Source organism: Emys orbicularis, chromosome 3 (assembly GCF_028017835.1).
Source record: "Emys orbicularis isolate rEmyOrb1 chromosome 3, rEmyOrb1.hap1, whole genome shotgun sequence".
In the NCBI taxonomy this organism is placed as follows: Eukaryota; Metazoa; Chordata; order Testudines; family Emydidae; genus Emys; species Emys orbicularis.
The window spans coordinates 103147925-103292103 of record NC_088685.1 but is presented as its reverse complement, the minus strand read 5'-3'; the positions used below and the strand labels follow the sequence as shown (position 1 = coordinate 103292103).

The window sequence follows — 144179 nt, the reverse complement described above, 5'->3', positions numbered from 1 at the left end:
CATGCTGGTGCCCAAACCTGATGGCACCACAAGATTTTGCAACGACTTCCAGCGACTAAACGAAGTATCCCAGTTCGACGCGTACCCCATACCTCGCATAGATGAGCTAGTGGACCGTCTGGGTAATGCCCGGTACTTGACTACCCTAGACTTGACAAAGGGGTACTGGCAGATTCCCCTTGCGGAAGACGCAAAGGAAAAGACTGCGTTCTCTACACCAGAGGGTTTTTTTCAATATACTGTCCTCCCTTTTGGACTACATGGGGCCCCAGCTACCTTCCAGCGCCTCATGGACAAGCTATTACGCCCGCATAACAGTTATGCTGCTGCCTACTTGGACGATGTGGTCATTCATACCCCAGACTGGGAAACACACCTGGAGAAGGTGGAGGCAGTCCTCGATGCCTTCAGGTGAGCTGGCCTTACAGCAAACCCTGTCAAGTGCGCTGTAGGGTTTACAGAGGCCAAATGTCTTGGCTACATTGTGGGAAAAGGTCTGGTAAAACCCCAAGTGAACAAGTTAGAGGCCATCCAAACTTGGCCCTGACCAAGTCGCAAGAAACAAGTCCGGGCGTTCCTAGGTGTGGTGGGGTATTACCGACGATTTATCCCCCACTTTGCCACAAGGGCAAGCTCCCTGACAGACCTAGTGAAAGCCCGTGGACCTGATCTGGTGAGATGGTCTGACGCAGCAGAGGAAGCATTCACAGACCTGCGGACTGCCCTCTGCAGTAACCCCGTACTGATAGCCCCCGATTTCACCAAGGAGTTTATCCTGCAGACGGATGCATCGGAAGTAGGGTTGGGGGCCGTTCTATCACAGATTGTCGGGGAGGAGGAACACCCAATTCTATACCTCAGTCGGAAACTCCTTCCAAGGGAACAAAAATATGCAGTGGTGGAGAGAGAATGCCTCGCTGTAAAATGGGCCATGGAAACATTGTGCTACTATCTGCTCGGGCGCAGATTTGTCCTCGTGACCGACCATACCCCTCTTCAATGGATGCAGCGGAACAAGGAGAAGAACACAAGGGTGACCAGATGGTTCTTATCCCTCCAACCTTTCCAGTTCCGTGTGCAACACAGAGCAGGGAGCCGTCATGGCAATGCCGATGGCTTGTCACGTGTACACTGTCTGGCGTCCCAAGCTGCCCAACCCCTTGGCGTTGAGCAGGGGCGAGGGATATGTGACAGACCCAGACCAGTGGGGTACAGGAGTCTGGTAGAGGGCAAATATACTGGTCACTGGATGAGTAGTTTTCTGTTCCCTGAGTGACCAGAGCAGGGGCTGCACTAAAGTAATCAGGAACCTGCTAGAACCAGTTAAGGCAGTCAGGCTAATTAGGACACCTGGAGTCAATTAAGAAGAAGCTGGTAGAATCAATTAAGGCAGGCTAATCAGGGCACCTGGGTTTTAAAAAGGAGCTCATTTCAGTTTGTGGTGGGAGTGTGAGGAGCTGGAAGCAAGAGGCGCAAGGAGCTGAGGGTGAGAGGGTGTGCTGCTGGAGGACTGAGGAGCACAAGCATTATCAGACACCAGGAGCAAGGTCCTGTGGTGAGAATAAGGAAGGTGTTTGGAGGAGGCCATGGGGAAGTAGCCCAGGGAGTTGTAGCTGTCATGCAGCTGTTACAGGAGGCACTATAGACAGCTGCAGTCCACAGGGCCCTGGGCTGGAACCCGGAGTAGAGGGCGGGCCCGGGTTCCCCCCAAAACCTCCCAATTGACCTGGACTGTAGGTTCTCCCAGAGGGGAAGGTCTCTGGGCTGTTCCCCAACCCACATGGTGAATCCCTGAGGCAAGAAAATCCGCCAATAAGCGCAGGACCCACCAAGATAGAGGAGGAACTTTGTCACATTGGGTACTAGGTGCAGTGTTTAGCCCTAAGACACGAGTGTGTGTGTGTGTGTGTGTGTGTGTGTGTGTGTGTCTGTGTGTGTGTGTCTTTGGCTAATGTCCAATAACACCACTTGTTTTTTATGGTGTATAAAAAGCAAGGTCTTCTAAGGGTTCATTGTCAGAGCTTTTCCTTACCCCTCTGGAGTCACACCATGAATGGAAGGTGTATCTCAGGCCTGAACCTCTTGTAAGTATGTTGGCCAATGCTTATAACTATATTGTTACTAGGATAGAAAATATGAGGATGTATGTGCATACATTCATATTTTGGATGTAATCAGTACCAAGTGGCCTTTGAACTAATAAAGGAATGCTTGTATGGAAATTAAGTCATGGTAAACCTTAATAAATTTATTAGGGACATTATTTACTACACCAACCTTCTTCATCCATGTTCTCCTTTTCTCCCTTGCAGCCACCCCTCCAATAATTCTCTCCTCCACCTCCATTTACCGTTTGCTTCCTCCTACAGTCTCCCACCCACCCATTCTCCTGCTCCATTTCAACTTCAGTTTCTCCCCTAAACTCAAAATAACCGACCCGTGATATTAAAATTATTATTGTTGAATCACCACACCCCCTAGGAGCCGTAGTCACAGACCAAGACCACACTGTGCTAGGTGCTGTACAAACATAGAACAAAAAGACCGTCCCTATCCCAAACAATTTACAGTGTAAGAATATGACAAGAAACAACAGCTGGATACAGACAGACATGGGAATACACGGAAACAATGAGACAAGACTGATGATAGGCAGAGGTCACAGCACACCAGCAGCCCAACCGTTGTCAAGTTTTTTGTAGGAATCAAGGCAAAGGAGAGCGTTGAAGAGGGATTTGAAGGTGGATAATGAGGAACCTCATGTTTCAGGATATGACTATATACCTAGTAACCATGGCATCTTCTTGTTCACCCTGCCCCCCTTCTCCTGCCAATCTGTGTCTTAGATTCCTTCATCTGTGCAGAACAACCTGAAGGATCAGAGCCTGTGACTGTGAGCTCTTCAGTTCAGGAACAGTATCTTACTATGCACTTTTTGCAGCAACTTACACAACTGGCAGGGGCGGCTCTAGGCACCAGCTAAACAAGCTGGTGCCTAGGGCGGCAAAATGTATGGGGCGGCAAAATGCTGAGCTACCGGCTCCCACCTGGGGGGGAAGTGGCCGCTGCCCGCAGGAGAGCGGCGCGAACAAGCCGAGGAGCAGCCCGTCCTCTGAAGCCGGGGCAGGGCCGTGCTACCGGTGCCTGCCTGAGGGGGGGGGTGGCTGCTTCCCGCTGCCCGCGGGAGAGCGGCGTGAACAAGCCGAGAAGCGGCCCGTCCTCTGAAGCCGGGGCAGGACCGTGCTACCGGCGCCTGCCTGGGGGGGGGGAGGGGGCGCTGACAGCGGGAGTAAGGGGCCTTTCTGTTTTTGCTAAATAGTTGTGAAAATTTATTGTAATAACATTATTTATAATTATGCATGTGAAGTGAGAGGTACTAGAACTCATGCTTCCCAGTATAAACTGAAGGCTGCAGGGGACAAGAAGGAATTTTTACTCTCATCTGCTGCATTGCACGATTAACTCGGTGAATTATGATTTGTTCATTTTCTTCCTTCCTCAGAATCATTGCACACAGTCTGTGGGGGGGAGGATCCTGGACTTGATAGACCATGGTCTGATCTGCTATGGCATGTTGTATCTCTTTTAGAAGATATTCTCATACAGATCAACATGTTTGGGAAGACATTGACTTTTATTATTATTAGCACTACTCTAATGTCTAGAGGTTCCAGCGAAGATGGTGGCCTTATTTGTACACTGTAATGAAACATAATCCCTGACTCAGAGTTTAGAATCAAAATAGACAAGACAGACAAAAGATGGGAGGGGAAACTGAGTTATGGAGAAATGAAGTGACTTGCCCAAGGTCACCTAGCAGGTCAGTGATAGACCTGGGAATAGAAATCAGGTCTCCTGAGACCCAGTCTAGGGTCCTATCCACTGGACCACATTCCATTGAGTAGAGGTGAGTGAAATAGATGAAGAACTTTTGCAAAAGTTAGTGTCACATTTTGTATAAGATCATTTCATGTGAAATTTGGATTTTTGTAAAATGTTGTGGGGCTTCAAATTATTTACAGTGAAGCACAAAGTATATAGAATCATAGAAGATTAGGGTTGGAGGAGACCTCAGGAGGTCATCTAATCCAACCCCCTGCTCAAAGCAGGACCAACCCTAACTAAAGCATTTCAGCCAGGGCTTTGTCAAGCCGGGCCTTAAAAACCTCTAAGGATGGAGATCACACCACCTCCTGAGGTAACCCGTTCCAGTGCTTCACCAACCTCCTAGTAAAATAGCTTTTCCTAATATCCAACCTAGACCTCCCGCACTGCAACTTGAGACCATTGCTCCTTGTTCTGTCATCTGCCACCACTGAAAACAGCCTAGCTCCATCCTCTTTGAAACCCCCCTTCAGGTAACTGAAGGCTGCTATCAAATCCCCCCTCACTCTTCTCTTCTGTAGACTAAATAAGACCAGTTCCCTCAGCCTCTCCTTGTAAGTCTTGTGCCCCAGCTTTTTAATCTTTTTCGTTGCCTTCCACTGGACTCTCTCCAATTTGTCCACATCCCTTCTGTAGTGCAGGGAGGGCCCAAACCTGGATGCAATGAACATTAAAAACACTTTTGATGTGAAAATTTACACTTGCTAATTTAGAAATAAGGCGGGCGGGGCGGGGGGGGGAAGGGGAGGAATCTATAGTTTCTATATTTAGGAAGCACGTCTAATATAATACAGCACACGTGTTCCGATTCAAACTTTCTAGTTGATAATAAAAAGCCTAGTGAAAGAGAGACCCATCTAGAGATTTGATAACCATAAAACCACAGTGTTGGAAAAGCGTTGGTCATTTAAATAATCAAGGTAAACAAGACATAGTTAAGGCATGTGTAGAGACAGATCCTAGGAAAATAATGAGAGAAGTGTAAAAGGACATGATTATGTTGACAAAACAAAGATAAATTGGCCTTTAGGTCTGAAAGAGATGGAGAACTGCCTTGACATCAGCCAGGGATATGCCAGATGTAGGGGGCATCTCTGTAAAGCTGACATAGCTAACTTCATGACACTTGCTCTCCCTGTCCACTCCAGGTTAAAGGGGCATTCCCTGGTGGGCTGGGGGCATGAAGGGCAGAACTAGAATGTACGATACTCTTTCCTCCTCCTCTCCCAGCCCAGGTCTTGTTTTGATCATAGCTAAGGTGAATATGGTTATCGGGTCCAAAGTATTGAATAACATAGATTTCTTTGGGCACTGGAAGACATTTTGTAAAGCATTTTGATTTTTTATGTATGACAAACCAATATACACCTGAGGAGTATTTTGTTCTTTTAAATAATTTCATACCTCTATCAAATCTGACATCATGGCTCCTGCCTCTGGTGCTGATCATATAAACTTTCTGTGTTGGCTAAAATATGTCAATGAGATTTTGAAGAGAAGGTGGTTTATTGTCTTGAAGCATCTCTACTTGTGAGGCCTTGTAAGGGAATTTGTTGAACAGTAAATAAGTCCCAGTTCTCTCACGCTCCCCAAATTTAATTCAGATCCCATTGGGGCTGCCATGTCTTTGTTGTTTATTGCCTGGAAATGCTTTTTACAATGATAAACTACCAGAGAAATTCCCTGCAACGTGTTAAACTGAACATACTTTATCAAGAGGTAATCAGCAAATTGCAATCTAGGAGAGCACAGTGCCTCCATAGTTTACTAGCCACTGTAACTAATTACCAATGGAAAACTCCAGCCTTCTACAGGATTCAGTGAAATGAGGGTTCTGAGCTCTCTAGAAAACCTGTTTCAAAATGACCAGAGTTTCAGGGGTTTCTAAACCAGAGTGCCAGTTTTTCTAATAAGAAATCAGGGAAGGTAAATTTCTGGCTATTTCCTGTATCTCTGGGCATACAAAAGTACACTTGAGATCCATTCTTATGTTCTCAGGTTTAAGTGAGTATATTGTTTGTGCGTGATGGTACACTGACATGCTGTAAATTGAAATCTTAGGGCTTGTCTTCACTACCAGGGTAAGTCAACCGAAGTTACATTACCCCAGCTATGTGAATAACGTACCTGCAGTCGACGTAGCTTAGGTTGACTTTCCCCAGTGTCTTCACTACGATGTGTCAACAGGAGATGCTCTCCTGTTGACTTAGCTTAATCTTTTCGGGGAGCTGGAGTACTGGGGTTGACCGGAGAGTGCTCTGCTGTCGATTTAGTGGATCTTCACTAGACCCACTAAATCGACCCCTGCTGCATCAATTGCAGCAGTGTGGATCTCTCTGTAGTGAAGACCAGCCCTTAGTGATGCATCCGAGAGCGGGTCTGTGTAAACATGAAAGCTTGTCTCACCAACAGAAGTTGGTCCATTGAAAGATATTACCTCACTCAACTTGTCTCTCTAATGGCAACTAACACATTTTAAACAACATGTTAAACACGACTTAATACCTAGTGTAGCCAAAGACAATTGTGTAAATTAACACGTTTTCTAACACAGCTCACTTTGTCAATGTATACAAGGTCTATATTATTCATTTAGGCCCTTCAAATCCTTAGTACCTTGTACAGTGCTTATGCCTCTGATGAGTCCCATTGACTTAACAAGGGCAATAAATTTGGTACGACTGGGATTTTAGACTGCAAACTCTCTGAGGTAGAGACCTTGCTTTTCTTAGCACATGCTGTATAACAAACACAGCAAAGTTATAGCATAGGCAATGACGGTTCAGCCATCCCACATATTTTATTTTCCATGGGTGAAATATTGGCTCCACTGAAGTCGCTGGGAGTTTTATCACCAACTTCAATCCGTTCACGATTTCACTCCGTGTCCATTCATTCCTTTACCTCTCTACTGATATTACTGATGTAGGTGCCAATTTAAATGGTGTTCTGGGGTAATAGAAAGGTGTCTATCTTTTAGCAGTCTGACAGAGACCACTAACTCATTTCACATTCTCTGTTTTCATTTTTTTTTAATTTTAAACAGTCAAAACGAAACTGCAAAGTGCAAACATGTGTAAAAGCCAAAAAAAAGTGTGGGGGGGTGGGGGGCAGCCAAATTTTTTTTTGCTTGGGGCAGCAAAAAACCTAGAGCCGGCCCTGACAACTGGGCCCCAATCCTGATCAGAGCTTCTGGGCACTAGCCTAATATATATAAATCACACACACCCTGAAAGTATGGCCTAGGATCACAATCCTACCGTAGCTCAATAAAAGGTATAAAATACCTTATTTTAATTGCTTGACTATTTAGATATATTGGAAAGATTTAACATTGTCACTAACTCCTCCACTTCCCCGCCCCCCCCCCCCCACCCCCCCCCCACACACACACAGAATTTGTCTGCGAACAACATCTACATATTAGTGTCTGGAAAGTATCTCGGAAACAAAACAAAAAACAACCAGTTGGTGAGAGACCAATAAACACACCCTAAATCACAAAGGTTTGAACAAGAAACACTGCTCCCTGTATGGCTGTTCCAGAAATGGAAAATGAGAGAGATTCTTAACATCCAAATAGGGTGAGAAGACAGCGTTCCAACAACAGATAAAAAAGAAATGTCTTTTCAGATCCAAATGGTTTTGAAAATGAAAACTGGGATTTAAAAAAAAGAATTAAAAAATGGAAAGCTGAAACATATTCCCATGATTTTTTTTTATTGTTTCACTTTAAAAGGAACACTAAATCCAAACCAGGTCCTGCTGTCAGACAGCACCCTGTGTATTTTCTGTGGCTTGCAGATAAGGTCTTTCTGACGAAGATGGGATTTAAGACAAGTACAAATAGCAAAAGCTTCATTTAAAAACATAAAAGGAAGAGGTTGGAGGGGGAAATCAATAATTTATGCACCACTAGGAAGGTTCTAGGCAGATCAGGCACCATGGGTTGCTCCCATTTCAACTTTTCTTGGTGGGAATCTGTCATGGTGATTCTGAAACAGCAGCTGGTCTGAACTCTTATCCCATCCATGCTTCACAGGCCTTCCCTTGTGGGATTCTATTGCCCTTTGTTCTCAATAGGAGGAAAAGCATGGGAAGTTGATGTGTTTGATAGCAGCTCTCTTATCTCAAGATAATATTTTGCATTACACAGAGCACTTTTCCATCCAAAGATTTCAAAATGATTTCAAAGGATGCGTAAGCATTAATATCCCCATTTCACAGATGGGATCATTGAGGCACAGAGGATCATATTCATCCCTACTCCCAAGCAGAGTCTGACACGGGGCAAGGAGTGAACAAGAATGGCTCACCTGTGAGCTGCCCTATCTTGCACCTGGCTATCAGCAGCCTTTATGGGTCATACTGGTAGCTGTGAGGAGATGACATGTTGGAACCTTTAGCCACTCTCCGACTTCCCTGGAAATGCCACTGCTATGTCCCCTTGCTTGGGGATACTGAGGAGGCATGGCATAGAGTCAGCTCAGACTATTGGGGATGCTTCCTATGATGGGTAAGTTCCACAGGGCCACTTAGGTCAGCTTTACACATATTTTGTAGATGGTGAATCAGGCCCAGGCAGGTTAATGCCAACCCTGCAAGATGTAAAGCCCCGCCTGAGAAACGCAGAGCATTCTCAGCCTCTCATTGTGAGATCCTGTAGGACTGGCTCCTAGACTCACTTTACCTCAGTAAACTCATCTGTAAACCTAGGGAAGACAAAGTGCTACATATAATGCAAAGTATTATCTAGGGATGAGGAAGCTTCAGCAAAAATTTTTAAAAAATACATTACACTTTCAAATGTCACTCTCCTCCAGTTGATAATGAAGAACAATGGAATCCTGTAGGTGGAGTCTGGGAAACTTGTACTAGGTTGAGGTAACAGTCAATGGGAGCTGAAGGTAGGTAGTACCTCACAGTATTGGCCACTCAGTCATTTGTCCAAAACCTCCAAACACGTTAGTGGCAGAGTCCATAATAGTTAATACTAGATAATCTAGATAGTCTAGATAATACTTAGCCCTGCTGTGAGTGCCGAGGACTGGACTAGATGACCTCTCGAGGTCCCTTCCAGTCCTATGATTCTATGAATAGAAGCCCAGATTTCTGGACTCCCAGCCCTTATATCCAGGAACTGGGTCTTTAGACTACTTAACCCAGCCAGGCTTCACAGAGTAAATCATTCATAATAATAGGCTTAGGGTTGCAAACACCCACAGTAATGTAAAGCAATACAAATGTTTTGCCAAGTATGTTTTTACATAACAGCCTTTACTGGCTCAGAACAAATCATTAATCTAGGGGTATAACATGTAAAAGAAATATTTACTTGACAGACCATAATGGCTTCTATAGGTCTGTTTCTGTCAGTGAGAAAAATCATGTTTATATGATCCCTAAATTCAATTTATTTAAAAGATTATTGTTAGCGGGACATATTCAGAGACACAAAGGGCATGTAGGCACCCAACTCCCATTGGCTGTCAGTGGGAGTTGGGCACCTAATTGCCCTTTGTGTCTTTGAAAATCTCCCCTCATAATTTTCACTTCTGTTTTAAGATATCACTACTTTGTCCAACTGACAGACCATAAAAAGTCTCCAAAGATTATTAAAAAAGAAAAAGAAAAAGAAAAGTGACTTCTCCTGCTTGGCAAGCACAGTTGTCTCAGTTACTGTACCTTCCTGTGACAGGATGAACAGGTCTGTAGTGCTTCAAGGAGGTGAACCATTAGCCCTGCTGCACCCCGCTCCAGTGGCATCCTTTGGAAATAGCTGCACAGAGCCAAAAAATGGCCTGGAATTTCAGGAGTTAATTGTCAGCCAGGGATCAGAGGCAGACCAGGGGAGCACCTCTTTAGGTTTAATACCTTAAAAGAAAGGGATGCTGCTCTGGAGACAAAAAAGGAGGTTCATCAGAAACCAGGATGACCGAACCCTGGGGAACATCTGCTATTTTTACCTTTCTGCTTGGTGCAAAAGGTGCAACTCTTTTCTTTCTTTCGTTAAATGCAGATGCATCTGCCACAACCATGAGGAACTGCTGCCAGGAAGAGGAGAAGCTTAGAGGAACCTCAGTAAGGTACTGGGGAGGGGGAAGCACAGTGTGTGGAGAGATACTGGCCCAGAAGGCTGGTTGTGGTGGCAGGGATAGAAAAATTAACAGTCAGAGGAGAGGAGAGTTTGTAAAATTAATGGAGGTGGGATAGAAATCATATGGAGCGAACTGAACGTTTTGGCAGAGGTGAGAGGAAGAATATTCTGTCCAAAAATGTTGCTTGGATCACTGATTAATTGAAATTTTGGCAGCACACCACTGGCTCAGAGACTGCCTCTGAGTCTGTAGCTATGCCATTGCAATAGTGGCAAGAAAAGGTGCTCAAGTTAACTACTCCCTGGTGGCAGGGTGTTTTTCTGTGAGGGATTTTCAGCCATGGAACAAATTCCTCCACTTCTTCTGGTAGAATCAGTGGACATTCAGGGCATTTGTATTATTGCAGTGCCATATTTTAAGGTGCACCTATTTTCTCATGCTTCTGGTAAGAAGCTGGGCTGAGGGTTATGAATTAGGCAAAGGGGAATTTATTGTCCTGTAGCTTGGTTTTTTGGGTTCAATCTGATTGATTAGTTATATCTGGATTTAGTTTGTGTATTTCTAATTCTATAAACGCCTACACCCACTTTCTTCAGCTGCTCCTCACTTCCATAAAAACATTTCTTTAGGGATAAAGTATCTTTGTGCTTAGTCTCAGCTCAAAATTGAATTTGTTTAGAATCTTTAAGCAAAATATATTAAGTTATTTCTGTAACTATGCAAAGGTGATAAAAAAAACACTCTTTACCAAATGTTTTTACTGCAAAGTTTATACTCACAACTCAAAAATAGCTAACTAGCTAAAATAGCTAAAAATAGACTGTTTAAAGTTGCCATTTTCATACATCGACAGTAAAAATTTTCTGTCCTTTTTTAGAGAAGTTTTGTTATCATCCCTGTTTAGGACCCCTTGTGACAGTCCAGAACCAAGAAATACTAAACCAATTTTCTTGAAATTATGGCCGACAGTGAGACTTCAAAAAAAAAAACCAAAAAAACGTAAGTGGCAGCATCATAAGTTGAATAATTGTAACACAAAATTGATTCCACTATGTACACCTTTCCTTTTCTCATTAAAAATCTTTGTTACAAGGGGGAGAAATCATTATTTCAATGCTTCATTGTGCCTGGCCCTTCTCTCGTGTAAGTCAAATGGAAAAGGTCCCATTAGCTGCAATGGTGCCGGTTCAGCACCATACTGTGCAAATATAGCAAGGAGTAATACTAGTCTAACTTTTCAGAATTAATTTGCCTCTTCTTCTTCCTTGCTATTCCCATCCTGGTTCCCCCCACAGCTCCCAAGCATGAGTTCATTAATTCTGGGAGTGTTGGGTATGCTGTGAGTCTTGTTTAACTTGGCTATTTAAAGGGCTAACCTTGTTGTAACTTGGGCTCTTGGCAATACCATGCCTGTATATGACAGACTTTTTGTTAACTTGGCTTTTTATTTGTGCATATTAAAATATTTTTAATAATTAAATAGTGAGAATTTAGTACTACGTGTTGTTCCTAGAGCAAAGCCAGGTTCCCAAATGAATTCTGAACAAAAAACACAGCTTTGACAAGATTTGTATCGACAGGCCTTCCAGGAATAAAATCAGACACCTCATCCATTCATCAACTAGTTCAGACTCCAAATACAGTGCATATGTTTTTATTACTGGAATTTATCATAATAAAATGAATAACACATTTTAATATGTTACCAAATTATGACTCGCCTCCATAAAAGTGGTGTACAATAGACTCTCTGAAGAAATTGAGCCTGTGACTTTCAGAACCAGAAGCACATATCTCCACTACTTGAGCTAAAAGAGTAACTATTACATTATAGCAGTAGTAGACTCTTATCTTCTATGTGAACAAACGCCAGTGGGGGCATAAACACATTTAGCCAGAATGTTACGTTGGCCTTATTTATCCCCATTTTACAGATGGAGAAAACTGAGATACAGAAGGCTAAATGATTTGCTCAAGGTGAAGCAGTAAGTCAGCGAAAGAACCAGAAATCCTGATTCCCATGCTTGTGCTCTAACTACTATACAATACATTCTCAGAAGCAAAACCCAGAAATAGGATTACTGTGATTTTCTCCATCAAACAACCAACTAATTGCCCAACAACCAACACCTTTTTTTCTGAAAAAAATAAAGTGATGAAACCTGAAATACTCATGAAAAGTTTATGAAATGAAACCCAAAACACACAATTTGTTCACTTTGTAAGCATATTTATTCCTCAAACGGCACACATTGTCCAGAATGGAAAAAAAACTTGCAATTTTGTAAGACATGACAACACAATAATCAGGTATCTAGGCTTCTAACTAGTTAGACCCATCACTCTTTAATATCTGCCCTTACATACAGCGTTGTTGTAGCCATGTTGGTATCAGGATATGAGAGAGACAAGATGGGTGAGGTAACATCTTTTATTGGGCCAACGTCTGTTGGTGAAAGAAAACAAGCTTTCGAGTTCCACTGACCTGAAGAAGAGCTCTGTGGAGCTCGAAAGCTTGTCTCTTTCACCAACAGAACTTGGTCCAATAAAAGATGTTACCTCATTGTTACCAATTTATTGCCTTTTCAGCACCTGGCCAATTGTGAACTTTTGGATAAACTAAATTGAATGTGCTTTTAAAAAGTACATGCATGATAATGAGATAGCTGGACAGGAGCACAAAAATTTTGAAAACTGACAAAATTCTGAATTAAACTGTCTTGTCTTTCAAGTTTTTATTTCTGTTGTTTTCTATCACATTGGTACAACAGATTGTGACATAATCTCCTTTACAAATAAAGATTTAGGGAAGAAATATGGATCTTCAATTTGAAATTCTATGAGAAAAGGGAAGAACAGAGGACAATATTCCATTAGATGCATTTCATTCTCTTTCAGTTCTGAGTTCACGCTAAGATCTTTGTATTTGGTATCAGTTGGGTTGGCTAGTGGAAAGGTTACATAGCTGCTCTGAATTATTTTTTTATTTTGTCTTTGTGCTTCTAGTTTTAACTTGAATTAGCTCAAGCCAGACTTCCAGTGAGACTCTGAAATAGTGTCAAGTCCCTATAAAAATGCTTTCAGGTTTTTTGTAAATTTGCTGCCTCTATAGATTTCCTTTTTATGTAAAATGTTTGCTATGATTTGACCAAAGATATCCTTGTGCTTCATGAGAATTTCAATATACTTACCCTGGCTAAATTCAAATATGGAAACACTATCTTCTGAAAAGTCTTTCAAGTGTCCTTTGGAAGCCAAACCTCCATTCTTTTTTAAAGTCAACCATTAGGTTGATGGTGGCTGTGAAAGAGTTTTTGAATTTCTCAATGTGCTTTATGAATGTGTTGCTACTTCCTCAACAACATTTGAATAGCGTGCTGCATACCCCTCCACCACAAGTCTAGACAGATAGTATCTGAAGAATTCACTCATTTTTCCCACTTTATTTTCGGTGTCCAAGTTAAGGGCAAGGACTTCCTTACCATAATTTTCTTTGTATTCTTGAAAGGCATCTTCAGCAATTTGGACACAATATTCAGTATTGGTGCTTGTAGCAGGCATTGTTCGTCATTTCTCATGTTAGACCAATCGTCCTGCATTAATGTCAGAGTTATTTCTAATTTCCTTAATATAACCCATTCACTGGTACATAATATTAAAGTGGAATGCATTACAGTTGGTGAAATATCAGATTGGAACAGACTAGCATGGCCCTTTCCAAACTTATACTCCCCCCTGTGGCAGCTTGATGGCAAAAAAAAAAAAGAAAGAAAGAAAAGAAATCCAAGGCACACTTAGTGAGTCACGTACAGCACCATCACTATTTACAAGGAAAGAATTAGACAAATGTCTGTATAGAGTCTCAGGAAGTATGGGCCAGAGAAATGAGAAAATAGCTGTTCCCAAGAATTCCACACCTACATGACACCTTTTCCTTAAGAATGATCTTCACACAGAGGCAGCTAGTTTACAGAGGATATTAAAACTCACCTGAAATTTGTAAAAGCAGTTTGTATCATTGTGTCCCTAGCTCAGAGGAATATTGTGAGAATTAATTAGTGTCTGTCTTGATCTGAAGAATTCAAGAACTATGTAAGTGCACGGTAATAAAACAATAGAAGGCAATAAATGAACATCCCAGAGCAACCACAATTTAATCCAAAATAATCATAAATATTAACCACACCATTGAATTAACATATTTTTTTCTGTACTATATTCAACATGCTCTTTCATCAGAGGGCACCTCTTTGCTAGAAATGGACCTCAAACAAAAGCCCAAGCAAACTTGAACTTCACAACTGAATCCATTTTCCATACAGGTCAAACCAAAATGCTAGATGGAAACTCCAAATATTGTGAAAGTTTAGATTCCAACCTGTGAAGTTCAGGCCCATTTATATTTATATTTCTTATACAAGTTTTTTTTTTTTTTTAAAGTAGCAATACTGGTCAAAAACACTTTGGTGTTATTGTTACATTATTTCTAAATATTCCATGTTTATTAATTAAAGGACACTCATCACCATGGTGTCTGTAGTAATACTAGTGTAAACTGTAATCTTCTGCACCATTACTGTAAAATACAGTTGGAGGGGAAACCCAGTGGGTATCAAAGACAACTCTTTTTTTCTGGTTGAGTTCCAGTAGGAAATCAAGATCTCTTAGAAATGTACCTCATGTTTCCCCTCCTCCGCGTGCATATTTCTCCAACAATCTACTTTCCTCGACTGTATGTGACAAACTGTCTGAGAATGAATTCCCCACGGACACTGGTGAGATTATGGTTATAAGATGGTTTTGAGACCTGATCCTTTAGTTGTTAAATTTCCCATACATCCGCAGGTCAACAAGGAAGCCCCATCAACATAACCTTGGATGTCCTAGGCTACATCCTAGGTTCCCCATCTGCGTCACTTGCAGAGATCTATTTACATAGTGTGCATACCACAGATCACTAGCTGCAAAACTAGCCAACCATGCTGGCAGCTAAATCATCTGGAATCATTCTCCCGAAAATTAAACAATCTTAATAAGAAGCTAGTGTGTTGCAGTCACTATGTGCTTTTGTTAATTTATATAGTTTTCCTATCAATGTCTCTACATGCAAATACAATTTAAAGGCACATACAATAATCCAAGTCCACCACCACCTCAGTAAAGCTTGAGTAAACACAGCAGCTTTGTCATGTTACACCAAGGTCAACTTGCTCAGGCTGTGTCAGACCAAGGAGGGAAGTGAATTCCTGAGACAAGGACCGATCACTGAAGACACCCAGACCCCAAATGTATAAATCAGGGAAATGCCAGCTCAACCACCTCAGCTGTTAGGGAAGAGCACAACGAGAGAAGCAATCTCAAAGAAAACTAGGACCCAGACCACAGAGGGCTTTCCCAACCAAGACATTCCTAGTTATAAAAGGTTCATGAAAACAATTCATCTACACTATTGCTGAGGCACACTATAAAAGCATTGAAAATAATGTAGTGTCAATGATTTTCATAAGGTTCTATGTGATGATGGACAACCAATTTGGATGCCACTAATATACTGAGTACTAATAGAGCTGGCATTCACAAGGATCACAATAAGAAGATATACTCATATACGTGTAATATATATTACACACACAGATCATAGACATTGCCATTTTCCTTGGCATCTCCCCACTTCACAACAACATAAATTAGTATCCTCATAGACTGCTGCAGTTTTAACCCCATTTGTTAATTGAAAGATAATCTGGCCAGGCCCTAAGTATACCCTGAAGCTCTAAAATTTGGTCTCTGTGGATCACCAGAGGGAACAGACTGCAAAACTGTGGGCCCTCCAGTGTAGAGACCAAGCCAGTTTCAGAGAGTTCAGTTTAAGTAATCAAACAGTAAGAGGGATTCAGACTGTAGTTACCAGGAAGAGTCAGGAAAAAAAAAGGTAGAGCATCCGATTACTTGGTACCAGAACATTTTAGGACTGTCTGAATGCAATCCCAGCCAATCTGCATTTTCTTTAAGATCTTCAGGGCAGGAAGTGGTGTGTCTTATACAGCCCTGAGCACAACATCAGTTCTTAATAGGTAACAATACTTTAAACTGCACTCAGAAGCAAACAATACAGCAACACACAACACCTGAGCAGAGCTGCTCATTTCCAAAAGTGGCAAGCTGCTGTATTTTTCACTAGCTGAAGCCTCTATTTCCGAGAGTGTCCCAGAAATACCCCAAGTAGAGCACATTGCAGTAATCTAGCCTTGGCTGCAAGATTACAAAGTTTGGTAATAGTGTGGATGCACTACTGCCCCTTTGCTAGACGAAATCAGAACGATTCAGCTGTAAGTCATAAACCCTACACTACTAATCACAGGCTCCGACTTTCCTTTTTCTGGATGGGTTCTCCACCCACGATCTGCCCCGAGGCCCTGCCCCCACTCAGCCTCTTCCCCCAAGGCCCCACCCTCACTCCGCCTCTTCCCACCCCCACTCCGTCCATTCTCCCCATGCCCCACCCTCGCTCCGCCTCTTCCTTCCCCTTCTCCGCCCCCTCAAGCATGCCCCGCCCTTGCTCTGCCTCTTTCCTCCCCCGCTCTGCTCCTCCCCAAGTGTGCACCACCCTCACTCCACCTCTTTCCGCCCCTGCTCCACCCCTTCCGCCAGTGCCCCACCTCACTCTGCCTCTTCCCCACACACACACTCTTCCCCCTCCCACCAGCACCTCCTGCCTGCTGCAGAAGAGCTGATCAGCAGGGGCCACCAAACAGCTGATCGGCAGGTGGCTGGTGGGTGCTGAGCACCCACTATTTTTTTTTCTGTGGGTGCCTCAGCCCCAGAGCACCCACAAAGTCAGTGAGTATGATAGTAACAGCTAATGGAGACAGAGTAAACAATCTGTGACTCCAGGACTTATTGCTTGTTATTCTTCTGGCCACTCTGAACTGCATAGCGCAAATAGGTCTGGAAGTTGAAGCTAGATAAATTCAGACTGGATATAAAGCATACTTTTGTAACAGTGAGGGTAATTAACTATTGGAACAATTTACTAAAGGTTGTGGCGGACACTCCATCACTGACAATGTTTAAATCAAGACTGGATATTTTTCTAAAAAATATGCTCTAGCTGCAACTGGAATTATTCTGGGGAAGTTCTTTGGCCTGTGTTATAAACAGGCTTGGCAGAATTCTATTTTTATTTTTTTATAATTTTGATGGAAAATATAGATGTTTATTTTTAAGCATTATCTTCAATTTTTACCAATTTAAATTTCACAGTTACAGGAAATTATGGGGGGTGGGAAGGAGGATCAGACACACCAGGGCGGGTCAACAAATTATTTAACAAGAGAGACAAGGTAGGTGAGGTAATATTTTTATTGGACCAACTTCTGTTGGTAAAAAGAGACCAGCTTTCAAGCTTACATAGAGTTGTTCTTCTGTGTATGCTCAAAAGCTTGTCTCTATCACTATTTGGTCCAATAAAAGATATCACCTCACCCGCGTTATCTCTCTAATATCCTGGGACCATTACAGCTACAACAACACAGCAAAAAACATTTTTTTAATGACAGTAGACTTTGTTTTCAAAAAGTTAAAAGCTTTATAACCAGAATTAAAACTGCAGCAGTCTACAAGGATCTACTAATATAAACTGTCAACATCACATGTTAAAAAATATAAAAATCAAATTCTAATAAGTACTCAAGAAACATTTTTCTTACATTGCCTATCTGTAAATTTCTACTATTAGTGATGGACATATGTTTCCGTGGGTTTGTGTGTGTATAGTGAAATTGATGTTTACTGATATTTACCAATAAAAATACCCTAATCCTTCCAAGTCTAGTTACACAAAATGTGAAAATAGATGATCACAATGGTCCCTTCTGGGCTGGCCTTGGAATCTATGACTCTATGGATGGAGTTCAAGTGCCCTTCCTCCAAAAGGATGGGCCTCTATCACTTGACCTAAAGGGACACCATATACTTTTATTAAGACAGAGAAAGAAAAAAAAGGATCCAGAGTGATGAGGGTGTGGGACAATCATTTTCAATCAACAAAATTGTTCAAACACTAGAAATAAGCATATTGTCCATATAAGACTTTCCCACCTTTACATATGCACATAAATTCTATAGTTACAACAGAAGTTACTGCTGTATGTTAATTTGATATTCACAGATAGAGCTCCTGAAAACAGACATTCCTGTCTCATTGAGGCAACAAAACTGTCATTATGCATCAAACTGTCAAACCATCAGTTCTTGCAACACTTTTCCTTCTTTTTCTTGTTCTTTTTCAATGACAGAGACAGAGTGGGTGACCCAATGACTTTCTGTCATTCTGTGGCTCAATACAAAAAGTTTATTGATTGGGCAAAATTTTCTGGAAGCTTAGCCACTTTTCCCTAAGTGTCTAAGTAGGGACTGAGGTGCCTAGGTATAGACACACATTCAAACATTTTGGCCTTTATTTTCAACATTCTGTCAGATGAGCATATTGCTCAAATATGTATGGGATTGCCCTAATCGCACTCCTGCAGCAAGGGTAAGAGAGAGAAATTCATAATGGCTTTGGTATGCAGAGCAGTAAAATGATCACAATGGATTTCAGACCTCCCTTGGGATGTGACCAAGTCTCACTGTTTTTATTACAACATGCTAGGACTTCCAGTAATACCAGAATGGGTGATTCAGGACCAAGAAGAAGCATACAAGAACAGCGTCAGGAGAAATTTATGCGTACCACGACATCCTTTATATTGCAAATGGAAGACATTAAAGTTTAAAAATGAACTAAAAATAATATTGTACATGAAATAAGAACTCCTAAGATGTTACGTCAACAAGGGGCCCATCCTACATGCCTAACTCAGCAAAATACCCTCGGTTTGGCCCTAATAGAATTTATGTGCAAACCTTAGAAAATGTGAGCAAATGCATTTTAAAACAAAATGGGATTGATTTGCTGATGTAGGAGATCAGGAAGGGGGGCACCTTCCTGCTGTGCCACCAAGGGCATTAGCCTTCAGGAGAGGGAAGGCAGTGTTTCCATCACCACTCTCCCAAGGGGTTCCTCCAGGAGAGGACATCAAAGGTTGCCTAGGGGACTGAACTGAATCCAGAGGCTTAACCAAAGGAACTGTATCAACTGAAGCTGATGCAGGCACACACATACCGGGTATAGCATGTCCCATCTTCAGCCAGCTCCACTCACTTTTTTGGACTGTTCAAGCCGTTGTCAAAGCAGGGTGAGGAGGGATTGTTTTGAGTCATTGCAATCCCACACTAGTTGGGCTTACAACTGCTGGAAATCCTATACCCTCTAGCAAAACCTGGGAATAAATAGAGCCTGATAATTGAGAATCAATTCCCTCCTCACTCACATGCCATGACCTGTGTTAAGGGCTCTGTTTTTCCCGTCAAATACTAATGACATTTCTGACATCTACATTAGTGCAATGAATGCAGCTCCCTCCATTGTTAATGGTGCCATCAGATGTTTCAGGGGAAATCCAGATGCTCTGGACCTGGGTCTTGGCAGATAAAATGCCTTTCAGTTCACTTTAAAGGTAATCTTGACTTAATATAGATAGTTTTACATATGTTTGGAATACTCTCATGATTAAGATTATTTTATTTCCAGTAATCACTTTACCACTTTAAGACCACACATGTCCATGAAAAACAGTGGTGACTTTTCAGAAAATTAAGCCAGAAGTTTAAAGCAACCCTTCTAGTGACACTTCAAGTAATAAAATATCACATATTTAAGTGTCAATATCTATGACTGAGGAATAAGAATGAACTCAGGTCTATGAATAGGGAGTTACACATTATGGCATAGCCTTACTCATGCTGCTGAACACTACTTAATTCCACAACTGGTCTCCGGGGTAACAATTTGAGGCCAAATTCTCTGCTGGTGATTTTGATTTCAAAAAGAAGCTCCATCAACATAGAATCTAACTCTGTGTCTTTAGTATTGGATTTGAACCAGCAATTTAGTAATAAACACCTTTGTAGGTCAGAAGCCATCCCCCACACCATCCAGTCTCTCTTTGCCTGTATGCTTCTAAGAAGAGTTAATGCCATTAACCAGTAAAATCTCATTGGCAGGATTTGCGGGTGTAAATTGGTGAAGTTTCATTTAAGAAAATGTACACCAGCTGAGGATCTAGCCCACAGTATTATAGTTATACAGATGGAATAAATTAGATGGAAAACATGGAAAAGCTGCTTGACAGTTCTTAGGAAAAAGAAGTGTTTTCTCTCCATTTTTCTCTGCCTTCGCAAATTCACTAGCTCATGAACCCCCCCACCGCAAAAAGTTAGTGAATCTGTAGCAGTTATTGTACCTGAGCACTTTCTATACCTGTGGCTATACAGAATGAGTCATCACATGAATTCTAAGAAAGACAAACAGAAGGGCAGCAAATTCAAGACAGAGTATAGCTTTTTATTTTTACTTCATTTCTACTTCTGCAGTATCTTTATTTTAAACAAATACATGTTAATGTAAGTTTAACTGGATCCCTTAGGATTTTAGGATAATATCTATTACAATTTAAGAAATATTCTGGAGGGCTTTTGGGGAGGGAAATTAATGTACATTGTTAAACTTGAGGCAAACTAGAAATGTTTATAGCCAACTACAAGACCATCATGATGAAAAATAGCTCAGGGTACACATGTCCATATATGGCCAGACTTCCTATAAGGAAGACGGTACTGTATGTGCATTGCGTATGGTTCCTGGATCAGATTCACATTCCTTGGGTATGTTTCTCTGGGAGCTATTGATTTCCGCTTTGAGGGCTGGCTCAGACTTCCAATTGCTCTTATAAGAAAATATCTGAGACTGAAAGTTGAAAATGTGCAAGATTCCTTCTTTAAGTACACAAACACTCCAAGTCTAGCCACTTTCCTGTAGTCCTGCCAGGTTTCAGTATGTCTGATACTTGATCAAGTGAACTTTTTGGGGGGAAGGAAAAAAAAAGGAAAAACATAAGGGAAGGAATGTAGCATATCCACACCTGTACATTTTACAAGACTTAACCAAAGGAACTGTACCAACTGAAGCTGATGCAGGCACACACATACCGGGTATAGCTGTGTCAATAGGGTTGTGCTGCCAACATAGTGAATTCTTAATTTCACCAGAAAAAATATACTGGCTAAAAAGCATTTGCTGTATAAACACCTGTATATAACTCAATATTAGTGCATTTTAACCTTTTATGAATCAACTCCAAGATGTAGTTCTTCAAACCACGACATACTGTTCATCAATAAGGATAGGCTAGAGAAGCGTAATGTTATAAGAAGCCCCTATTTTCACTTTACTTCCTCCCCTGTACATGTACACACACACACACACACACTCGATGAGTCATTTATAAACAGTGAAAGAAATAAAACAACATGAAGCCAAATTCTGCAGGGTTGGATTCTGGGCATATTTACACTGGTGAAACACCTTAGATTCCAGTGAGGTTACTCCCAATTTACACAGCGAGCACAGAATTAGTCCTGCAGCCAAACTCTTACTGAAGACAATGAACAACAGATGGATGAGGACAGCTGTATTTGGCCCATTATGTGATTTGAATTAAGGACAGACTTGGCCCTTCACTTTGGATTTCCTGGCTTTCTGGTGTTTTGTTACTTTAAAACATACTTTTTCTGTCAATGAACTTCTTAGGTTTTTGTTTAATAAAAAAAATTATTTCTCTGAAAAAAATTCTTACACAGAAAGCTATGAAACATGTCTAGAGCCTCTCTCTGATGATCTCCTACCATATTTAGGCATTTTTAAAAGGCAGTCTGTTTACCTGGTTACATTTGCATTTTGGTATGCATGTTATACATAGTTTGGTATGCATATTATTTACCCAGTACTGGGGTCATCACAGTCTTTAGGTAAATATGGATTTTGGGAAGCTTCAGAAGTTTGGAAATGTATTATTTACCATAACTATTCCTCTGGATTTTTTTAAATAGCAAAGATATACTTTCTTTATGAAAAATTGGGATTTTTAGCAGAAGCAATGGCATAACCTTAACTTGAAGGCAAAGAGGAGTGCCAAGAACCTTAATTTAAAGGCAAAGAGGAGTGCCAAGAAGATAAATACACTTTTGCAGTACAATATAGAATATTGGATTTTTAAATTAGAGAGATTTTGAGGTACATTCTCCCCTCCACACATACCCAGTCTCCCCAGTGACATTAATGGAAGTTACACACACACACACACACAGGAGAGATTATGTTTATCATTTCACCACTCTTCACAGATCAGCTACCACATAACTGACCCAAATTTCATATGCTAGTGTCTAAACAGGACAATCAAATCTTGCATTTGGGCATTCAGATCAGCACCTCAGTACTACAGCCCAGTCTAACTCCCATTAAAGTTAATAAAAGATTACCATTAGTTTCCATAAAAGCTGGATAGGGTCTATAGAATGGCCATTAACATGCCTAAAGGTCAAATGTTGCCCTCAAAAAAGCAACAAGCCAGTGATGTATGTATCTGAGGACAGAATTTAGCCCAAGTATCAATCTGAGCATCCAAAAGTAGGATTAAGGTTTCTCGTAAAGGCCACTATCTTTGAAAATTAGGCCCAGAGTGTGAATTGTTGATAACATAAATAACCATTTGCGAGTGATGTTATTTATAATGGAATTGGACTGATTCAGTCTGTTAAAATTCAGTAGAAGAGATGAGATCACTTTCTGAATTTAGTAAAACTGTAATTCCATGTTGCTGTATCACAAGTGTGAAAGTGTGGGAGGAGGGAGTGGTTATATGCAAACATCTTTTTAAAAATATCCATCATCTAGACTTCAATTTGCCTAACAAAGTGCATTAACTCTGTCTGTCTCAATAAACACAAGCATACTTAAACAGGTCAAAAGTCAACATGCTGGCATTCATTGTGTTAAAGCTGGGGTCAATCAACATGACATCACTGCACAGACAAATGATGCAGGATTGGGAAGCCATCCTTCCTGCTGAAATAAATAAGAACAACGTGGTTCATGATTATTTAATAAGGACCAAGATACTTAAGAGATACAGGCCAAACTGATTTTTAATCTTACGAGGCATAATCAGCAAGAGGGAAGCAGAGATGCCCTAGGAATGTGTTACTCACAAATGACAGCTGCAAGCAGGCAGTGGAAATAAGAGACACTTCTTCCACACTTCAGCCTCACTTCATTGTGCCAAGTATTTCAGGGTAAATAGGCACTCTCTCTATTCATAGAGAACATCTATTGGGAAAGGAACACATTTCAAATATTCAGTATGATTCAGTAACACACAGACTCAATTTATAACCAATCCTCATGATATAATTATGACTTTTTTTGGTAGTAACAAAATGCCCAGAGTGTTCAGTGCTCCAAAACTGGTTGCCAAAGTTGAAAAAGTGTGTATCTAGGGAAGGCTAGTCACCCACTCTCTAAATAAGTCAGTAGAGAGCAATCCACCTTTTAAAATTAGTAGTGTCTTGTATTTTCTAGCCAAGAAAAAAAAAAGAAAGAAAAAGAATTCCCATGGTTGTTCCTAGCAACCATCCCCACAACCTTTCTCCCTGCTCCCCCCCCCCCTTGAACTAGCTGCCTGTCACAGCATTAATCGCTTGTGTTGAATCGAACAACAGATTCTTATCTACTATTGATGAGTATTTTTCTCTGGAATAATTTAATATCAAAGAATGTGCTTCCTTGAAAGACAGAATAATGGAACCTCCCATCCAAGTAAAAGGTTAATTTTTAATTATAGCAAATTAGTCTCAGCTATTATAAGCCAATAAACTTGATTAACAGTATCCATGAATTACTTTCCCTCTAAATTACACCTTCTCAGATAATATTATAAGCAGCAGCAGCAATAGTTAGTATGAAAAAGTTTCTCCTTCCGTAATGAAGAATGCTGAGTTTATAACAGATTTTACATGCAGTTTCTTTTGAACTCCTGTGGGTTTTAAAACAGCTCCTTTCTTGTTACCAGGGCTGCTGGTGGTGGTTCAAATGTATCCTGTCCCGATAGATATTTAAGACGTCTTAGCTGGTTCAGAATTCCCAGGAGTTTGTATCTTGTAGTGAAGTGCCTGTTAATACGATTTATGTAATTTGGAGGTAGGGTGGGCAAAGCAAAAGCAGTTTGAAACAGAGGTTTGTCATCTAAAAATAATTTTAAAAAGTATTTTACATCATATAAAATCAGGAGTATGAGGCTGGAAGGGGGAAAATGCCATTTGGTGATGGAAATACAGCGCCTTTTTTGTGTGCTGAAGTGTGCCAGCTTTTGCAGACAGGAGGAATGCTGAGTGTCAAGGGGTCAGGATCAATCCGGTGCGAGTTGATGAGGCAGGAAGGTGGGGAGGAATGTCAGGAATGTCGCTGTTTGTGTAGGACTCCATTCAGCCGATTGGCGAGCCCGGGGCGCCTGGAGTGTATAAAAGCAACCAGGCTCCCTGCTTCAGACCCATAGAACAACTCTCCTGCCAGAGAGACGGGAACTTCGCGAGGCGATCGGACAGCAGACAGGGAACCCAGCTCAACACCACGGCCCACTGGCTCAGACTCTCTCCGCCCGCAGGACAGACAAGCCGAGGAGCCTTTGCCCGGTCTATTGCCGAGAGCCGCTGCCGAGCATGGCCGCACGAATGGGACCCAGCAGCTTCGCCGTGGCGCTGCTTGTCGCCCTCCTCTGCTCGGTAAGTGCCTCCCCCCCTCGCCCTCCTCCCCAGCTGAAGGACTGGAGGGAGGGTCGCTGGGGACGCGGGGATCCGAAGCGCAACGAGGCGGGCTCCCCTGACCCCCTCCCGTCTCCTTCTCTCTGCAGGAGGTGTCCGGCCAGGACTGCAGCGGGCAGTGCCAGTGCGGGGCGGGGCCGCCCCCCATGTGCCCGGCTGGGGTGAGCCTGGTGCAGGACGGCTGCGGCTGCTGCAGGGTGTGCGCCAAGCAGCTGGGCGAGCTGTGCACCGAGCGGGACCCCTGCGACCACCACAAGGGGCTCTTCTGCGACTTCGGCTCGCCGGCCAACCGCAAGATCGGCGTGTGCACCGGTAAGTGGCGTCCGGGGGGCTCTGCTTCTCCCCGCGGGGGGCGGCAGTGAGCGGGGAGGGCCGAGATCTGGGGTGCTAGAGCCTTTAAAAGTGACCTCGTCCAATTCATGCCCAACTCCCATCTGGCTGCCTTCTATGGGAGAGTGGGTTCTCTCTACAGGGCACAGCTCCATTGCACAGCGGTGATCTTGTCATCCCCGCCTCCTCCCCCTCAGCAGGAGCCGTGGAAACTACGGCTCCCCCAGCTCCTGCTGCGCGCCCTCCCCACAGTGGCAGCGCGAGTGGCTGGGCTGCTGCCTTTCCCAGAGTGCTTATGTCCGGCTGTCCCTCTCTCACTGTCTGCAGCTCGGGACGGCGCCCCTTGTGTGTTCGGAGGGATGGTGTACAGGAGCGGGGAGTCCTTCCAGAGCAGCTGCAAATACCAGTGCACTTGCCTGGACGGGGCGGTGGGGTGCGTGCCCCTGTGCAGCATGGATGTCCGGCTGCCCAGCCCAGACTGCCCTTCCCCACGAAGAGTTAAGCTCCCTGGGAAGTGCTGCGAGGAATGGGTGTGCGATGAGCTCCGAGAACAGACGGCGGTTGGACCCGCTCTAGCTGGTGAGTTGAGATCTTAATGAATGTTGTTGGCCTGCCAATGCAGTAAATTGAAATACACAGTGCAATGATGATTATCCTAATGGACCAGATTCAGCCCTGATGTGACTCCAGTGCCTTCAGTGGAATCACACCAAGGATAAATATGATCCTATGCTTGTGCAACATTAATACACTGAGAGGATAGCATCTGCACTATTTCTCTCTGCCACAATCTCATCCTATTGACCTGTGCTCCACAGCTTACAGACCAGAAGACACTTACGGACCTGACCAGGCAATGATGATGCGTGCCAACTGCCTGGTCCAGACCACGGAATGGAGTGCTTGCTCAAAGACCTGTGGAATGGGCATCTCCACCAGAGTCACCAATGACAATGCCTTCTGCAGACTGGAGAAGCAAAGCAGACTCTGCATGGTCAGACCTTGTGAGGCAGACTTGGAGGAAAACATCAAGGTAAATATGCCATCTAATATACACTTCTAAGGATGTTTCAGCATAGACCCAGTTTTACAGAAGATGTATAGCTCTAACTTACCCACTTTCAGAACCAAGTAAATATTATATAAGGTCTCATCCCAGTAGTGAATATTTAAGAATTGTTATAAATAAATGCACCTATTTTAGCCATTAGATAAGTATAATACAATTTGAACACTATTTAAACTGTCTTGTTTGCATGTGAAACCTTCATGAGGATCAGAGTATTAACTTCTTTGCATATAATAACAGGATGAAATTAATGGATAGAAATATGAATGGAAATTGTACAATCTTTTAAATAAGGCTTCTAAACTTTTTTCATTTGTTGCCCCACAGAAAGGCAAAAAGTGTATTCGCACCCCCAAAATCTCCAAGCCCATCAAGTTTGAGCTCTCTGGCTGTACCAGTGTGAAGACCTATCGAGCTAAATTCTGTGGGGTCTGCACTGATGGACGTTGCTGCACCCCCCACAGAACAGCCACTCTTCCTGTGGAGTTCAAATGCCCTGACGGTGAGGTCATGAAGAGGAGAATGATGTTCATCAAGACCTGTGCATGCCACTACAACTGCCCTGGAGACAATGACATCTTTGAGTCTCTGTACTACAGAAAGATGTATGGAGACATGGCATAAAGCAGGAGACACTAGGCTCTCAACTTGACCTGATTGGCATCTCATTTTGTAAACATGATTCGATAGCACAAAGTATTTAAATCTGTTTCCAAAAAGTTCAGACTGTTCCATGTGACTTAAGACAAATTGTCTTCCGACCCCAAACATTGGTTTGAAGAAGAAAGTAAAATGGCTCATGGGACCACAGCAAAGCACAGCTTCAGAGGACACTGTTCATGGAGTGGTGTTTAGGGAGTACTAGAGGGCATATGCAGGAAGATCAATGTTCCCTTAGTATGGTAACGTGTGTTCCACCTAGTAGTGCAATTGAAGAAGAGACCCTTAGCATGTGTGCTGACACTGGTTGAGTGACAGCAATGGCTGGAATGTAAATCATTACCCAGCAAGATGCTAAGTAAAATGTGTTCTGTTGGTCAGGACTGTAATGTTTCAGCTTTGACACTGATTCAAATGACTTGTTCAAGAAGAATCAGAATCATGTCTATTTGACTGGACAGCTTGTGGCAGTTAATTTGCCTGTAACAAGCTAGATTTTTATTAATATTGTAAATACTGTATATATATGTACAGTTATCTAAATTAATTTAAAGTTTTGTGCCTTTGTTAATGCTTTGATACTTTAATGTTAGCTTTTTTTTGTTTGTTTTGAAAGAAATAGGTAGGACGTAAAGCTTGTCTGACAATGCATTCAAAGCATGAAATAGATCCTCTAATGGAAATTGTTCAGTTAGGGTGACCAGTGAATCAAAATCAAGACAGATTGTTTGCTAAAGATGAGGTGTCTGCATCCTTGGGAAACATCCATTTGTATGGTAAAAATATGGTTGCCTCAGCTTTAGTGAACAAATGGCTTTAAGTAAAATGAATGGCTCTTTTGTAGCTGATCAGTTTATCCACCTGGGAGCATTTGTTTCTTTCTTTGACTGTGGCTGTTCTTTGAACAGTTTATTTGTTGAGAAGTGTGACCAAAAGTTACATGTTTGCACCTTTCTAGTTGAAAATAAAGTATTATATTTTTTATATAAATGACTTGGAATTTCATTTGCGCAACACTATCCCCCTCCCTTCCTACATATTCATCAATACAAGGGTTTATTTTGTGATATATAAAAATCAATGTTTTGTTGGTGGGTTTTCTGTTTTTGTTCCCCAGAAATCAATACACTGAGAATTAAACTTCATGTCTCTTTCAACACAAACTTGCCAGCTCATAATCACTGGTAGGTCAATGAAAGATGGGGGGCGGGGGGCATTTAGTCTTTCAAACTTTAAATAGGGGTCCTGGAGGGTTGAACTCAACACTGTTAAGGCACAGCTGGTTCATCAGTAACTAGGGCATGTATATTATAGCACTAAGTGGCTTTAAACTTCAGCTATCTAGGTTTTTATGTCATGCTTGTCAGCACTATGCTATGCAACATCTATGTAAGCTGTTCAGTGTTACTGGACTTTTTTAATAGTTAAGCACCTAGATTCCTTCTGAGCTAAATTATAGGGAATATTTTTAAAGCATCATTAAATTGAAACAGTGTCTCATTTTGGGGTCAAATCAAGAAGTCTTTACTTTGGTAAAACTTCCATTGAAGAGCCAGTGGGATTTCTGTTTGTATGAAGACAATAATGTGGCTTAATGGATAGAGCCCTGCACTGAGATTCAGGAGACCTTGATTCTATTCCTGGTCCTACCTCTGGTCTGCTGGGTGGCCTTGGGCAAATTACTTCACTGTTGTGCCTCAGTTTTCCCCATTGGTAAAATGGTGATACTGACCTCCTTGGTAAAGCACTCTGAGATCAACTGATGAAGGGAGTTAGGTATTATTAAAAGGTGCCGGATGGGATCTTAAAACCCATCTTAGGTAAGCAAAACAGAGTAAGTCAAGAGATGAGCCATCTGTACCCCAAATACTAGCTATGAACTTCAACCCTGTGTTAATTCCGTCATCAGAGTAACATACATTTTTATACTCTTGTCTATTAAAAGTAGGAACTTTAAAACCAACTTCAGCATTTAAAGCATTTTCTTGTTTCAGATATCCAGGTACTTTCTAACAAGAATCACTTTCAGGAAGCCAAGTTTAGTCCAGCGTTTCCCTGGGGCAGTTAGACAAGAGTGTCAGCTGAAAAAAAGTTTGAGCCTGCAATATGCTGAGCACCCTCAAATGGCCACTGATTTCAATTGGAACTTGGGTCAACTGGACACTACACCAAGTCTGCATTAATGACAGACTAACTGGGGTTACCTAAAGCCTGTTGACGTCAATGAGACTCTTTCCAGTGAGATCAGTAGACACTGGATCAGTAGAAGCATTTCCCCTTCCTCTCAAAAATGTGAGGAATGCAGCTGGCACGAGGAAGTGGTTTTCTGTGCCCATCTGAAATATTTTGGGTATCCTCTGCCTCTAATAGTTCCTCTGACTCTCCAGTATTTTCCTTGCAGGTTATGAATATGGTGTAGCAGCTCTCTGTTCACTCTGGAAACACTCTACATTCACATAACCAGAAGGACTGTTTAGGCAACCACTACCTCAGTTCCATCCCACCTCCCCCAATAATAGCAGAACTGTCATTTCTACCTGAAAGACAAAAACATACCTGGACTTCAGCCACAGTTATCACTGTAAATGCTCTAAAGTTGAAAAGATAATCACTGTCTAATAAGCAGGTGATGGGAGTAGTGACCCTAGAGGTTTGGTGTTTGACATTGTTAGTGTTCCTATTAAAAAAAAGTTCAAATTTAGTAAAAATAAAATACTGTAAATGGATGAAAATTCCCTATGTTGTTACATTTCTAATGAACACTTACTATTGTCACTAGAGGTCATAAGTGGCAAAAATGATGCTTATTATAAGTTGCTTGACAAGTTGTGCCTCTCAAGTATTATGTAAAAAGTCAACAATGTCATGTGTAACTGTAATACATTAAGATCTGCATTTCTCTCGCCCCAAGATCATGACTGCCATTTTGTAACATAGATCGGTGCAGCCATATTAATAGAGAAACCCAGTATCCTGAATACGTTGTTGCAGGGCCTCATGGGAATGTAATTATGCATCGTATTGTTGTAGCACTTCCTTCCGAAGACACACACATTTTCTGGAATCAAGAAGTGCATGTTTAAATTATATGGAATCCTAAGAGTAAAAATAGGTTAAAATGTAGGCCTCTCAACCTTAATATTGTTCCCTGCTTTCTGCCCTCATGCTTATGATTTAGAAATCAGTAAAAGCAGAAAGTGACCATAACAGGAATCATGTTCTAGGAATGGGGCGGTAAGAAGGAAATAACATAATTTTAAAAAAATCAGTTTCCATCTAGTTTGCTTCTTCAGAAAGCTCTACCACATGGATTTGATGTGACAGCATTTTTAAGAAACTTTTGTTTACTGTATTTAAGTATATTCATTCCAATGAATGTTCTGCTACATTAATACTATAGTAATTAGAATGCCACCACTTATTTGACACTGATTTAATGAACATTACTCAGTTAGGCATTAGAAGAAGCAATCTATATGGCTGCAGATTAGAGTGTCAACTGACTTGTCAAAAAACGTGAGCTACTTTCCCCATTTCAGTATTTTGTTCCATGGGCACCCACGATGCATTTACATGGTTTGCAGCTCAGCATTCTAACACAATACAGATGTGAACTACAGACATGGATTACATCCCCATCATATGAGGCAGGCATTGTTCTCCAGGTGGAATTTTGTCAGATTCCTCATAACTAACAAACATCCAGAAGACATCTATTAAGAACCTCTTCAAGAATGAGCCACTTTTAATGAGCTGTAACCACATAGGAACAAATAAGCTTTTTGAACAGAATCCAGTTGTTTGAATCACAAAGAAAGGGAGTCAATTGAGAAAATTGACTTTTGGACACACGACTAGAAATAGCAAACAGCAGTTAGGTCATTTGCATTCCTTCTTGTAGTGTAACGTCTTTACCAAACACTGTGCTGTAAGAAAGCACTCTAGCTGTTATGCTAAAAATTAAGGACACAAAACAAGTAAAAGAACAGGAATATTCCATGACAACATGCAACTTGATCCCACCTTCCTGACTTTGTACCCTATCCCTGAATCCCCAGCTTCTTTAGAAACAAAGCTAAAATGTGGCTTTAGCTCATTCATGAGGTAGTATACTTTATATGCCTCCATATGGAAGTAGTTACCAAAAAAAAAAAAAAAAAATTGTCCAGCCAGTTAGGATGAAATACCAATGCAAGGCTTTGCCCCAAAACCAAGGAGAATCTGAGAAAAGTAGCTCAGTTAACATTTTTTGGTCCCATTTTCCACTTGTTCCCCTCCCTCTAATTCACATATGCCCATAAATGGAAGTACCAAAAACCACCACATTCTTACAGTATTTTCAGTCTGACTGGAACCAGGAAATACCAGAAATTTCTTCAGGGAACCTTTCCCCAAAGTGTGCTAAAGCTCTTGACACATTCAAAGCTTTAACAGAACTCAGGAACATGATTAATGTCACATCTGCACTAGAAGAATGAAACTGTATTGTTCCTGTGTCAGAAGATAACTCTTGGCAATTGGATTTCGATACAGCTGTAATTGTATTGCGGATTGACCATTAGGAGAGCAGAAGCAGATTGTAGGAATTTAGGAGAGAGATTATAGGATCTGGCCCTTCAGCTGCTAATTACCCTTAAGCCATGTCTACTCTAGGAAGTTGAACCATTCCCAAATGAAACATAGATGGAGTATGCTCACACTCATCATGCTGACTTGTGTTCTGCATTGTTGCAGTTTTGTCCCCCATAAACAATGGTGTGTTCTAATCTAAGCCATTTCAGTCACAGTGCCCTCTGGGTACTTCCCCCATAGCTCCCAGAATATATGCCAGAAGCAGTGAAAAGCTTCAGGTGCACTGCAAGACAGAAAGAAGAGGAATATTTAACTGTTTGTCCTGTTACACCAGCAAGCTATCTCCATTAGCACTGAAATGGTATTTAGATTTGCCAAGAGCAAGTCCAATCTGGTATGGTATATATGCCCCTGGAAACACTTGTGTGTAGGGATGCAAGGCATTTTATAATCATGCTATAAGAACCAAAAGCTTCATAGCACTGTGCATTTTCTCTGGTGTAGACAAGATTTTAGATTTGATGTGCCTGCATTTATCACTCAGGCAAAACTGGCTGGGTCAGAAAGAGAAATGCACTCCAAACATTTGCTTGTCTTTTTAAGTTAATCCTATGAAAGGTATAGAAAGATTTTTACTAGTTTTCAGCAGCTAACACGAACTTTTTCCTTTTCAGAAAAAAAGAGCATGTAAGTGATTTATACAACAGGGGCCAGATCCTCAGCTGGGTTAGACTACCATAGTTCTTTTGCATAAAGACTGTCTGGTTTGGCCAATGTACATGGCAGAGGGGCATTGCTGTCCCTTGACACCATCATAGGACCTAACCACATCAGCCACACCATCAGAAGCTTGTTCACCTCCACATCTACCAATGTGATATATGCCATCATGTGCCAGCAATGCCCCTCTGCCATGTACATTGGCCAAACTGGACAGTCTCTACGCAAAAGAATAAATGGATACAAATCAGACGTCAAGAATTATAACATTCAAAAACCAGCCGGAGAACACTTCAATCTCCCTGGACATTCAATAACAGATGTAAAAGTTGCAATTCTTCAACAAAAAAACTTCAAAAACAGACTCCAACGAGAAACTGCAGAACTGGAATTAATTTGCAAACTGGACACCATCAAATTAGGCCTGAATAAAGACTGGGAGTGGATGGGTCACTACAAAAACTAATTTCCCCTTACTAATTTCCCGCTACTGTTACTCTTGTCAACTGTTTGAAATGGGACACCCTGATTACATTGGCCTCATTACCACTACAAAAGTGATTTTTCCTCCCTTAGTATTCTACTGTTGAGAATAGCCCACTTCCACTTTAATTGAATTATCTCATTAGCACTGACCCCCCGCTCGGTAAGGCAACTCTCATCTTTTCATGTACTGTGTATATATACCTGCCTACTGTATTTTCCACTCCGTGCAGCTGATGAAGTGGGTTTTAGCCCACGAAAGCTTATGCCTAAATAAATTTGTTAGTCTCAGAGATATTCTTCTCTGCATCATCTAATGCTGTACTTCCATATCAGGAAAAGACAGAGACTGGCATCTAGTGGACAAGCAGGGTAATACGTTATTGAGATTAACACAAGAATTTGGAAATTTAGCTGAATTACATAGGAAAACATATTGTGAATGGCTAAAATTATAACCTACTAGGCAACTGAGAAGTTGTTGTGGCTGATAAGCAAAAGGTAGTTGTATAGAATTCAGAAAATAAGCCTTTGAAATATTAATATGCTACTCAAGCTTTAACCCTAGAGATATGTGATATCCAGAAAGATGTTAGACATATTATTAATGATACTGTAATATGTTACAGTGCTAAATATCCCTTTATTTCTCAAATTGCAGTGTGAAAAATCCTGAAGTCTTTACTCAATCCTTAATCAGACAAGGCACCCAATGGCTTCACTTTTAACTGAGTAAGGACTTCAGGATTTGGCCCAATATAATGTACCAGAAGATGAAGTAGGATAAAATCGTTTGTTCTCCCCAAGCCAAACCCTGTATTTACTTTTCATTTAGGAATATAGGAATTGCCAGTCTAGACCACCCCAGTGGTCCATCTAGTCCAAAATCCTGTCTCTGACAGTGGCCAGTACCAGCTGTTTCAGACAAAGACACAGGGTTTTAGTTATGGAATAAGTCAGGCCTGCACAACTCGTAAAGTGGCGAGGGCCACATTACTCCAAAGAAAACAGCTGAGGGCCGAAACCCGCCGAGCGCCGCCAACCCCCCCCCAGCGCCACCCAGCCCCCCCGAAACACAACACCACCACCCCCCGCGCCACCCGCCCCACGGAAACAAACCCTCCTTCCCCAGCGCCGCCCCACCAAAACAGCAGTATTGAACCTCGGTAATATGTTATAGCGGGCCCCTAAGGTAGTATAATTAAGGTAAAAGAAAAATGTCTTTTTGCTAGAAGTAGAATAAGATCTTCCCCCCACTTCGTAATCAATTGCCCTGTTGAATGAATGAGGTGTGAATGAGGAAGGCATGGAAGACAGGCACCTCCAGACAGCTGCAACCCTTGGAGAGGGCAGGGCCGGCTCTAGGATTTTTGCTGCCCCAAGCAAAAAAAATTTTGGGCGCCTCCCCTTTCTTTTTCGTGCCCCTCTACCCCCGGCCCCACCCCAACTCCACCCCTTCCGAACCCCTTCCCCAAATCCCCAGCCCCGCCTCCTCCCCCGGCATGCCACATTTCTCCCCCCCATTGCTTCCTGCGGGCCCCCTGTGACCTCCTGCCCTAGCTCACCTCCGCTCCGCCTGCTCCCCCGGGCGTGCCGCCGCTCCGCTTCTCCCCCCTCCCTCTCAGGTGAGGGAGGGCAGAGAAGCGGAGCAGCGGCGCGTTCAGGGGAGCAGGCGGAGCAGAGGTGAGCTAGGGTGAGGGGGCGCAGGAAGTAATGGGCAGGTAGAGGAACCGCTCCCTGCTCCAGCTCACCTCCGCTCCACCACCACCGCCTCCCCCAAGCGCCTGCCGCTCGGCTTCTCCTCCCTCCCAGCCTTGCCGCGCAAAATAGCGGTTTCGCACGTGGCAAGCCTGGGAGGGACGGGGGAGAAGCGGAGTGGCGGCACGTTCAGGGGAGCAGGCGGAGCGGAGGTGAGCTAGGGTGGGGGGGCGCAGGAAGTAATGGGGGGGGTAGAGGAACCACTCCCCGCTCCAGCTCACCTCCGCCGCCTCCCCCGAGCGCCCCGCCGCTTGGCTTCTCCTCCCTCCCAGTCTTGCTGCGCAAAACAGCTGTTTCACACGCGGCAAGCCTGGGAGGGAGGGTGGAGAAGCGGAGCGGCGGCAGCGTGCTCGGGAGCAGGCGGAGCGGAGGTGAGCTGGGGCAGCGAGGGCACTTTTTCCCCATGCCCCGGAGTCGGTACCTATGATGGCCGGTGCCAGAATGCCGCCCCTAGAAATGTGCCGCCCCAAGCACCTGCTTGTTTTGCTGGTGCCTGGAGCCGGCCCTGGGAGAGGGGATGGGAGCCAGATCAGATCAGTAGAATAGGTCAGCCACCGACTCACCACTCGCCTCCTCAGCCCCCCTCCCCCGGCTTGCCTACTCACCCCCCACCACTGCCTGCTCGCTCGCCTCCTCAGCCCCCCACCCCACCTGCCCCCCCGCCACTGCCCGCCCACTTGCCTCCTCAGCCCCTCCTTCCCCCGTCACCGGATCACCTGCCCCCCCTGCCACTGCCCGCCCACTCGCCTCCTCAGCCCTCCACCCGCCCGGCTCGCCTACTCATTCCCCGCCACTGCCTGCCCGCTCGCCTACTCAGCCCCCCCCCCCCCCCGCTGCTTGCCTACTCGCCGCCCCCCTCCACCCCCCCCCCCCGCGGGCCGCACAGTGAGCCCATCTACTCAACCCCCGCGGGCCGCACAGTGAGCCCACGCGGGCCGCATGCGGCCCCCGGGCCGCATGTTGTGCAGGCCTGGAATAAGTTATAACTTTGGTTCATGCCTTGAAGCACAAGTAGTGCGGATGCCTTTCAGAACTCTTACCGTTTGTTTTTGGTTTTTCTGTTTAAATCCCTTATAACTGCGGCTGTTTCTGATATCTATATAAATGGCCAATCCTTTTTTAGACTCTATGCTCAATTATTTATTAGTTAGTTTAGTGTTGGTGAAGACTGACCACCACAGAGATGGAAGTCCTTTGTTTATTAACAGAGAACAGGTAAGTCACAGCCATGCATGGAGCAAGCTGGGTGCCTTGCTGAGCTAGAGAGGTTAGGAGTGAGGGGGTAGTTCAATCTACATGACACGTCATTTCTTGGCTTTTCTTCCAAATGTGTTACCAGGTACTGCTGAGTGGAGTGGTGTAGTTTTTTTACTGAAGAGCCATAGCATTTTAAGCTAGCATTAAACACCCTGAGAACTTCTGAACAGATTGTGCATGGCCTTACCTGCAGGGCAGAGGAGGAAAGAAAGGAGGGCAAACAAGATCATGAACAGCCTCCCCCAACCCACCAGGTAAAAGTCAGATAGAATTGCAGCCCCTTTTTTTGAGGGAACACGTGGACTGCTCTGTCTCTACTCTCCTAGGTCTCCACAGTATCCCAATGAGGGTAAGATAGGACAGGGGAAGAGGCAGGCCCATAGGTCTACCCATCTGACAACCATCCTCATAGTGTGGACGTAGGAGCTGCACCCCAGAATAGGGTACAGCTAAGGCTCCCTTTGGCACAATGCAGTTCCATGCCTGCCTTTGTGATGCTCTGCACATACGCAGCACAACCAAGGCCTTTGTTACTTTATTTTCATCTCACTAAAAATTCTACTCTTGAATTGTCCCCTAAAGCTATTTCAGCAGTGGAGTTCCTTGTTTTCAGTGGCAAAGTACCATTGTTTTGGCTTCTCTCCCAAATGTATATTCTCCCGGGTACCATATATGTGAGAAGACACGGCGCAATGGAAATGTGAATGATTTACAGGAGGGGGGGGGGAAATAGCATCTGCCCTTTGTCCATTTGCACACATTCTTCTAAGGCTAGCCTTGTGCCAAGGTGAAATAGCTATCTGCACCTATTAGATTAAATTATCTATTTGTGACATCTGATATGCCAAGAGTTAATGGAGGCAGTGTTGCAGCTGTGCTGGTCAAAGGATATTACAGAGACAAGGTTGGTGAAGTAATATCTTTTGTTGGACCAACTTCAGTTGGTGAGAGACGAGCTTTCAAGCTTAAAAGGACCTGAAATGCTCTGTGTAGCTCAAAAGCTTGTCTCTCTCACCAACTGAATTTGGTCCAATAAAAGATATTACCTCACTCACTTTGTCTCTGTAAGAGTTAATGAAGCATGCTAGCTTGTCTTATTTTTGTGGCTGCCTCTGAATGAATTGCACTGGATTTTTCCATCAGTTTCATCTTGGGTTTTGTCTAGACTAGTAAATTTGTAAGTGTAATTCACAACCTGGTGGTAGCAATGGTGTAAGCTGCACCATGGACAAGGCTTACATGGTTTTATCAGTGTTGCTTTACTACGTTCTCAGCATGGTGTCACTGAATGGAAATCTCTCCTTTCCTCCTCTGTGCCTACCACATACCCATACCAAGATGCAGCCGATGAGCAAAAAGTTCTTTCATTGCAGTCACTATTTCAATACCATCTTTGAGCAGAACATCCTCTAGACTCTCAAGCAGCTCCTAAATTCTTCACTGTATGGCTTCATCTCCACTGAAGATTTTCAGTTACTCTCCCACTAGAGATCTAGCAGTGGTGGAAATGCACCAGCACTTGCACTAGTCAAACCACTAGTGTAGATCAGGTACAGGCATTATTACCACTGCATGGTCTCAATGGGACCAGGACTCAAATTAGATAAAGAGAACAACAAAAGGGACAACTTTAGGGTGGAAAGGGACACATGAAGAAGGCATGAAGAGAAAATGCAGACATTTCATTAGTAATATTACAAAGTATTGGAAAATGAGTTAGGGGTGGAGACAACAGGGTTGTTCATATGAGTAAGGGATGCAGGGGCAGGTCTATACTACAGAGACACTGGCATTACTGTCTGCTAGGAGTGTGATTTTTTAAAAATCCAGCAGTTATGCTGGTATCAATCCTAGTGCAGACACATGATGCAGTTATAACAGCATAAAGGTACCTTACAATATATAGTTTATTTCACTTCCCGAACAGGGGCTTGGTCTACACTATGAAGTTTTGCTGGCTGAGCTATTGTCCTTAGGGAGGTGGTGTAGCTATGCTGGCAGAACTCCATCTGCCTGCTTATACTTCATCTAGACTAGGGGGCTCTGCTGGCATAGTTATATTGGCCACGGCTCTGTAGCATAGGCATGGTCTACACTATGACTTTAATTCGGATTTAGCAGCGTTAAATCGAATTAACCCTGCACCCGTCCACACAACGAAGCCATTTATTTCGAAATAAAGGGCTCTTAAAATCGATTTCTGTACTCCACCCCGATGAGCGGAGTAGCGCCAAAATCGATTTTGTCATTTCGAATTAGGGGTAGTGTGGCCGCAATTTGATGGTATTGGCCTCCGGGAGCTATCCCACAGTGCACCATTGTGACCGCTCTGGACAGCAATCTGAACTCGTATGCACTGGCCAGGTAAACAGGAAAAGCCCCGCGAACATTTGAATTTCATTTCCTGTTTGCCCAGCGTGGAGAGCACAGGTGACTACGCAGAGCTCATCACGACAGGTAACCATGCAGTCTGAGAATCGAAAAAGAGCACCAGCATGGACCGTATGGGAGGTACTGGATCTGATTGCTATATGGGGAGACGATTCAGTGCTAGCAGAACTTCGTTCAAAAAGACGAAATGCTAAAACTTTTGAAAAAATCTCCAAGGGCATGATGGAGAGAGGCCACAATAGGGACTCAGATCAGTGCCGCGTGAAAGTCAAGGAGCTCAGACAAGCCTATCAGAAAACAAAGGAGGCAAACGGTCGCTCCGGGTCAGAGCCGCGGACATGCCGCTTCTACGCCGAGCTGCATGCAGTTCTAGGGGGGGCCGCCACCACTACTCCACCTCTGACCGTGGATTCCCAGGCGGGGATAATCTCATCAGCTACACCTGAGGATTCTGTGGACGGGGAAGAGGAGGAGGACGAGCTTGCAGAGAGCACCCAGCACTCCGTTCTCCCCAACAGCCAGGATCTTTTTCTCAGCCTGACTGAAGTACCCTCCCAACCCAGTATCCAAGACCACGACCCCATGGAAGGGACCTCAGGTGAGTTTACCTTTTAAAATATAAAACTTGTTTTAAAAGCAAAGGTTTTTAATGATTACTTTGCCCTGAGGACTTGGGATGCATTCGCAGCCAGTACAGCTACTGGAAAAGTCTGTTAACGTGTCTGGGGATGGAGCGGAAATCCTCCAGGGACATCTCCATGAAGCTCTCCTGGAGGTACTCCAAAAGCCTTGCCACAAGGTTTCTGGGCAGTGCAGCCTTATTCCGTCCTCCATGGTAGGACACTTGACCGCGCCATGCTTGCAGCAAGTAATCTGGTATCATTGCATGACAAAGCCTGGCAGCGTATGGTCCCGGTGTTTGCTGGCATTCAAGCAACATCCGTTCTTTATCTTGCTGTGTAATCCTCAGGAGAGTGATATCGCTCATGGTAACCTGGTTGAAATACGGGAATTTAATTAAGGGGACAGAGGTGGCCATTCCTACTGGGCTGTTTGCCTGTGGCTGAAAAGAAATCCTTCCCTGCAGTTAGCCAAGCGCGCGGGGGGGGGGGGGGGGAATTGGCCCAGAGCTTTTCGCGTTTGGCTAGCAGGGATCTTCCCTGATACCAGCCACGCGGTGGGGGGAGGGATAAAGCGATCATCCAGAGAATTGGATGGGGGGGGTTAGTTTGTTTTCTGCTGCTGAAGGTTAACAGGAAAACCACAGCTTTGCTTGGTATGTGGGAAAGGAGGGCGCAGAAGCCGAAAGACAATGGCTTACCATGGCTGCATGCAAGCCGAATTCTGTTGCCCGGACCTGCGTCTGTGATCTCTAGCAGCAAAGCCACAGGCACTCAATATTAAGAGGCAAAATGCGACCTTGCACAGAAATCACATGTGCTATGTAATGTGAATAGTGTTGGTCACTGTGAAAGAGTATAAGCATTGTTCTGCAAAATGTATCTTTTAAAAAAATTCTCTCCTTTTTTCCCTCCCTCCAGCAGCTGCAAATTCTTCAAGCCTCCCTCCTCCATCCCGAAGGCTATCACAGATAAGGCGTCGGAAAAAGAAGACGCGAGACGATATGTTCGCAGAAATCATGGAATCCACCCGCAATGACAGAGCTCATCTGAATGAGTGGAAGGACACGGTTTCAAAGTATAGGAAAGAAGCCAGTGAACGTGAGGACAGGAGGGACCAACGTGAGGAGAGGAGAGACGCTCGAGATGAAAGGTGGCGGCAGGAAGATCAGAGGAGACAGGATGCAACGCTGGGGCTGCTGCGTGAGCAAACAGACATTCTCCGGCGTCTGATGGAGCTTCAGGAATGGCAGCAGGATAACAGAGTGCCGCTACAGCCCCTGTATAATCCCCCTCCCCCCTCACCATGTTCCATAGCCTCCTCACCCAGACGTGTAAGAACGCGGGGGGGGGGGGGGGGAGGCTCCGTACACCTTCCCATTCCACCCCAGTGGACAGCCCAAGCAAAAGGCTGTCATTTTTTTAACCTTTTTTTAGTGGCCTTTTCCTTCTCTCCTCCCAAACCCCACCCGGGTTCCCTCCCTCTTTTTATAATCTATGAATAAAGAATAAATGATTTTTAAACGATAGTGACTTTATTTGGTTTGAAAGCAAGCTGGGGGAAGGGGGAGGGTGGGTTCCTTACAGAGAATGAGTCAATAAAGGGGGCGGATTTTCATGAAGGAGAAACAAACAGATATTTCACACTGTAGCCTGGCCAGGCATGAAACTGGTTTTCAAAGCTTCTCTGATGCACAGCGCTTCCTGGTGTGCTCTTCTAATCGCCCTGGTGTCTGGCTGCGTGTAATCAGCAGCCAGGCGATTTGCCTCAGCCTCCCACCCCGCCATAAAGGTCTCCCCCTTACTTTCACAGAGATTGTGGAGCACACAGCAAGCAGAAATAACAATGGGGAGATTGGTTTGGCTGAGGTCTGAGCGAGTCAGTAACGATCGCCAGCGACCTTTTAAACGGCCAAATGCGCATTCTACCACCATTCTGCACTTGCTCAGCCTGTAGTTGAACAGCTCCTGACTCCTGTCCAGGCTGCCTGTGTATGGCTTCATGAGCCATGGCATTAAGGGGTAGGCTGGGTCCCCAAGAATAACTATAGGCATTTCAACATCCCCAATTGTTATTTTCTGGTCCGGGAAGTAAGTCCCTTGCTGCAGCCATTTAAACAGAGTAGTGTTCCTGGAGACGCGAGCGTCATGAACCCTTCCCGGCCAGCCCACGTTGATGTTGGTGAAACGTCCCTTGTGATCCACCAGTGCTTGCAGCACCATTGAAAAGTACCTCTTGTGGTTTATGTACTGGGTACCCTGGTGCTCCGGTGCCAAGATAGGGATATGGGTTCCATCTATCGCCCCACCACAGTTAGGGAATCCCAGTGCAGCAAAGCCATCCACTATGACCTGCACATTTCCCAGAGTCACTACCTTTCGTAGCAGCACCTCAGTGATTGCTTTGGCTACTTGCATCACAGCAGCCCCCACAGTAGATTTGCCCACTCCAAATTGATTCCCGACTGACCGGTAGCTGTCTGGCGTTGCAAGCTTCCACAGGGCTATCGCCACTCGCTTCTCAACTGTGAGGGCTGCTCTCATCTTGGTATTCTGGCGTTTCAGGGCAGGGGACAGCAAGTCACAAAGTTCCATGAAAGTGCCCTTACGCATGCGAAAGTTCCGCAGCCACTGGGAATCATCCCACACCTGCAACACTATGCGGTCCCACCAGTCTGTGCTTGTTTCCCTTGCCCAGAATCGGCGTTCCATGGATAGAACCTGCCCCATTAACAACATGATCTCCAAAGCGCCGGGGCCCGCGGTTTGAGAGAATTCTGTGTCCGTGTCCATGTCCTCATCACACTTGTCGCTGCGCTGCCGCCGCTGCCACCTCCTCGCCTCGTTTTTCTGGTCCTGGCTCAGCATAAACTCCACAAGAACGCGCGAGGTGTTTACAATGTTCACGACTGCTGTCTGGAGCTGAGCGGGCTCCATGCTTGCCGTGGTATGGAGTCTGCAGTGTTCACCCAGGAAAAAAGGTGCGAAATGGTTGTCTGCCGTCCCTTGCTTTCATGCAGGGAGGGAGGGAGGGAGGGGTGAGGCTGTACCCAGAACCACCTGCGACAATGTTTTTTGTCCCATCAGGCACTGGGATCTCAACCCAGAATTCCAATGGGCGGGGGAGACTGCGGGAACTATGGGATAGCTATGGGATAGCTACCCACAGTGCAACGCTCCAGAAATCGACGCTAGCCCCGGTACATGGACGCACACCGCCGAATTAATGTGCTTAGTGTGGCCGCATACATTCGACTTTATACAATCTGTTTCCCAAATTCGAATTATATAAATTCGGATTAATCCCGTAGTGTAGACATACCCATAGACATGGCCTAGAATAAACTATACCAGTATAAGCACTTTTATACCAGTATAACTACACCCACACTATGGGAGGCTCACTGCTTTACCTAAACTGGTACAATTCAAGTGGCAATACTTTCTATGTAGACAAATTCTTTGACTGTACGCCTCTTAGGGCAATAACCTTATGTTTCCTGTATAAATAATGTGTAGTAATACAGGCAGATAAAGCTAGAGAATAGAGTTCTTTATAACTTAATATTTGTTTGTATATCAGTAATTATTACTTAATAAGATAAAATTTAGTACATTCTAACAGTATTCCCCTTAGGTGTATAAGAAATTCCATCAAACTGGTAGAAGCTAGTAGAAACATTTTAGGTGCAGCTATTGTAGATGGGTTTTTAATAAGCAGAACACAAATGAAAGTTCTTTTATTCTGCTTTTAGGTACCTTTCCTTTCAAGACAAAATTAGAGACTGTTTATGGAAAGTCCCAAAGCAATTTAGAAGCAATGAATTGCACATTTATTAGCAAGTGACTGGATGCAGACAGACATGGCAGCTACACCATAGTAACTGAGTCCAAATGAGTAACCACAACAAAGCCTGCTGATAAGACCTCTGTCTAATGTTTCATTTGGAGAAGGTTCTGAGAGATAAGAGACATTTGTTCCAAATTCTCAACGGTACTCACTGTTTGTTCTCTAAAAAGTTTTTTTTAAATATATCTTATATTCATCAGAACCCATTATACAGATTCTGGAATTTGTGTTTTGTTCATAGACTGACACCAGAGGCAGCCAAATTCTGACCTGTGGGGCTAACACAACTGCACCTTTCTACAAGAGGATCCAGCTCCTCCCAGGAGAATGAAGGAACCTGTAGTCTCACTTGGCTGCCCTTCCCTGTTAAAGATGAAGGCAAGTGCAATCTGCTCTGTTTTATTTTATGTGAGAATTTAGGTAGGTTACTGCAGCCCTTGGTGGGGCAATATTTGAGCACTTTTGATACACAATGTTGTTCTATATCCTGTGTAGTAGAAATACACTATATTCTAACCTAGTTTTTACTTATTTTTCATATTCGCACCTTGATTCAAGATCAAAGCAATAACTCCTCAAATCCTTAAACTAACACATACTATGTACCTATGACGTGCTATATATCTCTTTTCAGTGACCTCTCATTCAATATCTTCCTATGATTCAAGAGGTTACAGTTCAGCAGTTTTTCAAATACTAGAACAGTAGCTTGTCTTCTTAGATTACACTGACACCTTGTGGTCACTACGGCACATTTGCAAAAGGGCTGAACCACGTTTAGTGCAATGGTTGCGCTAAGGTAGATGAAAACAGCTCAAGGCTGTTTCTGTTGCCTTCAGAGCGAACTTTGCTGTGATTTGCTCTGTGACACACACAGAGCCTGCGTGGCCATCTGAGACTCAGCAGCTCCTTGAGGATGCTCCTAGGATCTCAGGCCTGGTCTACACTAGGAGTTTATGTCAAATTTAGCGCCGTTACATCGAATTAACCCTGCACCCGTCCACACCACGAAGCTATTTAGTTCGACATAGAGCTCTCTTAAATTCAACTTCTGTACTCCTCGAAAACGAGAGGAGTAGCGCTAAATTCGAAATGGCAATATCGAATTAGGCTAGGTGTGGATGGAAATCAACGGTAATAGCTCCGGGAGCTATCCCACAGTGCACCACTCTGTTGACGCTCTGGACAGCAGTTCGAGCTCGGATGCTCTGACCAGCCACACAGGAAAAGCCCCGGGAAAATTTGAATTCCTTTTCCTGTCTGGCCAGTTTGAATCTCATTTTCTGTTTGGACAGCGTGGTGAGCTCAGCAGCACTGGCAACGATGCAGAGCTCTCCAGCAGAGATGGCCGTGCAATCTAATAGAAAGAGGGCCCTAGCATGGACTGATCGGGAAGTCTTGGATCTCATCGCTGTGTGGGGCGATGAGTCCGTGCTTTCAGAGCTGCACTCCAAAAGAAGGAATGCAAAGATCTACGAGAAGATCTCTATAGCCATGGCAGAGAGAGGATACAGCCGGGATGCAACGCAGTGCCGCGTGAAAATCAAGGAGCTGAGACAAGGCTACCAAAAAACCAAAGAGGCAAACGGACGCTCCGGATCCCAGCCCCACACATCCCGTTTCTACGAGGCACTGCATTCCATCCTAGGTGCGGCCGCCACCACTACCCCACCACTGACCGTGGACTCTGAGGATGGGATATTGTCCACGGCCGGTTCCTCATCGGAAATGTTAGCGGACGGGGAAGATGAGGAAGGAGATAAGGAGGACGAGGCAGTCGACAGCGCTTCCACCGCTGATTTCCCCGACAGCCAGGAGCTCTTCATCACCCTTCCCGAGATCCCCTACCAACCGTCCCCATCCGTTACCCCGGACACCGAATCAGGGGAAGGATCAAGCAGTGAGTGCTTTAAACATCTAAACATTTAATTGTAACATAACTGGAATATTTATATTGTTAACAATGGGGTTTTCATTCACTCATTTAAACATAGAAACTTTTATTTATAACACAACAGGAATATTAACTATATCAGCAATTGGGTGTTCATGATTTCTTTGCCTTAGGCAACTATTTAGTCCCAACTATGTATAAAAAATCAAATAATGTCCGGATTTTCATGATTAGGCAACCACAGGACGCTCCACTCTGTAGTCCCTTCCAGTACAGTTACACCAAAATACGGTCAATATGTCCGGGAATTGACAGAGAGTCCTCCTGGGAGAGCTCAGCATAGCTCTCCTGGAGGTACTGCTCAAGCCTGCGCATCAGGTTCCGTGGCAGGGCGATCTTGTTAGGTCCACCGTGGTAAGACACGTTCCCACGCCATGACTCTATCAAGTAGTCCGGGATCATAGCACAGCAGAGCATGGCGGCATACGGCCCTGGCTTCTGCATGCTCTCCCGAAGCATCCGTCCCCTGTCGCTCTCCGAGATCCTCATCAGTGTGATGTCGCACATGACGCCCTGCTTTAAATTAGGGAGGGGAATGTTAGTATTGGGACTGCTTTACAGCCACGCGGTGGAGGCGGCAGAGGGGCAGCATACAGGGATCTTTCCCCGGGACAGCCGCGAGGTGGTGGGACAGGGGCAGAGCTCATGCTTCCCTGATTGCTGCCAGCAGAGAGTGGCATTGCTTTCAGTGCGAAAGGAGCCCAGTGCTACTATTAAAGTTTTAAGCTGCCACAAGTCTACGGCTTACCATGTTTTCCTGCAACAAAAGTAGAGGTGTCCTGCCACGCTTCTCAGATCGCAACTGCAAGACCCCAGGCACTCAAGGCGAGGGCCGAAAATTCGACCTTGTCCTGAGTGCGCATGTGAAAGGTGCAGTGCATGGTGTTGTTCACAGAGAAAGACTATGTTCTTTGTTAGCAACTTCATTTATCTGTCTCAGGAATTCACTCCCTTTTTCCCATTCCCACAGACACATCTGCGACTGTCTCCCAACCCAGCCTGGCATCACACTCCCAGAGGCTAGCGCAGATTAGGAGAAGGAAGAAGAAGACGCATGAGGACATGTTCTATGAACTTATGGACTGCTCACGAGCGCAGGCAGCCCAGACGACACAGTGGAGGGAGAACTTGTCACAAATGCACGGAGCAGTCATGGAACAGGAGGAGAGGTGGCGCCAGGAAGACCAGCAGGCTACTCAAACCCTGCTTGGACTAATGAGGGAGCAAATGGAGACGCTCCGGCGCCTAGCGGATGTTCTGCAAGACCGGAGGCAGGAGGACAGAGCCCCGCTGCAGTCTATCTCTAACCGCCCTCCCCCGCCACCAAGTCCCACACCCCCCCTCACCAAAAGTCCAAAGAAGGAGGGGCGGCAAGGGCCGTTAAAACTTTTAGTCAACCCCTGCAGACTGCTGCAGCAATAGAAGGCTCTCGTTCCACAAAGTTTGAAAAGTCCTTTCCTACCCATCTCACACAAGCCCCCGTCCAAGTTTCCTCCCCCCCCTTTTCATGTGCGGTTCATAATAAAACATCTGTTTCTGTTAAGTACTGTTTCCAAGATTGTCTTTTAGAGGAGATTCTGTCTGAAGGGGGGGAAGGGGTTTGTTAATTGGACAGGACAGTCACCTTTAGCAGCCTACAGAGGCGGGGGCAGGTCCAGCATCAGGACACATACACAGTGCAGTCACCAGTTACCCTGGGAGGTGGTTTTCATGTTCTGGGGGGCGGGGGGGTTGATCTGTGACTTTGTGGCGGGGGAGGGCAGTTAGAGATCTTATGCCGCGGTCCTTATCCTGGATCACAGAGCCACGCAGCAGGGGGTCTGTAACCCTCCGCCCCCTGCCAGAAAGTCACTTGGCCGACACATACACGCAGTCCCGCCCAGGACTGCTGGCAGGCTCCGTTGAAACAACCAATCCACCACTGCGGAGCCTGTCATTCCTGGAGTTTAGAAGCATCATTTGCATCAGAACACTAAACCCGCCCCCCTCCACAGTCTGCGTCCCCGGTTTAAAACATTCCCGCGAAAACAGTAAGAAAGAGAACGTTGTTCATTAACAAAACGGAACAGATTTTATTTGTTGGGAAGGTGGTGAAGGGGGTATGTAACTTGGAAGGATAGTCAACAGTAACTGGGTAAAGAAACAGGTTCAGCATCTGTGTCCACAAACTAAACAGTCACTGGAGACCCTGCTCAGTCAGGAACCTGGCTTTCAAAGCCTCCCTGATGCACAGCGCGTCCCGCTGGGATCTTCTAGTCGCCCGGCTGTCTGGCTGGGCGTAATCAGAAGCCAGGCTATTTGCCTCAACCTCCCACCCCGCCATAAAGGTCTCCCCCTTGCTCTCACACAGATTGTGGAGCACACAGCAAGCAGCTATCACAATGGGGATATTGGTTTCGCTGAGATCACAGCGAGTGAGTAAGCTTCTCCATCTCCCCTTGAGACGGCCAAAAGCACACTCCACCACCATTCTGCACTTGCTCAGCCGGTAGTTGAAGAGTTCTTTCTCTGAGTCCAGTGCGCCAGTGTAGGGCTTCATGAGCCAGGGCATTAGCGGGTATGCAGGGTCCCCGAGGATCACTGTAGGCATCTCCACATCCCCAAGACTTATTTTGTGGTCCGGGAAGTAAAGACCTTCCTGCAGCCGTCTAAACAGACCAGAGTTCCTGAAAACACGAGCGTCATGCACCTTGCCAGGCCATCCAACGTTGATATTTGTAAAACGTCCCCGATGGTCCACCAGTGCTTGCAGCACCATTGAAAAGTATCCCTTTCTGTTTATGTACTGGCTGGCCTGGTGGTCCGGTCCCAGGATAGGGATGTGAGTCCCATCTATAGCCCCACCGCAGTTTGCGAATTCCATCTCGGCAAAGCCATCTATGATGAGCTCCACGTTTCCCAGGGTCACTACCTTTGATAGCAGTACCTTGACGATTGCCTTGGCTACTTGCATGACAGCAACCCCCACGGTAGACTTGCCCACACCAAAGTGGTTCGCGACTGACCGGTAGCTGTCTGGCGTTGCAAGCTTCCAGAGGGCTATGGCCACTCGCTTCTGGACAGTCAGGGCTGCTCGCATCCGGGTGTCCTTTCGCTTCAGGGCAGGGGACAGCAACTCACACAGTTCGAGGAAAGTCCCCTTCCGCATGCGAAAGTTTCGCAGCCACTGAGATTCATCCCAGACCTGCAGCACTATGCGGTCCCACCAGTCCGTGCTTGTTTCCAGGGCCCAGAATCGCCGTTCCACAGTATCCACAAGACCCAGTGACACCGAGATGTCCTGGGCGCTGGGTCTCGTGTTTTCTGAGAGCTCGGAGCTACTCTCCGACTTCATGCCCTCACGGTGGTGCCGTAGCCTCCTCTCCTGATTTCTCTGCAGCTGCCTCTGGTAAAGGTGGATGAGAAGCTGCGAGGCGTTGAGAACTGCCACAACTGCAGCGATGGTCGCAGTGGGATCCATGCTCGCACTGCTGTGGCGTCCGCTCTGTCACTAATCAGAAAAGTGCGCGAACTGATTTCCCGCCGGCGCTTTCAGGGAGGGAGGGAGGGCGGGAGTGACGGACGAATGACGACAGGCACCCAAAAGCACCATCGACACATTTTTTTACCCAGAAGGCATTTGGGGCTCGACCCAGAATTCCAATGGGCAGCGGGGACTGCGGGAACTGTGGGATAGCTGCCCACAGTGCACCGCTTCCAATGTCGACGCTTGCCCCGTTAGTGTGGACTCACAAAGTCTCACAAAGTCGAATTACTGTCCTTAGTGTGGACACACACGTTCGACTTTGTAATATTGATTCCACATATTCGATTTAACTAAAATCGAACTACTCTCGTAGTGTAGACATACCCTCAGTGTTGGGTGGGGACAGACTTGAACAGGATCTTAAAGACTAACAGATTTATTTGGGCATAAGCTTTCGTGGGTAAAAAAACCTCATTTCTTCAGATGCAGATGTAAGTTTTTTTACCCACGAAAGTTTATGCCCAAATAAATCGGTTGGTCTTTAAGGTGCCACCGGACTCCTTGTTGTTTTTGTGGATATAGACTAACACGGCTACCCCCGATACTTGAACAGGATCTGACACTTTCAGAACTGACTTCTGCCCTGTGACCGGGGATGCCCGGGGTGGCCCTCACTGGACATGCCAAGGTCAGGGCAGGCTGCAAAAGGGAGAGCAGATACTCCCAAGCTGGTGGGTAACACTGAAGTTAAACCTCCCAACCAGTCACAAACTGTGCTTCTGATCCCCCACACTGGTTATCAAGAAGCAAAAAAAAAAAAAAAAAAAAAAAAAAAGTTACTTTAGAAATGTGTTTGGAACACAATAGCTCAATTGCTGTTTCTTTTCTTTTCTTTTCTTTTCTTTTCTTTTCTTTTCTTTTCTTTTCTTTTTTAAGACATTTAAGAAGTATAATATGTTGCTTATTCTTCAAGCTACAACCACTGGTAGAAAATTGTGGACTGAAATATATCTGAGAATTACACTAATGGCATAAATTAAATGTATAGTTATTAGAAAGTATTTTCTAATGGAGTTATCACATACTATTTGTTATGAGTGTTAGCTGCATTGGTTATGATAAAACAGCATGCTTTGTTTTGTGATATGTACTTTATATTTCGCTTCTGTCTCTCCTTTAGTGCTGCAGAAAATACAGAACCTGCAGATTTAAAAAAACTTTCCACTTTAGGAATATTCAGAAACCAATTGCTGGTCATTAATAGAGGTTGCTACATAAGGTCCCCTATTTTCTAGACCAGTGGTTCTCAAAGCCGGTCCGCCGCTTGTTCAGGGAAAGCCCCTGGCAGGCCGGGCCGGTTTGTTTACTTGCCACGTCCGCAGGTTCGGCCAATTGCGGCTCCCAGTGGTCACGGTTCACCTCTCCAGGCCAATGGGGGCTGCGGGAAGTGGCGCGGGCTGAGGGATGTGCTGGACGCCCTTCTCTACCGTGGAGAAGTCAGAATAGTACTCCAAAGTAGAGGGGAGGAAGGTGGGTAGTGGAGCACCCACAGGGGCACACATCTTGAAGAACCTCAGTTACTGCAAAGTGAGTAACTTTCTCTTCTTCTTTGAGTGCTGTCCCTGTGGGTGCTCCACTCCAGGTGAATGTGAAGCAGTACCCGCTATGGTTGGTGGGATTTTGGAGTTGTGGCAGTAATGACAGTAGACAGTACCATATGGCCAACTATGGCATCTACCGTGGTATCCCGTGTGATAGCATAATATTTGGCAAACATGGGGTCAGATGTCCACGTGGCTGCCTTGCTTATGTCTGTAATAGGTACATTGTGGAGGAAGGCTACGGATGTAGACATTGCTCTAGTAGAATGAGTTCTGACACTCTCTGGTGGTTGAACATTCTGGGTCTGGTAGCAGGATCTGATGCAGTCCGAGATCCACTTGGAGAGTCTTTGCTTAGAGATAGCATCACCCTTTGATCTCTCGGTAGTGGAAACAAATAGCCTAGGGGATTTACGAAATGGTTTAGTTCTGTCAAGATAGAATGCAAGAGCCCATCGGACATTGAGGGCATGTAATGCCGCTTCCTGTGGCGTCATGTGAGGCTTGGGATAGAATACAGGTAAGTGTATTGGCTGGTTAAGGTGGAAGGTAGACACCACTTAGGGGAAGAATTTGGGGTGGGGTCGCATAGTAACCTTGTCTTTGGAGAAATGGTGTAGGGAGGGTAGGCCATCAGGGCACTTATTTCACCAACTCTTCTCGTTGACGTTATGGCAACCAAGAAAGCCACTTTCATAGACATATGGAGCAGGGATGAGGTAACCAGAGGCTCGAAAGGAGGTTTCATGAGGCCACGGAGAACTAGATTAAGATTCCAGGAGGCTACTGGTGAATGAATCTCAGGGTAGAGAATTTGCGTGGGGTAGGCAAAAAGTGAATTGCTGTCCAGCGTGTCATGGAAAGTGGTAAGGGCCGCGAGGTGTACTCTGATAGAACTGAGCGAAAGCCCATCCTGTTTTAGTTCAAAAAGGTAGTCTAAGATACCAGGGAGGGTTGCAGTCTGGGGTGTCAGGCATCTGTGGAAGCACCAGATGGAGAAGCGTTTTCACTTTTCCAGGTAAGTCTTACGAGTGGAGTCCCTTCTACTGTGCAGGAGGACATATTGGACCTGTTCCGAGCAGGTTAATTTGTGGGATTGAAACCATGAAGGAACCAAGCCGTCAGATGGAGTTTCTGGAGCTGCAGATGGAGAAGCCGATTGCAGTTCTGGGAGAGCAGATCTGGCCTGTCGGGGAGAGTCCTTGAAGGATGGATGGACATGAGTAGCAGGTAAGGATACCATGTCTGTCTGGGTCAAACTGGGGCAATAAGTATGACGTGGGCCTTGTCCTCTGTGATCTTGATAGAACCCTGTGTATCAGTGGGATCAGAGGAAAAGCACATGAGGGAGTTGTTCCAAGGAATGAGGAACGCATCCCCTACAGATGCGTTCCCGAGTCCCACTCTGGAGCAAAATAGATGGCATTTGCAGTTTTGAGGAGTAGCAAACAGATCTATCGACGGAGTGCCCCAGTGGGAGAAGAGCTGTCAGTGTATCGTGGGGTGCAATTCCCATTCATGTTCTTTGGAGAAGTGTCTGCTGAGTGTGTCGGCAGTAGTGTTGTGACACCCAGGCAGGTAGGAAACGGTGATTTCTATGTGATGTTGTATGCACCAATTCCATAATCGGATGGCTTCTGTGCATAGGGAGTGACATCGTGCTCTCCCCTGCTTGTTGATGTAGAATAAATATGCTATATTGTCCGTCAGAACTTGGATGGACTTGTTCTTTATGGTGGGAAGAAAATGAAGGCAAGCATACCTGACGGCTCTGAGTTCTAGAAGATTGATGTGCAGACGCATCTTTGATAGGGACCAGCGGCCCTGTACCTTGTGTTCGCCTAGGTGCACTCCCCAACCTATCAGGGAAGCGTCCATGGTGAGCATGAGTACTGGGGAGTGTGGGTGGAAGGGAACACCCATGCATAGGTTCTCTGGTTTTGTCCACCAATGTAGGAAGGCCAATACGTTCGCTGGCGGAGTCACTGTTATGCAGAAACTGTGTCTGCTGGGTTTGTAGTTGGAGTTGAGCCAACCCTGAAGGCATCTCATGTGCAGCCTGGCGTATTTGACCACAAAGGTGGTGGCTGCCATGTGATCAAGAAGCTGTAGGCAGGTCCATGCCCGTATTCTGGAGCAAACAGAGATCGTGCATATGAGATGGGTAATAGTGAGGAATTTGGTGTGCGGAAGCAAGGCTATGGTTCGAATTGAGTCCAGGTGAGCTCCAATGAACGGTATCTGCTGTGTAGGTATCAGGGTGGATTTTTGGAAATTTATTTCCAAGCCTAGACTGTGGAAGAGGGAGATGGTAAAGTTCGTCACTGTTAACGGCTCATCCTAGGAGCTGGCTTTGATAAGGCAGTCATCTAAGTAGAGGGAAAGTATAATCCCGTGTTTGCAGAGGTGGGCTACAACTACAGTTAGGGTCTTGGAAAATACCCTTGGTGCTGTGGAGAGACCGAATGGAAGTACACTGTATTGAAAGTGGTCGTGTCTGAGTGTGAATCGCAGGAAGTATCTGTGTGCTGGATGAATGGATATATGGAAATAGGTGTCTTGTAGGTCAAGGGCTGTGAACCAGTCCCCTTATTCCAGCGTGGGTATTATTGTGCCCAATGTGACCATCTTGAATTTTTGTACACATACAAATTTGTTCAGTAGGTCTAGTATAGGTCTCCATCCCCCGCTTTTCTTTTGGGTCAGAAAGTAGTGGGAATAGAACCCTTTTCCCTGATGTTGCATTGGTGCATGTTCCACTGCATCTAGGTGGAGAAGATGAGCCACCTCTACACAGAGGAGGTGCTCATGAGAGGGGTCGCTGAAGAGGGACGGGGAAGGGTGGGCGGGGAAGATAGGAAAGGGATGGAATAACCTGACTGAACTATTTCCAGGACCCAGCGGTCCTGCGTGATCTGTTACCAGACATGGTGGAAAGCCTGGAGGCAGTGGCCAAATGGGCAAATAGGCAGCGGAGTCAAGGGGTGGTCGCGCAGACCCCCGACCAGCACTTCAAAATTGCTGTTTGTTTCCCAATGGGTGGGAAGTAGTTGGTTGCGCATGGTTTTGCTTGCACCTAGGAGGTCTGTTGCGGTTTCTCCCAGTATCATACGGTCTGGACTGGGGTCAGTGATATTGTTGTGCACGGGGCCTCTGATAAGGTTGATACTGTTGTCTCTTGGGGAGGGATGGGTATATGCCCAGTGTGCGCAAAGCGGCCCTTGAGTCTTTCATAGTGTGAAGGACTTTATCGTTTGTTTTGGAAAAGAGTTCATCTTTATCAAAGGGAAGATCCTCCACTTTGGTCTGCAGATCTTTGGGGATACCGGATGCAGACAGCCAGTAAGACCGGCGCATCACCGCTGCAGTGGCAGTGGTGCGGGCTGCTGTGTCTGCCATGTCCATGGACGCTTGTAGTGCTGTCCTAGACACCAATTATCCTTTGACGAGGACTGACAAAGTCCGCTCTCCTGTCCTCCGGGATATGGGAGGCAAAATCAAAGAGCTTGTTGTAGTTGTCATAGTCAGAGCTTGCGAGGAGGGCGGAATAATTTGCTATTCTAAATTGTAGAGTGGAAGAGGTATAAACCTTGTGGCCCAGGAGGTCAAGGTGTTTGAGGTCCTTGTCTTGCAGAGGGGGCCAGTATTGTGGCTGCTTTGTTCTGTGCGTCGCTGCATCCACCACAAGATAATTGGGTTGTGGGTGGGAAAAAAGAAATCGATGTCCTTCGTGGGCACATAGTATTTACCTTCAGTTTTCTTGCATGTTGGTGGGATGGAGACAGGGGTCTGCCAGAGAGTATCAGCTGGTTCTATGAGGGCCTCATTTATGGGTAGTGCAATCTTTGAGGGTGCAGAGGGTTGGAGGATTTTGAGGAGTTTATGTTATGTCACCTGGACTTCCTCCAAAGGGATGTCCTGGCTGAGTGCCACTCTCTTGAAAAGTTCCTAGAATTGCTTAAAGTCGTCCATGTTCTGTAAAGGTGGAGGCATGAGGGCATTCTCTGCAGCTGATGGCGAGGCAGGAGCTGGTAAATCCGGGAAGGGTTCATAGCCCACCTCTTCAAGAGGGGATTCAGGAGCTCTAGATGTCGATGGAGCTCAGATTATAGGCGCAGGACGAGCTTGTGATCTGGTAGAAGGGGCTCAAGGAGGAGCGGTGGCAGGAGCCGACCACAGGTACCACTGAGGCCAGGGCACCGGGTAGGAAAAGTGGGGTCCCACCCACTGGGGGACAAAGTAGGGAAACTGAGGCTGTGTCTTGGGATATGTACGTCTCCGGTGGAGGGGGAGACTCAGGTGGGGAGAACTCTGCCTACTGCTGTATGTCGTTTTCATTGTCAGTGAAAGTAGCCAGGTCAGGTGGCGAGAGCTGCTGTTCAAACAGTGAGCGCTTCATGTCTAGGAGCGGAGAGTCAGGCTCAGGGGCCATGGAGATATCCTCCTGGTGCAGAAATTGTTGCTGCTCCCTAGGCTGGTGTGCTGCAGAGCATGGAGTGTGAACGGCAGCCCAGAGTGATTTTTGTTTGGTTTCAGCAGGAGGCGCGAAACATTTGTAAGAGCCCCGCAGAGGTTCCGAATCTGCTCTGGGGGTGGCGGGCAGGCTCGGGGCCGATGTTCTTGTCGGCACCGGGGTGGGATGCACTGCCTGTACCAGGTCCATCATCGGTGCCCAATGTGACCATCTTGAATTTTTGTACACATACAAATTTGTTCAGTAGGTCTAGTATAGGTCTCCATCCCCCGCTTTTCTTTTGGGTCAGAAAGTAGTGGGAATAGAACTCTTTTCCCTGATGATTGCATTGGTACATGTTCCACTGCATCTAGATTCATAGATTCTAGGACTGGAAGGGACCTCGAGAGGTCATCGAGTCCAGTCCCCTGCCTGCATGGCAGGACCAAATACTGTCTAGACCATCCCTGATAGACATTTATCTAACCTACTCTTAAATATCTCCAGAGATGGAGATTCCACAACCTCCCTAGGCAATTTATTCCAGTGTTTAACCACCCTGACAGTTAGGAACTTTTTCCTAATGTCCAACCTAGACCTCCCTTGCTGCAGTTTAAGCCCATTGCTTCTTGTTCTATCCTCAGAGGCTAAGGTGAACAAGTTTTCTCCCTCCTCCTTATGACACCCTTTTAGATACCTGAAAACTGCTATCATGTCCCCGCTCAGTGTTCTCTTTTCCAAACTAAACAAACCCAATTCTTTCAGCCTTCCTTCATAGGTCATGTTCTCAAGACCTTTAATCATTCTTGTTGCTCTTCTCTGGACCCTTTCCAATTTCTCCACATCTTTCTTGAAATGCGGTGCCCAGAACTGGACACAATACTCCAGCTGAGGCCTAACCAGAGCAGAGTAGAGCGGAAGAATGACTTCTCGTGTCTTGCTCACAACACACCTGTTAATACATCCCAGAATCATGTTTGCTTTTTTTGCAACAGCATCACACTGTTGACTCATATTTAGCTTGTGGTCCACTATAACCCCTAGATCCCTTTCTGCCGTACTCCTTCCTAGACAGTCTCTTCCCATTCTGTATGTGTGGAACTGATTTTTTCTTCCTAAGTGGAGCACTTTGCATTTGTCTTTGTTAAACTTCATCCTGTTTAACTCAGACCATTTCTCCAATTTGTCCAGATCATTTTGAATTATGACCCTGTCCTCCAAAGCAGTTGCAATCCCTCCCAGTTTGGTATCATCCGCAAACTTAATAAGCGTACTTTCTATGTCAATATCTAAGTCGTTAATGAAGATATTGAACAGAGCCGGTCCCAAAACAGACCCCTGCGGAACCCCACTCGTTATGCCTTTCCAGCAGGATTGGGAACCATTAATAACAACTCTCTGAGTATGGTTATCCAGCCAGTTATGCACCCACCTTATAGTAGCCCCATCTAAATTGTATTTGCCTAGTTTGTCAATAAGAATATCATGCGAGACCGTATCAAATGCCTTACTAATGTCTAGGTATACCACATCCACAGCTTCTCCCTTATCCACAAGACTCATTATCCTATCAAAGAAAGCTATCAGATTGGTTTGACATGATTTGTTCTTTACAAATCCATGCTGGCTGTTCCCTATCACCTTACCACCTTCCAAGTGTTTGCAGATGATTTCCTTAATTACTTGCTCCATTATCTTCCCTGGCACAGAAGTTAAACTAACTGGTCTGTAGTTTCCTGGGTTGCTTTCCCTTTTTCTAGATGGGCACTATATTTGCCCTTTTCCAGTCTTCTGGAATCTCTCCCGTCTCCCATGATTTTCCAAAGATAATAGCTAGAGGCTCAGATACCTCCTCTATTAGCTCCTTGAGTATTCTAGGATGCATTTCATCAGGCCCTGGTGACTTGCAGGCATCTAACTTTTCTAAGTGATTTTTAACTTGTTCTTTTTTTATTTTATCTGCTAAACCTACCCCCTTCTCATTAGCATTCACTATGTTAGGCATTCCTTCAGACTTCTCGGTGAAGACCGAAACAAAGAAGTCATTAAGCATCTAGGTGGAGAAGATGAGCCACCTCTACACAGAGGAGGTGCTCATGAGAGGGGTCGCTGAAGAGGGACGGGGAAGGGTGGGCGGGGAAGATAGGAGCCTGCCCCCCCCCGCCAAGCACCGCCGGAACACCCCCCCAGAGCGCCGCGCCCCGTGCCGCCCCCCCCCGCCGAGCGCCGCCGGAACCCCCCCCCCCAGCGCCGAGCCCCGCGCCGCCCCCCCACCGAACGCCGCGCCGCCGGAGCCCGCCCCCGCCGAGCGCCGCCGGAACCCCCCCCAGCGCTGCGCCCGCGCCGCCCCCCCCACAGAGCGCCGCGCCGCCGGAGCCCGCCCCCCCCTGCCGAGCGCCGCGCGGCTGGAGCGCCCGCCCGGCGGAATGCCACGCTCCGCCCGCCGCCCCTTACCAGGTGCCGCCCCAAGCATGTGCTTGGTTGCCTGGAGCCGGCCCTGCTGTTGAAGTACCTAGGGATTCCCCCTTAGGTCAGAGGCATCCTCAGGAAGCCAGTCATGCTAGTTTCTGCTAAAACGATCACCAATGAAAAAGTCAATGGCATTTTAAACTGTCATCTGTAGGTTCCAGGGTTAATGGTCCACTAAGATAAAAGAGTACAATTAAGACTTACGGCTAATGTTTCTGGCTATGTGCAGACTTCGGACGATATTGCTGTGTTATTTACATCCAGATCACATTGGGAAGGTTCTCTTCGCAATCATAAGGACTTGAAACTCTTTTTTAAAAGAAAGCTACAATTCTGGAGCACAGTTCTGCAGCTCTTGTGGGCCAACTTCACAGTCACAAAAGGGGTTACATTTATGGTAATTTGTGCCCTATCGAGGGAGAAATTTACAGACAAACTGCAAACTTGGTCTTCCAAACTTTGTTGTCATGAAATGTTAGATCCATGGTGATCTTGACAATCCATTACATTTATTCGAGTTTTAAAGAATTTTAATACAATTTGTATTTTTCCATAATATTGACAGTGGTTCCTGGCATTCACAGATGAAAAGTATATCTCTGTTAACCAAGATTGTCAAAGTCTGTTAGCTAACATATTTCAGTCTGGTTGCTAAAGCACTTGCCATTAACATTCAAAAGTAGGATGTTCACATTCTGTTGGGAGCTGTTTAGTTTTATCATATATTTTTTTCCTCAGGGTCCAATGTGATATATATTATTAAAACAACCACAATAGAAAAGTTAGCCACTAAAGTTGCCATATTAAATTGTCAAATAAAACAATTCCCTGTATTGATAATTTATGTTCCCTCATTAGCTCATAGCTCCTGTATGAAGTTGAAGGGTCTGAGTGCTAAACAGGCCTTGGGTAATATGACCATTTTAGGAAGCAACCTCTTGCTAATGTCTGCTCTGTTTTAAAGGTGGAACTTTCAAAGCCACCTAGAGGGGCTGGGTTGACCATTCCTATTACAAATCTATTGAAGCTGGGTGTCCAAATCCACTAGGCATTTTCTTTGAAAAATCTCACCCCATGTGTTTATTTAGATGAATTTCCCACAGCTCCCATTGGCCAGGAACAGCAAACTGCAGCCACTGGAGCTGCGGGCGGCTGTGCAAATGTAAATGATCTGGCGGCTTGCCCTGACAGGCTGCGTGCAGCCCGCGGGCCGCAGGTTGCCCACCACTGCTCTGTGTGGACCTGCACTGGAGAGGGATGACACACAATTCACCTGAAGGTTTCACAGATATTTATTGATTTCAGAGGCATGGTGAGATTCAGAAATCCTGGGTTCCATTTCAGTCTCTAAAGGAGTGTGTCCTCTAGTGCAGTGGTTCTCAACTAGGAGTCCGGGGCCCCTTGTGGGGCCATGAGCAGGTTTCAGGAGGGTCACCAAGAATTCTAGTCTCTAGGGCCCGGGCAGAAAGCCAAAGCCCCACTGCCCGGGACGACAGACCGGGGCTCTGACCCCCACCACCCAGGGCTGAAGCCAAAGCCTGAGCAACTTAGCTTCACGGTGCCTCCTATGGTGTGGGGCCCTGAGCAATTGCCCTGCTTGCTACTCCCTAATGCCGGCCCTGGCTTTTATATACAGAAAAACAGTTGTGGTACAGGTGAGCCGTGGAGTTTTTATTGCATGTTGGGGGAGCCTCAGAGGTTGAGAACCCCTGTTCTAGTGGATAGATTCTTTAGTCCATTCCCCCCTCCCAAACTTGACCCCCATTTGCCACTCCAACCTGTCCTAGTCCTGTCTCTTCCCCAGCCTAGCTACTTGCCCAGTCCCAGTTTATATTCCTCAGGCTTCTCAGCCTAGTCCCCATCTCTTTCCCCAGTCAGTTCTAGACTCCCCCAAGAGGCTCGCTGAATCCCAATCCCCTACCCACTCCCAGTTCCTTTCCCCTCCTACACCTAGTCCCAATCTCTCCCACTCCCCAGCTCCTTGTCCGATCTCAGTGTTCCTCCCCAGACAACTGACTTCTGGTCCTTCCACCCCATTTCTCCCACCATCACAGTCTTCACCACAAGGAGACTGTGAACCAGACCCCTCCACTCTGGTTCACAGTCTCCTTGCCCAACCAGTTCCAGTCTCCTCTCCCTCTTCAGATTCCCAATCCAGCCTCCTCTCTCGTCTCCGCCCCGAGAGCTGCAGGAAAGCTGACAGGTGTGGAGGATCCCACAGTTCAGAGACATCCCTTAGGGGAAGATCTATTAATAGGGATTTGGTATGTTCTAGTAAAGAGAAGCGGATAGAAGTTGATAAACTACAGGTAGGAGCTGAAGAGAAACAGTCTTGTTTATACTTTGGTTATGTGGTTATGGAGAAATTCTTGATCATAAAAATGTCTATACTAGGATAAAAGGTAAATTTTATCCTACCGTGGATACGCCCCATAAAGGCTAGAAACCGTTTTTTAATGGACTCTTAGACTCTGCTGTAATCTGACCCTGTTAAGAAGGAGATCCATATATTGGCATTTGTATTTGACTGACCAAGGTATCTGGCATAAAAATGGTAACAAACTGCAACAGCTTATGCTTTTTATTTGTCAAAGTTGATGTTACAAAGCCGTTACACTAAATAATGCTATCACAGTCATGATGCAATGTTGCTGCAACACACTTGCACTTCACACAGTGAAACTACTTTAGGAGAATGTTATGCTTGTGACAGAAGAGCTCAAGAAAATACACACAGTGAAAGGAGAAAGTCTAGGGGCCTGATCCAGTTCTACTGAAGTTACTGGAAAAGCTTCCATTGACTTCAATGGGGTTTGGATCAAGCTCCTACATTTCTAGGCTAAACAAGAGCATAAATCTCTCTCTCTAGTGCTCTGCCACAAACTCTACATTCTTTTAATGTAGTTTGTGGTTTTAAAAAAGTAGAAATTTATCACTGATTATAAAAGAAATCCTATGTAGAGAGTCTAGTCTTTATAGACCAAAGGAGACCAAGTGGGAATATTATGGAAGTGATGGCATATTGCATCACCAGTAGCTGGTTGTGCAGTACTACAGCTTCCAAGACAGCTGGCTGGCTGCCCTTGGTGGCTTTGCATCTGTCTTTGTATCTGCATGCAAGGTAAGTGCAATTTAGGTATATTGGGGAATAAGGACACAGCTGGAAATGCAGATGGGATCTAGTCAGTTGGTGCCTCTCTAGGGACATACTGTGCTGAAAAGGGGTTCAGGAAAAAAAACAGCCTTGAATGTTAGTGGGGGGGGGGGGGGGAGATCATCTTTCACTATTAATGAAAATGAAAGCAATGGTCCTCTGGGCAATGGCATTTTCCCCCCAAAATGTCAGTTTTCCTTAAAATGACAAATTTATTCCACCAACTCTAAAAACCACCTTGAACCTTTAAGAAACAAAATGTATTAATCAAATCTAGGTTCATCTGGAGTGAAATAATTCTCCAAAACTGTTCTTAGATTCTATTTGATTAATTTCTTATTATACATGTACTCTGAAGCACCACATCCAACAGTCACAGAACGCGTGTGTAACTGCATATTTCTCTCTAGTTCCTGGTCTACTACAGGATAATAACCTACTACTGCTACCAGTTAAAAAAGATATTGCTTTAGCTAGAGGCCTGTGCCATGGTGCTGAAAGTCTTACGCTCTTCCTTTACTGATGACCCACTTGGGGGTGGATGCCATAACACATGCAATATAGCTTTATGCAGTATATTGAATGATATTTTAATAGAACAATGCTCAATGTCTAATTCACTAGACGTTCTGCCCCCCCTTAGAAGCCAGAATGAAAAGGAACCACTGTGTATGCTACATTAATCAGGACTTTAATGGCTTTCCAGGACTTTAACATACTTGCCAATTGTCTCTATTTTTGATCAAAATATTGATAATTATCCCTCCCTTATAAACTTCTTCCACTCCAATGTAATTAAAAAGATTTAGAAGGTGCCATTATAATTTTATCCTCAATGTTTCTGTATATAAAGTTCAAATGCTGGCAGATTGGCTTTAATAACAGACACAATTCTACCACATTCAAGTGGGAGTAAGACCAACAGGAGCGGTCTTTCTGTGTTATACTTAGTCCATCAAATATCCCTGAGATATGAATGTGGCACAGATTCTTTCCAATTCTCAATATGGTCAACGGCTCTCAGTAAGTGTTCCAGCTCATTTAAAGACTTTTTTCCTGTAGATAAAATAGTGTATTTACAAAATGAGTTGTGAATTTCACTCCATGGGAAAAGTTGGTAAATATGTTTTTAACTGTAATATATCAGACACAGGCTGTTTTCTGTCTTGGTAGAAGCTGAGTCCAGTGAGAAGTTCTACATCTCTGACCCGGGCTGTATGAAACCTCATTCGCTCTTCAACCCACAAAAAGTCACGTTTGTGTCTCTGTTGGGATAGAGAAACAAGAGAAAAATTAGGGATATTCTGCAGAATTCTGTTCCAAGGATTACACATACAATATGCTAGTGGAAGGCTGTTTTGTAGAAGTTAAGGCAACACATTTTCACACAACCTCACCAAGAAGTTGAAGAGATCAGTGGATATCAAGCATTTACAAATATAGCTAAACATAGCACCTGATCTTGTTTTCACAGTTTCATAGATTCCAAGGCCAGAAGGGACCATTGTGATCATCTAGTCTGACCTCCTGCATAACAAAGACCATAGGACTTCCCCCAAATAATTCCTAGAGCAGATCTTTTAGAAAAACATCCAATCTTGATTTAAAAGTTGTCAATGATAGAGAATCCACCACAATCCTTGGTACATTATTCCAATGGTTATTTACTCTCAGTTAAAAATTTATGCCTTATTTCCAGTCTGTATTTGTCTAGCTTCAACTTCCAGCCATTGGATCATTATGCCTTTCTCTGCCAGATTGAAGAGCCCATTATCAAATATTAAAAATTAAAATTAAAGTTGGCTGTCTTGTATAACAGGCAGTATTAATTTAGCAAAGTGACCTTGTAAACTCAAAATGCAACTGATTTTAACCTACTGAGTTATAAAAATGTGGAATCCAGTGGCAGGGGAGGTAATCATGTCAACAGTAATGGATTTGTGTGTCAACTACTGTGATTTGGTGCTGATACTATAGATGTCTCTGTTGAAGTGTCATAATAAGATTCTCTCACTCTATTGTGTTTCAAACCCACCAGCTGTAACCCAGCCACTCTTTACAATTCAAAAGAGCAAAGCACACAACATAGCTACTTTCACATGTAAATAGATATACCACACTTCTATAAACCCACCTTTGTAAATGAAATTGTTTAATCTCACTCTAGGACACCATTATAAAATACCTCAAAGGACTTTACAGCCATTAACTAATTCATCACTGCTCTGTCTGCAGTGTGAGTCAGGCCTGGCTTCAGATATATACATGGCGCTAAACAAAGGCTACTTACTGTACAGCTTTCACTGTTGTCTGGCCTGTGAGGTACAATGAAAGATAAGGCATCTAGAGCCCCTTCACACTGCAGTGGGGTCTGGGAAATATTTTTACAACTCGTCAGCACAATGAAATAGTGAGTTGGAACCAGAACTTCTGGGTCACGGGTTAATCTGAAATGCAAAGAGGTGGTGTTTTAGATCTACTTCCTCTAAAACTATCAAATTAATGTAGCGCAAAGACACAATGACACCTGGTGTACTTTAGCAAACAGGTTTTATTAACCTCCTTGGCCCAAGGGAAACCTTCAGAAGCTTAGCACTAGAATATGCCACTAGAATACTCTGAGCTTTGAAGGGCATTCTAGACTGCTGTCATACAAGCCGAGTTTGGCTGGCTTGATGGTCTAAAGAGTTGGTCTAGTGATGGTCTCAAAAAGGGAAAACCATGATTTGTCATAAAAATAGGTGAGAATCTAAAGTAGATTATTGGCAGAGTTCAGAGCTCTAGCTCAGTTAAAGGAACGCCCAGCTCATCTGTTATTTTGAACCAATCTTGCCAACTATAAGAAAATAGCAAATTTTTACAGAGAAGTCTATCAATAGAACTTAGCCAGTTACTCTGAATCAGGAAGGAATCAGACTACCAAGGACAATGGGCTCCTTCATTTGCTCCTGTTTCCTCCAGTACTGGAGGCAGTCTCATGGAGTTCTAGGTAAAACCCCATTCTTACAGCTGCCACAGCTCCCAGGTGGACCTAACATACAGGGTTTGTGATTCCATACTTCTGGGGTGTTTTTTTCTTTTTACCTTCTCTTTTGTTGGGCTATTAGCTTTAAAGTGATGTGTTTTGAGCTATGTGACTGGCTACACATTAGCTGATGTATCCTGTATCCAGGAGCTCCTCTTGGGAGATAATTTTTTTGGCAACTAGTGTCATAATTATTATGAAATGATAAAAAAAGGAAAGAAAAAAAATCAGCATTAGAAAGGAGAAAATTCCCACCTCTTCACTTTTTCTGGAGTATCGTACAGCCCATTGGAGTCATAATCGAACACGGGGCCACTGACTACATTGACACCATTTCTTTCCAGAGTGTATTTTGGCAGCAAAGCATCATAGAAATAGTTCCATAACACTGGAATACAATATGGTAGTGGAAAATGTTATGTCAGGGGGAGAATTTTTGAAAATAATTGCACTGTGTATTTATCAGTATACAGACAGCTATGATGAAGATAGAAGAAAAGATTACCAATTATCTTGGCTGTGACTTAATTTACAGAGGCAGCTGAGCCTGGGATCTTTTGCAATGATTTGGAAACAAGCAAATCAGCAATGCTTTTGCATGTAAATAAATATACATAATTACCTTTAAACTCATGATACATAGGAACAATGTTGCTGTTAAGTAGGACTTCATAGGAACTCTTCCTTGTGTCTTTTCTTAGATCTAAAAGAAATGAATGATAAACAACTATTCATTACTTTGTAGGGTCACTTGGAAAGCCATGAGATGCCAGCTACATGGAGGTTAAATAGATCAACTTAAAAATGTTATTGTGGGTCTGACCTATTTCAAAAGAGTAAATGCACTTGGGGCCTGATTCTGCTCTCACTGAAGTCAATGCGGGGGTCTGTTCATTCTCTTAAATGGGTGTTGGACCAGGTGCATAGAGAATGAAGCAATCTAGGCAGCAGCTCCAGTAAGTGCAGTTGTCAAATATAAAGTGGACACATTCCTGAAAATGTAAAAATCAGTGCACACTTTTAGATTTCACTGGTCACCTCTGGATCACTGCATGAGTTTTAGGGCCTACTACCAAGTCATTCTGCCTGCAGAATAGATGAAAAAAAGCAGAAGGGCCCAGCTCTATCTAAACCTAGAAGATTCTGCCCTAGCACCCAAAACTTAGTGTAGATGCTCAAATAATCAAAAAGAAATAATACCAAATAATACCAATAATACCTGCCCAGCACCTTGTGTAGCCGTTTATATCTGTGCAAAGTAGGGGTAAAATGCTACTGGAGCAGAATAGCAGTGTTTCACATTCACTTTGAACAGGTATAAATAATTACAAAGTGTTAGAGAATCAGGCCCAAAAATATTTAAGTGCAAACAATTAATTATTTTACTGAAGACTTGATATGGGACAATACTGTATTTCAGATATAAAATGAGGTCAATTCTAGTTGATTGAAGGAAGTTTCCCACTGAATGCTACACACACCCTAGTATTTGACATGAGCATTCCTGTACACAAAATGTGGTTTTTTTTAAATAGTAACCGCCACTTAGGAAGAAAGTTTGAAACTTGCACTATTTGTATTTTCCCAATTCATAAGACTTGATTCAGAGCTCATAAACTTTTCCCCCTTTTCTGCGTGAGGTGCCATGTTAGAAACTTGACTACCTCGCAAACCTCCAGAAGGACGGTGGAAATAATTCCATGCTGTTGTTTAAAGGGATGAAGAATGTTCTGATGCAAAGGTTTTCATCTAGTGAACCAATACACTGTAACTAAGAGGGCAGGCCTAGCCAGTTACACTTTTCACAGCTGGTGAAATCCTGGCCTCACTAAAGTCAATGGCAAAATTTCCATCAACTTCAGTGGAGCCAGGATTTCACCCAGTATTGGTCTAGCTGTAAATTTTTTGCAAGTGATTTTCCTCCTTTGCTTTATTCAAGACACCCTGAATTGTCTTTGGTGACAGTGGGAGTAAGAACATCTTGGGCATCCTGCCAACTGCCAAAGTAAAGTTTGGAGATTCCTATTCCTTGCATGTTAGCATAAATGGTAGATTGAAATGGACTATACTGCAAATGGCTTAGCAGTAGCAACCTCATGCCTTCAGTTAATTCCCTGGATCTTTTTATTACAAAGGGTGCCCTCTTCCACTATTGCATGAACAAAACATAGGGATGACAGAACTCAGATAAGTTGTGTGAAGACGACGGTGAATTTACTTGGAGGGAAAAGGAATCCGTAGTTCAGTTGATGGTGATTTTTGTAAAATGAACAAGTCTTGCTAGAACTAGAAGGGATACGAATGTCCACATGTAAACAGTTGGACAAGTTTTCCACAGAGGCAGTCCGGTTATCCTATTGAACAGAAAAAGAATAATAATTTGCTGTACAAATAGCTGAGTCACCATCATGGTTCACTTCCATATTTGTGTTTACAAAACCCTAAAAAATTGTCTGCAATTGTCCTTAGTTGTGTGAGGAGACTAAGTTTAAGAAGGATTAAATGTTCTTGCGTCCTTATTTTGATGAGGCAAAAATTGCTTCATATGAGTATCTTATAAATAAGACGACAGAACTGAGGCATTTCATGTGCTGTGGGAAGAATTTCCCTTATCAAAAGAAAACCTAGATGTGCATGTTAGAAGTGCCTGAGAGCCTTCGGGAGGTGTTGTGGCAGTGAAGTGATTTAGCAGTCCTGGATTTTATTTTTTGTGAAGTATTTGTTTCCCTGTAGCTTATTCTTAAGTATATTTTTGTATGATATGTAGTATTTTAAATAACACATATTTATTGAAAATCCTGCAATTTCTCCAAGTAATCAGACTGAATAACATTCTCTGCTGATCCTAAATTGTTTTTAATCTAAGGCCACTCTAAGAAAAATATTTCTATGAAATAAAGTAATTTTCTATACCATCATGTGTGTTTCAGTCTATTTTACTTTAAAGGAGGAAGAACAAAGCATTACAGAAGCCAGCAAATACTTACATATTTGCCAACAGTGTAAGCACTCCACAAAGTCATATTGAGATCCTGGCTGTATCCACTCACATACTGGTGATGGTAAAGGAGGTAATATGTGCTTCTCTGCTGTAGAACCCTGGGCCTCCCATAAGGCAAACTGTATTTCTCGATCTTCTTTACTAGAGCAGAAACAGGGTTTATTACAAGTTCTATACACTTTGCATATTTGTTGAGATTTTCTGCAGTGCACCTTCATATTTCTTGTGATGGCAAGTTCTTGCCACAATTTCCAACTACCACACAGAAAAATCATGATTAAGACAAGAGGAAGAGAAAGGTACTAGCCTGCAGAGCACTTCCATGATCATGCATTAGATTGGCAAATAACCAATATCTGATATTTAAATATATAGTAGAATTAAACTCAAAGAGGAAGTAATGCATTTTGTCAGTATAGAGTCACCATTTAAAATTAGAGATGGTCCTAAATTTCCCCAAAATTTGGATGGGTGTTTCAGTTCAAGTGTTTCTTCTGGAACCCACCACTCTTAGTGTTTAGGGAGAAACAATGACTAGTTGATAGGTTTGGAATATGTTGAAAGGATAGGGACAGACTTCAGTTTTACTGAAGCAGTAAGTCATATAATTGACTTTGATTTCAATGTCTCTCTTTTAAGTCCTTTCATTAATCAATGACTTAGTGAAATGTTGGTTAGTCCTTCATAAGGATGTGCATTTAGTTCCACAATGAATTACTGTCATAGCCAGAGACTGTTCCTTACACCCTTTTTCTACCAACTGGCCCGAGAAAGCAGGAAAAAGTGCCATTACAATATATTTACACCGTAATTGCAATGCAACTACAGTACAGTGTAATTACAGTCACTCTAATAAAAAGCGTGCCTAATTTCTCCATACAGTGCAGAATAATTCAGGACAGTGAACATTTTAATGTTTTTGCACCACTGTAATTGTGTGTGGCTCCTTTCCCTGTGTGGCTATGAACTATTCTTTTCTTTACAATCCAGAAGGGATTTATCAGTTTGCTTTCTGCACAATAATCATGGTGTTTGTTTTTTAATCTGTAGTGACTCCTTTCACTTGTACAGTAGAATCCCAGAATTATGAACACCTCGGGATTGGAGGTTATTTGTAACTCTGAAATGTTCGTAACTCGGAACAAAACATTATGGTTGTTCTTTCAAAAGTTTACAACTGAACACTGACTTAATACAGCCTTGAAACTTTACCATGCAGAAGAAAAATGCTGCTTTTAACAATCTTAATTTAAATGAAACAAGCACAGAAAAGGTTTCCTTACCTTGTTAATTTTTTTTTGACTTTCCCTTTATTTTTTTAGTAGTTTACATTTAACATAGTACTATACTGTATTTGCCTTTCTTTCTTTCTCTTTCTTTCTTTTTTCTTTTTTTGGTCTCTGCTCTGTGTACTTCTGGTTCCAAATGAGATGTGTGGTTGACCTGTCAATTTGTAATTCTGGTGTTCGTAACTCTGAGGTTCTACTGTATTTGGTAAGTGTAGTCACTATAGCTTTTAATATCAAGATCTGAATTACTGGAGTATTGTTATCTAAACTCAGAGGGGTAGCAGTGTTAGTCTGAATCTGTAAAAAGCAACAGAGGGTCCTGTGGCACCTTTAAGACTAACAGAAGTATTGGGAGCATAAGCTTTCGTGGGTAAGAACCTCACTTCTTCAGATGCAAGTAATGGAAATCTCTAGAGGCAGGTATAAATCAGTATGGAGATAACGAGGTTAGTTCAATCAGGGAGGGTGAAGTGCTCTGCTAGCAGTAGAGGTGTGAACACCAAGGGAGGAGAAACTGCTTCTGTAGTTGGATAGCCACCGCTATGGGCACCCGCATGGCCCCACAATATGCCAACATCTTTATGGCTGACCTGGAACAACGCTTCCTCAGCTCTCGTCCACTCACGCCCCTTCTCTACCTACGCTACATTGATGACATCTTCATCATCTGGACCCATGGGAAGGAGACCCTGGAAGAATTCCACCATGATTTCAACAGCTTCCACCCCACCATCAACCTCAGCCTGGACCAATCTACACGGGAGGTCCACTTCCTGGACACCACAGTACAAATAAGCAATGGCCACGTTAACACCACCCTATACCGAAAACCCACCGACCGCTATGCCTACCTTCATGCCTCCAGCTTCCACCCCGGACACACCACACGATCCATCGTCTACAGCCAAGCACTGAGGTACAACCGCATCTGCTCCAACCCCTCAGACAGAGACCAACACCTGCAAGATCTTCACCAAGCATTCTCAAAACTACGATACCCACACAAGGAAATAAAGGAACAAATCAACAGAGCCAGACGTGTACCCAGAAGCCTCCTGCTACAAGACAGGCCCAAAAAAGAAACCAACAGAACTCCACTGGCCATCACCTACAGCCCTCAGCTTAAACCTCTCCAACGCATCATCAGTGATCTACAACCCATCCTGGACAATGATCCCTCACTTTCACAGACCTTGGGAGGCAGGCCAGTCCTCGCCCACAGACAACCCGCCAACCTTAAGCATATTCTCACCAGCAACCATGCACCGCACCATAACAACTCTAACTCAGGAACCAACCCATGCAACAAACCTCGATGCCAACTCTGTCCACATATCTACACCAGCAGCACTATCACAGGACCTAACCAGATCAGCTACAACATCACCGGCTCATTCACCTGCACGTCCACCAATGTTATATATGCCATCATGTGCCAGCAATGCCCCTCTGCTATGTACATTGGCCAAACTGGACAGTCACTACGCAAGAGGATAAATGGACACAAGTCAGATATCAGGAATGGCAATATACAAAAACCTGTAGGAGAACACTTCAACCTCCCTGGCCACACAATAGCAGATGTTAAGGTAGCCATCTTACAGCAAAAAAACTTCAGGACCAGACTCCAAAGAGAAACTGCTGAGCTCCAGTTCATTTGCAAATTTGACACCATCAGATCAGGATTAAACAAAGACTGTGAATGGCTATCCAACTACAGAAGCAGTTTCTCCTCCCTTGGTGTTCACACCTCTACTGCTAGCAGAGCACTTCACCCTCCCTGATTGAACTAACCTCGTTATCTCCATACTGATTTATACCTGCCTCTAGAGATTTCCATTACTTGCATCTGAAGAAGTGAGGTTCTTACCCACGAAAGCTTATGCTCCCAATACTTCTGTTAGTCTTAAAGGTGCCACAGGACCCTCTGTTGCTTGTTATCTAAACTGTTAAATGTGTAGAACGGTCCTGCTTCCATTGAAGACAATGACATTAATGTCAATGGGTGCAGGATCAGGCCCTTAGACTTACATCTTTACAAAAGTGAGTCAATTGGAATTATGGGCCTGATCCTGCAGTCTTTACTCAGGCCCATTGAGCAAGGTACTTAAGGATATGCTTAACTTTAAGCAAGTCATAGTCCGACTAACTTCAATGGGACTACCCACTGAATATCTTGCTGAATTGGGAACTCAAGCAAAATTCCCAGGATCAGGCCTAAAAAGTTACTAAGTGGATCTCATTTTGTTGATCATCTGCATGAGTGCTACAAAATACTGAAAGCAAGAATTTTAAGAGGTTCTGGGGTATGTTTTTAAAGTATCTGCTGTTATTGTTGAGTAGACTCATGAAAAACTCTTATCCCACAGCCTACACCACAGCAGTCTACACATATCTGCCAAAGCATCCAGTTATTCATGAATGGACAAAAAATGTCTAATCCTGCCTTCAATGGGGACATAACCCTATAGCTATTAATGGGAGTTACTCATGGGCACAGAATTTATTTTCATGGGAGGTGGTGATGTCACCTCTGTCTTGAATACAAACACAGAACAAGGTCCATATCAACTTATTGAACTTTCTGACATTTTAATCAACCTGAATCTATTTTTGATATTATTAATGCCAGCAGATGCATTCCACATGACCATTAGTTAGGCTTTAGTTCTGATGACTTAGTCACCGGCTATTGGTCAAAGGCTCATTTAAAAGGGAAAAAACAGCTTCAATATGGTCATAACAGAATATATTCTATTACAAATCACAGTAATGCAGATATACTATTGACCATATAAATATACCTATTTTATTCTTATGACTAATACTCTAGATTGTCTAAAGATCTTCTATGTTTCATCATATATGCAGGCATCTAGGCATTAACATTTGCGGGGTTTTCCTAGCTAATTTTTCCTCATGAAATTCTTATGTATCCCATGTTGTCAAATTCAAAACCTACCATAGGAGAATTCAAGTATATCTAGATAATCAAGAAGTAGATTGCCCTATATGCCATATCAGTTCTGTATTTAACAGAGCAACCATGTAGTAATGGCCTCAAATATAGACTACATTTCTATAAAAATATACTGCATAGTAATAGAGTTTTAAAGAACAGCAGTTTACAAGACAGAGGGATCTATCTGTAAAGATGAATAGTTCAGGTAAATACCAGTAAAAGATGAGATTCGTTGTTCAGCCCATGTACTTGAGTAGGACTCAGAATAAATCTAGGCATTGGTCAAACTTTTAAATAAAAAATATTTTTACTTAACACACACACACACACACACACACACACACACACCCCATTTTCTCCTATAAAATAAAATGCTTACCTTCTGATGCAGTGTGATTTAACTGTTGCTGAAAATCCCTTATGGGCAAGCCCTATAAAACAAACATAGGATGCTACTATTCGTTGTATAGAGCACGATTCCCTGCCAACAGTTCTCAACAATAAATATACAAAACCCTTTGTTAACAAATTCAAGCCCTCTGTTCCACAAGCCTTCCACACAGGAACTCCCAGTGAAGTCAACTGGAGGGCTGCCCATCGACAGCATGCATAATCAAGGTTTAAATTAAGAAAATAAAGTCTTCAATTTTATATACAACTATCCTCCACAGGAGGAAGATTCCCATATGATAAAGTCAAGAAGGAAAGAGTTCAGTGCTTCTCTGTCAAACCTTGCCTTCCAATGGCAGCATTTGGTCCTACGTGAAAAGGTAGATCAGGCCCTCTATACCTATTGCTCATTAAAATCAATAGAAATATTTCCATTGATGTCAATGGGCACTATCAGGCCTACAGATGGCAAAATTATGAATGTAGTGATCACAGTCAGGAGTATACAGTTTCAGACATAATTACAAACAAATTATTTTGGCTCAGCAGTTTTATCCATCTGAATTACTTACTGCCAAATCACATGAGCAACCAATGTCCAATGAAGAGGTGGCTTTCATGAGCGGATATACAGATGGATGACTTCCTTCCTCTGGATGTCTTGGAATGTAAACAGGATTCTTTAAAAGGTGGTTTAGGCTTCCATGAGTTCCGTTGTTGTAGGCTGGTGTTATACCAAGCAAATCTACGAACAATTCAAACTGAACATTAAGGGGGAACCAAAAAAATATATAAAAAGAACAGGAGTACTTGTGGCACCTTAGAGACTAACAAATTTATTTGACTAAAAAATACATGGCAGTATTACAGTTTGGCTGTGACTATACTCATGTGGGTGCCATGATTGCAGCATTGCCTGTTTCTGTCTTAGTACTCCATGCAGTCAAACTAAGTCAGGTGGCAGATTTATGTAGCTGCTTTCACAGCCAGCTACCACTTCTGATGGTCACTTGTAGTGAAGGAGGGAGACACCATTTCTCATCCACCTGCCTCCTGATAGTGGAGAGGGAAGGGACAATGCTCCCCTATGTAAAAATACAAACACACACGACACTTGCACCTTGTGGGAGTTGAACTTGTAGCCTCCAAATCTGAAATAGTGGCTAATAATTGGTGCACGAAGTTGGTGGCTATTGAGCACCCAGGTTTTGGGGGAACTCCTGATCAATTATCTTCTGAAAGTTGAGATGCTGGCATGGGTTCCTGTTGAAGGCACTAGGGCCTACAGCTGAACTGGCTCCTCTGAGTTGCCAATACAGACTTCCACTCTTGCCTTTCCCCATAAGAGGTGATAGCTCAAGGGAGAAGCTTGCATAGCTGTAGTGGAGTTTAACTAGTGACTGGTCTACTATATCCTTCATCAATGATAGTAGCAACAGTCCCAAAAGGAAGCAACAACGTATGTGCAAGTAAGAGAAAAAGGGACACGGCTTCCTGCCGATGGCCCTGATCCACTAAAACATTTAGGCACCAGAGCTTTCACACTGACTTCAGTGGGACTATTCACAGGCTTAAGTGTTTTTCTGGATCAAGGCCTTTGGTAATAGAATTCCAGAGAAAAAAAGGGAAGAAGGAGTTTTCAGGGGAGGCTTTAGAGCAGACATGCCAAACCCATGAAAAAAATGCAGAAATTGGGCTTGTTTTTGGCTTAATTGGCTTGTGAGCTGCTTGTTGACTAGTTTTTGGCTTGTAGCTTGTTGCTTTTTTTTTTTTTGATCGACTGCTGGCAAACAGTGGCATGGGAGAGGGGGGGATGGCAAGCAGGGGCAAGGGGAGGAGAGAGTGGAGGTGCACAGCAGGCCCACCACAGTCCAAGACTGCATGCCAGGAGGATCTAGTCACAGAGTGTTGGGGTTCTTAGGGATTGGCTTGGTTTGGCCTTGTTTTGAAATGAGATTAGCTTGATTTTTGGCTTATTGTGAAAGTTGGGTGCTTATTTACTGCGTGAAAGTTGGCAACTGTGCTTCAGAGGGTGGAAAGACAGGTGGAGACCCCTGGGGACATAGAGGGAACTAGCAGGTGGAGAGAGAGATGTGGAGGATTATAGACAGACAATGGAAGACAGTGGTGAGCTAAGGAAACCAAGAACAGAGAAAAGTAAAAGGGAAGAAGAGATACCATAATATGAGGGGAGAGCAAAGGAGCCAACGAGGCATCCAGTTTACAGAAAGAGATCTTAGGTTGATGTTGCGGGTGCAATAAATAGTAATGTTACAGGAAATAAAGAGACAAGTGTCCTGAATAAATTACATGAGGATGTGCAGTAGGTGAGCACACAGGCACGCAAGGAAAGCAGGAAACACATCAATCAAGTAATCTAGAAAGGCTACTTTTTGGCAGGGGCAGGACAGATTGTTTTAATTCTTTTATGTCAAAAGTTAAATTGTTCCAATCAGAAAGAGAGTTCATATTAATCTGCTTTTTTACTCTAGGGGTCTGATCTTTCTGAGGAATACACATGACTTCAAATTTATGAAACGCATTAGGCTCTAAGGGAGAAGCTTCATCAGAGATTTAAACACGTGTCTATTAAGATTTTTATTTTTATGCCCAAGAGGTTTTCACAGGCTTATGAGGGAAAAAAAGATTGCTTATTCTTACCACATATTAAATTATAGATTTCAATATTTTCAAATGGGTCAACTTGAGTCTTGAACTTGAATCCAGGTCCAAAGCCAATAAAGAGAGCCTACAGTTTAAACAAAACTCCAATTTACTTTTGTCTTTAAGGAATATTACAGTAAAAAAAGTGTACATATTATTACATAAACTGAAATCACTTTTATCCATTTACATTTTAATCACCGCATCTTTGATGATAAACATATACAGTGTGCCATGGACTGAACTAGGTGCAGATTTCTTTTTTAAAGATATATATTTCACATGACAACAAAGGGCTAATCATGGAAGACATTTTAAGAGGTAGAAGAAGCATTTGCAGAAGATGTGGGAGGTGGACAAGTCTGAGCAAATCTGAGTTTGATTCACAGCTGGCTTTAAAAGTTATCTTCAGCAAATGTAAACCTTGTGATGTATGCAAGTCCCCTCCTTTTGAGCAAATTAATTCCGCTTCCATATGTTTACTTAAATAAAATCACTTAAAAGGAACTTAGTGTAACAGTTGGCCCAACATGACTGGCATACGTCACCTGAACAGCTTATTTGCAAGCCGTTAGTCTGAGGCACTCATTGTTTTCTCTTTCTGCATGAAAACTGCACACCCAGTAGATCACACCCATCTTCACAGAAGCGATATAATACTGTTTTCCTTCTATATCACCTTCCTCGGCAAGATCTAAAAGCTCTTTGCAAACAATGATCACAATCTCAGATTCAGTCACTTTCTCAAGGTCACACAAGCTCTGTGGCAGAGCTGATAAAAGAACCCATGTGTAGCTTTCAGTCCCTTTGAATTAACCATAAAACAATCCTTCCTCTTGTGAGGGGGGGATTGGGAAGGCTAGTTGGCCAGGTTAGGTGAATAATACAAATATGGGGTAAAGTCAATTACATATGTTTAACTATGACTTTTAAGACAGTTTGATCTCAACAATACATAATTGCTGAAGGCATGTACAGGTTTCTGTAGTAAGAGTCAAATTTCCATTGTAATTTACTAACTCCAGCTCTATAGAAGGAGCACAGAAATGAACAGAAACATTCATACATTCCAAGGCAGAAGGGACAATTGTGATCATCTAGTCTGACCTCCTGTATAACACTGGCCATAGAACTTCCTCAAGTAATTCCTAGAGCATAGCTTTTAAAAAAATAGCCAATCTTGATTTAAAAATTGTCTGTGATGGAGAATTCACCACAAACCCTGGCACAATATTCCAGTGGTTAATTACTTTCATCATTAAATATTTACACCTTGTTTTCCATCTGAATTTGTCTAGCTTCAAGTTACAAATAAATATTTCAATGATTAAATATTTCTTTCCCATACTTATAAACTAATGAAGTCACCCATTAACCTTCTCTTCTCTTCACTATAGGACACGTTTTCTAATCCTCTAATAGTTCTCTGAACCCTCTCCCATTTATCATCAACATCCTTCTTGAACTGTAGGCACCAGAACGGGACACAGTACTCCAGCAGTGGTCGCACCAGTGTCAAATATTGATGTAAAATAACCTCTCTACTTCTATTCAAGAGTCCGTGTTTATACATTCAAGAATTGCATTAGCTCTTTTGGCCACATCGCATTGGGAGTTCATGTTCAACTGATGATCCCCAAATCTTTTTCAGAGTCACTGCTTCCCAGAATAGAGCCCCTATCATGTGAGAATGGTCTACATTCTTTGTACCTAGCTGTATTAAAATGTATATTGTTTGCTTGTGCCAAGTTTACACCAAGTAATCCAGATTGCTATTTATCAGTGACCTGTCCTCTTCATTATTTACCATTCCCCCAATTTTTGTGTCATCTGCAAACTTTATCCTTGATTCATTTTATTCTCAGCATCTTGATTTTGTGCTGAGTGCTCATATCTTCCGTCTTTTTACTCTCCCCTTTTCTTATAAGTTAAATGCCTTCCTGACCACTCTAGGCTGCCAGCTGACCTTGATGGTCTTCAGCAACTTGGCCCTCCAGCCAAGACACAAAGTCCAAATAATACCCCAGATGGGGTTCAAAAGAGTCCAATAACTATATAGCATATTTGCCCTTGCCAGGGTCATCAGTCCTAGCTCTGGATCCTTTATTCGGGCTCCCAAATAAGACCTGTCCCCTTCTTGGGGTTTATAACACTTTACCTATGGCTAGTAGGGGAACTCTGGGTTCCAACCCAGGGACCCTATAAACTGCAACCACATACTGTACTATTTACTCTAATCCATAGCTGCTACTTCCGCGGGCCTCTTCCTGCCAGGCCCTTTATCTCCATCCTTATCTCAGGGCCAGCATCCACAGGTTATTCTCTAGCTCCATCCCCCTTCTTCACTCCTCTCATCCCAGCCAGGAACTGACCCGCTAAGGCTCTACAGATCCTTTTATCTCAGCCTGCTGGGCTCAGTTTGGCTGTGGCTTCCAAGATGGTTGCTCCATTGAGGCCTCTCTAAGCAAGCAAGGAGAACCCATCTTTGCTTCTCTTTCTCCCACCTCACTGCTTCCTGGGGCAGGGTGTGGCAGAACAGCATGGCCTGCAGCAGGGGGCCACAAAGGCCTGGTACACCCCGTCACAGGGTGTGTCCTGGATTAAACAAACATATGCACGAAAATCATCCCTTGCAACCTGTGAATAAGGTGAATTAAGCTATCATAAGCGTTACCATCTTCTGAATCTTACCTGCATACTCATGAAGCGATTGTCTGAGCCATGGAATCCACCACTGCAATATTTGATTTCAAATGGTTTTCTATTTAAAAGAAGTCACAGGGTATGTAACCAATAATACTTATGTTATAAAATGTATTTATGTAAAAATATATTCAGTAGCTTTGTAATACTTACTTTACAAAATGTATTTATGTAAAAATATATTCAGTAGCTTTGTTTGTCTGCATATAAAAGGGGACATTAACTAAAGTGAAGTCTATACCCCAGGGGCCTACAGAGTCTGTAAGCTCTGCAGGAGTAAACCTTTAAATTTTGAAGAATAGAGGCTGTCATCTGCAGATATAATCTCTGCAAGTCATGGGTAGCGCCAGCCTCTTCCCAGTGGGTGGGTTGAGGTGGACTACACAGAAAATGAGGGGTGGCTGTGCCCTCCCTTGCTAGGATGCCCCACCCCTCTCCATAGTCCTGCCCCCTGCTCCTCCTCAATTAAGTGCCAGCCCCGCCTCTTCCCCCGAGGCCCTGACCCCTGGCCAGGTTGGAGGCTGGAAGCCAGAGTTAGGCAGCATGGGATGGCTGCTGCACTGGCTGGTGCCATGGTGCGGGAAGCCACGGAGCTCGCTCGTTTATTCCTGCTGCTGCTGCTCAGGACCCTGGGGCTGTGGCTGCTCCTCAGCTCCCCACCACCCTTCGACTGCTCACAGCCTATGTGGGGGGACCTGCCTCTGGGGCTGGCAGAGTCCTTGGGGAACAGTGACTGCGGGGGGTGGTGCCTAGGAGTCTGGCTGTAGCGGGTCAGTCCAGGCCGCTGTGGGGAGCCCCAGATCCTCCACCTGTCCTGGGAAGCATTCCCTGGTGGGTGAGGACATATGCCAGGGGCTGCTTTTGGGCATCCTAGCACCCCACCCCGGATTATTTCTGCACTGCTGCTGGTGGCAGTGCTGCCTTCAGAGCTGGGTGGCCAGAAAGTGGCAACTGCTGCTGGCCAGATGCCCAGCTCTGAAGGCAGTTTTTGCCGCCAGCAGCAACAGAGAAGTAAGTGTCCAGGGTAAGTGTTATACGCATGCTTAACTTTAAGCACATGCTTTGGGAATTAAGCAGGTATTTAAGTGCTTTCCAGAAATGGGGTCTTAATTGACAAGTATCCACATCACAAAACCCACCAACACCTTAGGCATATTTAGCAAGGAGAAATTTATATAGACTAAGGTGATCCCACCAAATCAGGGACAAGGGCACTGTAGGAAAAAGCTTATTTTGTGCTACACCTGTTCTGTGGATAAACAGAGACCTCAGTCTCCAATGGCTGTCAATCTAGAACCATTCATTTGTTTTAATTTTTCTCCTCCAAAGCAAAAGAACAAGTCAAGAAACTCTTTACTGTATAATCAAATACTGATGAATGGTAACTTACCGAGCGAGTTGCCATTGGGGGTCTAAGTAAAAATGTACTCGTTCAATTCGGTCGTTGTTGACGTAGTGAAAACGCTTGGGTAAGAGCTCTTTCATAAATGCTTTGAAATGCTGATCTGGGTCTATGCACTGAAAATTTTAAATTAAGATATACATTTAATAATGTGTGAAAAAACTAGTCATGACCATCATGCATAAATTCTTATGAACATCAGAAACTAAGTGCTTAGCAGTGCTTTAACGACAAAGGGTCTTGTCCAACTCCTGTCAAAGTCAATGGGAGTCTTTCCATCACACTCAAAGACCTATTGGATGGTGCATAAATATCAGTTACTTACATTTGAGAATCGGTCAATATGCATTTTAACAGTTATATTTAAGGGATGCTGTCAACTAATTTTTTTTTAATTATCTAATTTTTTGCTCCTTTTTCTGATGAGGTTCTGACCACATTGGACTTGATAGCACTGGCTGGTATTAAGACCTTTATTCATTGAGGTCTCTCTTATGTAAGAGGCATCACATAAACAGGATGTCAAAGTCTAGTGGTGTTTAATTGTCCAGTCTGAGAATGCTGCAACACTCTATTATGGAAAATCATACACACACAAAGGTTTTAATATATTGGTCACCCATGGATATTTAATATTCTCCCCCACCAACATTCCCTTTTCCTTTATGTAATCCCCACTTCGAGTTTGCCAGCTCCTGGAATACCAGACTGAGCCACTTAGGGGGTCCTACCCTACAAACTACAATAATAATAGCTACCAGAGCCCTCTGACACCATTTCCCACCATGCTTGGAGTCAGAGGTGGGGACAGAAGGGACTAGAAAATCCTGATGAGGCCAATAAGGAGGTTTCTGCATGGGGTGTTCTGGACAGCGAGTATGATGCAATGTCAGCTGAGAGAGGCGTTAAAAATAGAAAAGTCTAATGAATGACAAACAAAACTTAAGTCAAGTATCAGCCAAAAGTGAGTCACTGAGGTCACAATCATAGAAATGTAGAGCTGGAAGGGAACTCAAAGGGTCATCAACTTCGGCCCCCTCCACTGAGGCAGACCCAAGTAAACCTAGATCATCCCTGACAGATGTTTGTCCAACCTGTTCTTAAAAGCCTCTAGGGTTTCACAACCTCCCTTGGAAGCTTATTCCAGTCCTTAACTATCCTTATATTTACAAACTTTTCCCCCAATATCTACCCAAAACCGCCTTTGCTGCAGATTAAGCCCATTACTTCTTGTCCTACCTTCAGTGGACATGGAGAACAATGGATCAGCATCCTCTTTAGAAGGGCCCTGAACATATTTGAAGACTATTACCAGGTCCCCCTTCAGTTTTCTTTTCTCAAGACTAAACATGCCCAGTTTTTTTAACCTTCCTCATAGGTCAGGTTTTCGAAACCTTTTTATCATTTTTGTTTCTCTCCTCTGGAATGTCTCCAATTTGTCCACATCTTTCCTAAAGTGTGGCACCAAGAATTAGACACAGTACTCCAGCTGAGGCCTCGCCATTGCTGAGTAGAGCAGGACCATTACCTCCCATGTCTTACATATACCATTACCATTAATACATCTCAGAATCATATTTGCCTTTTTCCTCAACTGCATTACATTGTTGACTATTATAACCCCCAAATCCTTTCCAGCAGTACTACCACCTAGCCAGTTATTCCCTATTTTGTAGTTGTGCATTTGATTTTTCCTTCTTAAGCGTAATACTTTGCACTTGTCTTTAATGAATTTAATCTTGTTGATTTCAGTTCTCTAATTTGTCAAGGTCATTCTGAAGTCTAATCTTACCCTCCAATTTGCTTGTGACCCTTCCCAGCTTGGTGTCATCCACTAATTTTATAAGAATACTCTCCACTCCATTTTCCAAGTCATTAGTGAAAATATTGACTATTGAGTAGTACTGGACCTAGGACTGACCTCTGTGGCACCCCACTAGATATGCCCTCCCACTTTCATAGCAAACCACTGGTAACTTTTCTTTGAGTACAGTTTTTCAACCAGTTGTGCACACGCCTTATTGTAATTTAATCTAGACCACATTTCCCTAGTTTGCTTATTAGAATGTCAGGTGGGACTGTGTCAAAAGCCTTACTGAAATCAAGACACATCGTGGCTACTGTTTTCCTCATACCCACTAGACCAGTAACCCTGTTAAAGAAGGAAATTAGGTAGGTTTGGCATGATTTGTTCTTGACAAATCCTGCTGGCTATTTCTTATAACTCTTATTACTGTAACCCTTGTCCACTTTTCTCCCTATTGTTTCTCTTCCTGTCATTGTGTCATATCTAGAATTGGGTAGTAACCTTTTGGGGCAGTGACCCTCTCTTTTCATATATTATATAAGGAGCCTAGCATACTGCTGCTGTAAAAATAATAATAAATGTCAATATGAATTAAGAAGCATGAGCCAACACTAAAGACAATACTTACTGTAAGTTGTCTGGTAACACGCTGGTAATCAACTGGAAGAGTCAGATGTAAAAATTAGTCACCTAAAGTTTAAAAAAAAAAAAAAAGATGCAAAATAAAAGGCTTCCAAATATGGAATACTGATTCAATACCACGTAACGCAGTCATCTAGGTTAAAAATCATTTCTAAATGTAAGCAACTTATTTTTCCTGTTTGAAAACCAAGCAACTAATAGTAAAAACAAAATCAGTAAGAAAATCTTCAAGCTATACTTTTTAACTAGCTGTCTTTTTAGGGGAGGTTTCCTTCACATTCTCTTCTCTCCAATCACTTTGGTTATTTACTTGTAATGTTCAGATATTTATTGTTTAAATGGTGTTGACAGAAAAAGATGTTGCCAACTAGAATTTGACATTCCAGAATTTATTGCAATGTGCACATAAGAAGCAGTAACTGTTGTGCTAGTCTAATAGCTTGGAGTTTTCTTGACATAACTTAGCTTTGGTAAAGTGTTTATAAACACGTTTTTAATAAACTTCCAAGGAAAAATCCCACCAAAAGAAAAAAAAAAAAATTTAACCCAGCAATCTTCCTTGGAAAAGGATAGGGTCCAGGGTAGGAAAGATTCATAGAGTTTAAGACCAGAAGGGACCATTAAGTCATCTAGTTTGACCTCCTGTATATCACAGGCCATTACATTTCTCCTAGTTACCCCTGTATTGAATCCAATAACTTGTGTTTGGCTAAACCATATAGAGATTAAGGGCCCCAGCTACACATGTAAGTGAACTAGGTCTTTAAATGCCTTTAAGAGCAGAAGATTTATGCTTCTAGGTCATAACAGTTTCCCCAACCCTTATGGTTCAATTTCTCCGTAAGCTTGTACTGAATCTGAGGAATATCAGTATATTCTATACAAATTAATCCTCACTTAATTTTAAAAAGTTTAGAAATAGATAATCAAGTAACACAAATTAGTTTAGCAACTACATACAAGAGAAATACTCATCTGGAACATTTTGGGGTCTTAAGCGAGCTGCAGGGCCAGGAATTATTGTGATATCTTGAACATTCTCCATGTATGTGCTCAGATATGCTGTTTTACTACAGCTAGCTGTTTCCATGCCTGCAAAAGGGAAAAGTGTTATTTTTAAAAGAGGTAGGTACAAATCTGCAATACTGATAACAGAACATGTAGTTGTTTTGTACAAAGAGGAAATGTGGCTTTCCTGATCACCAAGCACAAGACATCTGAATAGCTGAAAGGAAATGTGAACTCATACGGTACATAAACATCTACCCTTTCAGCAGCCCAGTAACACTCCCTCATGACAGTTTTCACAAGAAAACTGCAATAGATTTTCCCTACTGAAGGAGAAAAATAAAGGATACTGTGGGGGTTGGACCAGCAGAATGGATAACTTTTCAGTTCTGGGCTGTAGTCAGAAATCTAAGTTTTATACACATAGCCCTGCAGTAAAAGACAGGTCAGAGGCAACTAGTGGAAATAATAGGCCATGGCTGTGGCTTTCGGCTTCATTTGTGCAGTGTGTATACACACACCACAGTGACTACTTAAGAAAAACAAAAACAGGATGTTTTAAGAATATAACTAGTTTTTATTAATTATAATGGACTCTATTGCTTTGAAGTCACTTAAGCTGGAATGGGGAAAGAGAGAGTTGGGTGCAGCATCTGAAAAGAAAGTGAATTATATCACTCCCCCCACCAACTCCACAAATTAAAAATAAAAGGCCTGATTCTCAGGTACAATGAGGACCCTTTACACTGCTCTGGCACTGTAAAATGTAATTTACATTAAGGCCCACTTACACCACCAGAGAGCTATAAAGGGGCTGGGGTGTAAATAAGAATCAGGTCCAGAATATTCTTCTGTACAAAAGCTGACATCGGACTTTAAGCATGTCTACTATGAAAACAAAATGCCACCACCTGCTTCAATGTGTGAGAGAACTTGATGAAGCCACTGGTGAAAATGGACAGTCCCAGCAGTGAGAGAGGGAAACACTTGCTGAGAGACACCAAAAGTAACTTCGCCTGACATTAGTCTCTTGCAGCCATTGGCCAGCTGGGAGGGTAGAGGTGCTGATTGGCCAGCATTCCCCAGCTCACAGGATTTAACCTGGAGTGGGGACCGTGTGGAGCCTCTTTTGGCTCCATTCCATCAGCCCCAGCCTACTCTCCTTAAACTAGGAATGGGAACCAAGCCTTACAGAGTCTGTGGGTCCAACTGATTGACCATTTAGGGGTCAGGAAGGAATCTTTTCTCCCATGGGCCAGTTGGCAAAGGACCAGGGAGTTTTTCAATTTCCTAGAGGCACCTTCAAACCACAGTGGGTTAGGCAGGAATGTGATTAATATATAACGGAAGTACTTGGGTTGAGTTGTTAATTCATCACAGTTTGTGGCAGGTTTCCAGTGCAGTTAAGAAGATAAAATGAATGGTTCCCAGAGGTAAAAAAAAATGGCATTTTGGTGATGGGCCTTGGGCTCATGGGATCGAGTGAGACCTTGTGGCCTTTGTGGGCCAAGGTCAGACTTAGTGGCCTTCACACCTGAGGTCCGCACCCTTCTGCATCCTCTGTCCCTCTTGCAGCAAGGATGGTGCTAGGACGGAGTCCTGGGGGGTAGGCTGAGGAGAACCTACCCCGAGTTAAGGGTTATATTGATAATAAGCCCTGTAACCCCCACACTGGAATCAATTAAATATCTGGTATAGAAGAGTGTGGGTGATGGGCAGGTAGTGCCCCTTCCCTGTGCTAAAGGTGAATAAAAGTTGCAGCCTGCCACTTAATTCCATGCATGTGTCTGTCCTCATTTTGCCACTGTGTACACATCAATTTACCATGATCAGATAGAAGAATAATGTTTAGGCATTTGTGCAAATTCATTTGTTTGAGACCATCCATCAGCATCCCAACTATGTTGTCCACTCTCTGTAGTGCAAGAATGACCTGCAGAATAGAAATGTGGTGATGTAAAATAGATTTTAAGCATTTACAAATGAATTAATATATCTGTATTTGATGAATGTAAAATGTAAGACACAGTATGACCCATATACAAATAAAAGACTTCTTTATGCAAACTCTATTCACATAAGTATTCGCATAGGTTTCAGTTCAGCTAGTTACATTATTTGATGGGACTACTTGCATAAGTAATTCTACTCAGTGTGAGTAAGGGTTGCAGAATCATGCTCTTACAGAGCTACTCAGATGTCCTTACAGTGGTTTTTATTCTTCAAAGTGTTTTTGACATATGTAATCTATGTTGTTTTATTTACTAACCAAAGATAAGGATAACTGAGTTTTATATTACCTAAGAAGCAGGGGAGAGGAGAGGGGAGACAGAGACACCACTGTCGAGAGCAGAGCTCTCGTTGGCAGTTAATCAACTAAAGAACTACATTGATCTTTCAGTATTATCAGAGAAACAGTGTTCAGTGAAAGCCCCCCACAAGAGAAATTGAAAGCCTCTTGCTGTTAATAGCTCCAGTAAAATCTGGAAAAGTCAGTTATAGATGCCAAAACTTTTCCTGAGTTCAAGATAGTACCATTCTCTAATGTTCCCAAATCACTGAATAGTTTTTTCCCCCTTCAACCTCTTCTTGTTTTTGTAAGTGCATTTACTGAAGGATGTAATATTGACCCATCCCGGAAAATGAAGGCTTCTCTTATTTGCTGAATGGGTACAGCACAGACAGTGGTAATATCTGCTTCCCCTATGCCAGTGGTTCTCAATCAGGGGTCCGGGGCCCCCTGCGAGCCATGAGCATGTTTCAGGGGGTCCGCCAAACAGGGCCAGCATTAGACTCACTGGGGCCCAGGGGAGAAAGTCGAAGCCCCACTGCATGGAGCTGAAGCCCGGGGCCCTGAGCTCTGCCATCCAGGGCGGAAGCAAAAGCCTGAGCAATGTAGCTTTGTGGTAGACCCTGTGGCATGGGGCCACGGGCAACTGCCCTGCTTGGTACCCCCTAGTGCCGGCCCTGGCTTTTATATGCAGAAAAACAGTTGTTGTGGCACAAGTGGAGCTATGGAGTTTTTATAGCATGTTGGGGGCGGGGCTTCAGAAAGAAAAAGGTCGAGAACCTCTGCCCTATGCCAAAATGGCCAAAGTCTGACATGGAGGGAGATATCATTCATATCCACCTAACTGTAGTCTGAGACAGCCAGCAACCATGCCAGTTACAACGTGAATAGCCATCCACAGAAGTGGACTAAGATTAGAGCTGGTTTAAATGTTTCATTCACCCCACCTCCCCCATCCACTTTTTTTTAAAAAATGAGAAGTGTTTGTTTTTTTCCCCTAAACTGATAATGTTCATGAAAAACTTTTTTTTTCCCTTTCCAAAAATTTCTAGTATTTTTTGTCAAAAGGGAGAACTAGCATATGATGAGTGGGGGAAAGGGAGAGGGAGACAAAAGGTACACCATTTACAACCTCCTCTGCATTTGCAATTTTAAATTATAAATAAAAGATAGTACCTAATTTGTTAGCATTGAAAACAGCACATTTATTAAATGCCCTTTTACTATGTATGTTAGGTCATGTTCACCCTCCCACAAAGTCCTTGTTCTAGTAAATACACTGCAGATGAGTGCTCCAGTTTATGGGTGTTAATTTAACATGCTATACAAAGCCTCATCACTAACTCAATACAGAGCTTTAAAACAAAACAAAACAAAACCGCCTACTTACTCCACTGCTGACTGGTCCAAAACGATGGCCGGAGGTATCTGGTTCTTCTAAATACAGAGTGTAAAAGTGTGGTCTATATCAAACAGCACCAAAAATGTAATATTTTACATACACATTGAAAAATAGTCCAGAAAAAATTATAATTCAACAATGGATATTAAATAATAGAAACAACTGTGCATTATTTAGTGAGGAAACATTTTAAAAGAAGGGAAAGAAATAGACAATTTGCTTAGAAACAGGCTTGAAACAACTAATTTGTTGATCGTAAATGATCTGGGAAAAGGTGGTAAAATTTGCAAACAATACAAAATTACTCAAGATAGTTACGTCCAAAGCAGACTGCGGAGAGTTACAAAGGGATCTCATAAAACTGGGTGACTGGGCAGCAAAATGGAAGATGAAATTCAATGTTGATAAATGCAAAGTAATGCACATGGGAGAACATAATCCCAACTATCCACACAAAAATGATGGGATCTAAATTAGCTGTTACCACACAAGAAAGAGATCTTGCAGTCATCATAGACAGATCTCTAAAAACATCCGCAATGTGCAATGGCAGTCCAAAAAGTTAACAGAATGTTAGGAACCATTAGGCAAGGGATAAATAATAAGACAGAAAATATCACAATGTCACTACATAAATTCATGGTACGCCCACACCTTGAATTCTTTGTGCAGTTCTGGTCACCTACTTTCAAAAAGGATATATTAGAAATGGAAAGAGTACGAAGAAGGGCAACAAAAATGACTAGGGGTATGGATCAGCTTCCATATGAGGAGAGATTAAAAAGACTGGGACTTTTCAGCTTGGAAAAGAGATGACTAAGGGGGGATATGACAGAGGTCTATAAAATCACGACTGGTGTGGAGAAAGTGAATAAGGAAGTGTTATTTACCCTGTCATATAACACAGTGAAATTAATAAGCAGCAGGTTTAAAGCAACAAAAAGGAACTATTTCTTCACACAATGCACAGTCAACCTATGGAAATCATTGCCGGGGATGTTGCGAAGACAAAAAGTATAACTGGGTTCAAAAAAGAATTAAATAATTAGAATTAGATAGGTCCATCAATCTAATTCTAGATAGATAGCCAAGATAGTCAGGGATGCAATCCCATAAACCTTGGATTGCCAGATTCTGGGACTGGTCGACAGGGGATGGATCACTTGATAATTGCCCTGTTCTGTTCATTCCCTCAGAAGCATCTGGCATTGCTACTGTCAGAAGACAGGATACAGGGATAGATGGACCATTGGTCTGACCCAGTATGGCCATTCTTATGTTTTTATGAAGTTATTGAAATAATGCACACAAGGTATTATATTAAATATAAACAACATTTACATTGCATTGTATTTGTTAATTATTATTTCATTATTCTAACACTGTAAACACGAGCTTTACATTTGAAATTTAATACCTACCTTTCATCTTTAGGTAACTGCAGCCAATGAAGAATAGCTATCACCCTTTCTTCAAATGGGATTGAACTGTATCAGAACAATACAATAGCAACTGTATTTCAAAGAACTGAAAATTATGTTCACGTGAATTACGAAACCTGTCTTCATTTCAACAAACATAATTGAAATCACTTGGCAACATTAAAGTTGGATATCCTTTAAATATATCTAGATTAATTATTTGGAGTACTACAGTGATGGCAAATTTTACCAATACAAGGCTAAGGGCCTGATCTAAAGCCCATTGAAGTCAACAGGAGTCTCTAACTTCCATGAGTTTGGATAAGGCCCTAAATCTTGCCTGCCTTCCTCATACAAGCAATCCTACTGATTTCACCAGGCATGCTCACATAAGAGGAGAAGGATTTGTCCCATATACTGTATTTTTAAAACCATCCTGGTGTTTATAATGTGAGCCCAGATGCCAAGTTTATAATGACCATACATAGGTAAAATCTGGAATCAAAACTCTGAAGTAGACTGACAATCATAGATTAGTATACACCCACTGAAAACAGCCTATATGTTACTCAGGGCAGGTCTACACTACCCGCCTGAATCAGCGGGTAGAAATCGATCTCTCGGGGATCGAATTATCGCGTCTCGTCGGGACGCGACAATCAATCCCCGAATCGACGCTTCTACTCCACCAGCGGAGATAGGAGTAAGCGCCGTCAATGGGGGAGCCGCGGAGGTCGATTTGCCGCCGTCCTCACAGCGGGGTAAGTCGGCTCCGATACATCGAATTCAGCTACGCTATTCGCGTAGCTGAATTTGCGTATCTTAAATCGACCTCCCCCCCCCCCCCCCGTAGTGAGGACGTAGCCTGAGGCAGCACCACTTGTTGCTGATGACAGTTGTAGCTTGAATGACACAATGCAATTCCAAGTGATCCTGTTCAACTAGCTGGAGAAACATGTAGAATGTCCCACAAGCAACCAACAGTAAGAATCTACGTGACAAGAAAAATAGGACCTGAGAAGAAGAAGATTGAGGACCTCAGGGAAGATTTTGATATTATTAATGATGATTCTCAAATGCACATAAAAAATTTTCCACTGCAGAGAAATGTTTATTCATAGGTATGATTAACAGTTGACCATAAAGGCTACTGCCTTACTGTGAAATACCTTGAAAACTTGCAATAAGGTTAATTTGACAGTGAAATGTTTCCCATAACTATCTCATTACATAGTTTTTCAAGTACATAGACAATATCATGTAAAGATTTTCCCACTTCATGTAAGGGAAGAGCTCAGATTGAGTGATCAATGTTAGAATCTAGGTATTTGTGAAATATTTGCACCAAGTGTAAATAGAAGACATCAAAGCATCACCAGATTCAAATGGCAAATTTTTTGCATACCTCTCCTATAAACATACTTTTCCACACCATGTTATAGCATAATAGGTTCTTCAGCCAGTTACACAACATGAATCATGGAAAATGCAGGCTCTGGCTAGTGGGATTCTGCTTTTTCACAATGTGCAGGACTATATTAGTAAGCAGGAAGATATTTATCCTCTGTCTGTCATCTATCGTTTTATGAAAGCTGATCCAAACCAGGAAAGGAAGCAGAACCAACCTACGTGTTTTATTTCTCTCACACTCTCATAGACTCATAGACTCAGACTTTAAGGTCAGAAGGGACCATTATGATCATCTAGTCTGACCTCCTGCATGATGCAGGCCACAAAAGCTGACACCCTCCCCCCCCCCCGGAATAATTCTCTCCCTTGACTCAGCTGTTGAAGTCCCCAAATCATGATTTAAAGACTTCAAGTCGCAGAGAATCCTCCAGCCAGCGACCCCTGCCCCATGCTGCGGAGGAAGGCGAAAAACCTCCAGGGCCTCTGCCAATCTACCCTGGAGGAAAATTCCTTCCCAACCCCAAATATGGCGATCAGCTGAACCCCGAGCATGTGGGCAAGATTCTCCAGCCAGACCCGCATTGACCATTGATACTAGTTACCAGCGATGGCAAGTTATTGACCTATTGACTAAAATCACGTTATCCCACTCTCTCACACTCTAATTCAAGGGTAGTCAATGGGCAGACCACGAGCCAACTCCGGACCGCCAGATGCTTTTGAACAGACTTCGAAATCTTTTTATTTACTTATTATTATCATTATTGTTATTATTTTTGTATTATTTTCTCTGGAGTCTGGACCATGACCAAGACATGTGGACCTTGACATAAAATAATTGATTACCTCTCCCCTAATTTATTGCTCTACCAAAGAAACACACACACACACCATGATGTTTTACATACCCATTGTACTTTCTATACAAGTCTGGAAAAGTTCCGTTAATTCTCACATCTGATCCAGGCCAGAAGAATGTACCAGCTTTTAGACCTTGATGCATAGCTGTCAGCCAGAGCTGTGGGATGAGGACAAGTATAATTATTTAGTGTTTGTCATAAAGCCCCAGCTCCTGGAGTTCTGTTATTTCACGAGAATTTCCACTTTCATTTAAAAAAAACAAGTTCTAGCATTCAGGGTTGTGGAGAAAAGCTTGAAAAGGTGACCTGAGAACAGGGCCGGCTCCAGGCACCAGCTTGCCAAGCAGGTGCTTGGGGCGGCCACTCCGGAGAGGGGCAGCACGTCCAGCTATTCGGCGGCAATTCAGCGGTCTGTCCCTCACTCCCGCTCGGAGCGAAGGACCTCCCGCCGAATTGCCGCCGCAGATCGCGATCGCGGCTTTTTTTTTTTTTTTTTTTTTTTTGCGCCACTTGGGGCGGCAAAAACCCTGGAGCTGGCCCTGCCTGAGAATAACCTAAAAGTTCAAAACCCAAAAGGCAAATAAGAACCAAAAACGTATTTTTTGAAAAACCTCATGATTTTTAAGCCAAGATCATGATTTTTTGAGGCCTAATTCATGATTTTTGAATGTTTAGGTTGGCAATAATACGGCAAGTTGGGTGAAAAGAGGAAGCTGAAACTAAGTTGGGAGAGGATGATAAATGGGAGACCTAGTGAAGGGAAGATAAGTAGCATAGGCTGGAGGGGAGGAAGAAATGGTAAGAGACAGAGGATGGAGAGAGAAGAGTTAGAGACAGACATAAAAGCCAGAGAAATGGAAAAAAGAAAGGCAAAAACACACACAAACTGTTAGTTTTAGTTCTTTCTAATGCATTATTTCCCAGGCAGAAAAGAGAGGAGGAGGAAGGGTGGGAATCTTTGGGCCACTGCAGCTGGAGTGTGTGAAAATGCTAGATGACTTTTCAAGCTCTCGGTATTCGAGGAGTTGGACTGTACCAAGATGCCTTTCCCACTTAGGATCCACAGGGACCTTGGACTGGAACCATTCTACAGAATTATAGTTTTTGGAGGGGGGCTGGAGAGGAGGCTGAAAATAATGAAAATGTTCTAAACAGGGGTAATTGCCATAAAAATCATATAAATAAGATAATTAACAAAAATCCTGCCACCTATTTTTTTCATTATTGCAGTTTACATGTAAGCTATTTCAAATCCATTTTACAGCTGCAACAATGTAATCATGTAGTTATGCTGTGTGACAGCTTATTGGCTGCCTTGGAAATGCTCTCTGTAACTTTTTTCAGAGTGGTAGCCATGTTAATCTGTATCAGCAAAAACAACGAGGAGTCCTTGTGGCACCTTAGAGACTAACAAATTTATTTGGGCATAAGCTTTCGTGGGCTAGAACCCACTTCATCAGATGAAGTGAAAAATACAGGAGCAGGTATAAATACATGAAAGAATGGGGGATGCTTTACCAAGTATGAGGTCAGTCTAATGAGATAAATCAATTAACAGCAGGATACCAAGGGAGGAAAAATAACTTTTGAAGTGGTAAGAGAGTGGCCCATTACAGACAATTGACAAGAAGGTGTGAGAAACAGTAGGGAGAAATTAGTATTGGGGAAATTAAGTTTAGGTTTTGTAATGACCCAACCACTCCCAGTCTGGGTTCTAGCCCCCAAAAGCTTATGCCCAAATAAGTTTTTTGGTCTCTAAAGTGCCACAAGGACTCCTTGTTGTTTTCTCTATAACATTGTTTCTCAGTATCACCATTTTCCTGAGAAATAACTAAACAACATACCCACTATCTCTTGTGTCTCATAGCAGTATATTAGTTATTAATACTTACAGGCTGTCCTTGGTACCACTGCGGATTAAACTTCTCTGCATTTCTAAGTGTGAAGGAAACATTTCTATGGGGGTCGTAGATCTTGTTATCAATTATACCATGGGATTCTGGATACAGCCCCTACAATTAAGATTGTGCCATTGTATAAAAAAGAAAATCTTTTTTATAGAAATCCTTATGTACACGTCACTATAAATGCCACAAGTCACAGAACGATCTAACAGGGTCACATTTCACTGCTACAAAGATCAAATACAGACTGACACTTCTCAAAGGTAACGCAGCATTTTTCAGACTTTGTGTAAGTGGATGCAAGTCTATTGACTTACACCAAGTCTGAATTTGGCTTGACCTCTTCTGGCTGAATTTACAGCCTACTTGCTATAGTTTTCTCTTATGCTCTTTTAGAGGCATTTAGGCAAAACAGAGCCTAAATGGAAGGCATAACCTTAGCCTGATATCTTAAGGGTAGCACAGCTGGTTTGCCACAGAATGGGATGGCCTTCATGAAGCAGTTGGGAGGATCCCCACCTGTGACTAGATGCCTCCATAAGATAACCGACCAACAAGTAGCTCAATGGTGGGGAGTGGGGAGCTGCAAGGAGTAGGGAGGCTTCTGAGGAGACCCTGTGACAGGGAAAGGAGCCGGAAGGGAGCTTACCACTCCAGCTAGGTGAAAGGCCAGACTGGGGATACCTGCTGTGTGCCTGGTTTACCTATTTTGATTGATGTTGAACTGTGTTTGTGATTGAATAAATACATGCCTCAGAAAAAGGAATGGCATAGTGACAGTGGGGAGCTTTATTTACACACTATCTGGAGAGTTAGTTCCCCAGCTTTCATAAGAGTGGGAGAACTGAGGTAGAGGATGGTCTGATGCCAGGTTAGGGGAGACCCCATTACATGGTGGCAGAGCAAAATTCTTTCTACCAGGTCACCTCTTCAAATTTGGGAGTGTGTGTCTTGTGGGGAGGGAGGGCATTAAACAACTTTTAAAAAAATAAGTAGAGACCCAGAGACTGTGCACATAACAGCATCCACTGCCACGCCACCCAAAGAGGCAACAGCACTGATGAGTCAGGAGCAGAAGGCAGTGAGGCTGTGATTCCATCAGTCTTAATTTGAGTTCTATACTCTTTGACCATGAAGCTCAAGGGAGTCTGCTGATATACCATAGAAGGCAGTAAGACAATCCAGTTTTGGAAGCTTTTTTTTTTTTAAAATTGGTTTATTTTCTCCTGTATATATTCAAGATGGGAGAAACTTTAGAGATCAGTTGTTTGTGACACCTTCCACCCTTGGGCTGCTTCTGAACCAGATTTGAATCCCAGACAGCCTTAGATCTCCTCACACCTTCAAAACTCATGAGATATTCAGATTGCTGGTTCCATTTCAGACCTCATCTATGTCTACTTAATGTCACAATTTCTGTTCCATGGGAGGGGCATAAGGCACATATCTTCCCAAAGAAAAGGAATGAGAAGAGAACCTAGCTTGCTTCTACTCCACTGGCCAAAACTGTGATTCAGCAGATTATGCCAGATTCATACCAATGCACAAAGTGAAGAAGCATACCAATTTATAATGCCACAGGAATTCTTACACCTGGTATTGGATAGTTTTTATTAATTATCAGGATCAAGTTAATCTAACCAGGCATAAGTAGTCTTTATATAGTGATTGTCACACATTAAGCCAGATCTTAGCATGAAGAGAAAAGAAGAAAAGTGTGGAATCTACATTTTCATAGTCCTGTGGGAAATCTTAAGTATTTTTCTTGTTGGGTTTAATAATCCACAAATCCTGTTTCCCCTGGAATTGAATAAATTCAGAACAATGTATCTTCTAGAGAGAAAAACACAGAAGTTCTTACTGTGACAATGGTGTAGTGATTGGGGAACGTTTTTGTTGGATACACTGGTCTCATGTTGGGAGTGTATGTTCCACATTTTTCTAGGGGGGAAAATGTAAAGTTACAAAAGTGAAAAAATTTCACAAGACTCAACTATGTATACATTCAGTTTTAAAAATCATACCCCTGTAGAGTTTGCACTCTTCAACATTCTAGAATTTATACAGTAACTCCCCACTTAACGTTGTAGTTATGTTCCTGAAAAATGCGACTTTAAGAGAAATGATGTTAAGCGAATCCAATTTCCCCATAAGAATTAATGTAAATGGGGGCAGGGGTTAGGTCCCAGGGAAATTTTTTTCACCAGACAAAAAACTATATATACTGTATACATACACACACACACACACACACACACACACACACACACACACACACACACACACACACACACACAGTATAAGTTTTAAACAAACAATTTAATATTGTACACAGCAATGATGATTGTGAAGCTTGATGGAGGTGGTGAAGTTAGAGGGTGGAAGAGGGTGCGATATTTCCCAGGGAATGCCTTATTGCTAAATGATGGAATAGCATTTGGCTGAGCCCTCAAGGGTTAACACGCTGTTGTTAATGTAGCCTCATACTCTACAAGGCAGCACAAATGGAATTAGGGGAGACAGCATGGCAGACAGAGACAGAGAAACACAGCCTGTGTGTGGGAGAGAGAGCGAGAGAGAGATGCACATTGCCCCTTTAAGTACGCTGACACCACTCTAAGTACACTGCCTTTAAAAAGATCAGGAAGTTGAGACAGCAGCTGCGGCCAGCAAGCTCTCTCTGTCCTGAGCCCCGTCCTGTCCCCACCCTACTCTATATGGAGCGGGGCGGGGAGGAATAGGGGGAGAGGGGGACACCCTGACATTAGCCCTCCTCTTCCCCCCTCCCCTGCACAGCAAGCAGGAGGCTCCCAGGAGCAGCTCCAAGGCAGAGGGCAAGAGCAGATCATGGCAGTGGGGGAAGAGACAGCTGAACTGCTGGCAACTGGTAGCCTGCTGGGTGGCTGCTGCACAGGGAACTTAGGGGAGCGGGGAGCTGATGGGGGGCTGCCGGTCAACCCTGGTTCAAAGCCCCCACCAGCTAGCTGCAACGGGCTGCTCTTCCTGCAAGCAGTGGACAAAGCAGGCAGCTGCCAAACAACATTATAAGGGAGCATTGCGCAACTTTAAATGAGCATGTTCTGTATTTATGTCAGAAATGAACAAGTCACATTTGACTTAACAGCTAGTGATAGAAATGCATTCTAGATACTCCTTATGGGGCTGATCTTTGACCACTGAAGTCAATGGTCACAGAATCAGGCCTTTTGAACAATATCTCGTGCAGATGTATACAGGAATGACCAAAAAAGTTATGCTCTTCCAATTAGAACACTGATCTGGCAGCTGGTGAGAGTGCTGTGCAGTGTGAGCACTAATAAGGATTTCAGTCTGGGAGTTCCCAGAAGCAAAGTAGCTTTTGACTGAAGGCTATAAATGCTGTCTTGCCCCAGGTCTCTTAAGGGTATGTCACAAATTGCAATTGCTTTGCTTTCAGTTTATATACACATCCCATAAAAGGGAGTATTTATCATGTTCTCTAGGCATAACCTCAAACTTATGTTCTTGCCATAGAATTGTGGGTCTCTTTTTTAAAAAAAATCACTGACAATATATATTAGAATGAAAAGTCATTCATGTTAGGCCAAAATGGTCAAATTTGGATTCCTTAAGCAAGTTGCCTAAATCTATACTCAAGCACCTAAATAGGTGTTCTCTTCTTCTGAAAATTAGGAAAATAACCCTCACTAAAGTATAAAAAAATACCACACAAAGACCAAAAGTTGTGTGTAAAGCAGGGGTCGGCAACCTTTCAGAAGTGGTGTGCCAAGTCTTCATTTATTCACTCTAATTTAAGGTTTCACATGCCAGTAATACATTTTAATGTTTTTAAAAGGTCTCTTTCTATAAGTCTAGAATATATAACTAAACTTTTGTTGTATGTAAAGTAAATAAGGTTTTTAAAATGTTTAAGAAGCTTCATTTAAAATTAAATTAAAATGCAGAGCCCTCTGGACCAGTGGCCAGGACCCTGGCAGTGTGAGTGCCACTGAAAATCAGCTCGCGTGCCATGCCATAGGTTGCCTACCCCTTGTGTAAAAGATAAAGATAAGCGTAAAGTTAATGATTCATCAGATTGATTTTCTGCTCTGTAATCTATGCATGCACTTTGGATCATTCTCTCCCATACGTTCAGTATAGTATAGATGTTGGCCGAGTTCAAGAAATCTTTATATCCAACATGTTATTTTGCTACATCCGCCGAACCTGATCTAAGACACATTGAATCCACTGGAAAAAGTCTCGTGTTGCTTTCAATGGGCTCTGGACTAGGCACCAACTGGAGAAAAACAAATTTAGATAAAATAAGAACAGGCCAAACCCTCTCCTAAAATTCATAATATTCCTTTTTTAGAGTATAATAAAAGGCATCCTCCCTACCAAGTCTTTCTGGTGCTCTGGGACATAGTGACCCCTTCAAGTATTTCCAAACTTGTCCTAGCTGTCTCCCCAGATGCTATTTTTCTAAAGCCTGAAAATATAAATCTTGAGGATTTGTTACCCAAAATCCATGGGGATTTTGGCAAGGACTTTACTTTGTCTTCTATCCTACTTGGCTCACTTCCCATATTTCAAAGCCAGATAAAGTTGAAGACAAAAAGAGGATTTGTTTGAAAATTGATGTATTGAAGAGTCAAAAGAAATCTGCAACACTCTTTTCCCAAACCAACATGTACATGTGACAGAGTGGGATATATCTGGGTCAAACTGTGAACTCCAATTTGTCACCTCCAGTTTGGATTAGGACATCCATTTTTTGTTATATGATGAACTCATGTCTAACCTTGCTCAAAGCAAGCTTATTGCAATGTATTCTAGTAAGCTACCCTGCCCAGGAAAGATGTGATCTCTAAGAAGCCATCAAGACAACAATCTAGGGCCACTGAAGGTCTTTCAATTACCAGCCTATTGCCAAGGAACAATGGACTCTCTACACAAGAGCCCAGAGGGGTGAAGGGATAAGCATAGCAGTGGAGCACATGGCCAAAAAGGAAGCAAGACTTTATAAAAGAAGGCTTCTCTGTGAGTCGGGCCATCTATCACCACATGCAAGAAGACTGCTGGAGGAAGAGGAAATCTGGCTAGCCTGAAATGCAGACAAGACCTCGGATTCATAGAAGGGGTGAGATCAATCTAGGGGAGAGTGCATCTCAGACTTATGAATTTGCAAAGATCTGTCACTTTAGTGCTGTTAAAGAGTAAAGTGACTGTGGTTAAGAAATTTCTTTGCTAAGCCTGTGTTCTTTGCTTTCCTGCCATGTTGTCCTGTGGTGGTTAAACTAGAAGCCACAGTGCCCATAGCTAGGTGGAACTCTGAGGGAGTGTGTGCAAGCAACTAGGAGGCCTGGGAGGTCTGAGGCAGCTGGAACGTGGAGTCCCATGTCCTAAGGAAGGGCTCAGAAAAAAGGTTAGAGCCTGGGTGTATGCCCTAGAGACCAGAGCTAGGAACAATGACTAGTCTCAGCCCAAACCCAGTTGGCTTAGTAACACATGGACCTAGCATTTGTGTCCACTCAACAGACGGGTGACCATCCAGGGAGACTGGGCCAGGTTGTAACAATACACACTCCTGGAAGACCTCTGAATGCCAACCCCTTACCTCTGGCACCTTACAGGTGGACGGTCAGGATGATGGCAGCCCTCCACAAGGGGGTATGTATTATGGAAGGAAACTATAGTTACTGTTTTGCTTAGTTAATTTGTCTGATGAATTTTGGTGGGTTTTTTATTGTGATTTTTTCCCCATCATTTAACCAGTATTATAAATGAATGTGTCCTGCAAATGAAGTGCATCTGACATTTTCCCATCAATTGTGAAGCAATTTATTCATTGTTTTTTAATATTCTACCAGAAACAGATATTTTTCATCGTTTCTTCCTATAATATATCATAAGTTGCTGGTTGTCCAGCAGGGAATTTAGGCCCTCATCTAGCAAACACTTATCCACATGCTTAACTTTATGACATCAGTAGTCCCACTGACTTCGGCAGCACTATACACTGTAAAGTTAGGCACATGCATAAGGGTTCTCTGGATCAGGACCCTAGAATGGCTATTGTTGATGAATTGTTATTTATGTTCCAGTGTAAAACTGATATTGGTTCAAGAAATGGAGCAGAATTGCACCCACTTATCTTTATGAACAAAAACTGTGTTTTGTTTGTAATTATACATATTTTAATAAAATCTTAGTTACAAAAATAAAGTGGAAAAAAAAGTATGTTTTTTTCCCCATGTCTAATAATGAATGCTGCAGAGACATTGTTCTATGGGGGCTTCTAATGACCCCAATTTGGCTATTTAAATCCTAACTCTTAAGTGGAATGAATAGGAATTTTATATCCATGGGTCCCAGTCCTGCAAATACATATGCATGAATAGTTACTCCTGTGTGTAACTATTTGCCAGATCAGAGGCTATGTGGTGCTATTAATTTATTAAGTGTGTTATGAAAATAAGTTAGCAACACATTGATTTACAATATTAAATGACAATAATTTACATATAGCACCTACCATTCCAGAATGTTTCATTACAAACTATAGGCCAAAATCAAAGACCACTTAAATCAATGGGATTCTTGCCATTGACATCAATGGCTTTCATCAGGCTTCAGTCCTTTGACTAAATCATGGAGAAGATGAGTAGTCATTGTGCTGTAACAGTAGCAGATGAAGACACTCTGCCAGAATTCCTCCAAGGGCCCACAGTTGTGCACACTACATCAGGAGCCTCAAACTTTGAAAGGGTCCATCATGTATCTCCTCTCTCATGCTGGCCCAGCTCTGCTGGTCAGTGTGGAGGTGAGGCCTGTTTACCCCAACTTCATCCCCCTTTGGGTCAGATAGTGCTACTGCTAGCTCCAGGCTAGCACAGGGCTTGCACTCCCTATCCATACTGTGGCTGTCCTCCGCACAGGGCATGAAGGAGAGGCTAAGGCTCCTTGCATCATATCCTATCCTCCTTGTGCCCCCATGCATTGACAGCCAAAATTGGGCTACATTCCACATCCCAGCATATACATACCATAAATCATTTAACCTGCAAATTAAATGCAGGCACCAATAAGGTAAAAGGTGTCTATCGCTGAACAACATCCCCCACTATTTTACATAATAGGATGTGACTTCAGCTGGTCACAACATTTCCAACTAAATGAAATTTCATCAAAGACAAAACATTATCAGTTTTAAAGTTTTCATTGGTAAGGTTTTTTAGGTCTAAGGCTCTCTGGTCCAAAGTGACCAGAGACAGACTAACTCTTGCCCTCACTAGCTTGATGGCATGGCACTGGCCTGGGATGTGGGAGACCCAACTTCAAGCCCGCTCTGTCTGATTCAGAGTGATCTGGGATGAAAAGCTCTGCTCTGAGTCAGACAGAGCAGGCTCAAACCTGGATCACCCACATCTCAGGCCAGTACCCATGTCACTAGACTAGAGAATGTGAAAGTTAGTCTCTCTCATCAGGAGTGCTCTGAACCTTAAAAAAAGCTCAGCTTTTAATCAAAAATGGACTTTTTGACATAATTCTATTTCATTAAAGTGTTTGAAAGATTTTGATTTGGTTCAGTACAAAATTGAAACAAATTTTCAAAACTTTGAAAGTTGCTGTGATATGGAATTGTCATCCTCCAGTCAGCTCTAATTGTGATGAATATTATAGAACTGGAAGGGACCTTGAGAGGTCATCTAGTCCAGTCCCCTGCACTCGTGGCAGGGCTAATTATCTAGACCATTCCTGACAGGTTTTTATCTAACATGCTCTTAAAAATCTCCAATGATGGAGATTCCACAACTTCCCTAGGCAATGTATTCCAGTGCTTAACTACCCTGACAGTTAGGAAGTTTTTCTTAATGTCCAACCTAAACTGACCTTGCTGCAATTTAAGCCCATTGCTTCTTGTCCTACCTCAGAAGTTAAAAAAAAAACATTTTTTCTTCCTCCTCCTCCCTGTAACAACCTTTTACATACTTGAGAACTGTTATGTCCCCTTTCAGTCTTCTCTTCTCTTCTCTTCTCCATACTAAACAAACCCATGTTTTTCAATCTTCCCTCATAGGTCATGTTTTCTAGACCTTTAATAATTTTTGTTGCTCTTCTCTAGACTCTCTCCAATTTGTCCACATCCTTCCTGAAATGTGGTGCCCAGAACAGGACACAATACTCCAGATGAGGCCTAATCAGCACAGAATAGAGCAGAAGAATTACTTCTCATGTCTTGCTTACAACACTCCTGCTAATACATCCCAGAAAGATGTTTGCTTTTTTTTGCAACAGTGTGTTACACTGTTGACTCATATTTAGCTTGTGATCCACTATGACCCCCAGATTCCTTTCCGCAGTACTCCTTCCTAGGCAGTTATTTCCCATTTTTTATGTGTGCAACTGATTGTTCCTTCCTAAATGGAATACTTTGCATTTGTCCTTATTGAATTTCATCCTATTTACTTCAGATCATTTCTCCAGTTTGTCCAGATCATTTTGAATTTTAATCCTATCCTCCAAAGCACTTGCAACCCCTCCCAGCTTGGTATCATCCACAAATGTTATAAGTGTACTCTCTATGCCATTATCTAAATCATTGATGAAGATATTGAACAGAACCGGACCCAGAACTGATCCCTGTGGGACCCCACTCGTTATACCCTTCCAGCATGACTGTGAACCACTGATAACTATGCTCTGGGAATGGTTTTCCAACCAGTTTTGCACCCACCTTATAGTAGTTCCATCTAGGTTCAATTTCCGTAGTTTATTTATGAGAAGGTCATGCGGGACAGTATCAAAAGCTTTACTAAAATCAAGATACACCACACCTACCGCTCCCCCCCCCCCCCACACACACACACGCACGCATCCACAAGGCTTGTTACCCTGTCAAAGAAAGCTATCAGGTTGGTTTGACATGATTTATTTTTGACAAATCCATGCTGACGGTTACTTAATCACATTATTATCTTCTAGATGTTTGCAAACTGATTGCTTAATTACTTGCTCCATTATCTTTCTGGGTACAGAAGTTAAGCTGATTGGTCTGTAATTCCCTGGGTTGTCCTTATTTCCCTTTTTATAGATAGGCACTATATTTACCCTTATCCAGTCTTCTGGAATCTCTCCCATCTTCCAGGACTATCACTAATCACTAAGGCTCAGACATCTCCTCAGTCAGCTCCTTGAGTATTCTAGGATGCATTTCATCAGGCCCTGGTGACTTGAAGACATCTAATTTGTCCAAGTAATTTTTAACTTGTTCTTTCCCTATTTTATCCTCTTCTGACCCTACCTCATTTTCACTGGCATTCACTACATTAGACATCCAATCACCACCAACCTTCTTGGTGAAAACCGAAACAAGAGTCATTAATCACCTTCCACATTTCCTGTTGCTATTTTCCCCCGCTTATTGAGTAACGGGCCTACCCTGTCCTTGGTCTTCCTCTTGCTTCTAATGTATTTGTAGAATGTTTTCTTGTTACCCTTTATGTCTCTAGCTAGTTTGATCTCGTTTTGTGCCTTGGCAGTTCTAATATTGTCCCTACATAGTTGTGTTATTTGTTTATATTCATCCCTTGTAACTTGACCTAGTTTCCACTTTTTGTAGGACTCTTTTTTGATTTTTAGGTCATTGAAGATCTCCTGGTTAAGACAGGGTGGTTTCTTGCCATACTTCCTATCTTTCCTGCGCAGTGGGATAGTTTGCTCTTGTGCACTTAATGTCTCTTTGAAAACCTGCCAACTGTCTTCTATTGTTTTTCCCCTTAGATTGGTTCCCATGGGATCTTACCTACCAACTCCCTGAGTTTGCTAAGGTCTGCCTTCTTGAAATCCATTGTCTTTATTTTGCTGTTCTCCCTCCTACCATTCCTTAGAATCATGAATTCTATCATTTCATGATCACTTTCACTCAAGCTGCCTTCCACTTTCAAATTCTCAACTAGTTCCTCCCTATTTGTCAAAATCAAATCTAGAACAGCCTCTCCCGTGGTAGCTGTCTCCACCTTTTGAAATAAAAAATTGTCTCCAATACATTCCAAGAACTTGTTGGATAATCTGTGCCCTGCTGTGTTATTTTCCCAACAGATGTCTGGGTAGTTAAAGTCCCCCATCACCACCAAGTCCTGTGCTTTGGATGATTTTGTTAGCGGTTTAAAAAAAGCCTCATTCACCTCTTCTTCCTGTTTAGGTGGTCTGTAATAGACCCCTACCATGGCATCACTTGTTTTTTACCCCTTTTATCCTTACCCAACAAGTCTATCTCCTATTTCCATCTCAATCTCAGTCCAAGTGTATACATTTTTAATATCTAAAGAGAGAATGTTTTCATTTGTTATTTTTAGATAAACAGAATGTAGTCACTCCAGATTGTAATTTGGACAGCACAGCAAGCCTGACTTTGCTACTCAGGCAAGAAGTACCATGGAATTTTTACAAGTGGTCAAGAGTTTGGTTGTATGCCTTATGTTTCAATTATCCTTATAGTTATAAGGGATAAAAACTTTGGGCTTAAAAAAAAAAAAACGAAAACAACTAAAAGTTTATATTCTGTAAAACACCACAAAACCTGTTGAAAAAAGCACTAAGACTATGGCCGCTTCTAGTCACTCATTCATTTAACAAAATGAAACTCCTCACTCAAATATCATCATTTTCCTACTCCATGCATCAGATCTTGCATTTTATTAGTCATTTCTCATATTTTCTCCACCCCGCTTTCCTTCTCAAAATATTGAAATACTTTCTACCCCTCTTTCCATTATTTTGTCACCTCCCCATCTAAATACAAGTCACTCTGCAAGCGGAATCATATTTTAGAAATGGTATGGAGTCAAAACACCACATCTAACTGCTTTTTTATTTTGCAAAACTATCACTGCTCAACCACAGAAAGGGCTGCTCAACCATTTTCAGTCTCTCACTGAGAGCCCAAAGAATACTTGGCCAGCTCCTGGTGAAGTGTTTAAAAGAGTTCTCCTTGTACTCTTAAAACAATGGACAGCTTAGATTTTTCTAATTAAGTGTCATGTTATTGCTTGGACAGAGAATCTACTCACGTAATTTGCTAATAACAGGAAGAAGTCCACCCCAGGTGTGCAAATACTCTGCTCTGAAGCCATCCAAAGAAAACAACAAAACTGGGGGTTTTGCAAACCTGAACAATTAGAAATAAGAGAGTAAAAGAAAAACATGGAATTTAATATCTTTTCACTGCTTTTTCAGTGTAAAGAGCTAAATGTTAATGTTCACAATTACAGCTGGGCAGAAATTTTTCAACGTTTGTTTGCTGAAAAATGCAGTTCCAGTCGACTAGAAACTATTCATAAATTTGACCTGATAGTTTCTGCTGGAGAAAAGTTTTTTCAAGGTCAGCAAAGTTGGTCTTTCAGCTCTTTTATAAGGTTTAGCCCAATGGTTAACATACTTGCCTGGGCCATGATAAATGGGGGTCTAAAGCCCACTCTGGGGCAGAGACTTGAACTCAGATCTTCGCTCTTCCAGGCCAGCACTCTTAACAACCAGGCTATAGGTCATTCTGCAGTTAATTGATCGCTCTCACTCCTGTTGGAGTTGGTCAACTTTGTATAAATGCTTAAAAGTCCATTGCGCCAATTAGCAAGAATAACTCTATAGCCTGATTAAGGCACTCACCTTAGAGGTAAGAGATGTGGATTCAAATCCCTTCTCTGAATCAGCCAGAGAAAAGATTGGTATTTACATATCTTGCCCCCTTGAGATAGCCTAACCTGAAACTTAAGGATATCCGACACATTCTTTCTCCATCACCACAGGAAAAGACAAGGATTTTTCTTTTCAGAAAAAAATAATTTACCCCTTTGCATAAATCATGTAGGCCCAGATCCTGCAGAGACTTCAATACATGCTTAACTCTAAGCATGTGATCAGTCCCGTTGAAGTCTGTGGGATTACTCAGGTGAGTAACGTTAAGCACACGCTTAAGTATTTGTAAGATCAGAGCCTTATTCTACTCTGGACCATCAGAACCCACCCAATGCAACCCAAAACAAAGAATTAAGAGTGATTTAAAAGCACAAAATATGCAAGCATGACAAGGAAACACCAAGTAAGTAACGGTACATTAGGAAACACTTTGACACACTCAAAATACAAAAAAGTCCAGTTGTTGTAGAGACCCAAGAGCAATTCTATTAGCTCAAAGTGAGTGCTGAGCAAGATTCACTTGCATTCTTGTTTATCCCCACTCTAGGAATGGGGCATGCAGTTTTCATTTGTTATCATTGGTGGGGGGCTCTGTCTGTCTGTCTGACTCAAACTAGAACACACATCACCTTTCTGGACTGGGTTTTATGGAAGAGTTTCTGGTTGAACACCAATAGACACTAGTTTGGTAAAAGTCTCTAGCTGAGCATTCCTTCCATGCAGTAAACTCAAAACTGCTAGAACAAAAAGCACAAACCATAAATGGTAGCTCCTATGTTTTATGCCATTGCTCTGGCTTCTGATCAGCTTCTGCTGATCTTGTCTGGCTTCTGAGGATGACAACCCCTTCTTTTAAGGTGTAGAACTCAGCAGCACCAAGTTAGCTTGCAGCTCATAGCAACTCCTTTGAGTTGCCTCTGAACCCTGGATGGGAATTAACTCTCAAAACCCCAGACAGTTGGCAGGCTCAGCAAGGCCTCTTCACTCACGAAGGTGGGGGCCAAAAGGGAGGTGGAATTAGAGCTGGATAGAAACTGGAATTTCTTTCTGTGGGAAATGCTGACATTTCAAAAGTTGTTTATGTTCCAAACCGGAACAGAAAGTCAACATTTAAAAGTATTTTGTGGAAAGGAAATTCCCAAATATTTATTTTTGTAAACATCATTTTTTCCCCATATATGGTAGAATCATTTCGTTGCTGAAATGTTTCAATGGGGGAAAACATTTTTTTCCAATAACATCTAAACATAAAATTATTATAATAATTTTATAATACATATTATATTCAACGTTAAAGCAAAATTAAACAAATCGATAGTCAAAATGAAACCTTTTGACATTATCTAAATGTAAAAGCCAGTCATCCCACAAAAGTCTGCAACTGACTTCAGTTTTAAGGCTCATTTTTTGATCATCTCATAGGTCAAAATATGTGCATGAAATGCAGGTCTTTTTTCTTACTACCCACTGGCAGCTGTAACTTGTACTCATGCTCATTGTTGATGTCATAGACTTGATCTCTCACTCCTTACACAATGGAAACGTGGCTTAGGTAAAGACTGCAGAAGTAGGCCTGATGTGGAAGCTGGACCACATGGCACACCTGCTGCCTCAGAGATATACTGAGCTATGTTGATAGCACAGATTCCTCAATGTGAAACATGAGCTCCTCTAATTAAAACTTTTACAAAGATCAGTTAGCATTTTCAATTATTCATGCTGCATGTTCCTTATGTATTTAAGTATTTCATATGTAATAACCCAACTGATCCACATAATGGGAACAAATTAGGAAGAGATGGGCAAAAAATATTTTAAAAATTATTCCATTTGGAGTAAGTAGGGACTGTGAAGACATCTGCACAGTGGTCCCAAACACCCATGCATGTGGCATATCCATAGTAAATATAACGTAGCTATTTTGGTTTCAGAAGCTGGTGCTCACAGCCCAGACTGAATCCCAAACAAGACTTGAATGGCAAAATTCCTGAAACCTCAAGTAAATAATTTGCTGTTGGCTAGTGTAATTATCCTTATGTTTGAAAGCCAGTTTTACTAAATTGCCAGATGTGGCTTGGTCCTCCAAGGTAAAAACCAAAACCAAAACAAACAAACAATTCTGAGAGTTTGAACTGATTTAATCTATAAAGTATAAGAACTATAGAAGCTACACAAATCTTGGCAGCTCCATATGGTGACATTTTATGCACATTTTTAAGGAACTAATTTGCATACTGTAGATAATTTGCATATGATCATAAAATTCCACGTATGGTCAATACACCTTCCACCTAGCAGTGGTGGTATGTAGAACATGGAACTGCCCAAAACCTAATGCCTATAGGGACATCAGCTGGGGTTGCTGGATTAGGTGGATGGATTCTAGGGTGCTGGAGTTGGTGGGTGCTGGAGCATGTATAGGGTAGTTGGGTAGTTGCCTGACTACTGCTTAGGGGGCACTGGGGTAGGTGTGTAGTAGGAGTTGAATGGGTGCTGGGGTTGTGCTGTCTGGGAGGGCAGCTGTGTCTGGCTGGAGTCAGTACTGAGTCCCATTACCTTCTGGCCCTGCCAGTGGGGATACTAGCTGCTGCTGCCACCCCTTAATTTCCTCTCATTGCTGCTTGACCCCTCCATGCTCAACTCCCACTGGGAAAGCTGCCACAGGAGTCCTATGGGCCACCTGGCTTCCCGTCTCCATGCTTCACAGTGGCCTCTAGCAACCAAAAGGGCCCACTGCTGCTGCAGTTTACAGGTCAGCCAGAGGTAAGATTCAGGCTGAGCTGCAGGCAGGGATGACAGGGCATGCAAGATGCATGACACTTGACAGCCCTAAATAATACTTCAATTGACACCCACGCCTCTCTAGCTGGTTGCACAGAGCACATTTGTTTTTAGTTCAAAAGCCTGGAATATCTACCATTTATACCACAGCAAGAAATTTGTTACCTTAAAAGGCCCAATGCCGCATGATTCTGAGATGGAAGAAGAGAGCACCCAGCACCTTGCAGGACTGGACATTTATGGGAGATTGTTATAAAATGGTGCTTGTATATTGAACCTTTTACCAGGATAAAAACAACTATATTTGTAATGTTACTGCTACACTATAAATAATAATGGAGTATAATTACTATTATAAGGTAAGGAGTGGTTTGTTTGATTGTAAACTGAGATAACATTACCCTTAAAAATATTGTTTTAAATGCAAACTTCCAAATAAAGAGAGACTATCCTTACCCTGATGGGCACTGGGGTTCATTAATGTCCTCACATTTTTCTTCAACCCAACTTTTCGCTCCTAAAATAGGTACAGTCACATTAAGAAATATTGTACAGTTCTCATATTAAATTAAATAAAATTGATCTGCTAAATGTCCATCACAATTTCTAAAAAGGGGGGGTGGGGGGCAAAAAATATTTCTTTCAGTTTTCACACCGTTAGGATGAAAGGCCAGGACTTCTCAGGTGGCATCATCATTACTTGTAGTAATCTTAGTAGTAAGAACTTAGCAGCCATTAGCAAAAAGTTGGCCAGAAGTCAAGCAACAATGGTAACAAAATCTAACGATTTGAAAAAAAAATGAGAAAACTAGGGCATGCTCTAGATACAAGTTTTGTACTGTTATCATTATTCCTGTTAACAGTATGACTAAGGACTAAAAGTGTTACAAAGCAATGTTAATTGTAACTTTTCTATTGTTCCTTTCAAACAAGAAGGGTGTGGTTGGGAAGGTAAGATGGGAATTTACCTTGGCAAACTATATAATAATTGACACAACAATCTTTGTTTTCCACACAATCATCTGAACAGGAGCAACGATTCTCTGGCCGCCTCTTCTCTCCACACCGGAACTTATTGCAGGTCCATATATGAGCTACAAGCAGAAATCAAATGCAAAAAGTACAATTTTTAGTTCTTGTCTACATGCACGTTTATGTGAGTAGTTTCTGTAGCTAGAACTTTTTTTTTTTTTAATATATATATATATATATATATATATATATATATATATATATATATATATATATATATATATATATATATATATATATAAAACGGTGACGGGAAGCTGCCCCATTGACCAACCCTCCTCCTTTCTGATCCGGGCTTGGGATCGGCACTGGCACCATCCTACGTGAACGACAATCTGGATTTAGACAAGGGAGATTGGGCACAAACGCTATTTTCACCCTGAGATGGATTATTGAGAACACAACTGAATTCCAAGGCAGTCTTGCCATCAATTTCATTTGATAGTGTAAACAGAGAAACAATGTGGAAAATTATGGAACAATAAGGAATTCCAACAAAATTAATTAACATTATGAAGGCATTCTACACCAACTCAAAATGCTGCATTAAAATGGAAAATGGATTGAGTAATCCATTCAGCATCAAGACAGGTGTAAGGCAGGGGTGCATCCTGTCTCCTTTTTTGTTTATGCTAGTCATCGACTATGGATTAAAACAATATGACACTGTTACATATGGTCTAAAATGGAACAATGCAAGGCTATTTGATCTAGACTTTGCTGATGACATCGCTCTGATCAGTGAAATGCACAAACCAAGTAAAAGAAGTAATGGAGAAGATAGGTTTGAGATACAATGCAAAGAAATGTAAAGTCATGTTAATGGGGACTATAGGAACAGAAATCAAAATTAAAGAAGAGAAACTGGAGAAGGTGGACAAGATGGTATTAGTTCCGAGGAAATAAGTAGAAGAATCGGGAAGGCAAACGCTGCATTTGGAAGACTCAAAAACCATCTGGCAACTCAAAAACATCTCCCTCAAGACAAAACTGAATGGTGTACAAAGCATTTGTTATCACCATCACAACATAAAGCAGTGAGACATGGCAACTTACCAAGGAAGATATGCAAAAGCTGGATGCATTTCATCACAAATGTCTGAGAAGAATATTGGGAATAACAGAGATAGGAAGACGAATGAAGAAGTCATAAAAATGACTGAACAAGGTACCCTCTCACAAATAATCTACAAAAGAAGACATCAGTGGCTGGGACATGTGCTGAGAATGGAAAAAGAATGCTTACCAAATACCGCTCTTGAATGAAAGCCAGAAAACGCAAGAAGACAGAGAGGAAGACCACGAATAACATGGAAACGAACAGTTCTGAATGACATCAAGCACCTCAACATGAAATGGGAAGATTTGGAGAAAAGGGCAGTTGACAGGCCAGGATGGCAAATGTGGGTAGCCCAATGTGCAGCAAAGCACAGGATGGACTAAGGTCTAAGGTAAGGTCTACATGCAAGAGTAATGTAAAAATTGAGGGCTAAATTCTGCCTCCTGATCCACAAGCAAAGATGAGTTTTAAGGAGTCCACACATGCATAACAGAGCACAATCTGATCTTTCTGAAAGCAATAACAGCCACTTATAAGTGATAACATATGACACTGTATCGTTATATTGCCACAGATCAAGAAGAACAATAAAAGGCAGCCTTGTATGGATTTCCCAAAGTAGTGGCAATTTATATCTTTCATAGCAAGCAGGCTTAATCCGGCCTTCCCATAAGGGTTCAGTTCAAGAGCTGTCCTGAGTAGTGATGGAGCACATGTTAAAGTGCTTTCCTGAATCGAGGCCACAGTGCCCAATCCTATTCTCACTATTGTCAATGGTGAAACTCCTGGTTACTGGAATGAAAGCCAGATCAAGCTCATAGTTTGTGTCAGGTTTTTTTCAGGTGTTTTCCTGAATCAGGCACGTGTCGCTCTCTAGGGCCACTGGGCGGCTGCTGGGCCAGGCAGCTACTGCACATAAAAAGCGGAGATGTTTTGCTATGGAACAAAAATACTTCAAAATCTCAGAATTTTTCAATGAATGGAAAGTCCCATTACTGCTCAGCTCTAGCGGGGAGGGAGAGCAGCCTCCCCAGAGCTTCTATGCGCTTCCTTTTTCATTTGGGTGGGGAGTGGGTATAAAGGAGCAGAGAATGGGAGGGGCCCTCCTGTGTTTCCCCCCATGCCAGCCAGTGCTGCCTGTGCCAGATACAGGACTTTGCTGCCATAATAATAATAATAATAAAATTAAAATATTAGTAACCACTGCAGCTTCATCAATGAAAGCAATTGTGGAATCACTAGCATAGACAGATCAATGGCATTTTAACCACAATGTTCTTACAGCAGGTCTCAGCAACATGGTGTTTAAACAGCCAGGAGCTGATGATGACCTGTCTTCACTAGCACTCCCGCCGGTGGCAGTAATTTATAAGGTAGATGATGTAACTGCTTCCCTTTGTCTCCCCCATGTTTTCACTCTTACCTGGCTGTATACATGCTTCCTGGAAATCTAAGCAGCAATTTCCAAGTTCGACGCAATCTCCATCACAGCGGCAGCTTCCAAATGTCCTCTCAAAGCAACGGCCTTTGCAAGTTTTGACTGAAATATTGGACAGTGTCATTACTTTCAGTAATCTCAGTATTAGGAACTTAGCAGCTATTAGCAAAAAGTAGGGCAGAACTCAAACAACAATGGTAACAAGATCTAAATATTTGCAAAGGACAGAAAACTAGCACTTGCTCTAGACACAGACTTTGTACCATTATAATTATTCCAGATAGGGGTATGACTAAGGACTAAAAGTATTATGAGTAACATTCCTTCATGTTTTTTCTATTGTTTCTTTCAAACAAGCAGTGTGTGGATATTAGGATGCTGGTAGGGAATACGAGGTGGGAATTTAGATGTCAATGGCTAAACATTAATCCTGAATTGGTCAATATGCCTAGAACATCAATAAGATCATTGTAGGGAATGACACAGCTTTATTGTACCACTATTTAGATAGATGTGTTTATTCTAGTTTTCCAATATCCTGTGGTTGCCTAAAGTTAGATATCATGGTGATTAGTATATTATATATATATTATAAATAAATAAATAAATAAATAAATAATACACACACACACACACACGCCTCTACCTTGATATAACACTGTCCTCGGGAGCCAAAAAAATCTTACCACGTTATAGGTGAAACCGCGTTATATCGAACTTGCTTTGATCCGCTGGAGTGCGCAGTCCCGCCCCCCCGGAGCACTGCTTTACCGTGTTATATCCGAATTCATGTTATATCGGGTCGCGTTATATCGGGGTACAGGTGTATATAGGTAGCTGCTTTATTTACTGATAAATAAAATCACATGTACTAGCCCCCATCTACAAGGTCTGACATAAGTATTTCACAGTTACTAAAAGAGAAAGACAAATAGAGGATGGAAGTCAACTGCTGAATCAAGTGTCCACCTCATCTCCTTCTGCTGATCAGTTAATCGGTCACGAAAAAAATCCTGTTTCTCTCTGCAAAGCCTGAGTAAAATGGTAGAACAATATCAAACAGATTCCAGTGGGGATTTAACAGTAATTGGAGTATCAGGGTAAATATCATCACAGGATTATTGCCTGAGCTTGAAAAGGCCTTACACTCAACTCAGTGGCATTTCTGTGTTCTGAGTCTGGTCAGAATCTGTCACAATCCACTCCCTCTTGGATTTCTTTGATGGAGGATTTACTCATTTCACTAGTCAAATTGTTTCCTCATTTGTTCCAGTTCCTAGAATACAACCTCCCAGTCTCCTGTCTGAGAAAACCTTATAGTGGGGGGGAGGGGGGAGAAGAGGGAAAGACACCAATGAACTAGAAGAGACCCACAGGAATTCCCACAGGCAAGTCCTCGGACTAAGGTGCTGGCAATTGAAACTACTTCAGGTAAGGCACACAACTGCCTTTCCCTGCAACATAAGGATGGTACTCTGATAACCTCCTGATGAATTTTAAAAAGGAATTGCTCAGACTATTTATATTGGAGAATCACATTACTTACCATCTCTTGAACAGCTAGGCTTCAGTCCAAATATACATCCTAGGATTATGGTTAGCACACAGGCAGACAGTACCTGTAATATAGGAAAGAAAATAAAAACGGAGTTAAATGTCACTGTAGGTCATTTTGAAACCCCTCTTTTAGGTAATGAAAATTTAATTACCCAGTCTATATTAAGTCATGCAAGCCTGCAGAAGCTGATAAATTTACAGATTAGGAGACCAATCCCATAGCCATTACTCACACAAGTAGTCTTTACTTGTGCAAGTAATCCTGTTGATTTCAATGAGACCATTCACATAAGTCAAGATTACAGGACAGGACCTTTACTTCTTTCATCTTCCTTATAAAAATATTAGGACCAGATACTGTCCTATGTCAATTGCTTACAATGCTTTTCCTTCCCCAAAATGAAAAAGTTGACTTTTAAATGCTTCTGTGACTGGTGCCTCGAATGGAAGACACTGAGAATGCCACACTCAGGGCAGACTGCAAGAAACAGGGCAGACACACCAAAAATTGGTGATTTATTCTATAATTAGATTAATCAAGTCAGTAACAGGGGTTCTGTAGAACCACACTGGTTTACCAGAAGCTAAAACGCAGTCCCCTTTAGGCATTCCAGCCCTTCATTCCCATCCAGACAAACTGGTCTTATATGATGAGAGGTTACTGAAAACCCAATTCACCATACATGAGGTTCTACCATTCCCAAAGGATCAGACACTTACCCCCAGGTCAATATGTATTTCAAATCTTACCCAAATATTATGTGGTCAGCCAGGGGTGAAAGTAAGGCGGTACGGGCCGGTACAGTGTACCGGTAAAAAGTGGCCGCTGGTACTGGCTCATACAGCTGACTTTAAAGCGCTGCCGTGGCAGCACTTTAATGTCGTTGCCCCTTTTGCCCCCCCTTCCCCCAGAAGGCTTTAAACATGGTGGGGGCGGGCAAAAGTTGCAGCTGCCCCAGGACCAGCGATTTAAAAGGGCCCGGGGCTCTGGCCGCCGCTGCTGCTAGCTCCCTTTTTTGTTGAGCACACACTGACCCATCCTTTGAAGTTAACATTCCATTTCCTACGTATACACAGGTAATCTAGTTACACTGGTTTATATATGGGAACTGCCTGTCATTCATTATAACAGGGATAGAGAAGCTGAAGACACTATAGGTCAGGGATAGGCAACCTATGGCACGCGTGCTGATTTTCAGTGGCACTCACACTACCCAGGTCCTGGCCACCGGTCCGGGGGACTCTGCATTTTAATTTAATTTTAAATGAAGTTTCTTAAACATTTTAAAAACCTTATTTACTTTACATACAACAATAGTTTCATTATACATTATAGACTTATAGAAAGAGACCTTCTAAAAATGTTAAAATGTATTACTGGCACATGAAACCTTAAATTAGAGTGAATAAATGAAGACTAGGCACACCACTTCTGAAAGGTTGCTGACCCCTGCTATAGGTAATATTACGAGTTTCCTGCAGGGTCTCACATCTTTGATCTTCAGGTTAACTGAACACAGTCACATGAATAATATAAAGGCAATTAAGACATGAAAGAGACTTAGCATCTACAAGCTAATTTAGTTTCTTCTAACAGGAAGTAGGTAACCTCAGACAAATACACTTAGTATCTACTCTTTGATTCTTATCAATACAAGTAAATTGGTTAGAGCAGAGGTCGGCAACCTTTGATACCCAGCCCATCAGTGTAAAGCCTCTGGCGGGCCGGGCCGGTTTGTTTATCTGGAGCGTCCGCAGGCACGGAGCCCCGCAGCTCCCACTGGCCACGGTTCACTGGCCAATGGGAGCTGTGGAAAGCTGTGACTAGCACATCCCTCAGCCCGCGCCGCTTCCCGCAGATCCCATTGGCCAGGAACAGCGAACCGTGGCCAGTGGGAGCTGCAGGGCTCCGTGCCTGCGGATGCTCCAGATAAACAAACTGGCCCAGCCCACCAGCAGCTTTACCCTGATAGGCCGGGTGCCAAAGGTTGCCGACCCCTGGGTTAGAGGTTGCTAGCCTAATTAACATTTATTTGATATCCACACACAAGTCAATTGTCCTGATTATAATTGCAATGTCTCTTGTTAAATTGCTATGAGTTATACACAGGTTAGCTGGTTTGCCATAACAGCTTCTTAATTTCCAGTTTTACAAAATCCATCATTTTAGGTTCTCTTCATTCCATCCGCTCCTCCCCGTTAGGGTGTTAAAACACTGGCAGCTAAGCTATCCCATTGGCCATAAACCTCAAAAGCAGCATGTCCCTTAACAAAGACTAAGTATTCCATTTATTTATTATTTTTAGGCATAAAAAGCCTTTCCACTTCCTAGTTACTATTACTAGTGTTAGCCTGAAATGTGGTAACCTACTGTGAGGTGTCAGACTTGATTGACCACAGCCCATCTCATACATTTTGATTTTGGATCCTCAATGAATTACAATTCTTCTTTATCACTCAAGATTTATGTGGTGGATGCGCAAATATTTAGGGCCAGGTACAATATCCATTTGAGTCCAGAGAGTCCCACTGACTTCACTGAGCATTGGATCAGGTCCATAAAATCTTTAAGAAAAGTCCATATATTACCATCTATCAACTCTATACTAATTAGAGGGAACCCATCAACTCCATAAGTGCACTAGTAAATAGCATAATAATGTGCTGCACATTAAAACAGTTTAAGGCAACAGTGTGCCAATAAAAAGATCTCTACTTCAGAAAATGCTTTGGGGTGGCAAGAGCAGGTGGAAAACAGAAGGGGAAAAAAGTTTTAGGAAACAGTCTCAAATTTCAGGTAAATATTTCCTGGGAAGAGTAGCCTTTATCTACTTGATGAAACTTTGCTTTGTGGGAGGGGAGTAGCTGTCAAGGAAACAAGTTGCAGAATTAGTCCTTTGAACTCTAACGTTATGGATTATTTATGTATTATGCTGTGGTGAAAATCTTTTCAATACTTTACAAGCTCATGGCTCAGTTAACTATGAGCTCTTTAACTAAAAGAAAAACATTTTTATAGTTAGCTATAGATATTCAAGTAACAGGTAACACAAGGCAACCCCTTGAATTTGTAGAAGAACATAAGAATGGCCATACTGTGTCAGACCAAAGGTCCATCTAGCCCGGTATCCTGTCTTCCGACAGTGGCCAATGCCAGGTGCTTCAGAGGAAATGAACAGAATAAGTAATCAAGTGGTCCATCCTGTTGCCCATTCCCAACTTCTGGGAAACAGAGACACGGGACACTATCGCTGCCCATCCTGGCTAATAGTCATTGATGGACCTATCCTCCATGAACTTATCTAGTTCTTTTTTGAACCCTGTTATAGTCTGTGCCTTCCCAACATCCTCCGGCAAAGAGTTCCACAGGTTGACAGTGCATTGTGTGAAGAAATACTTCCTTTTGTTTGTTTTAAACACGCTGCCTATTAATTTCAGTTGGTGACCCTTAGTTCTTGTGTTGAGGAGTAAATAACACTTCCTTCTTTACTTTCTCCACACCAGTCATGTTTTTATAGACCTCTATCATATACCCTCTTAGTCGTCTCTTTTCCAAGCTGAAAAGTCCCAGTCTTATTACTCTCTCCTTATACAGAAGCTGTTCCATACCCCTAATCATTTTAGTTGCCCTTTTCTGAACCTTTTCCAATTCCAATATCTTTTTTGAGATGGGGCGACCAGATCTGCATTCAGTATTCAAGATGTGGGCGTACCATGGATTTAAACAGAGGCAATATGATATTTTCTGTCTTATTATCTATCCCTTTCCTAATGATTCCTAACATTCTGTTAGCTTTTTTGACTGCTGCTGCACATTGAGTGGATATTTTAAGAGAACTATCCACAATGACTCCAAGATCTTTCTTGAGTGGTAACAGCTAATTTAGACCCCATCATTTTATATGTATAGTTGGGATTGTGTTTTCCAATGTGCACTACTTTACATTTATGAACCTTGAATTTCATCTGCCATTTTGTTGCCCAGTCACCCAGTTTTTTGAGATGCCTTTGTAGCTCTTCGCAGTCTGCTTTGGACTTAACTATCTTAAGTAGTTTTGTATCATCTGCAAAATTTGCCACCTTACTCTTTACCCCTTTTTCCAAATCATTTATGAATATGTTGAACAGTACTAGTTCCAGTATAGACCCCCCAGGGGACACCACTATTTACCTCTCTCCATTCTGAAAACTGATCATATATTCCTACCCTTTGTTTCCTATCTTTTAACTAATTACTGATCCATGAGAGGACTTTCCTTTTTATCCCCTCACAGCTTACTTTGCTTAAGAGCCTTTGGTGAGGGACCTTGCAAAGGATTTCTGAAAATCTAAGTACACTATATCCACTGGATCTCCCTTGTCCACATGCTTGTCGACCCCCCTCAAAGAATTCTAGGTTATTGGTGAGGCATGATTTCCCTTTACAAAAATTCAGAGATCACTCTGGATTTATGATGTCCAATCTATTAAGAAACAACATTAAAAAAGAATACGTGGATGCGGTACAGTATATGTCAGAATTACACAGCCCCTGACTAATGACACTTAACAGACAATACAAGTCCATATTCAATTAAAAGAAACATTTAGAAACAATCAATCGATTTAATTGTGGCATCAAAGCCATACAACAAAACAAATGTAAGTGCAGGACCACCAGCTCTAAAGTGGTAATATTACAATTTGTAAAAAAACAACCTGAAGATGTTTAGATAAAACCTAGATGAGGCATAAATACCACAACACGATCCACAAATCATTGGTGTTATTTTGGCAGCTAACCGCCCCATCTTGTACCTCCAAATAATATGACTAGAACTCATCTTAACAAGCAGTACCCACAATATGATCCTGGTCACCAAAGTAAATGAGTCCTTCACTGTGGTCAGGAAGTCTAACTCAAATAGTAATGTTACTGTTGAATCACACTGATTCATGTTCTGGGGTCCTCATGCATGCCAAATTTGGGCAGCTTCACAGCACCACAAACCACAAACACATTACAAAAATAGTCTTCTGTTTAAGACAAGCCAGAAACTCACAGTAAATACACAGCATGGAAAAAAACTTGGGCCAGATCCTCAGCTGGTGAACTACGCTAATGTATACCAACTGAGGCTCTGCAAACTTGCATTCACCCATTACCTTGGATATTTATTTACTGGGCTTTTTTTAATTAGTCTCTATCTTTTTAAGTTACACCATCATAAAAAAAAGCACTTTTTCATGCCTGTGATGTTGTATAGCAATCATTTCTATTACAGAATCCTAAGGCTACTGTATTTTCTTCCCATAGCTTAAAAGTAAGGCTTGCTGAAGAGGGCTGGATGTCTCAGTAGCTTGGTAATGGGACATTTCACCCACAAACTGCCAGCTCACTCCAACACAGCAAAAGAAAATTGTTACCACCTAATATTTAGTAACTTATGTGGATCTGAATTAAGGGTCTGACTACTGAAGACAATAGGAGCCTTTTCACTGGCTTCAGTGGGCTTTGGATCATGCCCCCATTTCCACAACATTTACAATTGCTACTCAGTATACCACTTATGGCCAAGTTTTAGGCCTGGTCTACACTACCCGCCGGAATCGGCGGGTAGAAATCGACCTCTCGGGGATCGATTTATCGCGTCCCGTCAGGACGCGACAATCGATCCCCGAATCGACGCTCTTACTCCACCAGCGAAGGTGGGAGTAAGAGCCGTCGACGGGAAGCCGCGGAGGTCGATTTTGCTGCCGTCCTCACAGCGGGGTAAGTCGGCTGCGATACGTCGAATTCAGCTACGCTATTCGCGTAGCTGAATTTGCGTATCTTAAATCGACCCCCCCCTGTAGTGTAGATGTAGCCTCAGTCCCCACTGCATTGCCTAAGGAAAAGGTCTCATAACACCCACAAAACTGCCATCATTAGGGCAATCTCAGCAGAGAGGCCAAGGACCAGATAGGCAAGGGCCCTGAACAGCTCTCTTACTCATCAAGATGCTGCCTCCAGACAAGGGTTGAGGCTCACTGCCAGGACACTATGGCTCCCTGTGCCTGGTCTCTGGATAAACAGTGTTCAGAGTTGTCAAATTAGCACCTTTCATGAGAACTAAAGATGCCAAAAATATAAAGAAAATAAAAAAAAAATGTAAAAAAATGGGTTTGGTTGTTGGGGAGAAGCATCATATGAATCTAGTCAAAAGCAGAAGGTAAATAAAGTTAAAAAAAAAACAGAGCTTGGCATCAGTAGAAGTGCCCCTTGACCTTGTCATGTCCTGTAATTTCCAGATATAATTTAGCTGAAATGCCAGAGAGAGTTGGTATGATAAACAGTATTTGAGAAAGTTTTCAAAACAAAACAAAAAGGGACAGTAAGAAAAATATGCTGGTTTTTTAAGGCATTTGTGTGTGTTTGTTTTGGAACAAAACAATATTTCCTCTAAGGATGAATCTCTGTCATCTCACTGCTTCCTCTATGTGGGAGGACACAGGAAAAGCCTTAGCCTATAAACATGATGGGTGTTATCAACAGATGATTGGATAGATGCAAAAGCTGTAATCCAGAAGACATTTGGAAAGATCCTTATTTTGAGTTTGACAGATGGCATAGTGACACCACGATTAGGCAGCAGTTTCGCATATGTCACTCACTAAGGACCTGATTCTGCAGAACTGAAGTCAATGGGAGTTTCACCATTGACTCCAAAGAAGCAGGAACAGAGACTAAGATAGGGATAGTGTGAATATTGCAGATATGACACCCTGGAATTCCAAGTAGTTTATCCATCCTGAACCAGAGCACCACTATCATGGGCCAAGCAGTGGGTGGTCATGCCTAATGATGAAAGCCAGAGTCAGGAACCAGGAGTCAAAGCTGAGTGTCAGAGCCAGAGTCAGGAAACAAGCAGGGCTGGAGTGGACTGGGGCAGGGCAGGAGTATGGCTAGGAACAAGGCAAGCACAGAAGTGATCGCAGCTACAGGCGTAAATGTTGAGCAGCCACCAGCCTGGGCTGGTGCTGGGCTTAAGAGCAGACCTGGTGATGCCTCTCAGGGAGTCTGGTTGATCAGGGTGTTTGGCTGTAGGTCAGCTAGCTGGTCTCAGGTTCAGCTGCATGTCCTGATTCCAGACAGTGTCCTACTGGGTGATTTACAGAGAAGTTTCTCACCATTGCTTGCCCCCTGCCACACTTCCTTTGCTTCCCTGTTCATTCAGAATCTCACTCTCTTTTGCCCTGTCCTAGCACTACCCCTCTATCTTTCCTCCTCTCTCTCTCCACTTTTCTCTTCTACCCCTTCTTTTGCGCTGACAGCTCTCTAGTATTTCCCATCCTGATTCCAATCCCAAGAAATCTGCTAAAATCATAGTTAATTATAATCATTTTGAAATAAATGTCTCCTTCCCTCCCCTTCCAACTCCCCACTCTCCCTCTATTGTCCTTCCTTACTTCCTGTACCTACCATGCACCTAATGGTCCTCTCACTCTCTACCCTAAAGTCTTTCCTCTTTCTCAGTGTTTTTGTCCCCAGCAAAACTCAACCTCTCCCCAGTTCAACCCAAGCCTTCCAACCAAGACAAGCGTAATTAACAAAGCAGCCTCATTTATTTAATCCTTGTTTTCCATGGTTTACTGTCTCCAGATGTCATGCCATCTCTATATGGGCTAGTCCGGAGGGTCTCACCCTTTCTCCTATGCCAGCTCTACACCACCCAGAGAATTCCCCAACACTTGTGAAATCCTGAGAAGGGGAGATCCACTAGGTTTTCACTGCTTTGTGCTATCAGTGTAGCACACATCAGGTGGAACTTAATATTGCAAGTTCTTTGGGGAAGGTAGCATGTCTTTTATTTGTCAGTAAAATATAAATACAAACATAGCACAATAGAAATTACGAATAAGAAACAAATAAGAATAAGAAATAAGTCATGTCAAAGAGGAAAACCTGTTCTGCAACCTGCCATAGAAGAGAGGTAGCTTTTAATGATCATGTTGTGTAGAAGAAGCTGGGGAGTTACCTGTTTAACACAGAGCAAAGTCTATCTGTCTTCATTGTAACTTCCAAAAGGAGATTGAATGGATGGATGGCTCAACAGTTTTATATCGCAAACAGGAAGATACTTGATAGTTCTGTATTCTCCTTTGGCAACATCTGCCTCATACCAATCAAATTTACTGAACTGAAGTTAAGTGAAAAGGCATATGAGCCACAGAGATGTGTAGGGAGGGGCAGTCCTATATTGTGTCAGAACTGGGTAGTTCACTGAACACCCACTCTTTAGATAAACTGTGGATCAGGACCCCAATGTGGGTCATGACCCCATCTTAATGGGGTCGCCAGGTCTGTCGTTAAACTTGCTGGGGCCTGGGGCTGAAGCTAAAGATCAAGCCCCATCTCCCAGGGCTGAAGCCCTCAAGCTTCAGCGCTTGCCAAGGCACGTGGGGGGGGGGGGGGGAGGGCCTCAGGCTTCGATCCCCTTTCCTGGGGTCCTGTAATAATTTTTGTTGTCAGAAGTGGGTCACAGTGCAATTAAATTTGAGAAGCCCTGGATTAATGTATCAAACAGATGTAAATGTAATATTTTATATTTATTTCAGGTTTCTAAGTATTTTTCTTAAGCATCTTCAGACATATTCCCATGTTGGCGCATATTAAATGTCTACTTGTAATCTACCATCTTGGGAACGGAGAGAGTGTGAGGTTGGAGGTCAGATGTTAAAGTCAACACACTGATTCTGTCTGACCACTAGAGAGCACTTGCAAATCAGAGGTGTGGGAGCTGCACATTTGGTAATCCTGGTTACCTTAAAGCAGTGGTTCTTAACCTGGGGTGCACGCACCCTCTGGGGGTGCGAGATGCCCTTTCTGGGGGTGCGAGACATGCCAGATATTTTTAGAAGGTAAGTCATCGAAAACACAAATTAAGCACAGGCACGTAAGTACAACTACTTTGTTTCATCAAACCTATGTATTTATTAACATTATACATTTTTTAACGATTACTGGAATAGACAAACAAAAATATATCTAGGTTTAAGTGGTGCGAGAACATATTTTGAGAACCAAAGGGGTGCAGGCTGCAGTAAAGGTTAAGAACCACTGCCCTAAAGCAATGCATTTGAAGCGGCTGGATTATTCTTACAGCCATATGCAAAAACATCAGGCGCAAGCTGAAGTTTGCATGTCTACAACCTCCTTTGAACTGAAAAGGGAGGGTTATTTTAACAGATGTACATAGTTAGTTCTGTTTCACAAAGAAACATGGAGTCTTGGCATCTAAACTTAACACTCCCAAAACTATTATTAGCATCTAAACTGAACATTCCAGGACTATTATTGCATGCTATTTCCACCTAAGGTCATTCAAGGGGGAGGAACCCTTAAAAGTAGCTGAAGTCATTGTGAGCCATTATAAACAGCCTTTAGGGAGTTCACCAACGAGTGATAACTTTTCGTATGATGGGGCATTTCTTTACATTTACCTGTGGGAGACACTGACATACAAAGCTTTCTAAATACTTAAACACAGAGACGTCAGAGACTGCTTTGGCAGCCAGAGAGATGACAAACTGATTTCAGGGTTCAGGGTGTGGGAGTGGGCTGCAGGTTGAGGCAGGGAGTTGGGGTCCCGGGGGTGAGGGCTCCGTCGGGGGGTGCGGGCTCTGGGGTGGGGCTGGGGATATAGGTTTGGGGTGCAGGAGGGGGCTGCAGGCTGGGGGGGGACAGAGGGGTTCAGGGTATGGGAGGGGGCTCTAGGCTGGGGCAGGGGGTTGGGGCACGGGCTTACCTCCATCAGCTCCCAGTCAGCGGCGCAGCGGTGAGGGCTACGGCAGGCTTCCTGCCAGCCGGCAGGTCCAGCTTCTAGGCGGAGGCACTCAGGCAGCTCTATGCACTGCTCTTGCCCGCAGGCATCACCCCTGCAGATCCCATTGGCAGGGGTTCCCGGCCAACGGGAGTGCGGAGCCGGTGCTTGGGCAGCACCGAGCCCCATGGCCCTCCCACCTAGGAGCCGGACCTGCTGGCCACTTCCGGGGTGCAGCACGGAGCCAGGACAGGTAGGGACTAGCCTGCTTTAGCTCCACAGCACCACCAACCAGATTCGTAATGGCCCAATCGGCGGTGCTGACCGGAGCCGCCAAGGTCCCTTTTTGACAGATGTTCCGGTTGAAAACCAGACACAGCTGGTCACCCTAAATCCCAACAATAGTGAATCATAACCAAAGAATAAACAAAGAGCATTGCATACCACCTGCTTTCAATAGTTATAACATAATACATAGCAGCATGTGTAAATGTACTGCCAGTCCTACGCTGAGCCTATACCTCTAGTCCAGCCAAGCTGCATTCTGTGCATGAATGGAGGCAGAAGTAACAGGAAATGTGGCCTTAAGTCACCGTTACACTCTTCTTGTCCTAAAACCAGTCTCCAGCATAAGCCTGACGGTTGTTCTGATTTATAGTACACCCAGCTGCCCATAATCCCCAGGGGTCATTCTAGTAGCAGGGCATCGGCAAACCATAGGAATTCCTTTGGCCATCCCCCCTACCCAGAGGCCAAAAGTATGGTATAGGCACCACTACAGCTGGTCTATACCCACTGAGGACAAAGGTAGAATCCCTGTGGAGGGGGGTTGGCCACTTTGCACTGCCAGAGCACAGCAAAACAGCCAGAGCAGGGCCTAAGATCTGGCCCACCATATTCCTTCTTAGTTTGAACCTTGCCATGTTTTGCATATATAATAAGTGATTTTGATCCTATATATTATTACACTGCACATTAATAAAATGCTCTAGAAATATAGCCTTATGTATTTCCAACACTGTATTTCAAAAACATGGGACTGTTTTCTTAGCACTCCTGCCCCACCCCTCCTACCAATATTATAATTATTATTAATTGTATTTATTAATAATAAACAGTACTCACCTACACTCACTGGGGTGTTTCTTGCTGCTTTTTGAAGCTCAGCAACTCCTGATCTTGTTGCACAGAGATGAAAAAATAGGGGACGTCCCTTGTTATAAGGGACTGTTGGCAACCCTATGTAAGAGGCATTCTAAAATGCTGCTATTGTGCTTTTCTCTTGGTTTTTTATGATTACATCATAAAACTTGTACACCTAAAGAGCTGAAGAAGAGATCTGTGGAGTTCGTTGGCCCAATAAAAGATATTACCTCACCCACCTTGTCCACCCCTCTCATTTCCCCTGCCTTCTATTTCTCTGATTAAGGTATAAACCAGAGATCTTACAGCAGCACAGCTGAACTGATGCAGCTGCGTCACTGGAAGATCTCTCATGTAGCTGCTCTATGCCAACGGGAGAGGGCTCTCCCGTCAACATAATTAAACAGACCCCTACAGGCAGTGCTATGTTGGCGGGAGAAGCTCTCTTACCAACATAACACTGTGCACACTACCACATATGGGGACGAAACTTATATGGCTCAGGAGGGTGTTTTTTCACACCCCTGAGTGACATAAGTTTTGCTGACAAAAGTGGTAGTGTAGACATGGCCTTACTCAAAGAGTTTAAACAGTGGTTTCATGGCTCATTACAACACACCACACTGCCTGATACCCTTAATTGCCCACATCAAACCCTTTATACATAACAATCTAACCCCCAATTGCTCACTTCCTTTCAAATGACCACCTCCAACTTGTGTTTCCCCTTCTGCTCAACAATCTGTCCAGGGTGGATAAAAGTCAATGATTTTGTTTTTTAAATCGGATTTTTATTTATTTAAATTGGATTCTTTTGATAAAATGCTTTTTGAGGAAAAAACCTATCTAAATATAGTTTTAATTAAGATACATTATAGCTCAAAGATATCTCATCATGGAATAGGGATTATAAATTCTAATTCTATAATATGAGACAATATATTCATGTAATGTTTAAAAAAAGTTTTGTAAATGAGTCCTAATAGTTCATCGATTAGGGGCTTCTGTATAGATTATTTAGGTTAATCTTTCTATCTACCCAATGGGACTCAGTGCTCAGTCTAGAAGATACCATCAGAGATGCTTAGTTTTGCAGTTCTCAAACTGTGGATTTGTCTCTCCACAGATAACATGCTTGTTAACAGCAAAAATGTTTTCAAATAAATAATATAGAGAGGTGAGAAATAACAGACCTCAACTCTATTGTCCCTCTGCAAATTTGTGTACACAGAGTCAATCCCTTACCTCTCTCTAAAAGTGCAAAGTTTCAAGAGTTCAATGAATAGAAGATTGGACAAGGAGAAGAAGTCTGGAGATAAATTTGAGAAGGGAGGGACAGGCAGTAGAAACAAAAGTGAAACTGTTTGAGCAGCATATTCCAGAAGTCTTGAGGTCTTTCTGAGTATAGCCTTCATTGATTTGAGATCTACCATACCATTCTCTCACTAGAAGGGAAAACCTATACAGACAGCAGTCCATAAAAGAGACCCAGTTTGAGAATATTTTAATGAAGTTCCTTTACCTGTGGGTAAGACAGGCATGCCATGCAAAATGCAAACAGTGCAACAAAGAAATGCAAGGCCTGGTTGCCTGAATGAAACAACATCATGAGAAGTTTTCCTTCTCAGGAGGAAGCTACGTTGAAGATGATGAAAGGAACATGTCTGAACATGCAGGATCTTCAGGTTGGTAAACTTTTTTATTTCATACTTCTTTCTTTAGGACGGCCTGTCTTCCTTCTGGTTATTCTTGAATCCTCATGTTTGAGCAAAAAATATAGTTGTTACCCTATGGTACTATCATTTTAGATGCAGTTGTGATAAAAAATAAATAGCTGAAATAGGCAGATCTTCCTTTTACAATTTCACCTTTAAAGTAGCACTGAGTGTCAGTGAATGCAATGAGTAATACTAAATGAGCAGTATGGTAATAATAATTAAATAACTGCATTGACTTATTTTGTTTAGGAGAATCCATCCTCAACATACAGGATTCTGAAGACTCTCCACCTTCAAGATCACTATCATTTTCTATAGTTTCAGAGTTATCTGCCAATCATAGTGTTTCACAGTCACATCATGTATGTCACATAGCCACAGTATATCACCTGTAGCAAAAAGGAAAAAAAAATCTCCATCATCCAGAAACAACCTTAGATAAGTTTGTGATAAGAACCAGCAGATTACAAAAAGAGGTAATTGATGAAAAAATTGCCTGGTTTGTTTATGCAACAAACTCTCCTTTCTGTATGATTGAGAACCCACACTTCATTAACATGGTTCAGTCAATAAGACCAGGATACAGTCCACCCAACAGAACCGATGTCGCAGGCAAATTGCTGGATAAAGTGTATGAAAGAGAAATTGAGCAGTGTGCAAAAGGCCTAGAGGGTAATTATTAACCCGAGTCTTGATGGGTGGAGCAATGTCCACAATGATCCTGTTGTATGTGCTTGTGTGACAACAGAAGAAGGGAATCTCTTCCTTACAGAAACAATTGATACATCAGGAAATGCACACACAGCAGAATACTTACAAGTAGTGGCAGTAAAAGCTATAAAACTGTGGAAAAAAATATATCAAATGTCTAGTAAGCAGCTTGGTCACAGACAATGCTGCAAATGTATCCAAAATGAAAAGAAATTGTTTAGAAGAGAGTCCCAAGCTAATAACATACGGTTGCAGTGCTCATCTGCTGCACCTCCTAGCCAAAGACTTCAGTGTTAGAGAAATAAAGACTAATATTGTTGAAATTGCAAAATACTTCCGTAACAACCACTTTGCAGAAGCTGCTCTGAAAAAAGTGGGAGGAACCAAGCTAACTCTCCTACAAGATGTGCGATGGAACCAGGGCCGGCTCCAGGCACCAGGCAACCAAGCACATGCTTGGGGCGGCACCTGGTAAGGGGCGGCGGGAGGAGCGTGGCGCAGCATTCCGCGGGGGGGGGGGGGGGCGCTCCGGCGGCGCAGCGCTCGGCGGGGGGGGGGCGGGCTCCGGCGGCGCGGCGCTCGGCGGGGGGGGCGGAACGGGGGGCGGCGGGGGGGCGGGGCGCTCGGGGGGGGGTGTTCCGGCGGTGCTCGGCGGGGGGGGGCGGGCTCCAGCGGTGCGGTTCTCGGCGGGGGGGGCGGCGCGGGGGCGGCGCAGGGGGGGGGGCGCTCGGCGGGGGGGGCGGCTCGGGGCTCGGCGCTCGGGGGGGTCCTGGCGGGGGGGCGGCGCGGGGCGCGGCGCTCGGGGGGGGGGGTGTTCCGGCAGTGCTCGGCGGGGGGGGGGGCGGGCTCCGGCGGCGCGGCGCTCGGGGGGGGGGGTGTTCCGGCAGTGCTCGGCGGGGGGGGGCGGGCTCCGGCGGCGCGGCGCTCAGCGGGGGGGGGCGTGGTGCGGCGCTCGGCGGGGGGGGGGGCGCTTTTTTTTGCTGCTTGGGGCAGCAAAAAAGTTAGAGCCGGCCCAGGATGGAACTCAATAGTGGACTGTTTTGAGCACTATATTAAGAACTGGCCTAATCTGATGATAGTTTGTGAACAAAATTGTGAAAAAATAGATGGCACTGTCACAGCCAAACGTCTCAACATTGGGCTTAAGAGAAATGTTGAACACATGCCAAGTACCCTGAAACCTATTTTTGTAGCCTCGAACAAAATGCAGGGAAATAGCTGTTTTATTGCTGATGCTGTTGAAATTTGGAAGGAACTGAGTCAGATCTTTAAAAGAGTAATATGCAATGACAGAGTTAAATTACAAGCATTAAAAAAAACGAATGGGACAAGCACTATCTCCAGCTCATTTTCTTGCAAATATTCTCAATACTCGGTACCAGGGTCAAACCTTAACTGCCGAAGAAGAGGAGTTGGCTATGACATGGACAGCCAGCAATCATCCCTCCATAATGCCAACTATAATAAACTTCAGAGCTAAGGGTGAACCATTCAAGAAATATATGTTTGCTGATGATGTTTTAAAGAAAGTCACACCAGTGAACTGGTGGAAGTCATGTAAGCAGTTGGATTGAGAGACTGTTGAAGTGATAATATTACTTTTAACAGCAGGAGCTTCTTCTGCCGGTGTAGAATATTTTCTTCCTTTGGGCTAATTCGTTGCGAATTGAGAAAATGTTTGGGACCTGAAAAAGCATGAAAGCTTGTTTTTCTTTTCCAGATTATGAACAAACAGGAAAATGAAGGTGAAGACGACTGAGTTAGCTGCAGAAATCAATATTAAGTTTCTCATGTTGACCTGGCTGACAGTCAATTTAATTTTTGTTTTGTTTTTTAAAAAATATTCCATTTAACTATTTTAGTTAAAAACAATTTTAACAAAAACAAACCTGATTTTAAAAAACTTGAATGTTTAACTAAATTCAAAAATTCATATGCTTGTTTTGTTAAAATATTATGTTTGCTGTTGAAGAAAAAAATCCAGAATACATAACGTTGTTGTTTTAGTTAAATAAAACAATTTAAATGTCTGTCCAGTGATGTTCTCCTCCTAATGCAGCATGGCAAGAAAATCCTCCAAATATTAATGATTAACCTGTTGAATTGGAGATAGTTTACCTCCCAGTGACTTCATAAATATCTGCTTCAATTACCTTTGGTAAATGAAATAACCAAACATTCGTTTTCTGATATAGCTGTAAAACTAATCTGAAAAGTTTTCAAAATAAATCACTTTAAAAATGTATAGTGTGTACCTTCTAAAAATGAAACCTACATCTATCTCTGAGTTGTGAAGAATATGTATTAAGGTTATAACAACCAACAAGAATGCACTTTTATGTAGAAATCCACGATTAAATCAAGTTTTCCTGACTAGTGATTTAAATCATGATTCAAATCAAATCCACCCTGAATCTGTCCCAACTTATTTTTAGCTCAGACACTCAGCTTCCTTCCCCAGACCTGAATAAGAGCTCTGTGTATCTCGAAAGCTTGAACTTTCCACGGACAGAAGCTGGTCCAAGAAAGATATTACCTCACCTATTTTGCCTCTCTCAAAGAGTTTATACAGTTAGGCCAATGACTCAGATGGTAAAACAGTGCTCTGTGGCAAAAGAGTCTTCTCTACATTAGTCATTTTTTCCTAAAATTTCCCACCATTTCTAACACCAGTGCAGCTCCACTGACAGTAAGAATTATAGGAGTTTTAATATGGACAAAACACAGGCAGTTTTATCACTATCATCTACACTACAGGGGGGGGTCGATTTAAGATACGCAAATTCAGCTACACGAATAGCATAGCTGAATTCGGCGTATCGCAGCCGACTTACCCCGCTGTGAGGACGGCGGCAAAATCGACCTCCGCGGCTTCCCGTCGACGGCTCTTACTACCACCTTCGCTGGTGGAGTAAGAGCGTCGTTTCGGGGATCGATTGTCGCGTCCTGACGGGACGCGATAAATCGATCCCCGAGAGGTCGATTTCTACCCGCCGATTCCGGCGGGTAGTGTAGACCAGGCCTAAGATTGCTACATGAATTTCCAGCATAAAATTATGTACAGTAACTCCTCACTTAATGTCGCCCCGGTTAACGTTGTTACGTTGCTGATCAATTAGAGAACAAGCTCGTTTAAAGTTGCACAATGCACCCTTATAACGCTGTTTGGCAGCCGCCTGCTTTGTCCACTGCTTGCAGAAAGAGCAGCCGGTTGAAGCTAGCTGGTGGGCGCTTGGAACCAGGGTGGGCCGGCAGCCCCCCATCAGCTCCCCTAAGTTCCCTGTGAGGCAGCCACCCAGCAGGCTATCAATTGCCAGCAGTTCAGGTGTCCCTCCCCCCACTGCCATGTGCTGTGCCTATCCTCTGCCTTGGAGCTGCTCCCGGGAGCCTCCTGCTTGCTGTGCGGGGGGAGGGGGAGAGGGAAAGAGGGAAGAAGGGTGCTAATGTCAGGGTGTCCCCCTCCCTTCCCCTCCTGCCATCCCCCCCAGCTCCTTTACCGGATCTCCACAGAGCAGGGGGCGAGGGGGGGACGACACACAGGACAGGGCTCAGGATGGAGGAAACTTGCTGGCAGCAGCTGCTGTCTCAACTTGCTGATCTACTTAAAAAGGCGGTGTACTTAGAGTGGGGTCAGCATGCTTAAAGGGGCAATGCGTGTCTCTCTCACACACAGGGTGTGTGTGTCTGTCTCTCTCTGCCATGCTGTCTCCCGTCCCTCCATTTGTGCTGCCTTGTAGAGCATGAGGCTACATTAACAACAATGTGTTAACCCTTGACAGTTCAGCCGAGTGTTAGTTCATCATTTAGCAGCAAGGCATTCCCTAGGAAATATCCCACCCTCTTGCTCCACCACCTCAACCAAGCTTCACAATCATCATTGCTGTGTACAGTATTAAATTGTTTGTTTAAAACTTATACTGTATATAGTATGTGTGTATATATGTAAAAAAGTTTCCCTGGAACCTAACCCCATTTACCTTACTTCTTATGGGGAAATTGGATTTGCTTAACATTGTTTTGCTTAAAGTAGCATTTTTCAGGAACGTAACTACAATGTTAAGCGAGGAGTTACTATAAATATGTATTTGCATTAATATTTGTGACATTTTGTCTGGCAGCTCATCTGAATGTCCACAGAGAGACTGGAAATGCCATTGAATTTTGCATTCTTTATTTGAACTAATGTTCACAAAAGTTACTTTGTAAAGTTCACCCAACCTATTTGTAACCATAATAATAATGCTTATATAGTGCTTTATATGTTCAAAATGTTAAACACACTAACTTGGAACTGGCCTGATATCCTAATTTATGATATCTAGCTAGGAAAGCCTATGTAAAAATATGGAGAGATGTCCTAGCCCCATTGAAGTTAATGTTAATACTCCCATTTAATTCACCCATATTGTTTATTTGGAGCACATACTGATGGCTAGTGGCAAGTCAACAGTAAAGTTTTGAAAAACCTGGAAGAATTTTGAGCCTGCTCCCACAACTATATTGTCATTCTCTGTAATTTTTACCTAGTTCAGCTGATATCCAGCTTCCATGGCAAAACAAACTGGAACAATTCACCCCTTATGTGTTTCCACTGATGTCAGTAGAGTTACTCCAAGGAAGAATTTGACTCAGCAATAAATCAGAAGTAAGCCTTGCATGAACTAGATTTTTATCTCTTTCAGACCTCATCTATATTGGAAAAGTTGCAGCAGTGTATCTAATTATAACCCCTAATGCAGGTATAGCAACCCAAAATATTTATATGGACCCCATTACTCTGGTATCTGAGAGCCTCACAACACCCCTTTGAGATAGAAAATGTCTATTGCCCCAATTTTACAGATAAATAACTGAGACACAGTGGATATGCCTAAACTGAGACAAAAAAACAGCCGCACCAAGTCTCAGAGCCCGGGTCAGCTGGTCAGCTTACTCCGGCTCACAGGGCTCCAGCTGCAGGGCCAAAAATAGCAGTGTAAACGTTCAGGCTTGGGCTAAAGCCTGGCCTCTGAGACCCTCCCACCTCACAGGGTGTCAGAGCCCAGGCTCCAGCCCAAGCCTGAATGTCTACACTGCAATTTTAAAACCCTATGAGCCTGGGTCGTCAGCTGACCTGGGCCAGCCATTGCTGTGCCATGAATCTTTTACTGCAGTGTAGACATACCCAGAGAGACTAAGTGACTAATTTTCCCACAGTCATACATGAAGGCTGTGGCAGAGCAGGAAACGGAACCCAGACTAATACCCTATCCAATGAACCAATCAACTTTCTAAATATAAACAAAGCCTCAGCTCCAAGCAGTACTCCTTCAAATAATGTTTCAACTTTGCATCAGTACTTGCCCTCTACCATCAGATATGTGGGAATAGCTATTTCATTTGAGCAAGTAAAAACTGAAAAATAAATAGAGCTAAAAAGGGTCATAACTTAGAGGAACAATTAGCTTTCCTAGATTTTCCCTGCTCTGAAGGAGAAAGATTACTCCTTAACTTCTTGTCACTCCAACACCCAACTCCAATACCCACCACACACACACACCTTCTGATCCAAAAGTATAGAAATTGTACACCACACACACGATTTCTATAAGCTTAATGAGGAGCTAAAACAAATTCTATAGGCTGTGTTATATTCAAAGCCACCTTTGGAAAATGAGATTACCAGAAAAACAAAATCAAAAGTGACTGTGTTCTTAAAACTCCTAAAAAAGTTAAGATTTTCTCATTTTAATTAAATAGAGTAGGTAACAGTGTACGTAGACATGTTGGGGGATATAATAAAAAAGGAATCGGCAGACCCATTCAATTTGAAACTGGTACTTTTTATTTATTTTTTTACAATAAAAAAAATGAACACCTTTAAAATTCAAACATAAAATTATTGTTGAAGCAGGAAAGTTGTAATGTTGCAAAAACAAAGGCAAAAAAATTATTACATAATGTCCTTGTTCTGACATATTGCTATTCACCTTACTTGCAAAATAAAAGAATACTTCAGGAAGACCAGCAATATTTTTAACTGAGACCCCCCCCCCCCCCAATAAGAGCACATAGAATTTCAAAATTCAGCATATCATGGAGCTTTAATGGGTAGTCTGAAATAGCAATTTTAAACTCCATTTGGTATCCCAGCATTAGTTACTCTGACCTTCTGTTTTGTCTACTTATTACTTTTCAGGGACATCCTTTAGAAATTTTGTGGACATCAACAACATTACTATTATTATTATGTATTGTATTGAAGTAGCCCCTGAAAGCCCCACCGGAAAGCAGGGGCCCATTGTGCTAGGCACTGTACAAACCCATAGTATGAGTGTCCTTGTCCCAAAGATCTTACAGTCAAAAAAGACAAGACAGACAAAGGACAGGAGTGGAAACAGATTCTCAGAGGGGAAGTGACTTGCCCAAGATTCATAGACTCACTCATAAAGTCAGAAGGGATCATTGTGATCATCTAGTCCGACCTCCTGTACACTGCAGACCACAGAACTTCACCCACTCCTGTAACAGAACCCTAACCTCTGGCTGAGTGACTGATGTCTTCAAATCATGATTTAAAGACTTCAAGTTAGAATTCACTATTTACAGTAGTTTAAATCTGCAAGTGACCCGTGACTCTTGCTGTAGAGCAGTGGTTCCCAAACTTGTTCCGCCGCTTGTGCAGGGAAAGCCCCTGGCGGGCCGGGCTGGTTTGTTTACCTGCCGTGTCCGCAGGTTTGGCCAATCGCGGCTCCCCAGTGGCCACGGTTCGCTGCTCCAGGCCAATGGGAGCTGCTGGAAGCGGCGCGGACCAAGGGACGTACTGGCTGCCACTTCCAGCAGCTCCCATTGGCCTGCAGCAGCAAACTGCGGCCACTGGGAGCCGCGATCGGCCAAACCTGCGGACGCAGCAGGTAAACAAACCAGCCCGGCCCGGCCCGCCAGGGGCTTTCCCTGCACAAGCGGCGGAACAAGTTTGGAAACCACTGCTATAGAGGAAGGCAAAAAAATCCCCAGGGTCTCAGCCAATCTGACCTGGGGGAAAATTCCTTCTCGACCCCAAATATGGCAATCAGTTAGACTCTGAGCATGTGGGCAAGACCCATCAGGCAAATACCTGGGAAAGAATTCTCTGTAGTAACTCAGAGCTCTCCCCATCTAGTGTCCCATCTCCAGCAGTTGGGGATTTTTGCTCCTGGCAGTCGCTGATGGGCCACGTGCCATCGTAGGCAGTCCCATCATACCATTACCTCCATAAACTTATCACGCTCAGTCCTAAAGCCAGTCAGGTTTTTTGCCCCGACTGCTCCCCTTGGAAGGATGTTCCAGAACTTCACTCCTCTGATGGCTAGAAACCTTCATCTAATTTTGAGCCTAAACTTGATGGCCAGTTTATATCCATTTGTTCTTGTGTCCATATTGGTGTTTAATTTAAGTAACTCCTCTCCCTCCCTGGTATTTATCCCTCTGATGTATTTATAGAGAGCAATTGTATCTCCCCATAGCCTTCTTTTGGTTAGCCTGAACAAGCCAAGCTCTTTGAGTCTCCTCCCATAAGGTAGGTTTTCCATTCCTTGGATCACACAGGAGGTCAGTGGCAGAGCCAAAAATAGAATCCAGGTCTCCTGAGTCCCAGCCCTGTCCCCTAAACGTTGTATCACACTGCCTCTGGGTTGCTTTTGTTGAATCTTCTAATCAGAGCTACTGGAGCAGAACTGACAATTATACCACAAGGACATAATTCAAAGCCCACTGAAATCAATGGCAGTAGCTAGAGAGAGGAGAATTCCCAATGATTTCAGTGGACTTTTGGCTCAAACCCAATGTGACTCCTCACAATCGTTTTTTTTCTTACTTCTAAATTATTAAGTACCAAGACACATTGTGTAGGTCGGTTTTAAGTGCAGGACTGGAAAATCCATAGTTTGGTCTTCGGTTTCTGTGTGATCATCCTCCTTGGAGAGGCTTCCCCACAGAATTAGAACTCAGTCCAAAGATCTACCCAAACTCAGGTGCTCTGTGAGAGGCCAAGGACATTTCTTTGGAGCCCCTGTGCTGCTTCCTGGCTCACCCAGTCACAGTAACCTCCCATGTACACCTCCTTTTGTTGTGACCCCCAGTGCATCCCCAATTGCAGTGGGGGAAAGAAAATAATCAACCTGACAGCATAATCTTAACACTAGGTTACATATGTTTTTTCATGGATTTCTAGGGGAAGACCTAGCAATCCCCAACTCCTTCCCTTCCCCACCGGGTTCTCATGGAAGGTCTTCTGTGTGATATTTATTTAATTTGATTTAAATAATAATTAAAAAGGATGCCTATACAAGATTCTAAGCAACCTACACATTTAGTATTCCAACAAAACCCCAACAGCAACACACACACACACCTCTTTTCCACCCTTCATCGTCCTGGGAAGCACACCCTTGGCCCTCTGCAAATTCCCTAGCAAAGAGGTATGTTTTGCATCATGCCCAGAAGGTCACCAGATTTGAGCTACTTTGGACCATGGCGGGAGGAAGCAAGTTCCGGAGTGCCAGATCCTTCACAGAGAGCATGCTGCCACCTACTCTGTTTTAATGAGAGAGATCCAACTTGTTCTATGCTGACCTGAGCTGTGTCAGTATGGTATGGGAAGAGAGGTAATCCTTTAGGCTAGCCGGTTTGAGGCCACTGAGAGCTTTATAGGTCATAACCAACCCCCTAAACCCAGAGACCAACAGGCAGCTAGTAAAGGTTGAGAGTTGATATCATGTGCTCCCAGCAAAACGCCCTTAGTAAGCAAGCCACCACAGTCTGTACTAGTTTCAATCGCCAAATGTTTTTAAGATGCAGCCCCATGTAGAGCACATTGCAATAGTTTAATTTTGAGGTAACAATGGCAAGGTCTGCATCCTAAATGAAAGGCTGCAGCCACCTACCCAGACATAGGTGGCAAAAAGCTGACTGGATTACTGCTGCAGTATGATCATCAAATAGTAGCTAGTGGTCTAGAGTCCACGAAGTTTCCAGCCCTGCTCACTAATGGTAGATGAACTCCCTCAAAGAGGCTATTATTTCTGCCATCTCTTCAATCTGTTTCCCTCAAAGCACCATTATCACTTAATTCTTGTCAGGATTGAGCCTCAGCCAGCTCACCCCTCATCCTGGTAGACACTGACTGAGGCACATCATCTGAGTTGGTGGAGACTGAGACATACAGTTGGGTATCATCAGCAAACTGAAGACACAAACCTCATGTCTTATTAACCTTATTAATGGCCCATATACATGTTGTACAGGACTCAGGAGTGTCATAGAAATTCCTGTCCGTTCCAGCTGAGGAATAAGGAGAGACGGACACAGCTAATTAAGCAAGGAGCCCCGGGAGGGGCGATCAGTTTATTTCAATTGCAATTGGGTTCGAGCTCATAAGTCAGCAAGAACAAAGAAAACACTTACACCAAAGCATTATATGCAGTTGACTATGATAATCTATCGCTCTATGATTGGCCAAAATTTGCTATCATTACCATACATAATTAGCAAGCTACATGTATCTGCCCCTCTTATGACCCCTTATTGTTCATCTACTTGCTCCCACCTTGTGTTATTTTGCAAACCAAGCAGTTAGTTATCTACAGGACGTAGGCACAGAAAGTTCCATTGTCTCCAGGTTTGGAGTTTGGCTACATTTCCTCTCAAAGGAACTTCCTGAGTTAAGATATAGCTGACGCTGCATGTTGCCCTTCTTCTATCTCCCATGTGTACGTGACAAATTTGCCCCCTGGCAGTTAAGTAGAATAATTCTATTTCAGGAGGAAGGTGACAGAATGGCACCCTGTGGCACACCACACTTGAGAGCTTTTTGGGAAGAGGAGCAATTGCCCACAATTACCCACGGAGATCTCTCTGAAGCCACTGAAGAGCAGCCTGATCAGGGTGTGCAGGCAAGTCAACAACAACTCATAATCAATGGTATCAAAGGCAGGTGACAGATCAATAAAAAGCATGGAGACTTGATTTTCACCAATGGGTGGGAAGGGGAACAATGCCACAGAAGTGTGTCTCTCCCCATTTTTTCCCCCTCCACCCTGATCCGAGTCCTCTGAGTCCATTAGTGGAGAGAATGATCTGGCCACTAGTCAACAACTTTTTCACTCTTTGGGCCAGATCTTCAACTAGAGAAAACTGACATACATCCACAGAAGTCAATAGAATACATCAATTCACACCAGCCAAGGATCTGGCCCTCTATTTATGCTAAAGACCATTTCTGACTCAGGTTCACATGGATGGTCCATGTGAGATATTTTTCATCCAAAGCACAGAACTCCCCACATTTATAGTCAATGAACCAAATACAGTCCCAGTTCACGGAGGTGTAACTCCACACCACTTTTTGTTCTGTCCACAAACCTCCATCAGCCACTGTACGTTCCTGTATGGCGTGCCTTTGCTAAGTACTGCTCTGCATCTTATAAGGGCTTGTGAAACCACCACCCCAACCCCACAGGTAGAGTCCCCATAGCCTGTTCCCCTCCACACAGAAGCTATGCAGTTCTTCTGTAATTTGGGCCTTGCACCCTTGTGACTGGGGCAAGCCACATGATGCCCTATGTATGCACAACTCCCATTGACATCTGTGGGAGTAACCTGAAGCTAGAGAGAGGAGAATGTAAATGAGACCTGTTGCTTTCTGAAGAAGCGAAAACCTTAATGCAAGTGCTCTCTGATCATCAGTCCTGAATCAAATGCATTGTTCAGTATTTATAAAAATCCTAGCACAGCTGGGTATGAAATCATTGCACATATTGTTACATCTACAACTAGAAATATTCTCCCTAAAAGCACTGGAGAGACACAATCTCTCCATTATAGCCATGTTTAAGGGAGAGACTTTCATTTCTAACACCACTTTTCAGGACCCTTTGGCTACAAATACTCATGCTTTTTATCAGTCTAACATCACCCTCATTTTTTTGGAAAGTTTTGTAAATTGTGTGTGACTATTCTGAGTTATCAGAGTGTCAGCAACAGCAGCAAACGTGAAGGGCAAGTCATATTTTTAAAGAGATTTAAAAAAAAACCAAAATTTTAGTTGTGCTTGGATTACTCAAAAATGCTTCATTTAAAATTTCAGACTCTCTATGTATGTAATCCTCAGTGAGGGATGAATACTGTGACAAGTCTGAGGGAAAACACTGGTTGAGCAAATAGGGCTCTGATTTAGCAGAGCACTTAAGCACATGTTACCTTCAAGCATGTTTAAGTCCATCCTTGTTCACTAAAGCTCGTAAGCATAGAACTGGGTGGGAAAGTTTTCCCATTCCATGAAAAATGTTGAGATATCAAAAATGTTCCCATTCGGCATTAGGACAGAACAGAAATGTTATGAAATGTTTCTATGAAAAAAACCAAAAATAGATAATACAATAGCCAGTATCACACAAGTTAGACCTACCTGATTGAGAGCAGGGTCTTCATCTGGGACCACTTAATGATCTTTCCAAATGTTGTTTGTACCGTTAGCTAACTATTGCAAAGCGCTTTGGATAAAAGCACTATATAAAAAAAACCTTAATAATAATTAATATTATTTTGTACTACAAATAAAAGCACACAACTCATATTTTATTATCAGTAGTCTTACCTTTCTAATGCAATGGATGTGCCCTCTTTCCCCTGCCGCAGCAGCCCCCGAGCTGGGCTGGGAAGGGGGGCGGGGGGGGTCTCGCCCCTGCCACAGCAGCCCCCGAGCTGAGGCTGGGAAGGAGGAGGGGGGGTCTCGCCCCTGCCACAGCAGCCCCCGAGCTGAGGCTGGGAAGGAGGGGGGGGGGGTCTCGCCCCTGCCACAGCAGCCCCCGAGCTGGGGCTGGGAAGGAGGGCTGTCTCTCCCTGGCAGCTGCAGCCCTGGAGCTAGGAAAAGTCGCCTCTTTCTCTGGCCGCCACAGGCCTGCATGTCCCCCCACCCCTTCTTCTCACCCCACTGCCCCCTCCTACTTACCCCGTATTTCCCCCAAGCCACCACCTCACCTTACATGTGCATCTTCTCCAGGGTCCAGGCACCTAATTAGTGGAGCCACGACTGCGCAGCTCCACTAATCTAGGTGGGTGGCCCATCATTCTCTTGTGTGCGGCCACCCAGGCATGCACCTTAGATGGAACTATCCGTGGACCACGTGAATGGAGCTCGCGGACCACTGGTGGTCCACGGACCACAGTTTGAGAACCTCTGTTCTAGGTGAATGCCATAACCACTGGAGTACACAGTCAGTGTCTTGTTCTCTGGACCAATTAATATTTAAATTATTAATGTAAAGTGGAATAGATTGAACAGGAGTCAGAACAGAGTGAGAGGACACCCACACACCCCAACATATGCGACAAGCTGGTGGTTAGGATATGCACATGGAATGTGGGAGAGCTAGGTTCAAGTCCCTGCTTTGAATCAGGTGCCTTGAAAAAGTGAGCCAAGTTTTCACCATCAGCCCTTTCCAGCAAGCACCAAGCAATTTTGGGGCTGTGCTGACCTTCTATAGTTAACCCCAGAGTATGGCTGTAACCACCTTCCAATGCCACACCTCCTTCCCCCCTCCATCACACACACACACACACACACACAGAGAAGGCTTTTCACCAGTGGGGTTGCCAGTAAGTTCTACAGCAGAAAAAACTGCCCAAAACTCTTGGGTGAATTTAGCATATAATATAATTACAGTACCTACAACAAGACTTAAAAAGCCTCACAAGTGATTATGCACAGTTCACACATCAGACAGGTATGCATATGATCAATGTACAGCTAACAGCTAAAGATTTTTAAAGGCAATTGTGAGGTGGCACACAGTTCATTTTAAAGTGTCAGCAGTGTTTGTATGTTAGCACTAATTATCAAACAGGGTGCAAGTTCATATATATATTTGAAAAGGTACCTCAAAGCTGTAGGCCTTAACATACTGTACTTAAAAATTACTGCTTATGCACACACAAGCAAAAGCAATATTTTGTATTTCTATAGTGCCTTCCTCCCAAGGATGCCAAAGCTCTTTATATACATTAATCATTTTAGCCTCATAACAACCCTGTTAGGTATGAATGTTATTATCATCTTCATTGTACAGATGGCAAAAATGAGAACAGGGGAGATGCAACTGTACTAGGGAACTGACGCATTACTAACAACCACTCTCAGCAGTGGGTCTCCTTGAAACAGGACTGAAAATGGTTTCAAGGGACACCATAAACTTCTAATTGACATAACTTCAAAAATTAATTTAAAAGTAGTTCCTGGTACTGCACCTTCTGGTACACTACAAATTTTTCAGTCACAGTTTTGTCTATTTTCCTCTCCCAGGTTGCATTGCCAAACACCCACAACAGGGAAAAACCAACCGAGTTCAGAGAGGAAGCAGTGAAAATGAGTGCTATTAAATGCAACAGGGAAAATAGATGGGGGGGGGGAATCTCTTTCAGATAGGCTATTACGTATAAAAATAGAAGATAAAATAATTTCTGACAGAACTGTGTAACACTCTCTGAATTGCTAATCGAGGCAGGATGAAACTGTTTTCAGCACTACCACTCGGAGTGTTCTTGAAGAGTCGGTAGTACTGAAAACTGTTCTGTGCCTCCCAACAGTTGAACCGTTTACAGAACAGGATGACCCACCGCAGACAACCATTGTCAACAATGGGTCAATTTCCCGGTTGGACCTGGAGAGCTCTGACTGACTCCCCTAAAGCCAGGCAATGAGTAGAGCAACTATTAGAACCCCAGTTCATGGCTCAGCCTCCTGTTCTCCGACTACAAGGATCTCAGCTTGTGACAGAAGGTTTTTTTTAAAATTCCCCGTTGAAGCACATGGCAAAGCCCTTCGCACAAGATGTTTTTCAATCCAGAGTTAAATGAATGCAAGATAAAGTGAGGCACTTGGCATTTCTGCCTGGGTAGATCTAACTTACCCACACTGGCTACATCAGCCATGCACATTAAAGCACCACCTCGTTATGTGTTCTTTAATGTTATGGTTTAATTGCTAGTTCCCCGTACGCCCTCCAGAGGGGGGAAATGGTGCTGAATCAAAGACAGAGGAGCGGAGGTTGCTCAGCAGCAAGCTTTTTTATTCCTCTGCAGAATTTCAGCCCTCACCGGGGGACCTTTGTAACCACTAAACGGGGCTGCCCTGCTCCTTATGGCCAGTGTAGCAGGGGAGCAGCGGGAAGCTGCAGCAGGGGACTAAAGTCCTACCTGTGGCTATTCATGGCTCCCTCTGCAGAGCAGCGGGACCCGGCCCTCTAGAGGCACCTGTCCCACAGCCCCTAGCACCTCGCTCGCCTCTTACCAGGGAGAGCACTGTATAGGTGTTGGGGTTCTTGCTTTTGCCTCTAAGCGCTGCTTTCTCCGGCTCCTGGGCGAGCTCCATGGCTGGGATCATGGGCACAGCCGCCGCCTGCTGCTCCGCTGCGTGGCTGAGGCTGCGCTTCCCGGGCAGGCTCCCCTTGGCGTTCCCGTCTCCCTCCATCGTCCCCGCGGCTCTGGCCAGCGGCGCTGTCTCCGGACGCCGCTATTAATAGGGTGACAGAGCAGCCCCCGGCCGGCCCCGCCTCCCTGCTGGCCAGGAGCACGCCTGGCGGCTTCCCCCGCTCTCCCTCTCCAACCAATGCGGCTTCCTGGCCCGCGGCTGTCTTGCACTGTGTGTGTTGTTGGTATTAGGCGGCGTTTCCCTCCGCGCTTCTTTACGCTGCCCCGTTTTCTGCTCGCCTCTCACCAAGGAGGACGCGGCACCCCACTCCGTGCCCTTCCGCCCCCCACGCCCTGTCCCAAGTGGCTAAACGCGTCGCGCCTGCGGGAATGAGATAACGTGGCTCCAAATAGACGCGGGCGGAGGAGGGTGGCTACCAGGGAGAGCCACGCTGCTTTCCTTTGCGGCTGGAAAAGCTTTTCCCTCTTATGTGCCCAGGCTTCCCCTGCAGCCCCTGCCCCCCAGCTCTGGACACAATGAAGCAGAGACATGGGAGGGGGGGCGGGGAGTGGCTTCAGTCAAGCTGAAGACGATGGGAACTGCTCCTCCTGTCTTTCCTGGTAAAGGGACCCCTGCCACAGTGTTAACTCTTTACTCCCTGGTTTCAGTCCCAGCAGGAGGAGAGGAAGGTTTTCGGGGCCCAGTCTTGTCACGTTGTCTGTCTTTTGAAGCTGGCCTTGCTTTGCTCTCAGGTGCAGCACCACCCTCCACAGGAGCTCCTCTACTGGGATATTTTCTGCTAACAGTTCGCTACAGTCCCAGAAAAGGGAGCGTAATAGCTCGAGATACTGCTTTAGTGCAGAGGTTTTCAAGCTGCAGGGTGTACACCCCCAGGGGAGCCTGGGGGGGAGGGGGGAGCAGCAAAGCCATGGCTCATGCCAGCCCTGCATGGCAGGGCCTGTGCTAGCCCCCGGGGGGGCAGGGAGGGAGTGACACTTCCACCCCCGACTCACCTCAGTGGGCAACCTAGAGCTGGAACTAGGGGTCTGGCAGAACCCCCTGGCTTGAAATGGTTTCCATCATGTACAGGGTTTGCAGTTTTGTTCAATGGCTTTCAGCATCCCCACCATACAAATTGTTCCAACGCCACTGGATCAGTGTCAACATCTGCTGTGGCCATGCTAATTTCCACTCCCGGCAGTCTCCGTGCCCAGTACTGGCTCTGCCCCTAGTGACCTTCACATGCATCTTCCCCCACCCTGAACACCCAAGGGGGGAGGGACAGGTATTCAACATAGAAGCAGTACACTGCAAACTTCAGGTGTGCCATTTGTGAGTATCTGTGTATATGAAACTTACAGATGTAGGTAATTAAATTGTGTTAAAGTCTCTGTTAGGTTTACGGGTGGGCTATCAAGCATCCTTTGTATGTGTCTATTTTTATCTGGGGGGGCATACACAACCAAAAATTGTAACTCAAAGGGGGGAGGGGGGCTCAGCTTAAGAAGTTTGCAAACTGCTACTTTAGTGCATGTGTTTTCCACTGTCTGTTTAGTTTCTTTTCCATTTCTTGGCAATGCCGGGTGGGTGTTCTAATTAAGTGTTTAAAACCAGGAAGATATTCAACAATGGCATAGGGCAGCTTTACCGTAAATCAGGCAGCCCTTGACTTTAGTATTTAGTTGCAATTTTGTTGTTTGGCTAGACAGACACATTCACACTACCTAAAATGGTTAATGCATACTAAGGTTACTCAAGGGCATTTCATAAATGTGATTTCTAAAACCATGGCAATCACCAGTTAGGATTTAGGACCCAACCCATCACAATCCACTCACCCTATCAAGTAAACACCTTGACATCCAGATGCGCTCACATATACTCTACATTTGCTCAACAAACTCCCTTTAAAGCCCAGTAATGTTACACACATCCAACTCTCCACAGTCACACTGTACTGAACAATTTTAATTCTGACCTCAGCAAGATTAAGATAATTTAAATGACACTTTCACTGTATTACCTAAAAATTCCCATTTTTCACCCCCTCCTTCCATTCCCAGCACCATCTCTGCCTGTATCCCTTCCCCCTCCATTTTTCCACATTATACACAGTTCCCACTTATAGAAAGATTCAAGGCCAGAAGGGGCCATTCAATTCTCTAGTGTTTGACTTGCATAATACAGGTCAGTGACTCTCATCATTATATCCCTGCCAGAACACTTTCTAATTCCCTGCATTCCCCTACCCCTCACCAGCCTCCTGGCAAAATACTAAGGCCTGGTCTACACTAGGAGATTATGTCGAATTTAGCAGCGTTAAATCGAATTAACCCTACACCCGTCCACACAACAAAGCTATTTAGTTCGACATAGAGATCTCTTTAAATTGATTTCTGTACTCCTCCCCGACGAGGGGAGTAGCGCTAAATTCGACATGGCCATGTCGAATTTGGGTAGGTGTGGATGGAATTCGACGCTAATAGCTCCGGGAGCTATCCCACAGTGCACCACTCTGTTGACGCTCTGGACAGCAGTCCGAGCTCGGATGCTCTGACCAGCCACACAGGAAATGACCCGGGAAAATTTGAATTCCTTTTCCTGTCTGGCCAGTTTGAATCTCACTTCCTGTTTGGACATCGTGGAGAGCTCAGCAGCACTGGCAATGATGCAGAGCTCTCCAGCAGAGGTGACCATGCAATCGCAGAATAGAAAGAGGGTCCCAGCATGGATTGATTGGGAAGTCTTGGATCTGATCGCTGTGTGGGGCGATGAGTCCGTGCTTTCGGAGCTGCGATCGAAAAAACGGAATGCGAAGATTTACGAGAAGATCTCTAAAGCCATGACGGAGAGAGGATACAGCCGGGATGCAACGCAGTGCCGCGTGAAAATCAAGGAGCTGAGACAAGGCTACCAGAAGACCAAAGAGGCAAACGGACGCTCCGGATCCCAGCCCCACACATCCCGTTTCTACGAGGCACTGCATTCCATCCTAGGTGCGGCCGCCACCACTACCCCACCACTGACCGTGGACTCTGACAATGGGGTATTGTCGACGGCTGCTTTCTCGGAGATGTTCGCGGACGGGGAAGATGAGGAAGGAGATGAGGAGGACGAGGCAGTCGACAGCGCTTACAACGCTGATTTCCCCGACAGCCAGGATCTCTTCATCACCCTCACGGAGATCCCCTACCAACCCTCCCAAGGCGTTAACCGTGACCCTGAATCAGGGGAAGGATCAGTCGGTAAGTGTTTTAAACATGTAAACATTTATTTGGAACAGAACAGGAATGGAATATTAACAATGGGTTTTTCATGATTACTTTGCCCTAGGCGCTTAACTTTTTAGTCCTTGCCAGTGCAAGGACTGCAAAAGTATCTCACAATGTCCGGTTTCTCATGATTAGTTTGCCCTAGGCGCTCTACTTTTTAGTCCTTGCCAGTGCAGCTACTGGAAAATTAGGTCAATATGTCCGGGGATAGAACTGAAATCCTCCTGGGACATCTCCACGAAGCTCTCCTGGAGGTAATTTGAAAGCCTTTGCATCAGGTTCCTGGGGAGAGCGGCCTTATTGCGTCCTCCATGGTAGGAAACTTTTCCGCGCCAGGCTATCAGCAGGTACTCTGGGATCAGTACCTCGCACAGCATGGCCGCATACGGCCCTGGTTTTTGCTGGCATTCACGCAGCATGCGGTCTTTCTCGGTGTCCGAAATCCTCATCAGAGTGATATCACTCATAGATTCATAGATTCTAGGACTGGAAGGGACCTCGAGAGGTCATCGAGTCCAGTCCCCTGCCTGCATGGCAGGACCAAATACTGTCTAGACCATCCCTGATAGACATTTATCTAACCTACTCTTAAATATCTCCAGAGATGGAGATTCCACAACCTCCCTAGGCAATTTATTCCAGTGTTTAACCACCCTGACAGTTAGGAACTTTTTCCTAATGTCCAACCTAGACCTCCCTTGCTGCAGTTTAAGCCCATTGCTTCTTGTTCTATCCTCAGAGGCTAAGGTGAACAAGTTTTCTCCTTCCTCCTTATGACACCCTTTTAGATACCTGAAAACTGCTATCATGTCCCCTCTCAGTCTTCTCTTTTCCAAACTAAACAAACCCAATTCTTTCAGCCTTCCTTCATAGGTCATGTTCTCAAGACCTTTAATCATTCTTGTTGCTCTTCTCTGGACCCTTTCCAATTTCTCCACATCTTTCTTGAAATGCGGTGCCCAGAACTGGACACAATACTCCAGCTGAGGCCTAACCAGAGCAGAGTAGAGCGGAAAAATGACTTCTCATGTCTTGCTCACAACACACCTGTTAATACATCCCAGAATCATGTTTGCTTTTTTTGCAACAGCATCACACTGTTGACTCATATTTAGCTTGTGGTCCACTATAACCCCTAGATCCCTTTCTGCCGTACTCCTTCCTAGACAGTCTCTTCCCATTCTGTATGTGTGAAACTGATTTTTTCTTCCTAAGTGGAGCACTTTGCATTTGTCTTTGTTAAACTTCATCCTGTTTAACTCAGACCATTTCTCCAATTTGTCCAGATCATTTTGAATTATGACCCTGTCCTCCAAAGCAGTTGCAATCCCTCCCAGTTTGGTATCATCCGCAAACTTAATAAGCGTACTTTCTATGCCAATATCTAAGTCGTTAATGAAGATATTGAACAGAGCCGGTCCCAAAACAGACCCCTGCGGAACCCCACTCGTTATGCCTTTCCAGCAGGATTGGGAACCATTAATAACAACTCTCTGAGTATGGTTATCCAGCCAGTTATGCACCCACCTTATAGTAGCCCCATCTAAATTGTATTTGCCTAGTTTGTCGATAAGAATATCATGCGAGACCGTATCAAATGCCTTACTAAAGTCTAGGTATACCACATCCACAGCTTCTCCCTTATCCACAAGACTCGTTATCCTATCGAAGAAAGCTATCAGATTGGTTTGACATGATTTGTTCTTTACAAATCCATGCTGGCTGTTCCCTATCACCTTACCACCTTCCAAGTGTTTGCAGATGATTTCCTTAATTACTTGCTCCATTATCTTCCCTGGCACAGAAGTTAAACTAACTGGTCTGTAGTTTCCTGGGTTGTTTTTATTTCCCTTTTTATAGATGGGCACTCTATTTGCCCTTTTCCAGTCTTCTGGAATCTCTCCCGTCTCCGATGATTTTCCAAAGATAATAGCTAGAGGCTCAGATACCTCCTCTATTAGCTCCTTGAGTATTCTAGGATGCATTTCATCAGGCCCTGGTGACTTGCAGGCATCTAACTTTTCTAAGTGATTTTTAACTTGTTCTTTTTTTATTTTATCTGCTAAACCTACCCCCTTCTCATTAGCATTCACTATGTTAGGCATTCCTTCAGACTTCTCGGTGAAGACCGAAACAAAGAAGTCATTAAGCATCTCTGCCATTTCCAAGTTTCCTGTTACTGTTTCTCCCTCTTCACTAAGCAGTGGGCCTACCCTGTCTTTGGTCTTCCTCTTGCTTCTAATGTATTGATAAAAAGTCTTCTTGTTCCCCTTTATTCCCGTAGCTAGTTTGAGCTCATTTTGTGCCTTTGCCTTTCTAATCTTGCCCCTGCATTCCTGTGTTGTTTGCCTATATTCATCCTTTGTAATCTGTCCTAGTTTCCATTTTTTATATGACTCCTTTTTATTTTTTAGATCATGCAAGATCTCGTGGTTTAGCCAAGGTGGTCTTTTGCCACATTTCCTATCTTTCCTAACCAGCGGAATAGCTTGCTTTTGGGCCCTTAATAGTGTCCCTTTGAAAAACTGCCAACTCTCCTCAGTTGTTTTTCCCCTCAGTCTTGATTCCCATGGGACCTTACCTATCAGCTCTCTGAGCTTACCAAAATCCGCCTTCCTGAAATCCATTGTCTCTATTTTGCTGTTCTCCCTTCTACCCTTCCTTAGAATTGCAAACTCTATGATTTCATGATCACTTTCACCCAAGCTGCCTTCTACTTTCAAATTCTCAACGAGTTCCTCCCTATTTGTTAAAATCAAGTCTAGAACAGCTTCCCCCCTAGTAGCTTTTTCAACCTTCATGGTGACCTGCTTTAAATTAGGGGAATGTTAGTATTGGGACTGATTGCCTGTTCCTTTACATAACTGTAACCGGCGGTTTACAGCCACGCGGTGGAGGCGGGACAGGGGCAGCATACAGGGATCTTTCCCGGGGACAGCCGCGAGGGGGGTGGGACAGGGGCAGAGTTCATGCTAGCCGGATTGCCGGCAGCAGGAACTGGCCAACGCTAGGGGCATTGCTTTGAACGTGAAAGGAGGGCACTGCTATAAATTGAGCTTTCAGCAGCCAAAAGTCTACGGCTTACCATGTCCGCCTGCTACCCGAATTCTGCTGTCCTGCCCCGCTTGTGTGATCTGTACTCCAAGACCCCAGGCAGTGAATGGGAAGGCCGAAAATTCGACCTTGTCCTGAGTGCACATGTGATAGGTGCTGTGCATGGTCTTGTTCACAGAGAAAGACTGTGTTCATTGTTCACAAAAATGTATCTTTGTGAGGAATTCACTCCCTTTTTCCCATCCCACAGCTGCGAGTGTCTCCCGACCTACCCCGGCATCTCCCTCCCAGAGGCTGGTGCAGGTTAGGCGCCGTAAGAGAAGGACACAGGACGAGATGTTCTCCGAACTTATGGGTTGCTCCCGAGCCGAGGCGGCACAGCAGACCCAGTGGAGGGAGAGCATGTCACAGTACCAGCGATCACACAGCGAACGGGAGGACAGGTGGCGGCAGGAAGACCAGCAGGCGACTCAAACGCTGCTTGGACTAATGAGGGAGCAAACGGACACGCTCCGGCGCCTTGTAGATGTTCTGCAGGACCGGAGGCAGGAGGACAGAGCCCCGCTGCAGTCTATCTCTAACCGCCCTCCCCTGCCACAAAGTCCCATCCCCCCCTCACTTAAAGTCCCAAGAAGGAGGGGCGGCAGGGGCCGTGAAAACAGTCACTCCACCCCTGCAGACTGCTCAAGTACCAGACAGCTCTCACTCCCAAAGTTTTGATAAGTCCTTTCCTTCACTCCAAAAGCACCTCACCCAAGCCCCCGTCCCAGTGTCATCCCCTACTGTGTAGTTGTTAA

The 144179-nt window shown here is 43.5% G+C and overlaps 2 protein-coding genes across 2 annotated transcripts; one reads left to right on the top strand and one right to left on the bottom strand.

Moving 5' to 3' along the window:
- The first annotated feature begins 24641 nt into the window (after window positions 1–24641).
- CCN2 (cellular communication network factor 2) lies at window positions 24642–26766 on the top strand. Its single transcript, XM_065401143.1, has 5 exons — window positions 24642–24704; window positions 24833–25055; window positions 25401–25652; window positions 25892–26106; window positions 26470–26766. Exons 1-5 carry the CDS (start codon window positions 24642–24644, stop codon window positions 26764–26766), a joined length of 1050 nt encoding a protein of 349 aa, XP_065257215.1.
- A 33881-nt stretch (window positions 26767–60647) lies between these two features.
- Window positions 60648–137116, bottom strand: ENPP1 (ectonucleotide pyrophosphatase/phosphodiesterase 1). The gene is made up of 25 exons (XM_065400339.1): window positions 136937–137116; window positions 109267–109339; window positions 107706–107822; window positions 105159–105284; window positions 104647–104707; window positions 100785–100882; window positions 91592–91671; window positions 89719–89838; window positions 87875–87984; window positions 85557–85622; window positions 84124–84196; window positions 82268–82376; window positions 80396–80527; window positions 79422–79453; window positions 76975–77102; window positions 75573–75642; window positions 72879–72966; window positions 70790–70962; window positions 70207–70258; window positions 65563–65717; window positions 64794–64929; window positions 63198–63278; window positions 62831–62963; window positions 61841–61997; window positions 60648–60815 (listed from the first exon to the last, which is right to left on the bottom strand). The coding sequence occupies exons 1-25, from the start codon at window positions 137114–137116 to the stop codon at window positions 60648–60650; spliced, it is 2718 nt and encodes a 905-aa protein (XP_065256411.1).
- Between the last annotated feature and the right edge of the window lie 7063 nt (window positions 137117–144179).

Excerpts from the sequence above, each read along its gene's own strand:
- CCN2 (XM_065401143.1), top strand. The coding sequence starts at position 24,642 with ATGGCCGCACGAATGGGACCCAGCAGCTTCGCCGTGGCGCTGCTTGTC. Across the intron at positions 24,705-24,832 it reads TTGTCGCCCTCCTCTGCTCG|GAGGTGTCCGGCCAGGACTG; the intron begins GTAAGTGCCTCC and ends TTCTCTCTGCAG. Across the intron at positions 25,653-25,891 it reads GGTTGGACCCGCTCTAGCTG|CTTACAGACCAGAAGACACT; the intron begins GTGAGTTGAGAT and ends TGTGCTCCACAG.
- ENPP1 (XM_065400339.1), bottom strand. The coding sequence starts at position 137,116 with ATGGAGGGAGACGGGAACGCCAAGGGGAGCCTGCCCGGGAAGCGCAGC. Across the intron at positions 85,623-87,874 it reads TTGTATAGAAAGTACAATGG|TTCAATCCCATTTGAAGAAA; the intron begins GTATGTAAAACA and ends GTTCTGATACAG. Across the intron at positions 77,103-79,421 it reads GTGTTACCAGACAACTTACA|TGCATAGACCCAGATCAGCA; the intron begins GTAAGTATTGTC and ends TAAAATTTTCAG.